Raw genomic sequence first — 126095 nt, forward strand, 5'->3', positions numbered from 1 at the left:
TGCTCGACATTATGGTCGGTATTTGAAGACATGCCCCTTGTCGTATAGTCTTGTGGATCGGGTTTTGTCACTTGAATGTGTCTGCATTGATCTGAAACAGAACCAGATGAGTTGGATCTCGCTGCTGAATTCAGTGGAAGGGAATAAACTATTCGATGGTCATTGAACGAAAACAGATTATCTATAGACCTATAGCTTAAGTAAAACTTATTGGCCAGAATACCTTGTTTAGATTTAACCAGTCTTAGAAAAAGGTCCTAATTCGGATCTCTGACGTCACAAAGTGAATGTGAGATTTGAAGCACTTTGTCTTTTGCGCATGAATAATTCAGAGTAACGCTACATTTTAACATCAGTCCTATCAAGTGTAGTGTTTATAAGAAAGAAACAATCGACGTCAACAACACGTGTAAACTATGAGTTTAAACAGAAGCCTGGGTTAAAAGTGCCAGAGTAATTCTGCAGTGAAATCTGTGAAGTTAATATGGCGCTTGTCGTCAAATGAGTTACTCTTTTTTTTATCCCGGCGATCATGTTATCGGGGAAGTCAGAACGATACCTATCACGTGTTCAAATTTAATTTCGCCCACAGCACGTACCGTCAAACTCGCACTTGGATTTCTGATTAACTTGACAGGCGTTTAATACACCCTGGTCACACACCTATAAACATGGAAACTGCCTATTGTGCTTGGATGGTCAGGGAGTTTTATACTGATATTTATCCCCATCGGTCGCATACCCCGATGCCATGTACCGTAAATATAAAGGACGGCGCCTATACCCGCTTAAAACAGCACCCGGAATGCGGGATGATGGACCCTTTAGGTTGTAAACTAGCTGTATACTTGACATTAACCCTCTTTAACTGCGGATGCTTCATACTTAAACACAACTCACAAAGGGCACATTGTGGAACATAGACGCGTTCTGTTATTGTCATGCAAAGGGTTAATGAAGTGGATATTTCTCATGAATCGCTTCGGCTATGTTGAAGCATTAAAGTTATACTGAAGCATGTTTGTAATGCTGAAGGGGCGGTCAGGGTAGCCTAGTGGTTAAAGCCTTCGCTCGTCACGCCGAAGACCCGGGTTCGGTTCCCCACATGGTACATTGTTTGAAGCCAATTAATGGTGTCCAACGCTGTGATATTGCTGGAATATTGCTAAAGGGCGTAAAACCATACTCACTCACCTTACTTGTGATGATGAAACATGTCTGTGATATAGAAGCAAGCCTGTGATATTGAATCATGTCTGCGATGTTAAAGAGTCACTGATGTATTGAAGCATATTGAATCATGTCTTTAATGTTTAAAGCTCATCTCTGATATTGAAGCATGTATGTTATTTTGAAGCATGCTTGTTATATGTTGATTAATCTTCTAGCCGCACTATCTATGTCTTTGTGCATAGGTGATGTTGTACTTACTTTTACCACCGGTGGGAAAGGATACGCTCACCTTTATCGCGAACACCTGGCATCGTCACTGTCTCATAGTGACTCATAAACACATGTCCTCTTTTAGCGCAGATTTCATTTGACGCGCTTACCATTTTCGAGAACACCTGGTGTCATCACTGATTTTCAGTGATCCATTCATATAATTTTCACCCGGTGTTGCCATAGGAATTTGTTTCGGTGGATAATCGAGACTGGTTTTTCTCTGGAGTTGACGTTTTATATTGTGATTATGGAAAAGTGTGTCGCTTTTATTACTAGGATATGTCATGCAAAAACATGATAAAAAGGTAAAGGCAAGGTGTGTTTTATTCTTATCTCTGTCACATTAAACATGAGGAACAGTGAGTGAGTGAGTTTGGTTTAACGCCGCTTTTAACAGAATTACAGTTATATCATGGCGTGTCAGCTTAATGTGGAGAAAAGCCCGAAGTGATGCAGGTCTTAGACGTTTACCACTTCGGTGAAACCCAAGAGCACGGGTATGGTGCTGACAAACCTAGAAACATAATTGGGGCGAACCGGGATTCGAACCCACAATCATAGGTTTCTGGCGTGCCCAAGGGACGCAACTATGCACAGCGAATCGCGGCGCCTTAGACGATTGGGCCACCCGTGCCCCCGGCAGCAGAAACAACCTGGTATGTTGAACTATCAGAACTCTTTATAAGACAAAACAGGCGGCAGGGAAGCGATGTACGGTACGTGCTACAGGCTCCATGCTCAACCGAATGCTCCAATTAGATGTTCCGTGATAACAACGACACACGATGTTTACGTGCTATAAACGACAAGCTTCATGCGGCAAAGCTGTGCTTCAAACTCCATGCTTAACCGAGTATGGTGCTGACAAACCTAGAAACATAATCGGGGCGAACCAGGATTCGAACGTACAATCATAGGTTTTTGGCATGCCCAAGGGACGCAACTCTGCACAGCGAATCGTGTCGCCTTAGACAACTGGGCCACCCGTGCCCCCCGTGAGGATCAGGGTCCACTCAGTGCTGTAGCTCCTCGTGAAGGTCACGGGAAGGTCACGGGAAGGTCAAGGTGCATGGAACATGCGCATCTACGACATAAACGTATCATTATCTTGACCAAAGTAAGTCTGATGTATAGTTGTGTGCATATACGTGACACTTTGATCGCCCTTCTGTCTGGGAGGGTTGAGTTGTCAAAGTGAGTCGATGGTAGCGTGTGTAAGACATCAGTACAAACAAGGGTATGTGTGTCCACTGTAACGATAGGTTAATCGCCAACATTAATAATGTTTCTCCATGTTGATGATGTTGTGATGAATCTGGGAAACTGTCCAAACACATGATGCAGAAGTTAACGTGAAAGCCCGCTACTAAAACCCCTAGTCGCTAAAATGAATCTAAACAATACAGTAAACTACGTTTATAACGAACATGCTTATAACGAACTGACCGATATAACGAACTTATTCTTTAGTCCCAGCCATTTGATGTGGATTTGCTGTATATATGCTTAAAACGAACTACGGTTATTGCAAACTAAAAATAGTGGTCCCTTTGAGTTCGTTATAACCGTTGTTAACTGTACATAATTTTGATTACCGTCCATAATCATGATAACTATCTGTTAATAACAGTCCGACTATAACATAACCATTTGCTTCAGTAATCATTGGGCGGTCGGGTAGCCTAGTGGTAAAGCGTTCGCTCGTCACCGCCGAAGACCCGGGTTCGATTCCCGACATGGGTACAATGTGTGAAGCCCAGTTCTGGTGTCCCCCTGCATGATATTGCTGGAATATTGCTAAAAGCGGCGTAAAACAAAACTCACTTATTAATCATTATCAAATAGTGATGACACCGGTTGTCCGCGGAGAGGTGAGCGTATCCTGCCATACCAGTGGCAAACACATGCAAAGGCAAGACAATTGTTCACCGGAAAAAGGGAGCATATAGTACAAAAGTCAAAATAGTGATTTGCATCTGACATCATGTTTGTAACGGATGCAACCAATTTGGAAATGTCCTCCACATGTCCTCCCATAAAACAGCTCCCAGAACAGAGCGAAGACAAAACAAAAAAAATTAATGGCAATCCACATTGTGTTGCCTCCAATTCTTTAATCAAAATATGTTTTAAACGTACGTTGGTAGATACCTGTCATCCACCACCAACAACATATAATCATTAGCGACAAAACCATTTCCATAAACATAAGAAATCTCTTTGAAAGCAGAGTCTGTTGTACGATTCCGGCTATATGATGTGTGGTTATTATTCTCTATCAAGAAGCAAAATGATGACACATATTTGTTTGTTGTTTACGCTGCGCTGAGCAATATTCCAGTTATATGACGGCGGTTTGTAAATAATCGAGTCTGGACCAGGCAATCTAGTGACTGACATCATGAACATCGATCTACGTAGTTGGGATACGATTACAAGCATCAACCAAATCAGCGAGCATGACCACCCGATCCCGTTAGTCGCCTCTTACGACAAGCATAGTCGCCTTTTACGGCAAGCATGAGTTGCTGAAGACCTATTCTACCCCGGATCTTCACGGGTCGACACCTACTCTATGTCGCACAGACACTTACTACCATCAAACCAGCCCTGTAGTGTACACAATACAAAGCTGTATTGATCATTTAAAGTATATAAGTTGACCTCACTGATTCTTTTTATCTATACCACGAAATCCTCGTCACTTCGAAATTGGACTGGCAGATTGTAACCAACATTGTTCACACTGTTTTAACCTCTTCGAATCTTTGTATCAATTGACTGTATTACATATTCATTATATACACGGGGAGTCCTACCAGCAGTTATCAGTTCCCTTAGATGCGTAGTGGTCAGCGGGATGTTCCTCTCCTACTGATAGAATCATTTTCATCGTGCGACAGATTGAATGTTTGTAATCCCGAGCCCTCAGTTTTATCCAGACGAATGTCTCTCGTAGAATACTCAGAAACAACGCTGCTGTGGGACACACACGCCCCCCCCCCCCCCCCCCCCCCCCCCTCGAAACAACGCTGCTGTGCGATCCTCAGAAACAACGCTGCTGTGCGATCCTCAGAAACAACGCTGCAGTAGAAATCCCCGGTCGGGTACTATGGCGTGCTGTCACTGAGCCTGACCACCCCAATCATTAAGTTGCCTCTCACAAGCATAGGTTGCTGGGAACCTATTCTAATGGAACGGGGTACAGACTTTATGAATCATGTATGTTCGTTTAATGAGTTTAATACTATGGTTCCCTAAATATTAGGTCCATTGCTTACAAAAACAGCGGTTTACTTAAGAATAGGTAAGTATTTATGGAATATACACTACGTCTAAATAGATCTTGATTTGAGAAGGGTGATGATTTAGGGTATTTCTTCATTCTTCTGAAACTTAGTGACAATGAAGAACGCCCCTTTAATGTAATATGTTTTTGTTTACTGACAATAAAGAACGCCCCTTTAATGTAACATGTTTGTGTTGTGCTTACTGACAATGAAGCACGTCCCTTTAATGTAACAGGTTTGTGTTATGCCTATTAACAATGAAGAACGCCCCTTTAATGTAACATGTTTGTGTTATACTTATTAACAATGAAGAACGCCCCTTTAATGTAACATGTTCGTGTTATGCCTATTAACAATGAGGAACGACCCTTTAATGTAACAGGTTTGTGTTATGCTTGCTGACAATGAAAAATGCCCCTTCAATGTAGAATGTTTGTGCTATACTTATTAACAATGAAAAATGTCCTTTTAATATAACATGTTTGTGTTGTGCTTATAAACAATGAAGAACGCCCATTTAATGTAACATGTTTGTGTTGTGCATATTAACAATGAAGAACGCCCCTATAATACAACATGTTTGTGTTATGTTTGTTAACAATGAAGAACGCCCCTCTAATATAACATGTTTGTGTTATTCTTATTGACAATAAAGAATGTCACTTTAACGTAACATGTTTGTGTTGTGCTTATTAACAATGAAGAATGCCCCTTTAATGTAACATGTTTGTGTTATGCTTATTGACAATGAAGAACGCCCCTTTAATGTAACATGTTTGTGTTGTGCTTATTAACAATGAAGAATGTCCCTTTAATGTAACATGCTTTGTGTTGTGCTTATTAACAATGAAGAACGCCCAGTGGGTTGAGTGAGAAAGTGCATGTGTCGGCGATGAGAAGATAATTGTCCGTATAAATGGTATTTCCTCAACTTTGTTATTTTCACATTGCTGAGATGGCTACAGAGGAAGTCAGATGCGTGGATGTGATGACGACAACGTCACGTAACGTGGTGAACCGGTGCAGTGAGTACGCCAGGTCTTACACTGAACCCACTGATACACACGCCGGACTATACACACAGGTATAGCAAGCGTCTACGTTAATCTCACTAATAATATCATGTAGAAACATTTTCAGGTGATACACACATTTGTTACGATCTTGTATAAAATCTTTTTGTATAATCGAAGTTTTACCAACTGTTGAGTTATGCTGTATATAGCGCATCATATACATAATGTCTTCAGCAACCCGTGTTTGCCGTCAGAGGCGCCTAACGGTTTTAGGTGGTCAGACTTGCTGACTTGGTTGATGCATGTCATCGTATCCAAATTCCGTAGATCGATGTTCATGATGTCATTCACTGGATTGTCTAGTCAAGACCCGATTATTTACAGACCGTCTTTCAAATGGAGTGCGGCGTTAAACAACAGACAACTGACCAAAACTGTTCTTAAAAGCAACAATGTATTTACAATACTAAGCGTTGTCTTCTTTAAAGCAAACAAGGGAGGTATATATGCGTTATATCACCATCTATCTTTCTTGTCCCTGCACGTGCATCGATCAACCGTGTCCGGACCATGTCACGTCAGTTGAATAATCATGACGTCATTCGACACCGGGTCAGTCTATTGACACCATCACGTGACAAATGACAGGTGTGAAATGAACATGACAAGCCTGAGTAATGATTGGGTGTACATGTCGGTGTCCCACCCGAGGCTTTCATCTTAATCAGTGTACCTTGACATACCTCGAGAACCATTCCCGCAACGTGATTTACACCTTCGCGTATAGAATACATCAGTACATAATTGGGCGCTGTTGGAATGTGAAAGGGCGTACAAAGATTTTGAAAAGTGTGTTAGTAGGGTTTTTTGCCTCTTATATTCCAGTAATATCATCTCTGGGGATGCCAAGAATGCGCTTCACACATTGTACCCATAGTGGAATCAAACCCGGAACTTCGACAAAACGAGTGCACGCTTTGTCCACTGACCCACACAAACCTCCAAATTTCGAGAGATGCTTTGCTTCGACTCTTGTTCAAAAACATTTAAGGCTTTAGTAAAGATTTTTAAAAATCTTATAGTATTTTTCTGAATATGACGGATCAGTGACGAAAATGAGGTCCGATGCAATTTCTTATTTTGACTTGTAACATATGTTCCCGTGTTCATAGATGAGCAATTGACTAGCCTTTGTAAGTGTTTGTGACGTGTGCGATCGGTTTAGCAAGATACGCTCACATTTCGCGAACACCTGGTGTCATTACTATTTGATAGTGATTTATAGACACGTGTTCATGATATAGTTGGAATCGGCTCTGCTTTTAGCTGAGATTTCTTGTGAATATGGAAAGGGTTTTGTCGTTCTATATTTCATCCGGGAGCACGTGTGGCCCCGTCGGTCTAAGGCACCGCGATTCGCTGTGCAGAGTTGCGTCCCTTGGGCACGCCAGAAACCTATGATTGTGGGTTCGAATCCCGGTTCGCCCCGATTATGTTTCTAGGTTTGTCAGCACCATACCCGTGCTCGTGGGTTTCACTGAAGTGGTAAACGTCTGAGACCTTCATGACTTCGGGCTTTCCTCCTCCGGTAAGCTGACACGCCGTGATATAACTGTAATACTGTTAAAAGCGGCGTTAAACCCAACTCACTCACTCACTATATTTTATCTACAATGAAATGCTTGTAAAACTATGACATAATATGGTGTGAAATTAAAATGTACATGGGAAATTTCTATACCATGCTCCACCACATAAAACATTACAGAAATTTCAGTAACATACTTAACCGTCCGCGGAATGCCGGACCGGAAGTTTACATACCAAACTAGTATCTAAATATAGTAACTTCCTGGCGACTGATCACTGTCCAAACAAAATGAAATGAGCGTCCACCGAATATCAACAGAAACAACACATCACAGTTACAATCGTTGTTGACCAATAAAACACACTGACATATAACAATATATGCAACAACTAGGAAGACAGTCAAAATGCAAGCAATACGTGAGTGAAAGTTGTTTTGGCCCTTCTGTAACAAACCCTTACTTCCCAGTAGTGTAGTGTTGATGTACTACCACCTGGTGTGGAGTCATACACGACGAAGCCGTCTTCATTCAACACAGAAATTATTGAAATTCCATACATTTATTTGGTATAGTTTACCTCTGACGAGATGGTTTACCGTAGCTGCTCGCCTTGGTTTAAAGCCCGTCTGAAACAGGAGGATTTGTTTCATGTGGCATAAGCAAAGCTTGTTGCATATATTTCAGATAAGTCAGATATCTCGGATAAACACGCGTAATTTGTGGTTTTACGCTCACTGGCAGAATTTCTGCGTAACATTGTCGTGTCAAACACTAGTTGCAGGTCTATCGATCGATCGCTGATACAGACACAGAGGTCATTTATTATCCCTCGACACGAAGTGGAAGGGGGAACATAGGAATTGGTGCTGTCCTTCCCTCCTTCCTTCCGTCCATCCATCCGTCCTTCCGTCACTTTTGGTTTCAGGAGTAGAACTCAAAAACCATGAGAGATTTCTTAACCAAACTTGGTACACAGATAGGTCTAGTGGCAAACTGGTGCCTTTTGAAAGTTTGAAATGATTTTTCGAGTTTCCAAAGCAACGACTTTGACTTTGACTGAAAATGGCGATGGTGTTCGTTTCACGAGCAGACCTTGAAAAACGTGCAATATTTCTTGCTTTGCAGACAACCGGACATGTAATATTTGGGGGTTATGAGTATTTTATGCTTGTTTTTTTATGGAATGCGTGGGCGGTGGAGTAGTCGTGGGTTTAAAGTTAAACCCCTGTTCTGTTAAACCTTATTACCTCACTCACTCTGGCTCAGCAGCATATTTGTGTCAGCCCATTTAATACATTTTATTGTGTATATTCATCGTTTACTTGTTTTACGATGGTAAAGTGCTTTGAGGTGAGATGAGGTGAAATGGGGTTTAACGCCCAAGATTATTGCACTTATATAGTGACGTGCATGGTGGAAATACACTGATATACCATGCCACAGTTTAACAGTTTAATTCCGAGCCGACCGCTCCTTCTTTTAGCCCCTAAATACCGAACGCCAGGCCGCGTAACAACAAGTACCATCTTTTAACGTATTTTGGTATGACGCGGCCGGGGATCGAACCCCGCACCTTTCGCTCTCCGTGGGGAAGCTCTACTACTGTTAGAGGCGGTCTCATGTGCTGTGAGAGATTAATATAATAATTAGATTGATTTAGGCATATACATTTAGGTATTTATCTCCGCCGTGTTGTTAGCTTAAAGGAAGGTGGGGCCTTCGTAGCCGAGTGGTCACAGTGTTCGCTCTTCATCCCTGACCTGAGTTCGATGCCCGAATAGCTTTGGATATAAGGTGTGAAATTAATTCGTGGTGTATCCTGTCGTGGTATTGCCGGAATATTGCTAAAGGACAAGGCAAGTAGTCGACAGAATAAAATCCAATTTCCTTAAAAAAATTAATTAGATATTGTCTTCTTGACATTTTTTTCGAAAATGCCCATTGTCTCATCATCACCAAAATTTATAAGAAGAGCGAATATCTGTTTATAAGCCAGAGTGAAAATCGCTCTAATCTATGGTATGTAGACACTCCCTTTAAAAAAACGGCATATCAAATTATACAAAACCATCGTAAAAGAGGTCATACGATACTGCTTGAATGCATGCTAGCTATCATATATGTGACTTGGGACAATGTGATATGAAATGTGCGATCGGCCACAACAATGAGGACTTTGAGTAGAGCCTGAATCTTTGGGGGGAGAATCCCATCCCCACACACGAAGACCGTCCGTGTACGTGACTCCGGCCCCGCGGGAGTCGAGGACCGTGACTACGTGTTGCTATAACGGGGTAGAGAACCCACGCTACATGGAAGAATTTACAAACTCAACTCGTAGAAACACAAAACGACCCCAGAGGAGTCCGTCTTCCCTTTATTACATTGAACACGAAACCTTTAAATACACATTAATAGTATATGTCCTTATAAACCAATATAGCGGTGCATGTACTGTAAATAATCTGTATTAATGTTCCAATGGATCCTGCATCGTTTCGTGTGCAGAGACAGATATGTTTCAGCGTGGTGGCAAAAACTCCATCACATCAAGTCCATCACACATTCCCAGCATGAATTGTCGAAACAACTGTTATATTGAGGTCCTCGCGAGTATCAGTGACACATGCACATTCCACAACATTTGCTAACATAAAAAGAAATATCTTTAACACGTCATCAAACAGACCAAGATATCAATTTGATTACCAGTATTTTCAAAAAGGTTTATCTAAATGATCTTTGAAAGGCATTTAGAAGTGATACACATAAGGAAGAGAATCAATGGATGTCAACTTCTTTATTATGAGGAACACAACGTTTCGGAGTATATGCTTACTCCTTCGTCAGGTGAATGACGAAGGAGTAAGCATATACTCCGAAACGTTGTGTTCCTCATAATAAAGAAGTAGACATCCATATATTCTCTTCCTTTATCTAACATAAGATATTTTTTTTTATTTAAAAAAAAAAAATCCATACATAAGATATGACATTTCTAAATGTTTACTGTCACGTGTTTTCCTATTCAGTACTTATTGCACTTTGAATACTTTCGTATTGTAAAAAATGAAATGGACTGTTTCAAGAAATGAAATTCAAAAATTCTTCCCAGTGTGACTAATTACCAACCTAAACATGCACAGCACAGTTTGCTAGCATAACCTACAGCAATAGCTGGCAGGGGAATGGAAACTATGTATCATTAGCGAAACAAAATAGCACAACTTAGCTACGTAGAATGTAAATCAACTGCATTGAAGTTTAAGGTGTATTTCACCAAGTTGACGTGAATGGCATGTTGTTTGTTTGTTTCTTTGTTGTTTAACGCCTCATTCAGCAATATTCCAACCATATGACGGCGGTCTGTAGATAATCGAATTTGGACCAGACAATCCAGTGATTGACATCATGAGCATCGATCCACGCAATTAGGATACGATGACATGCATCGCTTTTAGCAATATCCCAGCAATATGACGTCGGGGGACACCAGACATGGGCTTCACACATTGAACCCAATTGGGAAATCGAACCTTGTTTTTAGCGTGACGAGCGAACGCTTCAACCCCACCGCCCAATTGAACGTGAGTGAGTGAGCATGGCTTTACGCCGCTTTTAGCAATATTCCAGCAATATCACGGCGGGAGACACCAGAAATGGGCTTCACACATTGTACCCATGTCGGGAATCGAACCCGGGTCTTCTGCGTGACGAGCGAACGTTTTAACCACTAGGCTACCCCACCGCTCCTCCAATTGAACGTAATGGACTTAATATATACGAACTGAACGGTATCACCAAAATTGTGCGAGCGATCACAGATAAATAAGATACAAATGTTACAAGCACAATCAGTCTTCATAATAATAAGCATTTAAGGCACCAAAACACGGGATACATACTTAAAGCACCTTAAAACTGTTACATGAAAAAAAATCAAAGCCTCCGTCTTATCATTACTCACATTATATAAAAAAAATAAGTCCAAACAAAATATAACCTACTTGCCATCACGTTCACGTATATCTATAATTATTCACGTGAATCACTGTAAACATCACAGATCTGGTCAATAATTAACCTTACAGGGGTCAAGGTCAACTTATATGAACAAATAGTTTTCTATAACGTCTTTGAGAGGCAAAATTGGAGTACTAAGTAAGGATAAGATATATATATATATGAACAACTTCTTATTACAGTTACACCTATACCGAAACGTTGCCCCTCATTGTAATAAAGAAGTTGTTCATCCTAATATTATATCCTTACTTAGTCTTTCTATGATGGCGGGGCACGGGTGGCCCAGTCGTCTAAGGCGCCGCGATTCGCTGTGCAGAGTTGCGTCCCTTGGGCACGCCAGAAACCTATGATTGTGGGTTCGAATCCCGGTTCGCCCCGATTATGTTTCTAGGTTTGTCAGCGCCATACCATGCTCGTGGGTTTCACCGAAGTGGTAAACGTCTAAGACCTGCATCACTTCGGGCTTTCCTCCCACATTAAGCTGACACGCCGTGATATAACTTGAATACTGTTAAAAGCGGCGTAAAACCCAACTCACTCACTCACTCACTTTCTATGATTGCAAATAAACGCACGTGTAATCCTGTATGATATCAGTGAACACGTCGTGGGTTCTGTTACCCTGCAAGCATCGGAATGTTTATGAATAACTCAACGTATTGGTATAATTCTACATTTATTAATACAGTAAACTACGGTTATAACGAACTCAAAGGGACCACTAATTTTAGTTCGTAATAACCGTAGTTCGTTGAAGGCTTATATACAGCATATATACAACAAATGGCCGGGACTAAAATAAGTTTTTTATATCGGTCAGTTCGTTATAAGCGTGTTCTTTATAAACGTACTTAACTGTTTATCAACATGTTTATATATCTTGTAAAAGAAAATGACAATAATTGTATATAGAATAACAAAAACACACGTCAGTCCTATTATACAAGACGTATCGTGGATGTTGCACTTAAGCAATACATTAACTTACTTTTTAGAGGAATTAAAGTTTTAAATCACTTCAAACAATGGGCTAACATCCACCATGTCGGAAGGACATTGAAATGTATTATGTACAATCAGCTCAACGTTAATACTTCTAATGGAGGGTAGTTGACGCGTTGAGCCGTTACTGCTGCTGTCGAGTGAACAAGGGGGATTACATGGAGACCCCCCGATGTAGTTTTTGCCACATCCTTGTTACAGATGCTTCCCAATGTCACGTTTGGAAAGAATATCGGATTTTTGCCAGGACTATATAGGCGGACTCACCAAACAAACAGATATTTCAAGCTAAGGGCTCGAGATAGCAGGGTAACTGTTGTGGTTGCGCCACACAGTTATATGCCCAGTCCAGAGGCCTGACTGGGATGAAGGGTGAGTGGTCTTGGTCATTTAATACACTTCTCTACACCCATGTGCAGAGAACAATATTCATTGTAAGTTTATATGTTTTTTTACATCCTTGTTTAGAGAATGCTACTTGTAATTTGATACACACGTCAGTTTCTTACGTTCATCCATCTTCAGAGAACGATTTGGTTTGTGATGACGTCATATTTGAATGTACTTCTTTCACTTTTCGAAGATTGAAACCGTTGATGGTTTTTTTCAAAACTATACATGAAGTTTATTCGTTACACATATATATTTCAAATCTTAAACGCTTTGACAATTGCTGAATCTTTATGTTGACATAAGTTGACCTTTACAATGCCTTGGGCTTGTGTGATTATTGTGATATAACGCTAGAAAACGACTACTAGCAAGCGTGTATGCGAAACAAACCTACTTCATTTTGTAACTGATATTAAACATCGTGATCGAGATATGAACTGAAAGAAACAAGTTGTTGGCAGTATCAGAGCCATCTGTCTCTGAGTGTTCTGTTGATAGTGTATCTATTGTAATATACAGTTATCTATGTCAAACACCAGCACAACAACAATACGCCCTTGTAGACTATAGTAACATGTATAGGACGTCATTTTGTGAATTCAGTGATGCATATCAGTAGTTTACGGTCGAGTGTCTTGAGAGTGATTACACCGTGGATGTGGAAGGATGTTCGACTTGATGGATGGGGGAAGGGGGAGGGAGGGGGGCAATGTGATGGATAGGGGGTAGCGGCGGGACGCACATTCCCGACATACATACGGGCAACGGGGGCATATATCACCGACTACAGCAAGCTATACGTTTAGCTCAAGGGCTTAGTTATACACCATGCACATTTCAAGAATTATATACATCAGTGGGAGTTAAATTAGAAATGTATAAACAGCAGAACAAAATCATGTAAACAAAGAGATAGGCGTTCTTAACTCGGTCAGCGATGTAAACAAAAACTATTTATATTATGTACACATTCTTATGGAAATTGTATTGTAAACAAAGTTATTTATTTTTTTTGTTTAAGCCAAAATACAAAACTTAAATTCGTACTCTAGCAAAAACTGATTATTTATGTAGACATTTCTATATAAGTTGCATTGAGCATTAAACATTTATTCAGATGTAGAGTTTGATGTTATAATTATGTGCAATTATTCTATGTGTGGTGGGTCGGTCAGGTAGCCAAGTGGTTCAAGCGCTCGCTCGTCACGCCAAAGACCCGGGGTTCGATTCCCGACATGGGTACAATGTGTGAAGCCCATTTCTGGTGTCCTCCGCCGTGATATTGCTGGAATATTGCTAAAAGCGGCGTAAAACCATACTCACTCACTCACTCACTCACTCACTCACTATGTGAGGTATTTGGAGTCAGTACAGTACATAGTGTGAGGATTTAGTTAAACGTTGTGTTTCCTTGAATAAGAAAACGTATACCTTGTTAACATCTGCTGTATATCACACTGTCAGTCATATAAACAAAGTAACGTACCGGGATCACATGCAGATTTCCGTGTCGTTCCATATAAAATTTTCATACGGCTTTTACAGCTATAAATATTCCGCTCTTTGGCAAGAAGCAATAACATGGATATACATTGGCAGTGCATGTGCGGACTTCTAATGAGAGCGGCGCGTGGTTCAGATTGTGAACCCTTGTAATGAACGTTTTCACACGTGTGCGGAATACGAACCGTCTCTCATTGTTTGCAACGTAACGTGATCACAACTAGTGAAGCTGCTTACAAAAATGAAATGTGTTTATAAATGAACATTATGTCAGAGATCACCGATCCTAAAGTCTTTCTCAGCAGCCACTGATGATAAGGGATGTAGTACTCTCGCGTTCCTTGTCCCGAGTACAAGGAGACAGCAGGGTGTAGATTGATCAACGTCTGTTTGCATGTAATAGATGTGATGTAACAATTTTATGATACATAAAAGACAATACTCTTGCTATATCCAACAGAAATTGATAGTACGATTCCGACTATATCATGAGAAAGTGTTTATGAATCACATGATATCTTGTGTTCGCAAAAAGGTGAGCTTGTCGTGCCCCACAGGTGGCACCCGTCACAAACACATGCAACGGCAAGTCAAATGTTAAACCTTAAAGGTACAAGTCAAAATAGGTGAATTGCATCGAAACATAATTTTGGTCACATGCGTCAAATTTGGAATGTCCTACGAAAACCCTTATTTCATATTCAGAGACTGAGAGTGTAGCGTCATCCTGTTTTTCAGCTAATAAATATGAATATGATTAATAAATTTCCGAATAAACTGCTGCTCTCCTGGTCCTAAGTCCCATCCCACTTCTTGGTTGAAGGTCTAGTAGATCAGTTGAAAATCATTGTTTAATGTTCGAATTAGTAACATGGAACACACTAATTGATATCTGATATACTGCACTGAGCGCATTAGGGAATTGAAAAACAGCATATACACTGACTTTAAGAAGTGCACAAACTAGGCCATACGTAACGGTGTCTCGAGACAAGTCATACGTGCATAAGGTCAGCTGAACAAAAAATAATCTTGACAATATGGTAAACTGTGGAAGTTGAATTCCGTGGTGTTCGCTCTGAAAGCAGAGTCAAATTTATAAGTAAGCGGCACTTATCATACCTAATTACCACACTAGGCCAGGAAGCATCGTGAATATGTGATAATTAAATATATGGTAATTATATGTCAGTCCAACTAATTTATGTATATAATGACGTCTTTAGTGTGGTTATACCGACAGCTGGTATTTAGAAATGAAATGAAAACACGTGTCGCCATTCTTTGCTTTTCCGAATTCAAAAACGTATTTTCAAAATCAACAAAGACTGAAATAGTTTCCATCGTCCAATTTGCCAAGACACCTCTTTGAGGGAACATGTACTCGATTTTGACAGAATTGGAGCTTAACACTTTCTCGAATTGCTGCAATTTCAGTCTCATTTCGCCAAACAATCCCCGAGACGAAATCCCCTCGCCCCCTGGCGTTTGTCTCAGCCCTAAACGTTGTTCTTCGTCATCTACCAAAGAGAATTAGATTTGAGATCGCTTCACTGCACTTTTATTCCGTTGTCATGTATACGCCTCTGCCAAGTATCAGATACCTAAGACCATACAGCTGGTTAAAGTCACACCCGATTTAGACCCGGGTGGTATAAGCTTCCCCCAATATTTAACATATTCGGCAAACCAAGGGGGTATGTATTCACATGACATTGTCCAGTGTACGTTCCGGAAGATCGCTCATTAATATACCTATATGTCCACGTCTATTTCAATTACGGACAGAAAGTGTCTTCTGTTGAACGGTGGAGCGATCTGTGTGTCAGCCTATTACGAGTACAGATTGACATTTGACAGGTGTGTAATTCACCTGGACAGTGACAAATGTCATCTGAATGACACCATCATCAATTTGCCTCCTCCGTTTACCTCATACGTGTCCAGTATTGGTATAACAAGGGGGTCTGGTTGTGGTCAGTCGAACATTTGGTCAGTTGGACGCTGACCAGTACCAGAGAAACATCGTCTGGTGACCAATGTTTTATATCACATGTAGTTGTCCAATAGTCGTATTGTAATCATATCACGACAGATAGACTGTTCTGTGACGTGTTGACTCCCATTTCTGGACGCTGCTTCTCTTCCTCCAGAGCTTCATCATCTTGCGGAGGAGCTGCGGATGAGGATGGTAGACTCACGGGGACGTCATTGCGTCTTCACCACACCATCCAGAGCCTCAATGACCACGTCTTCAACACGATCTGAAACATTCTACAGAGTCCCAATGTCCACGTCTTGCTGAGCAGGGGTAAGTAACATGTGTTTCGCGGCAGTGTCGAGTGTCCGCGTGTTTTCACAGCTCGGTATGTTGTCCTCGGATATCAGCTGGTCACCTAGTTGGTAAACAAGACTGCACAAAACACATTACACACCCTCATTACAGCTAGCGCCATAGCCTGACCGAACATAACCCTTCCAAATTCAACCTAAGCAACTGACGGCCAAGTGACATCTAGTGATCAAATGCACGTTGCATTTTCTTTTAACCTTCACAAGCTCTAGCTTGTTCTTTATGCAAAAGGGGTATATCTGTTTTCGATGACGATGAAGTATTTAAGTTTGTCCTTGGTTCCAAATGATCACATCGCAACGTGTTTGTAACAGGACATCTGAAACATACACTTTGGGGATTTAATGGCACGTGGCGGTGAAGTGGGCTAGCCATCGCTTTCTCTGATACCCTCACGTGGAATTTACGGACCGGGTATATTTCACGGTTAGTATTGGTGTCCTGCCTGTATGGTCTCTGCCTCCATAAGCCTGTGATATAGAGTGGTAAAGCCATGGGTATACATTATCATCGCCATCAGTATCTCCTGGACTGCGACTTTAACTGTGTAATCCAATCCTTGATATAAACACCCCAAGTATGCACCGAGATACGTCCACAGGTAGTGTAGAAATCACGTGATCTTAAACAACAACCACGTGACGAACGAAGACATTTTAGAACACACAAAAAGGATACATTATTATTTGTCTTGGATTGTTTATAAAGTTAAATAAGTAAACTATACAGGTCTGTTATCGTGACATACAGATGTTGATTTGTACATTTCTTGGCTTCCATTATTATAATTATCAGTTAAAATTCAATGTTGCTGAAACAGCAATAATGTCAGTGTAACTATGTTTATACGCCGATAAATTTATGGTAAGCTTATGCTGATCTACACAAGCAACGTGAGTACTTAGGGTTGTGCTGGAAACCGTGGTTATTCACTGTTTTCAACCGATTAGATTTATTACAAATGTAACACAGTGGGCTCGTCCGACGCCCATATATACATAGGGTGGTAGATAGGGATCTCTCAAAGGTTCTCAGCGTCACCCCATGTGTCGTGTAATACGACCCCCGGGAGGGCGTTAAACCCTCGCATGGATATAGGCATTTATAGTGGGGCGATATTTCAATTATCACCTTCCATCTTCCTCCTTTCTTACAAACTGCGCGGTATGTTGCGCTATTGAACTTCCCCATAAGCGTTATCTCACCCAAATACTGTGTGTCCAATCACCGGGTAAGTATAGCACACGGCCTAGCTCAAATATGGCGGCGCTAATAGTTAAATTGTGGGAGCTGTTTACATTGGTATTTTCATAAAAGCACCTTTTTCATAAGAATTGGATCAAGTAGCATTTTCATATTTGCTCTGGAAGGGACCTCGAAGGTCCCTCGCTAGGGTCACGACCCCGCGAATCTGGATGGTCCCCTCTCTCATCTAAATGTACAGAAACCGTCATTTTCGGAAATTACTCCTGGCCTTCAGTTGGTACCTCAATCTCTACACTCCTTTGTCCCTTCTCTACCGAATGCAGCGGGTCACTCTCATTCATTCCATCTTCTCATTTTTTTTGTATCGCGTCACGTGCGGCCAAATTACATCTCAGGTGTCGCCGGGTGAACGTGATAGTTTAATCTAAGTCGGATAATTTAGAATTGTGGTCTTCGTCTCACAACTGCTAGCATTCAGCCTCTGCTCTAAATTACTATCGCTCTTTGATTTACCTGTCTCAGTGCAAACGGAATGTCAATTAGGAAGATTCACGCACATATATTTAAAAACGACGGTCGTCGAATATTTCCTTGACGCATTCCTTTCTACGATCAGGCACGCGGGGGCCTCGTCAGTATTCAGATCAGGGCTGGGTGCTGGAGCGAGGCTGATCCAGAAATACGTCACTGCGTCACATAGGCAGTTATATTCCGGGGTCCCTTATAGGTAAACGGATGGCGCTTGCTCGTTTGTTTCACTGTTGCAAGAGTATGACAATGAGGAGATGGAGAATTTGTACCAGGTGTGAAGGCTCCGAGCAGACAGCTCTTCATACCTGACATTCCGCTCAGAGCTTGGGTCAGCACTCGACTGTCACTCCTGCACACGTCGTATAACAAGCCTAGGTAGCTTTAGTCGGGCACAGAGACGGCAGGTCTCTCTGCCCAAACTCACATCCCACCACACTGGTGTGAAATGCTCCAAAAACCAGGTGAGATTTTTTTAGCTGACACTTTACCTGTGTTCGTATCACCACCACATCTCTCTGGTCGTCGCTGTAAAGGTTTGTGTTTATACCTTGCTGAGGGGGTGATAAGGGAGGATAGTCATCAACAGACAAGACAAGGAGATGGGTTGAGATTTGTGGTTCTTGTCAAATTAACAACGCTCGCTACGGGCTCCACCCCGGATGGTTGAATACCGCGGCCAAAACAATCAACTTTATGGAACTCAATTAACCGCGCGAGGTTACACTGCGGCTTGAATCTTTGAACAAGGTGAAAGTCAATTTCACCTTGTGTGGCTGTTGACTCGACATAAAGACATAACAAACAGCTCAAGTTTACAGAGTGTCACCGTGGGCCGTAAATCTCCCGAGATAGCATGGCGACAAACCATGACAATTATCACGGACACGACCCTCCTCGGGGCCCATATTCCCGGGCAGGGTCTCGATAGGTCGCACCCCCATAGAAGCCCCTGCCCCCACCGGTCTAAACAACGCACGGACAATACCTCAGTAACTGTATTAGAAGATGCTTGATTACATAAAATCCTCAGTCCAAGGACAGTTAGGACAATGTGGCCGTTTTATAGCAGCTATATCTGGACATATATGTATATAAGTATTTTTTATTTTCAGACCACTGACTACTGTGATGAGGTCGGCGTCGTGGATGACACAACAACGTGCCTATCATTGTGTACATAGTCGCATTCCGGTCATGCAAGTGACTTCAGCGACAACGATGGATGTGCAGTGATGCAGAGAGTGATCACAGCGCAGTGCGGACCCTAGCGTAGCAGGTAGGATGCTCTTACTACTTGATGTACATGTCCGCTCGCTGCTTCCACATCAGGAAGTTGTGCCTGTTGTATACAACAGTTCCCGGACCGACAATCATTGTGACTATTCATCCTCCTGTACACATGTAATATCTATTCCCCGTAGATGAACCGGGTCCTGTGTACATGGACTCATAACTTGGGCGTTGGTGTTCCCTAGTGGTTAGGTTAAAGTGTTCGCTCGTCACGCCAAAGACCCGGGTTCGATTCCCCAAATGGGTACAATGTGTGAATCCCATTTCTGGTGTCCTCCGCCTGGATATTGGTGGAATATTGCTAAAAGCGGCGTAAAACAATACTCACTCACTCGGCACATAACTCGTGACATACATTATATAAGTATAATGGCCATACTTCCTTGGCCTCTCTCTCTCTCTCTCTCTCTCTCTCTCTCTCTCTCTCTCTCTCTCCATTTCTCTCTCCTTCTCTCTCTCTCTGTACCTCTCCCTCCCTGTCTCTCTCCCTCTCTCCCTCTATCTATCTATCTATCTCTCTCTCTCTCTGAAATTTCGAAGCTGACCTGACTAACTAGTGAAACTGCCTACGGGCGCACTTCAATCAGCTGCATTGTGCTATAGGAGTGGGTCAATGGATGGTTACACGTCAACAAATAATATTAGAAACTGCTGACAATCGCATATTATAATATTCCAAGTGGCTGCCGTAATGTGTGCGTGTATGCTACGTGTAGGTTGTCGTGGGATACTTAATGTCATGCAGTATATGCACGTATTACCATAGGCCCCGCCCTGTTACGCACGGCCCAATGTAGGACTGGTGCTTGTCGTCAACGCTCTATTTACCCCCCTGCTTAGAGCAGCATTATGAGAGTGGGCGCCAGAGCATGGCCCGACTCATGTATAGAGAGATGAGGGAGGGGTGGGGGATATCTAGAGGGTGAGGGGTTGCATAACTGTGTCATATGCATCAGTGTGAAATGCACTCAGGTGCACAGAAAGGCATTGGGGCGCAAGAGAGTTCGCAAGGGTGACAGAGGAAATGCGCCTATAACGGTAAATGAACAGTGGGAAAGCGGTGGAAACCGAAGGGGCTACGGGTGAGTATGGGAGAGTGGTGGGCGAGAGGAAGGAGACCGAAGAGAGGCTATGGGCGAGTAAGGGGGGTTTGGGGCGAGTGGAAGGAGACCGAAAAGGCTATGGGAGAGTGGTGGGCGAGTGGAAGGAGACTGCAGAGAGGCTACGGGCGAGTAATGGCGTGTAGAAGGAGACCGAAGAGGGGCTATGGGCAAGTGGTTGGCAAGTGGAAGGAGAAAGGCTACGTGTATGTGGGATGGCGAGTAGGACCACTGGATGGTTACCAGATGAAGATATTGGTCGACTAACGGGCAAATAGAACGTTGGTGGCAAGTTGGGGGAGTGTCAGAGCGAGTAGGTGACATAAGAAAGGTTGCAGACGAGTGTTAGAGCCAGAGGGTGACTTGAGAAGGGTTGTAGCCGAATGGGTAACTCAGGGTGTTTTACTGGAGAGACGTGCTGATAATCCAGCAATCATAACCAGGGCGATTCGAATCCACAACAGCGGATCCTGGTTGGCTAAGGAAGGCAACTCCACACCAACCTCTGCGTCTTAGACACCAAGGGCACCAGGGGCAATCAAAGCACTACACTGTCCAAATGTAATCGCGTTATCGCATCAATCCGTCTATCTGTCCGACATCAAATAGAGCGGTAATTATGTATCAGTTTCCGCGGGCAAACGTCTTTGAGAAGCTATCCAACCCGTGTTCATCAGTGATGACAAGGCCCCCCTGGTTGTAGTGATATTCTGTCAGGGATGCTCAAGTGTTTTTCTGCAGATGGTATCGGGTTTCAGATTTAGATCGCTTGTAGATTTTGAATAATATGTTTTGGGTTGAGATTAAGACGTAGCTTGAAGGCAAGGATTAAGAATTGTGCCAAGTCTGTTCATTGTTGGACTAATTATGTAGGTTAATGCAGCGATGCGCTTAACAGATAAATGGCTTGACCTTGGGCGATGGGGGAGTATATATGTCACGAGATGAAGATGCTGAAGTGTACTGATGACACACAAATAAGGGTGTGATGTTGGGGTGTTATATATAGCATGTCAACAATAGAGGCAGGATGATATGTATATATTCCAAGTAAATGTATATATACAGGCGATTATTGATGATATGTTTGAGTTTATTGTTAGTATAAATCGAGATATATGAGTTTTTGTGAAACACGTTGAAGTGAAACAATTACAATTTACAATTAACTCTCATAAATTCGGATCAAGAATCTCACGGCTAATATCCCTTTGTATACATCACACGTCCCCAACCCACATTAACAGGTGTCCAGAATACCAGGTGTCGGGACTAACGGGGTGTCGTTTTGTCACGCTTTCTTTCACCCTCTCTTGACGATACCCTTTCTCAAATAATATTTTACAAGAGAAAATTGTTTATTCAAAGTTTCACCCGCAATGATTTCGATTTTAAAATCTTAAAACCAAAAATGTTATGTCAGCAGTACTCAATTCACTATGGACCTTACTGAATCCAACCAAGCAACGTCCCAGGGTCCTTCAACCGACTCGACGCTGCTGGCGTCCTGTGTCGCCCTTTTAGCTTGAATTACGTTCTTCGCGATCCATTTCCGCGACGTATAATGACTGTATTACCTCACAATGTGACTGCCACTATCAAGGAACAATAGTCCTGTGACGTCAGATGCCCGGGGGTGGGGTGTGATGTACCAGCTGCTGAGAAGGATATTCTCATCCACAGGGAGCATTTCATATTGCCCTTGAAAACATTTAACCTGCTATCAGAAGCATGACTACCTGTAGCTCGTTGTCTTCAGCGTTAATATACTCACCGACAAAAGAAACGCGAACCATAGAAACATATAGAGAAGTAGGTCTATTAAGAAGAGATGTTTCAAATGTGTACCACTTAATGACAAAATCAATAAGTCAAGTGTTACCACAGAGTGTCTTTATTCTTGTCACCCTGTCCTGCGCGTGATTTCCAAACTTTAGATGCTAATCCTTCACGAGACAAATGGTGCCTCTCGAATCATGGATCTATGACGTCACATGTGATGCGTTCATGAGCATCGGTTCACACAACATACCAATAGGTTCGTTTTGGCATCGAACCAATCTAATATCTCTTGAATATGAGTAAATCTTCATATATTAACCAACATGTGTGGTATTGGCGTTTCTTTTGGCGGTGAGTATATATTTAAGAAATGTCAACTTTAACCCCTTTGGACTTTTTTTTTTTTGGACAATGTCATATTGTTTGATTTATTAAGACCTTTCAAATGAAGTCGTTGACGTTTACGTTCAGATGTTGTACTGTGGAGACAGCTAAACCCCTGTGCTCTAACTATTACTGCCAACACCACGCCGAGCCGATCTCATTACCGAACATAAAGACTCGCCGTATCCACGGGTCACTGACGCCCACCAACAACGCATCAATAAAATGACTTTTTGTGGGTGAAGTGGTGTCCCTCGAGAAAGTCATCTGTTTAAGTAGTCCTCAAATAATGGCCCTTTTGTCATGTAGGTGTGTCTCCTCTGTGTCGTGTGTATGTGCCCTTCAGTGAATGCTTACCCCATATTTACCCGACTTTACATACTATATTTAACACGCATATTGAATCGTGGGCGTCCAACATTGAAACATTACACCGTCTTGATCGCTTATCACACCAGTGGAAATATATATAGCGTAATTTTTAAATTCGTTAAGGAGCCATACACTCATATCTGTACAGTAAACTACGGTTATAACGAACTAAAAGGGACCACTAATTTTAGTTCGTAATAACCGTAGTTCTACTCCGGATTGATATACAGCAACAGATATACATATACAACTAAAATAAGTTCGTTATATCGGCAAGTTCGTTAGAAACGGAGTTTACTGTAGTGTGAAGTACGTACCGTTATGTTTCGTATCAACCATTATTGCATTGTTAATGATGTGTTTAACTGCTAAAAAAAACTTTTTTAAACTGCACAGCTAGTTACGTAAAACACATGTCGGTGCCAGAACTGTCAAAACAATGTACATATTAGTTTTTGTTTGTTTGTTTGTTGTTTAACGCCGCACTCAGCAATATTCCAGCTATATGAAGGCGGTCTGTAAATAATCGAGTCTGGACCACCAAATCCAGTGATTGACATCATGAGCATCGATCCACGGAATTAGGATACGATGACATGCATCAACCAAATCAGCGAGCCTGACCACCCGATCCCGTTAGTCGCCTCTTACGACAAGCATAGTCGCCTTGTGCGGCAAGCATGGGTTGCTGAAGACCTATTCTACCCGTATACTTGTTGCGGCAGATGCTAGATCACCACAACGCACTGGAGCTGTTTAAACGATATACGTATAGTTACACTGTTAAGACAGATACCCTGGTATGTTGTCTTTGATAACCACCATAAGCTATTATTCCCCATGAAACACTGGCCTGGCCTTCAAGTTTATGCATTTCAGACATTTTTTCTCCTGCTGTGCCCACATACGAATCTTTTGGGGATTAACCAGCCCATTGTAAACAGATAACAACTACACAATAATCATTAGCATCACATTGTTCGGGTATTTCCTAACTCGGGGACACAGTCAATATTTGCTGTGTGTCTCCGTAGGGTCCGAGCTGCGTTAACTAGGTGTACAGGTGAAATCCTGGTTAATTAGAGGGGGATATCGCAGGTACTATCATTCTGGGCACATTGGAGTGGGTGTGGTTTATATTCAGAGCGCACAGGTGGGACAAGTTTTCAGAGCGAGGTGAAGTGGACACGGTTGCGTTTGCGCGATCATGACCAAATGTTCACGGAAGCTGTCTGAGGTGGCATCACGCACAGAATGCGTGTATGCTTGAGTGTTTATGGAGATAAGAATTGGGTGTGTTTACATTGCTAATGACATACATTCCATTCTGGAACCACTTTTAGATTCGAAAGTATTATGACATTATAGAGTTCAAAATAAATCACTTATGCTCATCTGTGATATACTGAAATTCGGTGAACAAACGGTATATAATTTCAGGACTTTAACGGTACAACATACGATGGTCAAACCGCCAAAATACAGCCCGTAGAAGTAGGAATGCGTGTTTGTGTACTCACGTTGTCCCGACGGTGTTGGGAGGTCAGAGGAGCACCTATCCAGCTCAACACTGAAGGAGGAATGTCTCATGGGTGTCGTTACATTCATATCATTCATGTTTACTTTTTGGACAGTGATGGGTTTGTAAATATCTTTCATACTTCGTTGTTGACCGTCATTTATATACCACCTATATAATGAACACATTCTACAAGATTGTTTCCCTATTGAAATTTTATTACAGCATAATAACAGCAAATGGACGGAATAATAAAACAGTTCGTTACATCCAACAGTTCTTTTTAAGCAACAGTTCGTTATAAGCGTGTTCGTTATAAGCGTAGTTTACTGAAACTGTTTTTATCCATACTGAGTATCAGCATGTATAATACTGCTTGTTTTAGCCTCTCAGTGGAATCTGGTGTACCGGTAATTTATTTGGAAACAGGGTTTAATGTCAATCTCAATGTCAGTATCAATATCAAAGTCAATGTTAATTCTAATGTCAATGTTAATTGACACCTGTATAGATATTTCACCAAGTAGTGCGTAAATCTTTATATTATATACAGTAAACTACGTTTATAACGAACACGCTTTTTACGAACTGACGGATATAACAAATTTATGTTTTGGTCCCGACCATTTTCTGTATATATTCTGTACATGTGCTTATAACGAACTACGGTTATAACGAACTAAAATCAGGGATCCCTTTGCGTTCTTTATAACCGTAGTTTACTGTAACAGGGTTTCCGCATCTATCTAACTATTCATCTATCTTTCTAACTATCTATCGATCTATCTATATTTCTTTTGGTATATCTATGATCATATCTACCTCTGTAGGTGTGTCTATCATTTCTCCCCACATTCGTGTATAAATACGTATGCGTCACGCTCGTCCATCACGGCGTCTCATGTCCAGTCACTCCCAACATTCTGAACTAAGGTAACTAAATAACAAGTAATTGTTGACATTTGTTTATAGTGGTGATTCCCAACCACTCTCAGTAACAATGTCCTCTCTAAACACCAGTCATATATCACCAAGTCGTCACGTGGTCGTCAGCGCCCCCTAGCCCCGAGCCTCGTTCTGATGTCCACTGCCACTTTCCACGTCTCTGCTCATCCATCTCGCGATAAATAGACATGGCCGACAGTGAGCTGCGGATGACAGATGAACGCCACGAGACATTTAGTGTCACTGGTCTCAAAATGAATTCATTAATACGTTGTGGTCACACTTGTCATCGTGACGCTCATAAGACAAGTGTACCTTGTTCTATTTTCCAGTCAGCCATTTCCAAATTACCTGTGCATTTCAATTATTCAAGCAGCGTACATTTGAAAATACATTTTTTTGACATTTTAAGACATGTTAAATATTTTCGGAGTTCGCGTGACAATTTAAAAACTGTGGAAAGTTATACAACAAATAGTTTCTGTTCTGAAGGTCTTCCGCCATATCGGGAAGCCCAAAAAGATGTGATGACCTTTGGTCAGGCGTCTGACGTCATCGGGCTTAAAAAGCCGGCATGAGATGTAGAATTATCTTACCTATATAAAAATCCCATCACCAAACCATACACTTAATGACAGTTTCTTTACAACACCTGTTACTGGCCGTTTCATCTTTGACGTCATTATTGTATAGCATTTACAAGTATATATACACTGGTTACGGTCCACGCAACATAACCTATATGCCCTTACGCAGGATGTGTATTTGTGGATAATGTTTAGCGATGGTCCCCATCAGAAGTCTCTCACACTTTAGCACATTTCCCAAGAACAGTGTACTCTGTATAAATTAGATCTTTCAAACGACACTCAAGTCATTTTCATCCGAGGAAAGCTTTAAATGTTCGTCGGTTTTATTACTTGTGTGAAGTCGCCTTAGGCTTTGTAAAACTTGCCATTATCATGCTAATGTACTTGATCGCATTTTTAACAAAACGTCCTTGTTGATATAAAGATGTTGAATGAAATGTTTAAAGCATCGTGACGTACAACAATGGGACAGTGGTGCTGTGTGTGTGTTCACTGCAGTCCGTCACAATCACCTGTTACGCTCAGACTGACTCAATGAGCAAGTGCCGAGGTCTCTTATTTTCATGTCTACAGAATAGAATATAAAAACCCAATTGAATTATTTAAGCCACCATTCATTCTAAAATACTTTACCCACCGGAAAACTATGTAGTTCATATTCAAACTTTTTTCCACTACATTCCAACAGTGTACGGGGACACAGCTCAATATGCCTTAAGCCACCAATAGAAATAATGACACCGTGCTTTATTACTTCAAATTGAATTCATCCCATCCACCCTCTAATTTCCTTTAATAAGCTTTCAATTGATAGTGCCGCTTTAACGGGGTTTCAGCGTCAGTTGTAGGTTATCCAATCTTGCCAGCCTTCTCTAGTGTCCGTGACGCCTCACAGCACAAATGACGTGTTACACAATACACCCCTTTATAGTAACCTCCCCGCAATTTGGACCACGTTTTCAAACCATTCCAAGGTGAATCTTCGTAATAGGGACACAATTACAGGGGCCAGTGGTGTAAATGAGTAGTTTGGTCATCGTAAGTACGTGTAAAGTGGCACAGTTGTAATGGCAAGTGTCCGCCTGGATGTGCCGCAGTTCAAACCTACCCTGGGTGTAACTTAGAAGGCTATATAATCTCCCATCCCACTGAGGTCGGGAATACTTTTTATTTCACGTTCATTACCCTGTCGGGATCTGTGCCCCTCCCCGCCGAGTTCTGTCTACCTGTCACTACCTGGCGAGTTAGAGCCGACTGCTATACCTCGCTGACCCTCCTCTATATGGTAATTGGTCAAGAGGTCTCCGTGCCCCTCCCAAAGATAAATCGTTGGACCATGGGTGTTGAATGGTCAGTTGGGTCTGGTCCTCCCTCGGGCCAGATCAGTGATACAAAACTGACCGCTGTCTACTTGAAGTGGCCAGTGGGACAAGACGAGGAACAATACAGGAGTTTGTTCTTCCACTCGAGTTAATGTGAGTCTGTGCCTCATTGTTCGGGTATGGGCAGTCCCAGCGCGCTTCGTGTTTGTGATGGTGGTTGGCGGACGGGGGTGATCGTATCGCCGCCCCTACCCCCGGGGGATGTCAGCGCCCTCAGCTGATATAAACCAGGTCCTCCTTCGTGTCAGACAGAGACACATGGAATATGCTTCCTCGCTTCAGGATGGGAGTTGTAATGTATTCGTTCTTATGCCCCTCACGTAGGTAGATGGGGGGTTCTATCTATCTGATCCTTGGCTTAAGGCTTCTAAGTTGGGAGCGTGTGGAGTCACTGAACCCCGGACATACCAACAGCAGTGACAGGGCGACACAAACTGCAGGTATGATGGAGTTTCTATATTTTATTATTACCGAATCTGAACTGGCTTGAACGTTACTGCAGTTAAGCTTGATATCAAATATGATAGCATACCTACATGGACGTTTATATTTGTCTGATGTAAATATATGTAGACATCTGGAATGACAAGGTATGATTTAATTCATTCATTTCGCTTATATTATCGGCAGATGTTAATTAGAAAACGTTAACGCCATTTAACTATTTCTGTGCAAATAAGAGGGACAGAAAGCATATCCCTGCCGCAGACCTTCACATACGTTTTAAGCCAATGGACATGTTTGGTGACATTTATTACAGCTGCGACTGTATCCCAAGTTAACATTTTATTCTTTTTAACCCTTTCTGGGGACCGTTTCAAAACGTGTATGATGGTGAGACGAACCAATCACTCCAAATGTCCCGAATTTCCCGAACTGGCTCCTTGGTCCTATGTTCCCACAGGTTCAGGTCATTTTTCCACGGTTAGACTGGATACCTTTATTAGATATGAAATTGTTTTGTTCCCAATTGTCAGTGAACTTTTGAACCGCCCCCTCAGCGAGTTAAACTGTCAACACTTAAAGTGGACGACCTGAGTGTCCCCCAGTGTCCCTCATCAAAGGATGAAGGGCGATTTACTCACTTTCCTCTGCCCGGGTCAACAGGTGTGTGCATTGAACTCCAACAATGTAATAGAAGCCTCGTTCGGGGTTGGAAACATTATCATCTAGCCCCGACCCTGTATATCTGGCCTGTAGTATATCTGAAGTTCCTTTGCATAAGCTAAATGTATAATTGAAAGACGAGGGACCGATCATTTATCCGCTGAAAAAATGAAAGTAAATGAGAAAAGTAGAAGTAATTGGTAGCAATATGTTATGTTCACTGTAATAAAGCTCTGGATGCACAGCCAGCAGGTGAAGTGACTCCATCTCTGTTCGAGATGCACGACTGCCTCCATGTTCTAGTGGATAGAGCGTCTGCCCCGAGAGTGGAAGGTCTATGGTTCGACACCGTGGCCGCGCCGTATCAGAAAACGTTAAAAGATGGTACTTGTTGTTACCCTGCCAGGCGCTCGGCATTAACAGTGGTAGAGCCTCTAACAGTGGTAGGGCGTCCCCACGGAGAGCGAAAGGTGTGGGGTTCGATCCCCGGCCGCGTCATACCAAAATACGTTAAAAATGGTACTTGTTGTTACCCTGCCAGGCGCTCGGCATTAACGGGCTAAAACAAGGATTCGTGGGCTCGGAGTCAGTATACTGTGTCTGAAAGATTCATTCATACTTTATGTAATCATACAACCTTTCAGTGTACCCTAGAAGTTTGAAGTTTCGACCTTTTCACCTATAGCTTCACTTAGGTTTAGATTTTACGAAAAGAAATAACCATATATTCTAAACCCACCAGACAAATATAATCGTCAGTACTAGACCTCCTCCATTGTTGTGGCGCTTATTAAGCCTTCCGTAAAGCGAAGCTAAATTATATGCCCCATAAAATGAGATATATGGAGCGTTTAAAATGGTGCATGTTTGTATCACAAACCAAGTCACGTTTGTGGCGAGTTTGAAATGAATATTGCACACACACCGGTATACCAACACCCGCCCAGCACGAGCTAGCGATACCTGATGTGGCGGTCGCGGTATACGTTGAAAATGGAAAAGGGATTTTATATCATATTTTATGTGCAGTGGAAAAAACATGACCTGGTGTAAAGGAGACGGGCATTAGATGGGGATCCTGCTTTAATTCATCCTCCAAATGATGAGTGAGTGAGTATGGCTTTACGCCGCTTTTAGCAATATTCCAGCAATATCACGGCAGGGGACACCAGAAATGTGGGCTTCACGCATTGTACCCATGTCGGGAATCGAACGTGGTCATCTGCGTGACGAGCGAACGCTTTAACCACTAGGCTACCCGACCGCCCCCTTAAAATGATGAAGTTGTTTGATGTCTGTGCCATGTCATGAAGTGGGCGCGAATATCTATAAGATTGCTGGCGTGACGTTAATTAGTAACACTCACTCACTCACTCACTCACTCACCGGTCCATCGCCTATAACACGAATTCATCGTAAACAGACCGCCTCCGTGGTCTAGTGGTAGAGCGTCCGCCCGGAGAGCGGAAGGTCCAGGATTCGATCCCGGGCCGCGTCATACAAAAAGACGTTAAAAGATTGTACTTGTTGCTACCCTGTCTGGCGCTCGGCATTAAGGGGCTAAAACAAGGACTGGTCGGCTCGGAGTCAGTATACTGTGTCTGAGTGGGGTATTCATGTTAAACTGCGGCATGGTATCTCAGTGGGCTAGCTCTATAAATCGGCATCAGTCCGGACTAGTACAAGCAGCCACACACACACATACACGTGCATGCACGTCGCTATATAAGTGCAATAATCTTGGACGCGACGTTAAACCCAATTTCACCTCACCTCACCTCATCGTAAACAATAAAACATTTTCCAAACATGTGAACGCTGTACTGTGGCCCTCCTGGCCCCGAAGTACAATAAACCTCTGTTATTATACAAAACATTAAAAGTCCGTGACCTACATCTTATTCATCATTCTGTATCCTGTCCCTGAAGATGGTGCGTTGTTGGGTGCAGGTTTATAACCCTTTCGTTGACGACACAATGCTTTACACGGAGAAGACATTGTGTTACACAGGAGATGTATCATTTAGTGTTATACCCCGCTGGTTTAGGCTATGTTCACATGAGATATATCAGTGCATCGTATTGTGGTATATTTTAGTATATATGTTGTGTTTTTGTTTCAGTTGGGAGATAACAAGAAGTTAGGAAGGCAGGACTCGGCTCATTCTCATCCCATCATGGTATCACGCTGCCATGGTTATCTGTGCATGAACCGATTCACCTCAACACTGATGTTGGTGTGACGATGTGTTGTCAAGATGAGCAGCACCTTCCTGTTTTTTCTGACCTTTACTCAGGGGAGGTTACTCTCGTCTACATGTTCATACCTTTCATGAGACAGTGTGTCCTCCCTTGAGTAGCCGGTTACAAGCATCTACAGATAAAACAACTGATACGCTTACAAAACGAAAAATTCTGAGTCGTGATCCTTAGACAGACATTAAAAAATACATATTCAAAACGGTAAATACCGCTAAATGAAAACATTAGTCAGTGGCGGCCATCTTGAGATGGAATGCTGGGACATCTAGCGCATGCGCCTAAGACCTTCGAAACATAACAACCAATCAAATTGCTCTCTTTGATTCTCGATGATCCATTATTTGGGCCAAAACAATTTTGGGGAAATAACTCATCAAATAAGTCTTAAATACCAACACAATTTCTTGTTCACACATTCTAATATTTATTTCAATCACATAGTTCGTTCCAGATTAGCATACCTACCGCGTTTTGGATAATATGTGAAACACAAATTAATATTTACAGTCAGTTAGTTTCAGTTTCCAGAATGTCCGTTGCCATGGGAACGCCGATATGACAAGTGCGTGCACTGATTATTTAAGGTGGCTGTTCTCAGGGAGATCATCCTGTCTGCATGCTATGCATATTCATGAGACAGTGTGTCCTCCCTCAGGCTTAGCTTGTCGCCAATAGCAACCCGAGAAACGCCGATCACCATGTTTGATTTATGGAATCGAGAAGGCAAGTGGTGTGGACAATAATAAGCTTGATAAAGCTTAAACACGGTAGGTACATGAGTATATTTATGTATAGCGCATATGAAGGAACACACACCGCGGGTAGTAACCGTTAAACAATAAACACCCTACGAATTTCTGGTGTCTGTGCTAAGAGCGGGGTGAAACCAAACTCACTCACTCACTCACTCACTCACTCGCTCACATCGACACGATTGTACTCATTGCTTGATTAAACGTAAATAATCAACATTCACAAATAATAATTATCATAATAATCATCATTGACGTTTGGCCCACCCAGACTTTAAGAGCTATAATTGTGAATCCCTTCAGTGGACAGCCAAATGCTTTGTCGGCGTTCTACAATTAGATCCCGAAGTCAAATGAGCAAAAAAGTTGAATATTTGAATGGATCTCACCTGTCAAGTTTGTTCAATTCGCTCTATTTCCATGACAACATTGATTAAATAATCGCTAGTGTGTGGTTGGGGTCTTGTAGAAAGCGTCAACATGAATGTCACAAAGTTCCAGGTTTACCGATTGTAAACTGGCCCTGTCGCATACCTCAGAAAATGTTACTGTCGTATTTTTGGTACTTGGTCCGGATTATCGAGGTTTAGTTGTACACGAATTTAACAATAGCTCAGCTTGGTTAATGAAGTAACAATGTGAAGCAACAGTTATCATAATTGTTGGGGGTCTGTTTTCTATTAAGAAAATAACCACCTGACCTATATACCTAGACTGGCAAATCTACGTCAATACGACCCACGAAGATCCGGGTAGAATAGGTCTTCAGCAACCAGTGCCTGCCGTAAAAGGCGACTATGCTTGTCGTAAGAGGCGACTAACGGGATCGGGTGGTCAGGCTCTGACTTGGATGATGCAGGTCAACGTATCCCAATTGCATGGATCGATGCTGATGATGTCAGTCACTGGATTGTCTGGTCCAGACTCGATTATTTACAGCTTAATAATATAGCTGGAATATTGCTGAGTGCGGCGTTAAACAACACACAATCAATCACAACGTTGATTCGTTAAGGCCGAAAATATCTATAGCCTTTCGATCCTCGTTCCAACCGTGCCACACCTCTCTGCCCTCGATCTATGTCCCATATCTTTCTTTTCTTCACATATTTCGTAATTCATGAGAATACGTTGCGTGATCGCATCTATTTATCTCAAACCACAATGGGAGTAACATCACCCTTTTATTAGGTGTAATCTTCCAGATTTATTTAATGGTTCACTGCCCGGACCATCGTCCTACCACGTGTTTCCCACCACGTCCATCACCAGAGTTACATTATACAACACTACCGAGGAGGCCGCGAAATTCTCCCCTCTTGTTTCGGGGGTTTGAGGGTAGAGGTGCGCTCAGGGGTTTGAGGGTAGAGGTGCGCTCAGGGGTTTGAGTAGAGGTGCGCTCAGGGGTTTGAGGGTAGAGGTGCGCTCAGGGGTTTAGGATAACACCCCAAAATGGCACAATTCATCGAGTTTGGGTCAGACCTCTGCAATGTGTTCAGGAGTGTAAAAGCTACACATGGTTGGATGAGAGAGGGAGATATCACATTGCTACAGAACAAAAATTCGTCCAGTAGGACAAGGTCATCCCAAAGCAGCGTTCCGTCACGGCTCAGTCGTCTTGCGCCCGTAACATATGGAATTTATGAGCTCCAGGATATTCTATATGTCTAAACATATGATATGTTCTCCCATGCCCTACTTAGCGCAATGCCCTCTCTACTTTCTGACCATACATAAACCATGAAAGGTCTCCCCGGGCTCCTGGTTTTTCCATTAGTCCTCTGTTATCTTAATATTCATCGTTTTTCGTCTTTCCTCTGATCTCTGAAATCTGCCCTATTTATTATAAGGGGGGATACAATGCATGGTATGTGAATCCAGTAATTGCATGACTGTCCATCTATAGAGTGAAAATAGATTATCACTGAGATGTTCACGGCTATAAAACGTTTATTGACTTTTGAAATAGAGTTTGTCCATGTAATGTCATTGCTTAAGCCTGAGAAATAGTCTGAAACCCCATTAATCTCGTTCTCGGTGTAATCGTCCGGGCAAACAGGTTTCCGGTTTAACGAGTTCCGAGTAATGTGTATAAAGGTTCCTGACAATACCGTCCGGTTTAACGACTTCCGAGTAATGTGCATACACGTTCCTATCAATATCGTCCGGTTTGACGAGTTCCATGTATGTAAATAAACGAGCGTAACAATACCGTCCGGTTTAACGAGTTCCGAATAATGTGTATAAACGTTCCTATCAATACCGTCCGGTTTAATGAGTTTCGAATAATGTGTTCAATACCGTCCGGTTCAACGAGTTCCGAGTTATGTGTATCAACGTTCTTAACAATACCGCCCACAAGAAAAGGTGTCCGGTTTAACGAGTTCCGAGTAATGTGCTTAAACGTTCTTATCAATACCGTTCGGTTTAACGAGTTCCGAGTAATGTGTATAAACGTTCCTAACAATACGGTCCAGAAGGCAAGGTGTCCGGTTTAACGAGTTCCGAGTAATGTGTATAAACGTTCCTAACAATGCCGTCCGGAAGGCAAGGTGTCCACATTCACGATGTCCACGTGGTTCCGATTCTAAAATGTGGTATTAATAGCATGATTTTCAGGTTGGAATGTTTGCCTCTGACGTTTTTTCACCCACCTTCCTTGACATAAAACTTAGTGATGACTGTCAGTGTTATGCCGACGGTCTACTCAGTGGTCATGTAACGTCCTTAAAATATCCTTTTTAATCCGTTGAACCTAACAACACATTACGCAAACACTGTTTGTGGGGTACTCGGGGTAATAAGGCTTTGATTAATCCCCGCGAAACCCATCTCTTGTATGTGTGAATGCCAGTTTAATATTTTAATTACGTGACCCTAAGTATTTAAGCTAAAATGTACCTAGATGGCAGGTTTGAATCAGGCGTCGGTGAACGCATGAGGCAAGAGTTCTCACAGTGTAGAACCATGGTGCGACCGATGACCGGGGCGAGGCATGACGATACAGTTAGTCATCGGGAATGTAGCATTAGATCTCATCTACTAGGAGTTACCATGGGAAATTACGCACCTCTGCTTACAGGGCATGGGTGAAGCAGAATGCACTGAAGCGGGATCTCGTTAGGACGCACATCCCTTGTGTCTGAAACTTCTCTCTCCGGATGATTATGTTTTTGGGGAGTGAGTGAATTTGGGTTAACGCCGCTTTGAACTATATTCCAGTTATATCACGGCGTGTCAGCTTAGTTTTGGAGGAAAGCCTGAAGTGATGCAGGTCTTTGACGTTTACCACTTTGGTGAAACACACGAACGTGGTATGGTGCTGATAAACCTAGAAACGTTGAGTTTTGAACGTTTATCCATATGTATGAAAAGGACTAAACACTGTGAACTCAAGGCTTCGTGTTATTAATATACAAACAGAAACACCCTTTTACCCGGATCCCGTTAGGCCAGAACCTCTTTTCACAGGATCCCCTTAGACCAGGATCTCATTGTCCGGATCCCGTTAGACCAGGATCTCTTTGTCCGGATCCCGTTAGACCAGGAACTCATTGTCCGGATCCCGTTAGACCAGGATCTCTTTGTCCGGATCCCGTTAGGCCAGAACCTCTTTTCACAGGATCCCCTTAGACCAGGATCTCATTGTCCGGATCCCGTTAGACCAGGATCTCTTTGTCCGGATCCCGTTACACTAGGAACTCATTGTCCGGATCCCGTTAGACCAGGATCTCTTTGTCCGGATCCCGTTAGACCAGGATCTCTTTGTCCGGATCCCCTTAGACCAGGAACTCATTCACCGGATCCCGTTAGACCCGGATCTCTTTGCCCGGATCCCGTTAAACAAGGAACTCACTGTCCGGATTCCGTAAGACCAGGATCTCATTGTCCGGATCCCGTTAGACCAGGATCTCATTGTGCGGATCCCGTTAAACAAGGAACTCACTGTCCGGATCCCGTTAAACAAGGAACTCGCTGTCCGGATACCCTTAGACCAGGACCTCATTGTCCGGATCCCCTTAGACCAGGACCTCATTGTCCGGATCCCGTTAGACCAGGATCTCATTGCCCGGGTCGGGACATAGCATGATGCATAGACAGCATTAATCCGGTCGATTTCAGTGGAATCGGTTATGTCCGTATGAACGAAATGTTACTGTCTGTGCTTCTATACAAAACACATTTTTTTTAAATAATTTAAGAAACACTCTTATTACGACTTGATAATACTTACAGTATAATCTCGATAGTCATATTCCCCAGTAATGCGGAAACCACGTTACCCGGACGTGAACTCCAAGGAACGTCAAGACATTTTCAAAGCACACCACTTCTTACATTGAGTAATCAGGGCGATTTCAATGATAACTACGGTCCAGATTAACTAGGTTTCACTGCATGCAACAGAGATTGGCAACACGGAGCATATAACACTGAACAGGTTAACCCTAATTTGTAACTGGGTGATTGATAGGAGAAGATACAAATGTAATGAAATTTTCTAATTTCTTCTCGCTCTAGATCATCGCATGTATCTCAAACAATTTATTCATTCTGATCGAAACAGATGATTTCTCTAAGTAGGGTTACCTAGTGGTTACAGTGTCCGCTCGTCACGTCCCAAGACTGGTTTTCATTTTCAGATATGCGTTCTGTGTGAAACCCATTCGTGTTGTCCTCGGTCCCGATATTTCTGGGAGCTTTTAATTACCTCGACCATTCAATCGCTCCAACAAACGGAGTCCTCTACTGTCGCCCCTACCCCTACCCACGCTGAATAATTATCTACGATGTCTTCTACTGTCGCCCCTACCCACGCTGAACAATTGTCTACGATGTTTTCTACTGTCGCCCATACCCAGGCTGAACAATTGTCTACGATGTCTTCTACTGTCGCCCATACCCAGGCTGAACAATTGTCTACGATGTCTTCTACTGTCGCCCCTACCCACGCTGAACAATTGTCTACGATGTTTTCTACTGTCGCCCCTACCCACGCTGAACAATTGTCTACGATGTTTTCTACTGTCGCCCATACCCAGGCTGAACAATTGTCTACGATGTCTTCTACTGTCGCCCCTACCCACGCTGAACAATTGTCTACGATGTTTTCTACTGTCGCCCCTACCCACGCTGAACAATTGTCTACGATGCATTCTACTGTCGCCCCTACCCCTACCCACGCTGAACAATAGTCTACGATGTCTTCTACTGTCGCCCCAACCCCTACCCACGCTGAATAATTATCTACGATGTCTTCTACCGTCGCCCCAACCCACGCTGAACAATAGTCTACGATGTCTTCTACTGTCGCCCCTACCCCTACCCACGCTGAATAATTATCTACGATGTCTTCTACCGTCGCCCCAACCCACGCTGAACAATAGTCTACGATGTCTTCTACTGTCGCCCCTACACCTACCCCCGCTGAACAGTTATCTACGATGTCTTCTACTGTCGCCCCAACCCCTACCCACGCTGAACAATAGTCTACGATGTCTTCTACTGTCGCCCCTGCACCTACCCTCGCTGAACAATTGTCGACGATGTTTTCTACTGTCGCCACTACAACTACCCATGCTGAACAGTTATCTACGATGTCTTCTACCGTCGCCCCAACCCACGCTGAACAATAGTCTACGATGTCTTCTACTGTCGCCCCTACACCTACCCCCGCTGAACAGTTATCTACGATGTCTTCTACTGTCGCCCCAACCCCTACCCACGCTGAACAATAGTCTACGATGTATTCTACTGTCGCCCCTACCCCTACCCACGCTGAATAATTATCTACGATGTCTTCTACCGTCGCCCCTACCCACGCTGAACAATAGTCTACGATGTCTTCTACTGTCGCCCCAACCCCTACCCACGCTGAACAATAGTCTACGATGTCTTCTACTGTCGCCCCTGCACCTACCCTCGCTGAACAATTGTCGACGATGTTTTCTACTGTCGCCACTACAACTACCCACGCTGAACAGTTATCTACGATGTCTTCGACTGTCGCCCCTACCCACGCTGAACAATTGTCTACGATGTTTTCTACTGTCGCCACTACAACTACCCACGCTGAACAGTTATCTACGATGTCTTCGACTGTCGCCCCTACCCACGCTGAACAATTGTCTACGATGTCTTCTACTGTCGCCCTTACCCACGCTGAACAATTGTCTACGATGTCTTCTACTGTCGCCCCTACCCACGCTGAATAATTATCTACGATGTCTTCTACTGTCGCCCCTACCCTCGCTGAACAACTGTCTACGATGTCTTCTACTGTCGCCACTACCCCTACCCACGCTGAACAACTGTCTACGATGTCTTCTACTGTCGCCCCTACCCACGCTGAACAACTGTCGACGATGTCTTCTACTGTCGCCACTACACCTACCCACGCTGAACAATAGTCTACGATATCTTCTACTGTCGCCCCTACCCCTACCCACGCTGAACAGTTATCTACGATGTCTTCTACTGTCGCCCCTACCCACGCTGAACAATAGTCTACGATGTCTTCTACTGTCGCCCCTACCCACGCTGAACAATAGTCTACGATGTCTTCTACTGTCGCCCCTAGCCCCACCCCCGTTCAACAAGTGTACTATGTCTACGATGTCTTCTACTGTCGCCCCTGCACCTATCCACGCTGAAAAATTATCTACGACGTCTCTTTTACTGTCTCCACAATATGCAGGACAACTGTCTACGATGTCTTCTACTGCCGCCATTATCACTACCCACTCTGAACAATTGTCTACGATGTCTTCTACTGTCGCCCTAACCACGCTAAACACTCGTCTACGATGTCTTCTACAGTCACCCGTGCCCCAATCCACGCTGAACAAATGTCTACGATATCTTCTACTATCGCCCCTACCCCTACCCACGCTGAACAGTTATCTACGATGTCTTTTACTGTCGCCACAATATGCAGGACAATTGTCTACGATGTCTTCTATTGCCGCCCCTATCACTACCCACGCTGAACAATTGTCTACGATGTCTTCTACAGTCGCGCCTACCCCAATCCACGCTGAACAATTGTCTACGATATCTTCTACTATCGCCCCTACACCTACCCTCGCTGAACAATTGTCTACGATGTCTTCTACTGTCGCCCCTACCCCTAACCACGCTGAACAATTGTCTACGATGTCTTCTACAGTCGATATATGTTTTTAGAATATAAACACAAAGCATTTTACCAGCGCCATGAAAATTGGAGCGCAATAAATCCATAAATATTAACCTCGGTGTTAATTGGTTTAAGAGACCCACATCAAGTCTATAATTCATGCCTACTGTCTACTCCCACTACTCGGTGTCCAACACGTCGCCGTGCATGCTTCTGCTTGTATGAAGGATGATACCACAGGTGTTTGTTTCAGGTAAACTGTATGTCCCGATGTCCAGATATGAAGGTAATACACCGAGACGGGCTTGGCCGATGAAGTACCTACTACAGGTACAACAAAAGGGGATAAACGTCTCTCTCTCTCTCTCTCTCTCTCTCTCTCTCTCTCTCTCTCTCTCTCTCTCTCTCTCTCTCTCTCTCTCTCACGTAGGAATATATATATTCACATTCAAATATACATGTATATTCACTGTGACGTCAAAACAGCGTAACGGTATATATACTGTGTATAAATCACATGCATGAAACCGGTTGAGTAAATTATACAGCTCATCTTTGGACTTTTGTATTATATAGGTATTATATTATAATATATATATATACTGAAACATTACGTTAGCCCAGAAATTTGTACGCAAAAGACCTGAGTGTGAATGCAACATACAACCAACGAATTTAGTACATTCAACAAATGTATTACAAAAAGCACAAAGTTTACGCATTATTACAAATCTATGTTATAAAGGCGACATGTATTTAATCATAACTATGGCCAGGCAACCCAGAGGTTGATAGAACGAGCACCTATGCGTTGAACGTGAAGCAAACCCACGACAGACACTGGTACAGGGGACATGGTCTCCCACTGCGACCCCACGGGGTTCAAAAACAGATATTTGAGATGACAGAACACTGCGACAGGGTGATGTCCTGTTTCTTGTACGACTGTTTATCTGGTATTGCTTGAAGCACTAGTTGGCATGAAAACAAAGACGAGACACTCGCGCCTCGCGGCAAAACACCTGCGTCAGCACATCATATCCAAATAATCCGGGGACACAATAACAGTACTTTATTTTTAAAATGTTAAAAATATTATTATTAATTTAAATAATTAAATAAAAATAACGAGCTCTATATCACCTGCGCTATGAGAACCGTTTCACTATTCATGTCCATTAGTTGGGGAAATGAATTAACTCATACTTAAAGATTAGATGACCTAGATACGCGAGCTTCGTCTTAAAATGTTAATTAGTTTTTTACAGGCTTATTCGACGTAGAACAAAAGTACATGACATTCCCTTTCGGATGTGCTTCCTTTTGATGGATGTTATAAGCTGAATTATCTTACTGGCCGTACGACTGTCATGTCTGGAGGCGCGATTGTCCCCGGGGACGTTTCTAACGCCAGGTGTGTGTGAATTAACACACAGATAACTCTGTAAGAACTCTCGTCCTTCTGAGTCAAGGCAAATCAAATGACGGCATGATATTAATTCGTGTAACGCAATTATGGCTACATGTTGAAAAGTACCTTTGAAGAACAACTCTGAACTTAAAATAGTAGATCATCTACAATACAAACCCCTTTATCCGGGCATTGTATCTGTTTCAAAAGACCAGTACTTGAGACGTCATATACATGATCTCTGCATCTTTAGACTGTGACCGCCTCCGTGGTCTAGAGGTAGAGCGTCCGCCCGGAGAGAGGAAGGTCCGGGGTTCGATCCCCGGCTGCGTCGTGACAAAAGACGTTTGAAGATGGTACTTGTTGTTACCCTGTCTTGTGCTCATGATAAAGGGGCTAAAACAAGGACTGGTCGGCTCGGAGTCAGTATACTGTGTCTGAGAGGGGCAATCATGTCAGCTGCGGCATGGTATCTCAGTAGGCTAGAACTATGTAATAGGCATAAGTCCGGACTAGTACAAGGGGCCACTCAGAGGACACCTTTTGCTCTGAGGTCATTTGAAGATAACGTGATTTAAATTTAAGTATTTTGGATAAATAGGCACGCCTTGGTCCGTCTTGAACAGAACGTATTCTTCAGACAAGATATAGATTGTTTTGTTGTTGTTGTTGTTGTTGTTGTTGTTGTTGTTGTTGTTGTTGTTGTTGTTGCGACCCTGACCACCCGATCCTGTTAGTCGCTCCTACGACAAGCAGTGTCGCCTTTCAGGGCAAGCATGGGTTGCTGAAGACCTATTCTACCCCGGATCTTCACGGGCCCCAGATATAGAGACCATGCCATTAACACAAAATAGGTACAAACATTAAAACCCCGGCCGACCTTAACAATATTTATGTCATCCTCTTAAGTGATACTTCTTTATCATTTCTGTACAAGTCACTGATTTGTGCAGGCTTGATAGACTTGGTGTTGGTTGATGTATGAGATCGAGATGAAGTATAGGAATGTTCAAATGAATATGTTCTTCATTAACCTTTCTCAGAAACAACATCCACAAAACTGTACCTTGATTAGGTTTAAAACTGAATGAAAAACAACAAATTCGTAAAACGGTCTTCAAGTGGCAATAGAGGCGAAACTCAAGTGATGTCGGAAATGCTAGAAAAATGTTTTTTTCTGGCTTCATTTATTAAATACGAATCATAGGACTATGAAAATAGCATATATCAAAATAACGCCAATCTAACTAAATTAGCTTAGCCTATCTGACCTATCTAGCCTATTAGCCTAAAAAGATACTTTTACATGTAAAATGATAATAAAATATCAAATTTTTACAGTGTATATTTTTTTCAAAAAGAAACAAACGGTTTTCAAATTATGAAAAGTAGGATTCCATCTTCATACGGATCGTTATTAAAAATGGTTTTATTTTGATTAATTTCAATTAGTATAAAGAATATCAAAATAAATCATGTGCATCCGTATCCAAACACAAATCTGTTATCTCAAGTGTGTAAACATTTGTATGTTTCTAATAAACAAACTGTTAAATCTGGTTGTTTCTTCCTTTGTTATATTCTCCACACCGACATCGCTCCATATCCCCCTATTTGGTGTTTAAACAGTGAGAGTTGTTCGTCGCAGTTATGTTGTTCTGCCTATCTCCTATCACAACACCACTTCACCTTACAGCCCCCACTTGACGACACCGACAGACAGGCCCAGTCATGTTATGTTACGTTATTGGTATCACACTCGCGCCCGTGTACCTCATACTGGGCACCGTCTGTATATAGGGTGTCACTGGTATCCGTATTTCTCTGTAGGGTTGGTCGATTCAATTGGGATTAACACATTCTACATCTAACTCTCCTAGAATGGGCTTGACACACGCGTCGGGGAGCACACCCGGGTGTTCGGTGTGACCAACAAATATTACCACCCGGACCCAACCGCCTCTTTAGAATATGAAACCGACCCGTTAAGATCCGGGGTAGAATAGGAGGTCTTCAGTAACCCATGCTTGTTGTAAGAGGCGACAAACGGGATCGGTCAGGCTCGCTGACTTGGTTGATGCATGTCATCGTATCCCAATTGCATGGATCGATGCTCATGATGTCAATCACTGGATTGTGTGGCCCAGACTCGATTATTTACAGGCCGCCCTCATATAGCGGGAATAGTGCTGAGTGCGGCGTTAAACAACAACAAAAAACAAAAAACAAACAAAGAATATGAAACCACAAGTAATGCATCGGTATTAGGCTGTCCGTAATTATTTCTGTGTTTTCCAATCCCCGCCGGCCCTGAATTTTTATTTCGACGAGAAACAATAAAAGTTTTCTTATCTCAGTGTTCACTCCTACTGTTATACACTTATAACAAATAGGTCAGCTAGATCCTTCTTCAGCTATATTTATTAAATATTCATTTCCGAGGCAAAACTACTCCGTTTACGTAATCTATAAATTGAACTTGAACTAAAGACTTGAACCAAGTGTTCTAAAAGTGACAAAAAGAGGTTTAACGTCGCGTCCAAGTTTATTATACTTACATAGCTACGTGCTTGTACACGTGTGTGTTTAGCTGCTTGTACTTGTCCGGAGTAATGCCGATTTTATAGTGCTAGCTCACTGAGATACCATGCCGCAGTTTAATATGAATACCCCACTCAGACACAGCATACTGACTCCAAGCCGACCAGTCCTTGTTTTAGTCCCTGAATGCCGAGCGACAGACAGGGTAACAACAAGTACCATCTTTTAACGTCTTTTCGAACCCCGAAGCTTCCGCTCTCTGGTTGGATGCTCTACCACTAGACCACGGAGGCGGTTAAGAATGCCTTAAAAATGACAGTATTACACAATTACTGAAATGATTTTTTGTTCTAGTGTTCGTTTGTTTTGTTTTCGCCAGCCCGCCGTCTTGCCGAAAGAGGATGAAGATGAGATACACACAAAAGAACATGGATTACCTAAAACGCAAATGTCTCGTGTGGTTTCGTAATATGTTTATCCGTTGTCAAAGTTATTTGTGAGTAAGTGAGTAGGGTTTTACGCTGCTTTTAGCAATATTCCAGAAATATCACGGCGGACACCAGAAATGGGCTTCACACATTGTACCCATGTCGGGAATCGAACCCTGGCATCCGGCGTAACGAGCGAACGCTTTAACCACTAGGCTACCCGACCGCCAATTGTTTCTAAAAAGACACTGCGCTTTAACAGAACTGTCCATGTTTCCAAAATAGTCCCTGGAACATAAACTTTCATATATAAAGTACCTGGCGTATATACTTTCACATATAGTACCTGGAATATATACTGTCTTACAAATATAAAGGTATGAAAAAGCCAAGGCTGGGCAATAACTTTCATTTGTACTGGACGTTAACCTGAGACTGTTAGGCATGTAGTGAATACAATTGACACTAACAGCCACAGTGATGCCCATGGGACGAAATGGGGATCGGGTGGTCAGTATAGGAGTCTCAGGATCTCATGATATCAGCCATTGGTTTGTCTGGCTCTGACTCGATTATTTACACGCGGAGGCATACAGCTGAAACTGCGACGTTAAAAAACAAACACAAAAAAAACATATAATTTCAGTATGAGCCCTTTTTCTTCAGGAGTATTACGACATTATCTATTTCTTTGTTCCTTCTGCAGTAGTTGTGATTGACACGAATTTGATCACCTTTTTAGGCTGTGGAGTTGTCTAGCGTTAAAGCGTTCGCCAGTCACGCCGAAGACCCGGGTTCGATTCCCTACTTGGATACAATGTGTGAGGCCCATTTCTGGTGTCCCCCGTCGTGATATTGCTGGAATATTGCCCAAAGCGGCGTAAAACCATACTCACTCACTCATTTTAGTAAATCTGCAAGATTTTAAGCATAATTAATTCTTTTATCTCCCAATGCTTCTAAAAGACAAGCGACCCAACAGTACACCAGCAAGCGAGCAATGACTACAAGTATTAGCGCTGAACCAAGGGTAGGATCTGACCAGCCTATTCTCAGGGTTTATCTCCAAATTACAGTATAAGTGTGGAGACCCTTACCGGCGCCGCCGACAACAATAACCATGTTTGCTTTCATCTTAACACAAGGGGGCGCTGCGACCCTTATGACGTCGTGCGCAAACACTCGCGCGATCATAACGTCCATACGGGCCTTTATCGCGAGGCGCCGTATTTGTCTATCAATGACACCAATGCTTTCAAACGTCCGAAAATGCAATCTGACAGACCGAAAATTTATGAGGAAGTTTCGAGGACAGTTTTTGGTGTTCACGACGTCCCTGAGGTACCGAGAAGACGTTTCACACACGTTCATACATGCATGTATTTCAGTGCTGTAGAGCACCTTTGAAGAGTGGCCATATAGATATATATTATCTATATCCAGGTCAATGGTCAGAAGACTTAGTACATGTATTATTACTGCCAAGCAAATATCTCACACGGATATGAAGGGAAGATATGAAATTCACTGCTTCTGATCAGTGAATGGTTCGGCGGCTTCCTTCGTGAGTCTTTTTGTGGCTGTATTGGTTATCAAATTACAACCGGACATTGTGCATAGACTTGGGTGTTACTATAAAATACACATGTGGGTGAGTGAGTGAGTGAGGTATCACAATACCTTGAACAGAATGTAAGTTATATCCCCGCGTGTCAGCTTTGGTGGACAACTCAAGGTGATGCAAGTCGTTTACAACTTGGTAAAACCTATGAGCTGTGAGTGCTGACAAAGCTTGAACAAAGCTACGGGAAATAGTACGGGACATAGTGCGGCACATACAACAGCACATAGTGCGGCACATAGTACGGCAAACTGTACGGCACATAGTTCGGCACATACTACGGAATATAGTACGGCACATAGTACGGTACATAGTACGGGACAAAGTACGGGACATAGTACGGCACATAGAACGGGACATAGTACAGCACAAAGAACGGCACATAGTACGGCACAAAGAACGGCACATAGTACGGGACATAGTACGGCACAAAGTACGGGACATAGTACGGCACAAAGAACGGCACATAGTACGGCACATAGAACGGGACATAGTACAGCACAAAGAACGGCACATAGTACGGCACAAAGAACGGCACATAGTACGGGACATAGTACGGCACAAGTACGGGACATAGTACGGGACAAAGTACGGGACATAGTACGGCACATAGAACGGGACATAGTACAGCACAAAGAACAGCACATAGTACGGCACATAGTACGGGACATAGTACGGCACAAAGTACGGGACAAAGTACGGGATATAGTACAGCACATAGAACGGGACATACTACGGGACACAGTACGGCACAAAGTACGGGACATAGTACGGCAAACTGTACGGCACATAGTACGGCACATAGTACGGGACATAGTACGGCACATATTACGGGACATACTACAGGACATAGTGCGGCACATAGTACGGGACATAGTACGGCACATATTACGGGACAAAGTACGGGACATAGTACGGCACAAAGTACGGGACATAGTACGGCACATAGTACGGCACATAGAACGGCATATAGTACGGCACATAGAACGGCATATAGTACGGGACATAGTACGGGACATAGTACGGGACATAGTACGGGACATACTACGGGACATACTACGGGACATAGTGCGGCACATAGTACGGCAAACTGTACGGCACATAGTACGGCACATAGTACGGGACATAGTACGGCACATAGTATGGCACATAGTACGGGACATAGTACGGCACATAGTACGGGACATAGTACGGCACATAGTACGGGACATAGTACGGCACATAGTACGGCATATAGTACGGCACATAGAACGGCACATAGTACGGCACATAGTACGACATATAGTACGGGACATAGAACGGCACATAGTACGGCACATAGTACGGCATATAGTACGGCACATAGTACGGCACATAGTACGGCACATAGTACGGCACATAGAACGGCACATAGTACGGGACATAGTACGGGACATACTACGGGACATAGTGCGGCACATAGTACGGCAAACTGTACGGCACATAGTACGGCACATAGTACGGGACATAGTACGGCACATAGTATGGCACATAGTACGGGACATAGTACGGCACATAGTACGGGACATAGTACGGCACATAGTACGGCACATAGAACAGCATATAGTACGGGACATACTACGGCACATAGAACGGCACATACTACGGGACATAGTACGGCACATAGTACGGGACATAGTACGGCACATAGTACGGCATATAGTACGGCACATAGAACGGCACATAGTACGGCACATAGTACGGCACATAGAACGGCACATAGTACGGCACATAGTACGACACATACTACGGGACATAGTATGGCACATAGTACGGCACATACTACGGGACATAGTACGGGACATAGTACGACACATACTACGGGACATAGTATGGCACATAGTACGACACATACTACGGGACATAGTACGGGACATAGTATGGCACATAGTACGGCACATAGAACGGCACATAGTACGGCACATAGTACGACACATACTAAGGGACATAGTATGGCACATAGTACGACACATACTACGGGACATAGTACGGCACATACTACGAGACATAGTACGGCACATACCACGGCACATACAACGGCACATTTTACGACACTTACTACGGGACATAGTACGGCACCTACTACGGGACATAGTACGGCACATAGTATGGCACATAGTACAGCATTGTCGCGTTTGGAATTTTTCAAATTGTTCACTGTTAGACATTCATCACTGCTATTCGCAGCCCTGGCTTTCATCTTCTAACGAGCTGGTCTGTCGTGTCACGTGACATTATGCCATCCTTGTGGACCATTCGTCACCACTCGCCCCTTTTCCGTAACCTGCAAGAAGACTCGTCCCCCTATCGATGAATGTTATGTGCGAAAATACGACAAACCAATCAGAATGCGCGCATGATTTCAAGTTCTTCGTCAAAGAATCCCTCAGAAATAATTTTTGATTTTACATATGACTTGCATCTAAAAATATACCCAAGACACAGTTACATGTGTTCAATCATACAGTATAATTCCGCATGTCCAGATGTGCTTTAAATTGCATCTGAAATATATATAATATATGGGAAATATATGTCAACCATTAGGTAACGAGTTGACAATTGTTTTAGGTATGCCCGTTTGCGTTAAGACGGAACCCGGTCGCAAAAATGGCCATGAGAGGGGCACGAGTCGCCATTCGGCTTGTCCCGGAATAACAGAGTTGGTCACGAATACACGAGACGGGCACGATTCGCTATTCAGCTTGTCACGAAATAACACGAGTGACTGCTTTACCTGTTAATCCATCTACTCCCCAAAAACTATTTGAAGCTGAAACTCGTGCTTTTGCAAATAGTAAGAAACTACCTCGTTGAAAAGGTAACAAATTCGGAAATGTACCAAGACTTCATCTTTGATTTTATAAATCAACTCTCCTAAAAAAAAGTATGACAAAGGTTAATCTTTAGGGGTGAAATCTCCACACAACTGAGTCTTGTTCCGTCATGGCGTATGTACCCGGGAAAACTTATATCACCGCAGGTGTACTGCAATACTGCGCCACAAGCAACCTCGGCACGCTCACATTTGTCATATCCCAATGCGTGGGTTCCTGTCGCGAAAAAGGTGGGGATGGGGGTGGGGGTGGGAGTGAGGGGTGGGGCCTGGGGGGGGTGGGGGGGGGGGGTCATAATTAACCTGCTATGTGATTTATAGTATCTGAGTTTCCAAGAAATACATTCCAGCGTAGACTGGTATTTGAAAGCCTCATAATGAACCGTTTTTCTTCTTTCCATGTATAGGAACCAGAGGAGTTAAAACTTATTAAAAGTTAAAAGTTAATAGTATTGATAACGAAAATATTAATTTGGTTGGAAAACAAGTGAAGTGTCCTGGCACCATTATTGATTCGAAACGCATTTGGAATGCTAGCATGTAGCATATTTATAAAAAGTGCCAAAAGCGATTGTATTTCTTACAGCGTGTTTGGTATTTTTAACTTGATAATACAATACTCTCTCTGTTTTATCAAACATTTATTCAAAGCATTTTAGTTTTTAATGTTAACTGTTGGTATGTGAGCCTGTCTGTTCAAAATAAATCTAAACAACATAAAATTTTAAATACAGCAAGCACAATCTCAGGTACTCAATTTCAACACATCGGCGAAACTTATGTACATTAAATTGTCAAAAAGGCGCGTAAGATACTTAATGACAGCAGTCATATACTTCATTCCGAATATCAGTTTCTACCTTGTGGCCGTCGACTGAGCATGCCGATGCAGAAAACAAACAGGTCCCGGACCTCATTCATACCAGCCAGTATTAGTCTTCTGAATGTTTATCTGTTTAATGCTATAATACATATACTTTAAAATTCTATTCCTTGTCACTGTGATAGTGATCAATTCTGTACATATTATATACTCGTGGTTATATTAGTAAGTGTCTTATTTTCTTAATTACATATTTTAATATCATATATTGTTTTTCATATTTTAGTGCTAATCAACTGTGCAATATGAATTTCCCTTGGGGTAATAAAGTCTTGTCCTTTTTTATCTTATCTTAGCTTCATATGCAGCCCAGTCTTTGTTCTCTAGTACGTGTACATATCTACCTGTCTCGACAGACAACGGAACTGTTGCATACCTGAATTTACATATTGTATATTTATATAAGGCTCAACAGCCTCAATTTGATTCTTGAACAATGGACAATGTAACATCTTAGAACTACCACACATCACAGCACGCCTGCTGATGGGAGACATTTAATCTACAAATAAATTCTGCTATCAAAGATTCCTGACTGTAAGCTTTCTGGTTTTCCAAATAAATCTAAAAACATATTTTAAAAGAAGGGACTTCTAGGCCGCTAGGAATTTGTTACAAGCAAGTGTGTGGACAGCTTCTATTACTTTGATATTATCCATACTCCAAATGTCCCTACCATCCAGCAAATGAGAACAACCTTGGCATCAAAGATTTTGAAAAAGGAATCGGTTTATTAATCACAAGTGATTTCAAGATTGAAAACAATATCCTTTTAGCCTCAGATGCTGCATTATTGCAGTGTTTTGACCAAGATAAAGTCCTTGCAAAACATACAAAGTATTTATAAGATGGCATGCAATCAGTTTGATTCAGACCATACTTCCACTTCTCATATCTGGAAAGAATTCCACCATGTTCAAAGACTTGTCTAGGTTTACTGATAACTTGTAATCAAAGTCATATTAGATACTTGTAATCAAAGTCATATTAGATAGATAAATGACGTTGTTGGTCCTAGTAATTGATGAGAGCTCTCAACATGCATCACACACACGCACGCACGCACGCACGCACTGTGTTAAGAAAACAATGTCAACAAATCAGGGTTAAATTAGTTGATGTAGCATTGCGTTGCGTATTCAGAGCAGGCCGTCGCAGCAGAGAGTGGCAGGGGTCCGTATTTTATGGCGCTTCGTTCAGTATGTGTTATGACAGATCGCTCACCTATTGCCATTAGATTTGTTTTGTGTGTATGGGTTTTACGCCAAAAGGAGTTTCAACTTCAAGGTCAAGGTCAAGTTATTTTCCTTTCCACTAGCATCTTCCCGGGGGAGTTAACTTACTAATTATAAAAGTCCAGTTTCCACCCTTGCCGAATTAGGCTGGAATTATGAAGTTATATTTTGGCTGGACTAACGAGTCTAGGCATTGTCCAATCAATATCGCGCAACAAAATCAACATCCGGTTCGTAAAGTGCCGTGCAGATTTTGGTCGATTGCAGGATTAGCAAAGTATGTGTACCGTCAACAGATATTTTCCAAATCTTTCATGTTGGTGCCCACGTGATTTGATGCACTTCGCGAAGTAAGAATCGTTTTATTACAATATAGATCTTAATTAGCGATCAGATTTTCTTGACTGGGCGCCGCCATTTCGTTTGAGGCAAATGCATGTGATATGAGAGCTGGACTCGGATTAGTCAATGGGCGGGACATAGAAGGGACATAACTCGTCATAGCCACTAAAGGCGCTAATAGTGGCGCCTATTCGACAATCATGGAAAGTGGACCTTTATAGTCAGTTAACTCCCTTGCCTCGGGAAGATGTGACACCGGCTACATCCAACATCTCACCTGCTGCCGCACGACTCATGTCAAAGTGAAATATGTCGTCGGCTGTGGATTTAACCAAGAAAACAGGACACCCGTGAGCGCAAATAAATACATATTTAATCTTTGAATAATAAATCACATCATATCATTAAAAAACATACATTAACAATTTAACAATAATCATTCATCTCATCCTATTTGACATTGTTATCCGTTTCATTTGAGCACTGTGAGTTTGTATCAAAGGGGCAACGTGGAGAAAGTCGAGGATCATCGCCTGCAGGAACCACAGCCATATTTCCACACGGAACATGTGGACGATCCTCCACAAAATAAATAGCCCGCCGTCATTTGACCGAAACACTGGTACAACTGACCAATCACTTACTCCCTCACGATAACACATGATGAAAATAAACACTTTATACACTAAGAGGTCTATCGATTAAGTTTCTATATGCTGCTCCGGTCGACACGTGGACCCAGTCTCATTAAGATCACATCTTTTCTCCGATGGATACATCTCTGCGTTCAGGTGTGAGGACACATCCACAGAAGGTCGTTTCAGGCGGACCATGAGTGTGCTTTGAAATATCCACAAGAATATAATAGAGAGACTATACTTTTTTTCTTTCGGAACTTGTCGTTTTAGTTCGTTTTCGGGATAAAGAAGTCGGAAAGGCTGATTTGAATGTTTTGCACACACGTGCCAAGTATTTATAAGCCTCGGCGCTGATTGGCTGATTTCACCTTACGCAATTTCCTATGGAGGTGTCCTGAGAGAGGTATCGTACTGACGTAGAAACACTTTACAGAAGAGCCTTTAATAAATACATGGTGTGTGGATGTCTACCAAAACCATAAGCTCGATGGTGGAACGAAAAGGCAAGAGTGGGTTCGAATCCCGGACGGGAAATATGTACTTTACTAAGAAAGCGTTTACCCAAATATAACATTTGTTACATTTGACCACTTTCTAAATGGCACCGTGCATTCAAAGATATAAGAGCTTAAAAAATTACATGAACAGAAAAAGGTCAAAAGGTTACATGTTCGCTGTTCCAAGAAATTAACCGAAACACCTTGGAAGCTGTTGCAAATCAGTTTAGTACCTGACAACACAGGGACATACCTGGGGAGAAACACCAAGTAATACGAGGGCCATTCAATATATAACCAGCCTAAACTATTTGCTACTGCTCCTCACTTCTTCTTTTTCCACATAATCACCATTGAGGTCTATGCACTTTGTCCAGCGATGTGTGAGAGCTAAAAGCCTGTTGTGATAGAAACCATGGGGTTTTTCGTGTAACCACCCCTCCACTGCTGTCGTGAGTTAATCATCGGACCGGAAATGACGTCCACGCAGTTCTTTCTTCAAGTTTGGGAAGAGAAAGTAGTCGCTTGGTGCCAGGTCTGGTGAGTAAGGTGGATGAGGCAATACTTTGAACCCGTTCCGCTTCACTGCGGCAACCGCAAGTCGACAGGTGTGCACTCTGGCATTATCATGTTGGAGTAGCACACCCTTTGTGATCTTTCCACGACATTTGGCAAGAATAGCAGTCCGCAAACGGTCCAGGAGATCGGAGTAGTACTCTCCAGTAATAGTCTGGCCACGTGGCAAGTAGTCAATGAGCAAGACCCCTTTGGTATCCCAAAAGATAGTTGCCATGACTTTGCCAGCCGATGGTTGAGTCTTAAACTTTTTGGGACGGGGTGAAGCAAAGCCAGTCCACTGCTTACTCTGTTCTTTGGTTTCTGGGTCATAGTGGTGTACCCAGGTTTCATCACCAGTAACAATTCTCTCCATAAAGTTGTCTGCATCCCGACTGCATTGCGTCAAAAGTGCCTGACACACTGACGCACGTACAGCCTTCTGATCATCACTCAGACATTTCGGGACCTATCAGGCCGACAGCTTCCTCATAAACAGACGATCATGCAAAATGGTATGGACACTTCCCTCTGAAATGTCCAAGGCCTTGGCCATTTCTGACACCTTCATTCGCCTGTCTTTGACAACCAGTTGTCTCACAGCTTCACTGGTTTGGTCATTGGTCACCTCTACAGGCCTGCCAGGGCGTGGCTCATCTTCCAGGTTCACCCGACCCATCTTAAATTCTGCAACCCAGAATTTGACGTGTGCATACGAAGGTGCACTGTCACCATAAACATCTGACAATTCATCATGTATCCCCTTTCACGGTTTCCCTTTTAAATAGAGGTACCTAATAACAGCCCTGTATTCAACCTTTGGCAATTGAATTTGGCAGAATCTACCCTTGCCATCTTTATAGATCACGTGTGTGACTTCAAATACAATTTCCTCAGTGAAACTTTGTCTATGCACGTGACATACATTGGTGCACAGCACGTGACAAACATGCAACCGTTAAGATCTGATAAATAGCTTAGGCTGGTTATATATTGAATGACCCTCGTATCATTGGACATATCTTGCATCACATTTACATAACAGGCATATATTATCCGGATCTGTTCATTTAAGGATTGACTGGGTATTGTTTCGGTTCATTGAGGTATGAATCGAAAAACCGATCTGCAAACCTTTGTAAGTTTCCGCTACGCGAGAAGAAGTGCAACAGACAGACTGTAACGAACCGGAACAATTATGTCCGGGAGACGGCGGCTGTTTCAAATGACATGGTCAGTTATTGCCAGATTCAAACATTACTTCCCTGAAAACGGGAAAACCAATTGAGAAAAATGCTAGTTAGAAATGAAACCCGAACATTTGCTGTTTCATTCCTTTTCGGCCTTCGGTCCCAAAGGGTAGTTTGGACAATGAATATGCATGAATGTCGCTAAATGTCCTTTGCATGACGATACACTTGAGCAGAAAGGGAATTCTCTCGACTGTAATATTGGGATTCCCCGACATTCCGCAGTAATAAAAGTAGTGCGCCTCGGTGGGCGTGGCTTAATGTTTTACATTCACTGGGAAATAAATGCAATGACTCGTGACCAATTCAGCTAATCAGAATGCAGGAATTTCAATGAACACAACGAAAATTTAATTTTAATACACTTGAAAGTTCATTCTACACATGTCAACGATTCATTCATAACATTAATACGACCAAACAACTTATAACAGGGAATGTTATTAGATAGGACCACCTAAAATAGGTTCTTTAAATATTCAGTACGCACACCGGTTTGTTATTCCGGTTTGTTAATCTGGTGTGTTAAACAGCACCGAGAATCCAGTAAGTTCTCAAAACCGACAAATCTGTTTCAACCACCACAGACAACAGACAAATCCGTTCACAATGTCGGCTCGGGTTTGTAAAGTCTCAATGGCTGCTCACGAAACGCCTTCCTCTCCTCCACCGCACCGCGTCCAGTTTTCTCTGTCCGCCATCACTGATTCCTCTGTCTTAGTTTGGCAAACACCCGGATGCCCGTCATCGACCTCATTACAGCAGCCACTTTCCTCTTGACTGGATAAGCCGAGTCTATCTCCAACCGGTATCTACAACATTTATGAATACATAATATTTTCATAATTTGCATGTCGATTAGCTGTACCTTTTCTCCCAAAACCGATTGTCATAACTCCCACTTTTGGATGCGATCGTTCGGTCATAACGTTTATCTACGTTGCTCTACTACATCTACGGGGAAAAACTCACTAGACACTTCCCTCTAAAAAATAACCTCGTCCAATATATGACGTCATCAAGTTGCGAGTGTATAATGGAATCTTCAATGATTACGTCATGAAAGAACAATGTTTTATTGTGAAATAAACGACGCTTCGTTCTTCATTGTTCTATGTGATTTATCACGTAGATATCCTATATTCCTGTTTAATATATATAATAATCGAATCATAACAGGATACAATATAACTACAGACCTTTGCGCTTGCTCTATATTTGACACATTTTCTTCACATTTGTTTTTTAATTATACCTAAGTTAGATCAAGCATAGTATTGCAAAGCCTCTTGGATAGAGCCTCGGTATTCCTTTCTATTCGGTTTACAATCTGGTCGAGCTATTCCCTATATCCATAAACCTCGGACGTCGTTTAAACTCCACACACATACCTGTGAAGGATGCGCGCAAGCAGAACCTTCTCCTCGTTCATCGCAAAGTGCTGTCCGATGCAGTTTCTGGAATTGACAAATTTCTGTTATGCATTTGGTGACAGCTGACTTATAGCACGGAGTCAGGACAAGTCTCCATCACTACATCATCTTCTCCTTCATCTCCACTCTGACGTCATCCACTAACACACGACCTAACCCTGTCATGCCGCAGCCATATTAACCATTGCTGGGCGGATAGAGTTACCATGGAGAACTAACACTGTGTCTGGTAAGGCTAGACTATATCTACAGTCTCCCGGAGATGAGAAGACATGGTGTGGTGAGTTATTGGTTAAGGTTTTTTTTGTTTAACCCCCTGCCACAGGATATGTCCCTCCTCTACAACCCTAACTTTGAAGTAGAATAAAATTCAACATACATCACGCAAACACTTCACGGTGCTTGATTTTGTAGGAAATTCTCTATTCTGTGATACCATCCGCACTATGATTTAAGACAAAGCAGAATTACTGAAAACGACCTCTGAAAATTAGGTTTATCGTATATATCGCTTCTTTTGACATAATTACTGAAGCACTATTCACGGCGTTATGTCGCGTATGTTCTGCATCACAATATCGGAAATTAAGTTTCTCGGAGAACCATTCAAAAATAAAAATTGCACATTCGTGATCACAGGTATCTGTGATTTATCAAATCACCAGTGATCACTCCGAATTGTCGCGAATAATACTAGAAGTGTTTAGCAAAATACGCAAACATTAACGCTGAATTGAACTTTCCGTCACATTGGATTGTTTACTAAAAAGACATATGAAAGACGCGAAATGAAGCTTATGTGAAACGATCGCTGTGCTCAGAAAACCTCACTTGTTTGAAATGTAAACAAAGAAAAATTCAGATTTTACACTGTGTAGCATTTACTCCTATTTTGAGAGATCCATTCGTCTATCAGTTGCATACATTGCTTCGCGTGTTTTCGAATATGCATGGGATATGTATCGTAACAAGACTTCAAAAAGAGATACAATACAACGATTTAATAAACGCAACAGAAATTGTCGAAGTTTCTGGTCTGCGTGACGCCATGACTGACACAACATCAAGCACAACCGGTGGTATTTATCTGCATTTCTAACTAATTACAGGTAAACATAAAGCTGTCAAATTGTCGGTGCGGCAAAAAGTCTGTTTTTGAACGCACGGCAAAAAGTCGGACATCACTTTGCAGTGTCTGCTCTTCAAACCAATCTCATATGTACAATTAATTTTACACCCTAAGATAGGAAATGTAATATTCTACATAACCGCGCAATTTCATAGTTAGAGGCAGATCCAGTGACGCGCAACCGAATTTCTCGCACGACCTTCACTTTTCAGAAGATCTGGGTCAGAAAAATATGTGGTTTACGTCATATTCCTCACAAAACTCCATCTATATGACAACGGCATGTACATATTCTGGTGTGCTGGCAGGTCGGTGTTTCGATCCCCTCGCCGCGTTATACTAAAAGACATGAAAAGATGGCACTGAATGTAACCTAACCTAGTGCGTGGCATCAAGGGGACAAAACAAGGATACCAGTCTGTACACTGGTTAATCCTGTGGTATGGTATCTCAGTTAACTAGCACTTTAAGATATAACCGGCATATGCTCAGACAAGTACAAGCAGCCACACAAGCCCGTGCATGAAATTGTCCATCTTCCCGAGGCAAGAGAGTTAACTGACTTTAAAAGTCCAGTTTCCACCCTTACCGAACTTGGCTGCAATTCCTGGGCTCGATCGTAGCGCCACCTGTGGCTATTACGAGTTATGTCTTTTCTATGCCTCTCCTATTGACCAATCAGATTCAACCTCTCGTATCACTTGCATTTGCTTCAAACAAAACGGTGGCGCCCAGTCAAGACGATCTGATCGATAAACAATATCTATGTTGTGATAAAACGTGTATTACATCGCGAAGTGCATCAAATCACGTGAGCACCTTGATTAAAAACAGGAAAAGATTTAGAAAATATCCCCGACACCGACATGAATCCGTTTTTAGATACAGGCTTGGGTTTGGGTACTGTATTGTATTGAAGGTGCGGATTATTTGATATAACGCGCCTGGGGACATTACAGAGTCCTCGAAAGTATCGCCCCCTGTGCACAACTTGCCTAGGACCCGTGAAGAGCCGGGTTAGAATAGATCTTCAGCAACCCATGGTTGTCGTAAGAGGCGACTAACGGGATCGTGTGGTCAGTTGATGCATGTCATCGTATCCCGATGCTCATGATGTCAATCACCTGATTGTCTGGTCCAGACTCGATTATTTACAGATCGCCGTCATATAGCTGGAATATTGCCGAGTGCGGCGTTAAACAACAAACAAACAACCCACTCACCTGGGACCAGCTGAGAAGGGCACAAAGGCATAGTTGTCCTTGTCCTTCATATGTTCAGGGTAGAAGCGTTCTGGCTTGAACTCCCAGGGGTCCTCCCACACTTCCGGGTTGTGGTGGAGGTTGAGGAGGTGCACAGTGCACACGGTGTCCTTGGGGAGGGTGGTGCCGTCGATGGTGGTGGGCTGGGTGAGTTGACGCTGGATAAAGGGGACTGGGCAGTGGAGTCGCATGCCCTCCTTGATGACGCAGGCCAGATAGGACAACTCCGGCAGCTCGCTCCTACAAGTTCCCAGTCTCATTAACATCATTTATTTGTTTGTTGTTTAACGCCGCACTCAGCAATATTCCAGCTATATGACGGCGGTCTGTAAATAATCGAGTCTGGAAGAGACAATCCAGTGATTGACATCATGAGCATCGATCCACGCAACATCAGTGATCATCCACCAAGTCTGTGAGCCTGATCACCCGATCCCGTTAGTCGCCTCTTACGACAAGTATAGTCGCCTCTTACGGCAAGCATGGGTTGCTGAAGACCTAGGATCTTAGTTCTTGCTACTGCTGTTGGGTTGTTTATTGGTAGCGAGAACTAAGATCTGATCTTAGTGAAATTGCACAAGTTCCAGGGATCTCAACAGTTTGAAGTAATATGATATTGTTACATGATGGCTGAATTGGGTTTGGGATCCAAATGTCAGATGGTTTATTACAGTAAAACCCCGATGTCCCGATCACGTTAGTCTCACTTTCCAGAGGAGTTTTATTGTGAACATCTACTTAGTAAAGGACAGCGATCTACGATACGTTAATTTTAAAATATGTTAATTCAGACGATTTTTCAGCGTGTTTGGTGCAATCCGTATTAGCGAGTGAGTGAGTATTGTTTTACGCCGCTTTCAGCAATATTCCAGCAATATCACGGCGGCGGATAACAGAAATGGGCTTCACATATTGTACCCATGTGGGGAATCGAACCCGGATCTTCGTCGTGATGAGCGAACACATTAACCACTAGGCTCCCCCGCCCCCGCAATTCGGATTAACGGGTTTCACAGTTTATGGGATTTAAAGAATATTATTATAAATTGTGGAAAAGAGAGTTACGGGACATTATTGAAATATTCTCCCGAAAGGGCTCTATGTACTTTTGTGTGGACTCGACCTGAGACGAGACGAATGAAGGCTTTAACCACAAACCCCCCTGCTTTCCTCTCAGTACAAAACTGATGTAGACCGTCTCCAGATTACATACTGTCCAAGGCACGCTCATCAAATACGCCACGAGACTCTCGAAGCTCTTTTAAACGATTCCTCACCAATCTATAACTTCTGAGTCCTTCCCGTCCAAGATGGCGTCGACTTCCGCCTGTGCCTTGTCCTGAATGTCAGCGTGTGTGGCGAGCGAGTACAGGATCCACGAGATGGCGCTGGCTGTAGTGTCATGGCCTTGAAAAACCCACGTGTTAAGATAATTAATCCAATGTACATATATTTGGGATAACATTATTGTAAAGTCTGCAAACATAAACTATCCTAAAAGGAAAGAATAAAAAAATATTATTCTGTGTTAAAAGATAAGGTATAACAACAAGGGAAGGTAGCTCACCTTCATTCGATATTTGATAACTGCAATATTATTGAGCAGAGGGGATAACACTGCCTCATCCAGCTAGTAACCCATTCGGATTCTATCGGCTAGTTCCGCCAACTACGTGACAGCTTGAGGCGAAGTGTCTAGCGACCCTCACCTTCAAACAGAAATGTGTCGACTTCGTTCCTGATCTCCATGGAGGTAAGGCCGTCCCCGGCGTCGTCCCTGGCGGTGAGCAGGACGTCGAGGAAGTCCAGGTATTTCTTATTTGCAGGTCCCTCTCTGTCCTGAAATTCGCAGAAACTGTTTGTATAATGTTTATAAAAGCGGACACAATCAGTTCACAAAGATGATAAAGAGAAATGGTTTTAACAACAAAATAGTATTGCTGTCTCATTCTCTTTCAAAACACTTTGACTTCTGTAAGCAACATGAATGCTGGGAGGTCACCGAGCTGCCTTCAAACTCTAAAGGGACCGCCTCCGTGGGGTAGTGGATAGAGCGTCTGTCCGGAGACCGCCTCCGTGGCGTAGTGGATAGAGTGTCCGGAGAGCGGGCGTTCGGTGGTTCGATCCCCTGGACGTGTCATACGAAATGTCGTTCAAGTTGTCGTTACCCTGCCTGGCTCTCGGCATTAAGGTGATAAAACAAGAACTGGTCGGCTCGGAGTCAGTACACTGTGTCTCAGTGGGGTATTCATGTTAAATTGTGGCATGGTATCTCAGTGGGTTGGCACTATAAAACCGGCATTAGTCCTGGCAACTGCTTGCGTGCTGCGTCACTTGAAGGTTTCCTCTATCCAGTTGTCGGCCATGATATAACTGCTATCCTGGGCCATGTCCAAGTCCACCAATTAGATGAGGAAGTAACTAATGTTATATTTGGGATAACACTTTCTAAGTAAAGTATAGATTCTAGTACTTTTTTGGGTTGAGTCCCGTCCGGGATTCGAACCCACACCTGCCACAAGTACTAGAATCTGTACTTTACTAAGAAAGTGTTATCCCAAATATAACATTAGTTACATTTGACCACTTTCTAAATGGCATTGTGTATTCATAGATGAGGAAGATAGTGACACATGGCCATGTTATAACCTACTGTTTCCACCGTTATCTTTCTCATCCTCAGTAACTTGTTTGTTGTCCCGAACCTGTGCTGGTCGTAAGAGGTCACTTCACGGGTGGGATGGGGTGGGGTGGGGCAGGGAGGGGTTGATTGTGTGTCAACGTTCCCCGACAGCATGGATCGTCCATAATAGGGGGCACGGGTGGCCAAGTCGTCTAAGGCGCCGCTATTCGCTGTGCAGAGTTACGTCCCTTGGTCACGCCAGAAACCTATGATTGTGGTTCGAATCCCGGTTCGCCCCGATTATGTTTCTAGGTTTGTCAGCCCCATACCCGTGCTCGTGGGTTTCACCGAAGTGGTAAACGTCTGAGACCTGCATCACTTCGGGCTTTCCTCCCACATTAAGCTGACACGCCGTGATATAACTGGAATACTGTTAAAAGCGACGTTAAACCCAACTCACTCACTCACTCACTCTTCCATAATATCGATCACTGGATTGTCTGATCCAGACTCGATTGTGCCTCCTTCGTACAGCAGGACTATTGCTGTTTGCGGCGTCAAATAAAGAAACAAAACAGTATCATGAGTTATAGCTCCATGGTAGCTTTGCAAAGAACAGAGCCCAGATCTACAAGTTTTTCAACATCGCAGCGCTAATGATACTGCGGCGTGACACGAGAAAGAGAGTTATCCTCCTGTTTATCAAACAATCACAGCGGGATATGAACACCTACCAGGGTCTCGCGTCTCTTCTTGATGAGGTTCTCCGATACGGAGTGGACGAAGTCGCACTGCTGCTTGAACCTGCGACCCATCTTGGTGCAGCTGAAGACGAAGTCGTTGTACAGGAGGGGGTTCCTGCCAGAACAGAAGACACAGGGCTAGCATGTTAATAGTTACGTGTCTTCGTGTTAACAGTTACATGTCCTCATGTTAACAGTTACCTGTCTCATGTTAACAGTTACATGTCCTCATGTTAACAGTTACATGTTAACAGTTACATGTCCTCATGTTAACAGTTACCTGTCCTCATGTTAACAGTTATGTGTCCTCATGTTAACAGTTACATGTTAACAGTTACGTGTTCTCGTGTTAACAGTTACGTGATCTCATGTTAACAGTTACATGTCCTCATGTTAACAGTTACCTGTCCTCATGTTAACAGTTACCTGTCCTCATGTTAACAGTTACATGTTAACAGTTACGTGTCCCCATGTTAACAGTTACGTGTCCTCATGTTAACAGTTACGTGTCCTCATGTTAACAATAACGTGTCCTCGTGTTAACAGTTACGCGTCCTCATGTTAACAGTTACATGTCCTCATGTTAACAGTTACGTGTCCTCATGCTAACAGTAACGTGTCCTCATGTTAACAATAACGTGTCCTCATGTTAACAGTTACGTGTCCTCATGTTAACAATAACGTGTCCTCGTGTTAACAGTTACGCGTCCTCATGTTAACAGTTACGCGTCCTCATGTTAACAGTTACGTGTCCTCATGTTAACAGTTACGTGTCCTCATGTTCACAGTTACGTGTCCTCATGTTAACAGTTACGGGTCCTCATGTCAACAGTTACGTGTCATCGTTATAATTCACGTGTCCTTATGTTAACAGTTACGTGTTAAACTACGTGACCTCGTGTTAAATTACGTGATCTTGTCTTAACATTTATGTTACGTCACAGAAAGTAGTATCAACACAAGATAATTCCTATAACACATTGCAAACCTTCCTCTTTCGAACCACATCTCCGACAGCTCATTGACGGCCACGACGTATGGATGACTTTCCCTGAAGCAAAGAAGTAAGATGATAATACAGGCATCCGGTGACGGTAGTATAAGAGACAAGTTAGTGGTTGTTTTATGCCACAGTCAGCAATGTTTCAGCCTTTTCCTTGAGGACTGGGTCGGACTTCACCAGGCAAACAAGTAGCCGGAACCATAAGACACGGAGACAAGAAGACACAGTCAGCAAGGTCGAACACTGTGACAACCAGATCCTTGTTAGAATCGGCTCTCGAGAAGCCGTGACAACAAAGGACCTGTCCGGAATTATGACAATGTCATGAAGGAAATGCACTTAAACTAATAATATGTAGCTGTTAAAGACATAGTTTTGCGAACATGGCAGAACTGATTCACCCCTAACCCATCCAATCGCCCTTTCATCTGTATATTGTCACCATGTACCACCCTTTCATCTGTATATTGTCACCATGTACCACCCTTTCATCTGTATATTGTCCCCATGTACCACCCTCTCATCTGTATATTGTCACATGTACCACCCTTTCATCTGTATATTGTCACCATGTACCACCCTTTCATCTGTATCCTGTCACCATGTACCACCCTTTCATCTGTATCCTGTCACCATGTACCACCCTTTCATCTGTATATTGTCACCATGTACCACCCTTTCATCTGTATATTATCCCCATGTACCACCCTTTCATCTGTATATTGTCACCATGTACCACCCTTTCATCTGTATATTGTCACATGTACCACCCTTTCATCTGTATATTGTCACCATGTACCACCCTTTCATCTGTATATTGTCCCCATGTACCACCCTTTCATCTGTATATTGTCACCATGTACCACCCTTTCATCTGTATATTGTCACATGTACCACCCTTTCATCTGTATATTGTCCCCATGTACCACCCTTTCATCTGTATATTGTCACCATGTACCCACCCTTTCATCTGTATATTGTCACCATGTACCACCCTTTCATCTGTATATTGTCACCATGTACCACCCTTTCATCTGTATATTGTCACAATGTACCACCCTTTCATCTGTATATTGTCCCCATGTACCACCCTTTCGTCTGTATATTGTCACCATGTACCACCCTTTCATCTGTATATTGTCACATGAACCACCCTTTCATATGTATATTGTCCCCATGTACCGCCCTTCCGTCTGTATATTGTCATGTGTACCACCCTTTCATCTGTATATTGTCCCCATGTACCACCCTTTCATCTGTATATTGTCCCCATGTACCACCCTTTCATCTGTATATTGTCCCCATGTACCACCCTTTCATCTGTATATTGTCACATGTACCACCCTTTCATCTGTATACTGTCACATGTACCACCCTTTCATCTGTATATTGTCACCATGTACCACCCTTTCACCTGTATATTGTCACCATGTACCACCCTTTCATCTGTATATTGTCATATGTACCACCCTTTCACCTGTATACTTTCACCATGTACCACCCTTTCATCTGTATACTGTCACCATGTACCACCCTTTCATCTGTATACTGTCACCATGTACCACCCTTTCATCTGTATATTGTCCCCATGTACCACCCTTTCATCTGTATATTGTCCCCATGTACCACCCTTTCATCTGTATATTGTCACCATGTACCACCCTTTCATCTGTATATTGTCCCCATGTACCACCCTTTCACCTGTATATTGTCACCGTGTACCACCCTTTCATCTGTATATTGTCCCCGTGTACCACCCTTTCACCTGTATACTGTCACCATGTACCACCCTTTCATCTGTATATTGTCACTATGTACCACCCTTTCATATGTATATTATCACATGTACCACCCTTTCATCTGTTTATTGTCACATGTATCACCCTTTCGTCTTTATATTGTCAACATGTACCACCCCTTTCGTCTGTATATTGTCACCATATACCACCCTTTCATCTGTATATTGTCATATGTACCCACCCTTTCATCTGTATATTGTCATATGTACCACCCTTTCATCTGTATATTGTCACCATATACCACCCTTTCATCTGTATATTGTCATATGTACCCACCCTTTCATCTGTATATTGTCACCCTGTACCACCCTTTCGTCTGTATATTGTCACCATGTACCACCCTTTCATCTGTATATTGTCACCATGTACCACCCTTTCATCTGTATATTGCCCCCATGTACCACCCTTTCGTCTGTATATTGTCACCGTGTACCACCCTTTCATCTGTATATTGTCACATGTACCCACCCTTCCGTCTGTATATTGTCCCCATGTACCACCCTTTCATCTGTATATTGTCCCATGTACCACCCTTTCATCTGTATATTGTCGCATGTACCACCCTTTCATCTGTATATTGTCACCATGTACCACCCTTTCATCTGTATACTGTCACCATGTACCACCCTTTCATCTGTATATTGTCCCCGTGTACCACCCTTTCATCTGTATATTGTCATATGTACCACCCTTTCATCTGTATATTGTCCCCGTGTACCACCCTTTCATCTGTTAATTGACATATGTACCCACCCTTTCATCTGTATATTGTCGTCGAATGACATGGCACATTTCAGGATGACGTCCAACGTGCAGAGACTGATATGGCCGAACACCTCAAAACTCTCGCCCTTCTCCTCGTAACGCGCTATTTTCCCCTGCAAATAAGAAAAGCATCACTTAATAATACATGTCTACTGAACAACATTCAATGATAACACGGAACTCCAGCTGAGAATAGAACGTATATATCCTTAAAGGGAAACACGTGGCTGGTTTGTTTGTTTGTTTGTTTGTTGTTTAACGCCGCCACTATAGCTGTTTGATAAGGCGCGTGAAGAATTGTTTTATTATACATTTGGATATGATTATATACAAAATCGACTTTTAAAAAATCCTTGAAAGCTACGTGAGCGCTGTTGGAAGCGAAAGAATAGACGCTGGTCAAGGAACAAAAGTGGCGCTTTGCGAAAAGATCAGTCTCGATTGACGAGTCAAATAAGAAATTTAAAGTTTATAATGAAACGTTTTCGAGAGAATAACAAACGGAAAGAAGCGATATTTACTCCATAACTGACCATGTGTCATTATTTTGCCTTGTCAATGTGGAACCAACTTAAAACGGATGTCAACAATTTGTGTACGGGCTAGACACTCGCGATAAAGGGAGACAATTTGAAAGGTTGGTTGTAGGTTGGTTTGTTGGTTGTTTAACGCCGCACTCAGTAATATTCCAGCAATATGACGGCGGTCTGTAAATAATCGAGTCTGGACCAGACAATCCAGTGATTGATATGAAGGACTACATCTATACTCCATCACCAGCACTACATCTATACGTCCTCACCAGCACTACATCTATACGTCCTCAACAGCACTACATCTATACTCCATCACCAGCACTACGTCTATACTCCATCACCAGCACTAAATCTATACTCCATCACCAGCACTACATCTATACTCCATCACCAGCACTACACCTATACGCCATCACCAGCACTACATCTATACGCCCTCACCAGCACTACATCTATACGTCCTCACCAGCACTACATCTATACGTCCTCACCAGCACTACACCTATACGTCCTCACCAGCACTACATCTATACGTCCTCACCAGCACTACATCTATACGTCCTCACCAGCACTACATCTATACGTCCTCAACAGCACTACATCTATACGTCCTCACCAGCACTACATCTATACGTCCTCACCAGCACTACATCTATACTCCATCACCAGCACTACATCTATACTCCATCACCAGCACTACATCTATACGTCCTCACCAGCACTACATCTATACGTCCTCACCAGCACTACATCTATACGTCCTCACCAGTACTACATCTATACGTCCTCACCAGCACTACATCTATACTCCATCACCAGCACTACATCTATACGTCCTCACCAGCACTACATCTATACGTCCTCACCAGCACTACACCTATACGTCCTCACCAGCACTAAATCTATACGTCCTCACCAGCACTACATCTATACGTCCTCACCAGCACTACATCTATACGTCCTCACCAGCACTACATCTATACGTCCTCACCAGCACTACATCTATACGTCCTCACCAGCACTACATCTATACTCCATCACCAGCACTACATCTATACTCCATCACCAGCACTACATCTATACGTCCTCACCAGCACTACATCTATACGTCCTCACCAGCACTACATCTATACGTCCTCACCAGTACTACATCTATACGTCCTCACCAGCACTACATCTATACGTCCTCACCAGCACTACATCTATACGTCCTCACCAGCACTACATCTATACGTCCTCACCAGCACTACATCTATACTCCATCACCAGCACTACATCTATACGTCCTCACCAGCACTACATCTATACTCCATCACCAGTACTACATCTATACGTCCTCACAAGCACTACATCTATACTCCATCACCAGCACTACATCTATACGTCCTCACCAGCACTACATCTATACGTCCTCACCAGCACTACATCTATACTCCATCACCAGCACTACATCTATACTCCATCACCAGCACTACATCTATACGTCCTCACCAGCACTACATCTGTACGTCCTCACCAGCACTACATCTATACTCCATCACCAGTACTACATCTATACTCCATCACCAGTACTACATCTATACTCCATCACCAGCACTACATCTATACTCCATCACCAGCACTACATCTATACGTCCTCACCAGCACTACATCTATACGTCCTCACGAGCACTACATCTATACTCCATCACCGGTACTACATCTATACTCCATCACCAGCACTACATCTATACGTCCTCACCAGCACTACATCTATACTCCATCACCAGCACTATATTTATACTCCATCACCAGCACTACATCTATACGTCCTCACCAGCACTACATCTATACTCCATCACCAGTACTACATCTATACTCCATCACCAGCACTACATCTATACGTCCTCACCAGCACTACATCTGTACGCCCTCACCAGCACTACATCTATACGTCCTCACCAGCACTACATCTATACGTCCTCACCAGCACTACATCTATACGTCCTCACCAGCACTACATCTATACGCCCTCACCAGCACTACATCTATACGTCCTCACCAGTACTACATCTATACTCCATCACCAGCACTACACCTATACTCCATCACCAGCACTACATCTATACTCCATCACCAGCACTACATCTATACGCCCTCACCAGCACTACATCTATACGTCCTCACCAGTACTACATCTATACTCCATCACCAGCACTACACCTATACTCCATCACCAGCACTACATCTATACTCCATCACCAGTACTACATCTATACGCCCTCACCAGCACTACATCTATACGTCCTCACCAGCACTACATCTATACATCCTCACCAGTACTACATCTATACGTCCTCACCAGCACTACATCTATACGTCCTCACCAGTACTACATCTATACGTCCTCACCAGCACTACATCTATACGTCCTCACCAGCACTACATCTATACGTCCTCACCAGCACTACATCTATACGTCCTCACCAGCACTACATCTATACGTCCTCACCAGCACTACATCTATACGTCCTCACCAGCACTACATCTATACGTTCTCACCAGTACTACATCTATACGTCCTCACCAGCACTACATCTATACGTCCTCACCAGCACTACATCTATACGTCCTCACCAGCACTACATCTATACGTCCTCACCAGCACTACATCTATACGTCCTCACCAGCACTACATCTATACGTCCTCACCAGCATTACATCTATACGCCCTCACCAGCATTACATCTATACGCCCTCACCGGTACTACATCTATACTCCATCACCGGTACTACATCTGTACGTCCTCACCAGCACTACATCTATACGTCCTCACCAGCACTACATCTGTACGTCCTCACCAGCACTACATCTATACGTCCTCACCAGCACTACATCTGTACGTCCTCACCAGCACTACATCTATACGTCCTCACCAGCACTACATCTGTACGTCCTCACCAGCACTACATCTGTACGTCCTCACCAGCACTACATCTATACGTCCTCACCAGCACTACATCTATACGTCCTCACCAGCAGGATGTCCGCCGCTTTGTTGTACACCTCCATATATGGCTTGAGGATGTCGAAGTGGAAGGCGGGGGTCAGCAGCCTCCTGGAGCGCGCCCAGCGCTGACCACTGGCTATCAGCAACCCTTCCCCCAGCCAGGGCACTGCAAACTGGTAGGCTCCGGCCATAGGCTTGGGTTCTGGAAATACCATTGAAGTCTGTGCAGCGGTTCCACGATAATGTTTACATTGTTTACTCCTTACAATGAGTTACATGTCTCTTGTGGGGTGTAAGGGTTTGTTCGAGCTGTTTGTTTTTGTTGTTTAACGCCGCACTCAGCAATAATCCGGCTGCATGACGGCGGGTTACAAATAATCGACTGTGGACCCGACAATCAAGTGATTGACATCATGAGCATGTACGAGGTGAATGGCTCGAAGACCACGACACTGAAGGTTCCATTCGTCACCACTCGCCCACTTCCGTATCTGCTATTCGGCTTGTCCCGGAATAACACGAGTTGGTCATGAATGTGAAGGTTCATCAGTCAAAAAAACGGGTTTACAAGTTACAAGAAATATAGTTTCTTTGACATGTTTGTGTGTGACAATAGGATGTAGCTTGTGACTGCCATTGGACTTTCAGTATGACAACTTGAAGTGCAAACAGGATACATTCTGACGTGACGAGCAAGTGACGTCATGATGTCCGTAAAGGTCGGTCAACCGACTCGTATGTGTTTATATAAGACAGCAACGCGACAAATCGTAAAGAACATTGAAGATCGAAGCGTGGTTTATTTCACGAAAAAACATTGTTCCATCATGACGTCATTTCTGGAGATTCGAATATGCGTTCGCAACTTGATGACGTCACATATTGAACGACGTTATTTTTTAGGGGGAAGTGTCTAGTGAGTTGTTCCCCATAGATGTAGCTGGGCAACGTAGATAAATACAGTGGCCGAACGAGCGCTTCCAAAAATGAGAGAGATATGACAATCGCCACGGGTGAAAAGGTACAGACAATCGACGTGAAAATTGTGAGGATATCCGGGAAATACTTAACTTAACCCCCATGTTCATAAAATGGACATTGCCGCGTCGGATTCTATTCAGGGAGTCATCATTATATAAATACGGGTAAATGTTTTTATTTACATCTTTAAAGAGGCTGTACATAATGTTAATATCTCATATAAGAAATAAACAACTCGTGGTTGTTGTTCTTAGTACTATAAAACACATACGCCCCTCATGGTTTATTCTCTCTGCAGTGTTTTATTGTACGATAAACAACTTTTACTCTTCATTTATTTCTTAAATAGGTATTGGGAGAAAAGGTACAGATAGTCGACGTGAAGAAAATATCCGGGAAAGACCAAACGTAACCCCCCTGTTAATAAAAAGGACTTGTCCGACTTGCCGAGGTCGGACTGTAATCAGGGAATCGTCGTTATTTAAATACGGGTAATATTTTTAAAGCTTGTACATTTTATTAACGCCCTATTATGAGGCTGTACACCATGGTAATATCTTATATAAGAAATAAACGACGAGTTGGAGTTGTTTATTATACAATAAAACACCGCAGGGTGAATAAACCATGAGGGACGCAGCGTTTTATTGAACGATATACTCCCACAAATGACGTCATGATAGAACAATGTTTTGTCTTTATAAACCACGCTTCGCTCTTCATTGTTCTTGCGATTTATCGCGTAGCAATCTTATATTGAGCGATAAACAACTTACATTCGTCATTTATTTCTTAAATATAAGGGCGGGCGGGTAGCCTAATGGTTAAAGCGTTCGCTCGTCACACCGAAGACCCAGGTTCGATTCCCGACATGTGTACAATGTGTGAAGCCCATTTCTGATGTCCCCGCCGTGATATTGCTGGAATATTGCTAAAAGCGGCGTAAAACCGTACTCACTCACTCACTCACTCTTAAATATAAGACACTCGCCAATCAGAAGGCCAGATTCTTCAACGAATAACGATAATTGTATATATCTGCTATAGTCTGTGTTATGGTACTGTGTTCTATATATACTTGCTTGGACACCTAGGTATGAACGTCCATTAACTATGTGAATTTGAAAGCAGTCTTGGGTGTGTGGGGCCCCACCTAATAATGACCGATACTAATACACGTTGGAGTGTTTGTATTTATTTTGGTTGCTGAAGAAAACATGTTCCAATCAACATCATACGACCATGCGCTTGAGAGAAAGAGGGGGGGGGTTTACAACCGACACTACCGTACAAGGCAGCGCCCCATCTAACCTGACGTCTTCAGCAACTCTTTGACAAGGTCTGGGTGATGAAGAGTCACAACAGGCCTGAATGGACCAGCCCATATTCGGAAGAAACGTGGATTCTTCAGCATCATCCCATTGATGTACTTCATCCGCTCCTCGGTGTCTCTGGAAAGCTAAGGGGGAAATGGGGAGCGTTACACCACGAGAACTAACCTGATGTTTTTAGAAGGAGCTTTACTGAATCGGGGTGACAGCACATTATGACAGGTCTAAACGCTCCTTGCCACAGCCTATAGAAGTACTTGTGTTTCTTCATCAAACCATCCATGTACTCCATCCGCACCTCAGTCGCCTTGCCCCTGATCTTAACACAAAGCCCTTGTTAGTAGTGAGTGAGTGAGTGAGTTGGGGTCAACGCCGCTTTCAACGGTGTTTCAGTTATACCAGTGTGGCGGCATAACGTGCGGGGAAAGTCGAAATTAACGCATGTGGTAGACATTTACTACTGTTGTGAAATTCTTAAGCAAAGGTATGGAGATGAAACTTAAAATCAGCGCATCCTGACTCGACAAAGGGAGATAATTGTGCACAGGGAATTAAGGATTATACAATGACTGGACTACTGTCACCCCTGTCAGTACGTGTGAGTTAGTAGGAGAGGGTCAGTAGGCGTGAGGGTTAGTAAGTGGGGGTTATTACGTGTGAGTTAGGCTGGGGTTAGTAGATATGGGTAATTAAGCATGGGTTCATAAGTCAGGTGGCACAGTAGGTGTGGGTATGTCGGCGAGGGTTAGTCAGCGTGGGTTAGTAGGTGCGAGTTAGTAAGCGTAGATCAGGAGGTATGGGTCAGAAGGTCTGGACCCGTGAAGATCCGGGGTAGAATAGGTCTCCAGCAACCCATTCTTGTCGTAAAAGGTGACTATGCTTGTAGTAAGAGGCGACTAACGGGATCGGGTGGTCAGGCGCCCTGAAATTTGTTGATGCATGTCATCGCATCCGCATGGTATCAATCACTGGATTGTCTTGTCCAGACTCGATTATTTACAGACCGCCGTAATACAGCTGGAATATTGCAGAGTGAAAAATAGAAGTTCACAAATCATGAAAAAAAAAAGCCGAATTGTTTTTTGAAATCTGACATCTGATTGGCTCAGGAAATCACACATCCTTGGGTCAAAGTTCGCTCAGGGTTCAGCTGACGCGACTTTCTATATATGGAGGTGAAGGTGAGGTGAAATGGGGTTTAACGTCGCGTCCAAGATTATTACACTTACATAGCAACGTGCATGCACGTGTGTGTGGCTGCTTGTACTAGTTCGGACTGATGCCGATTTATAGTGCCGCAGTTTAACATGAATACCCCACTCAGACACAGTATACCGACTCCGAGCCGACCAGTCCTTGTTTTAGCCCCTTAATGCCGAGTGCCAGACAGGGTAGCAACAAGTACCATCTTTTAACGTCTTTTGGTATGACGCGCCCGGGGATCGAACCCCGGGCGGACGCTCTACCACTAGACCACGGAGGCGGTCTTCTATATATGGAAGTGTCGGCAGATCTTCACGCACAGCATCGCATTGAAGTAAAGATCTGATGAAGGCAATGACTGATTAGTCACACATAAGATGTACGATGGTGATTTCAGATGATACTGACATCATGGTAAGTGTTGTGATCAATGTGTGGTCGGGAAGGACTGTGGGTGTATACTACAAGTGGACAGGGCCCGTTCCACAAAGCGATCTTAGCGCTAAGATGATCGTAACTCCCATACTTTAACATAGACTTACGACAGACTTAGCACTAAGATCGCTTTGTGGAACAGGGCCCCGGGCGCCATATTCCCGTGCATATCAACAGTTCGTACTTCATATACTAGAGTAGTTGGAAAGTCATTCTTAAGCTAAAATGTTTGGTTGGTTGGTTGGTTTGTTGTTAAACGCCGCACTCAGCAATATTCCAGCTTTATGACGGCGGTCTGTAAATTATCGAGTCTGGACCAGACAATCCAGTGATTAATATCATGAACATCGATCCGCGCAATTGGGATCGATGACATGCATCAACCAAGTCAGCGAGCCTGACCACCCGATCCCGTTAGTCGCCTTTTACGACAAGTATAGTCGCCTTTTACGGCAAGTATGGGTTGCTGAAGACCTATTCTCCCCCGGAATCTAAAATGTTTAGTATGCAGTAGATTGTACATCTTGTACAATAATGATAGATATATGCTGGATGACTCGGGATACAGCTGTAGCTTCTATTTGTTTGTTTGTTTGATTGTTTGTTTGTTTGTTTAACGCTGCACTCAGCACTTTTCCAAACATATGACGGCGGTCTGTAAATAATCAAGTCTGGGCCAGACAATCCAGTGATTGACATCACGAGCATCGATCCACGCAATTTGGATACGATGACATGCATCAACCAAGTCAGCAATCCTGACCACCCGATCCTGTTAGTCGCCTCTTATGACAAGCATAGTCATTGTTTACGACATGAACGGGTTGCTTAAGATCTATTCCACCCCGGATGACTCCCGACCACAATACTGCCGTGAGACACGGGGTGATGTGTGCGGTTACTGTGCAGAAGACATGTTTTAGTTTTATTATGGTTTTGCATTTTGGAGAGAAGATTCTAGGTCTCTCAACTGGATTGAAAATGAATCCGACATGAGCTTTCAAATGTCTTCTGTACATTGTGACCTGCATAATTATGGAACCTTCTTTATTATGCATACACGGCGTCATCTGCTCAAAATGTTTCAGGAGCTACTTCTTGTCCTTTCAGGGTCGGTCGGGTAGCCTAGTGGTTAAAGCGTTCGATCGTCACGACGAAGGCCCGGGTTCGATTCCCCAGGTGGGTTCAATGTGTGAAGCCCATTTATAGGGTCCCCTGCCGTGATATTGCTGGAAAATAAGCCTGGAATATTGCCAAAAGCGGCGTAGAACCTTTCATTAGGACAAAAGTTTCAGGGCTAGACCTAGCATCTTCATCAGGTGATTGACAGGGGGAAAGCAGTAACCCTGACACGTGGACCGGAGTATGTTCATTAAAAGTGTTGTCGATACTTTGCCTTGGCATAATTATATCGAATTTCTCAATGAATACAAAGTCTCGACTCCTGTGCAATTTACAAGACAGAAATAATGGAACATGACCCAAATATTTTAAATGACGCAGATGGGTTGAGAGTTCAGGACGAACAACAGCAATAGTTTGGAGTGAGTGAGTGAGTTTGGTTTTACGCCGCTTTTAGCCCTATTCCAGCAATATCACGGCGGGGGACACCAGAAATGGCCTTCACACATTGTACCAATGTCGGGATTCGAACCCAGGTCTTCGGCGTGACGAGCGAACGCGTTCACCACTAGGCTACCCGACCACCCCGCAATAGTTTGGAAGTAAAGCTGGGTTTGGTATCGTGGTATATACTGCGGACACGATTCAAAATAAAAAGTTTAGAAATTTGAATAAAGTAAAGTGATTTATATGAAGTACGTTCGAATTCTTATCTCTGTGTTTGTCAGGTAAATGTTTTTGCAATATGAAAATTTAATCATTTAAATGTTCCGCGAAACTTATGGAATAAAGATATTGAGTGGATATTTCACATGTAGATAGATGTGTGCCAGATGTTTTTCGTTTCTCATCTCTACAGTTGCATGCACTCTTTCGGGAAACATAAGTTATTGGTATTATTAACATTTTTTATTTATAATTTTTTGGGATATATTTTTTTCCGATCTTTTTATATTAAAATCGTAATAGCAAACCTTCTATACTCTCTGCGCCTGCTCAGTACTTTTAATCACGTGCGAGGTAAGACAGCGATAAGGTCACGTGTACGCACGTGTCTGCGAACGAGTTCAAGTTGAACAGTACGTCTCCTCTTATCGCATACCATACACTGCGTGCTTGTGTGGCAGACCCAGTTTCTCTACAAGTATACTGAACTACCAAACTCACGGACTGTATACTACACCATAATATTGGATGGTGATACTGTTTCGTTTGCTTGTTGTTTATAATTAACGCTGAACTCAGCAATATTCCAGCGGTCTGTAAATAATCGAGTCTGAACAAGACAATCCAGTGACTGACATCATCAGTATCGATCCGCGCAATTGGGATACGATGACATGCATCAACCAAGTCAGTGAGCCTGACCACTCGATCCTGTTAGTCGCCTCTTACTACAAGCATAGTCAGCAAGAATGGGATACTGAAGACCTATTCCTCCGGAGCTTGATGGAGATACCGAAATATGTCATATAGATATATATTACACGTTATGTTTTGGGTCGCTTTTAGGAATATCCCACCAATATCACGGCGGGGGACACCAAAATGGAACACGCACGTTAGGAATCGAACCAGGACCTTCGGCGTGACGAGTGAACGATGGACCTACTTTGCTATCCTAACCCCTAAAAACAAAGGTTCGAGTTAGGAAGGATCCCATGTGCATATATCAATGTGTGTGACGACAGTTCTCCTTAACAGGATAACAAAATGAAACCGTCTTATTGAAATTGTACTAAGTCACACTCAATCTGACCTGAAATACATGTCCCTGACCCAGATCACTGACCGATTTCTTAAAAGATAGTCACTAAAATGACGAGAATGTATTATCAACAACGAGTTACCAACTCGGTCAAATGCATAAACCCTGTGAAGTAGAAATTCTATAATATGAGGCATGAAATTTAATGGTTCCTTTAAACTCGTCTTTGAACATAATCGTGAATCTGGGACAAACCTTATGCAAATTTCCCCATATCCAATGGAAGTCGGGCTCGCCGGGTAGACTGTTGTAAAACTTGAACATTCTTCGGTATCTTATAATCCCCTGCATGAGTTTCATCATGCCAAGAATTGCAAGGAGCAGGCTTGCCCCGCGCCATCGAGACAGCGAGCGGACATAGGAGAAGACACCCATAGCTTAGCAGGTGCTCGTTGACAATGTCCTTCCTGAACGCCAACAGCGTGAACGACTGTCCGACGTCCTAGTTGTGGGTGTAGGTGATCTCGATCAGTTACGTTCAAAGTCCAGTTATCCTGATAACTTTTTATCACCCGCTTACAATTCACCACTTTCACGCGCAGGTGTGATACGGTGTTGTTCTAGGGGAGCTAACTCCCTTCGTTGACGACATGTATATACACACGTTGGAGCTTATCATTGTACATTCGTGAGCTAATAGTTTTTATATGGCGATATTCTGTTTGATATAAACTTTAATAATTGGGATAATTCCGTATAGTGATACAACGAACGTTCCACAATGAGTAGCGATGCGAGATGCGAGGGTCGTCCCTCGTACACAGATCAATGTGAAAGTACTGGGCGTATATGATCCTCTAATCACTAATGAGTGAGTGAGTATGGTATTACGCCGCTTTTAGCAATATTCCAGCAATATCACGGCGGGGGAACACCAGAAATGAGCTTCAAACATTGTTCCCAATTCGGAATCGAACACCGGTCTTGAGCGTGACGAGCGAACGCTTCAACCACTAGGCTACCCACCACCCCTTTAGGTACTGAGGACAGCATGTAAATAATTGGTCAGGGCCAGGCAAACCAGTGGTTGAAAGTATGAGCAACAAAGATCAATTTTATTTGTTCGTTGTTTAACACCGCACTCAGCAATAGTCCAGCTACATGACGGCGGTCTGTAAATAATCAAGCTGGCGGTCTGTAAATAATCAAGCTGAGATCAAACAATCCAATGATTGATATCATGAGCATCAATCAACATGATTGGGATATGATAAGATGCATCGACTAAGTCAGTGATCCCGTTATATGCCTCTTAAAACAACCATGGGTTGCTGATGACCTACAGAGGTACGTACATCCATACAAAAATCAATTTTTCGGGGCCCAATGATAACATCTGACATTTGGACAAATGTTAAATGACAAGCATGCTGTACATATGATGACAATGCCAACACTCCTCCACGGGGCAAGGGAATTAACTGACTTTAAAAGTCCAGTTTCCACCCTTGCCGAACTAGGCTGGAATTCCTGGGCTTGATCGATCGAAGCACCGCCTGTGGCTATTACGAGTGATGTCCCTGCTATGCCTCTCCTTTGGACCAATCAGATTCCACCTCTCGTATCGCTTACATTTGCTTTAAACAAAATGGCGGCGTCCGGTCAAGACGATCTGATCGATATCAAGATCTATATTGTGACTAAACGAGTCTTACATCACGAAGTGCATACAATCATGAATAAAAACATGAAAAGATTTAGAAAATATCTGTTGACAAGTTGGCGGTGCCAAACCAATGGGGTCTACACGAAACTAACAATTTTAGGGAATTGACATGAACATGGACAAAATTATATTCAGGTGATCACTTTGAAAAATATGAAATGGAAAAACAACATTTTATCAAGAGTCTCATTGACATCAGTTTGAAATCAACATGTGAACAAAGACCAAAATTCCCTTCTTGACAAAAAATTCTGGGGTCACTTGGCCTGGTTTGTTACATTGTTGAAATGTTGAAAGCTAAAAAAAATCTCTCTCACCGTAATGATGGTTTTTTTGACTGAAACAGGTGGCCATTTTGACCCTTCTCCACATAGTTGTACCAAGCCATGTCATGTATGGACATATGAGTGAGTAAGTGAGTATGGTTTTGCGCCGCTTTTAGCAATATTCCAGCAATATAATGACGGGGGACACCAGAAATGGGCTTCACACATTGTACCCATGTCGGGAATCGAACCCGGGTCTTCGGCGTGACAAGTGAACGCTTTAACCACTAGGCTACCCTACCGCCCCGTGGACATTTGAACATAGTCAGCAGATGTGGAGAGTGATGGGTGGACTGGTAGAGGAAAGACATAACAGGACAAAAGTCACCAATGAATATATAATGAATAACTACAAACACAAAATGATCATGTTGATGGAACATTTATTATACTTGCAGACCATTTAACCACAATGTTAACAGTCTCTCAGTCCAATAATGAGCGAGTGATATACATTTATACACAATACAAATACAAATCTGATAATGAATCGTTGATCTTGTCCTTAATAGGTTTAAGGTAACACCTATTAAGTAACCTGAAGGTCCCGAAATAACATGAAATGAGAAAACAGTTAATATTTTTGTATTAATTTCTCCAATATATTTGGACGTACATGTATATACATAGATAAAATCAGTTTGGAGTTGGACATGTGTGGACCAGTCCTGAAGTGGCAGTCTGGTGAGTTCATGCCAAAACATTATCTGTCAATAAAATTCTTTTTTTTTTCATATTTTCTTAAATATAGTCTACAGACAGATAAAATGAACTGCATGATTTGTGGAGAATGTTTAAGATGCCTCTCTGCACAGTGCCCCGAGCTGATGACGATACAGAGTCAAACATTATCAACAGCAGGCCTAATATGTACATCGCTAATGGAATATTTACACATGATAAATTATCAAGTTATCATACACATGAAAGTTATGACAGTCGCATTCATCAAAATCTGAATATCACACATGCTAATATTGCTTTCATATTGCCTTGAGTTTATCTACCACAGTAGTCAAGCTCTATCAGAGGTAAAATCTCACATTCTCCCCTGTTCTAACAAACATACAAACATCTGTCACTCTGAAACACATAAAATAATGGTTCTAAAATAGGATTGTGCTACTTGATACCAGGAATTAATCCAACACGACTAAACTGATGTTATATTAAATGCTGGTATACATGCAGCGTAGATCGCATTAGGTAGTCAGATGTACTGTTGTGTTCATCTACCCCCAACAACTCCACCTCGGTTCAACCGCTGATGGTCCATAACGCTCATCAACTATTTGGACCCCAATGGTGAGTGAGTGAGTATGGTTTTACGCCGCTTTTAGCAATATTCCAGCAATATCACGGTGGGGGTCACCAGAAATGGGCTGCACACATTGTACCCATGTCGGGAATCGAACCCGGGTCTTCGGCGTGGCGAGCGAACGCTTTAACCACTAGGCTACCCGACCGCCCCGGACCCCAATGGTAGTGTTGTAGCACGGGATCAATGTAATATCAGATTGTGCACTTAAACAGAGAAAGTAACACACATAACAGACTTTTCATTTGATAACGTGAACTATTCCATTCATTGCTTTTATTGTATACTGTACAAAACCGTCGTAACTTGTGCAGGGCGATCGACTTATGACAGGGGTAATGTTTACTCTATAAGAACCTATAGCAGTTGTAGCTGTTATCTTATAATACAGGTGCACAACAGACACAGCTTCTACACATCCTGAAGCATGCTATAGCCGACGAGCAGTTGAATCTGCAGTCTAGAGAAAAAACACTTACAACAGTAATGGCCACAATGACATCTTAATCATTCAAGTGGCAATCTGACAGACGTTGGTAGCAACAGGTTGAGAGAGTTTTTGTTTTTATATTTTCAAGAACAAATATTATTATTATAAACAACAGGATGGCAGAACAGAAAATGTACTTGAACATGTGTGAGTGAGTGAGTGAGTTGGGTTTAATGCCGCTTTTAACAGTATTCCAGTTATATCACGGCGTGTCAGCTTAATGTGGGTGGAAAGCCTGAAGTGATGCAGGTCTCAGACTTTTACCACTTCGGTGAAACCCACGAGCATGGGTATGGTGCTGACAAACCTAGAAACATAATCGGGATTCGAACCCACAATCATAGGTTTCTGGCGTGCCCAAGGGACGCAACTCTGCACATCCAAATGACATACAATGCATCACCCAAATGTGAGATTTCATATTTAGTTAGTATATCTACTTATGTTTATAACAATTAATTAGTTTTAGCACAGAAATGGCTATTCTTTTCTTATTGATGTACAGATCTAAAAATATGCATGTTGATTATCAGCAATAACAAGCAATCTGTACACAGCAAAGAAAATATCTATGGCCTCAGGACAACAATTGAAACAAGACAAAAACTTCCTCTTAAGATCTTGTCGACAGCAATTGAAACATGACAAGACAAAGCTTTCACTTAAGATCTTGTCGACAGCAATTGAAACAAGACAAGATATAGCTTTCACTTAAGATCTTGTCGACAGCAATTGAAACATGACAAGATAAAGCTTTCACTTCAGATCTTGTCAACAGAAATTGAAACATGACAAGATAAAGCTTTCACTTAAGATCTTGTCGACAGCAATTGAAAAACGACAAGACAAAGCTTTCACTAAAGATCTTGTCGACAGCAATTGATAAAAAGACAAGATATAGCTTTCACTTAAGATCTTGTCGACAGCAATTGAAACACGACAAGACAAAGCTTTCACTTAAGATCTTGTCGACAGCAATTGAAACAAGACAAGACAAAGTTTTCACTTAACATGCTTAAGATCTTGTCGACAGCAATTGAAACAAGAGAAGACAAAGTTTTCACTTCAGATCTTGTCTTGTTGACAGCAATTGAAACAGAATAGAAGACATAAATAAGCACCTTTGAAAGATGAAGCATGTTTTGCTTGTCGGTTTATTTAGAGGTAGATGTATGCAAATGTTATCAGGGAACAGGTCATAATACTGGTGGTTTACTTTTCATGTCATTTACTTTTTATATATTTTGTGTTCAACATGTTCAGTGTATAAAATGCTAAAAATTCCAGTCTAGTAATTATCAAGAATGATTCTATAAAATATGCACTAAAAGGAGGGTGTTCTTATTTTCTGACTCACGTGACACGGATCAACTGGACCAAGGTCTACCTCTTATCACGACCAGGGTCACCTGCAAGATGTACTTAACAACCTCTGACATCAAGACAGTGTGACCTTTCAGCACCCTAGTCCAGTCATGTGTCGTGGGTATCACAACAGTAGCATCCAGTAAAAGTAGTTGCAGTTATTTGTCAAAGATGAAATATTTTTTGAGCAGATTTCACATGTCAACATTTTCCTTATCCTGCGAGGACCTTAGAGCCCCGAGCCGACACTGACGAGCTGCGTCGATCTTCTTTGTCTGTTTCCTGTGCATGATGACCCGTGGAGAGTTGGTATCTATGACAACGGTAGAGAGGGGGGAGCGGGGCGGGGTGGAAGTGAGCACTGACTTGGGGGTGGAGCTGAACGCTTTGCTGGGTCTCTTCTTGTCATAGAACAGCTTCTTGGGTTGTGTCTTCTGCCCTTTGGGTTTCTTTGTGACAACTGGCTTAGCTGAAAATTACAATAGGTTATATCATGAGAACAGAAACTTACATAGAGAATACTACACTCATTCTCGTTAGATACCATTTTTACAAAACTCGTGAACTTTCTATGGTATCTGACCTCGCTTTCACTCGGTCAGTTACCATAGAAAGTTCACGAGTTTCGTAAAAATGGTATTTAACGAGAATGATTGTATTATTTTATTTATTACCCACGTTAAATATGTATTTAAGTGTAAATACAAAACAACTTTCTATCGTTAATAGACCAAACTGAAACCAGTTGCAAATCTGGTTGCGCATGAATATTGATAGATGCCCAGATATGGGCACTGTTGACATTTCTAAATATACGCATTAACAACATTGTCATGACGTTTCAGAACTACTTCGTCCTACATGAAATGATGAAGTAGTTCTGAAACGTCTACAAAGAATAAAAAAAGTTGCTGTTCATAAAAAGTGTTTTTCCATCTTCGAAATGCCTATCAAAGACTGTACTCAGTCACCCCTACATAGTTTATCAAATGCATGATTTCATGTTGATACAGCAAAGTTGTTCTTCCCACAAGGAGTGACAACAATAGAATGAAAGTTAAACATGTCCCGACTGTAAACATGACAATGAGATGTGAGAACTATATTCAGTGAGGATTGATGATCTTGCCTGTTTAGAGTGAGTGTTTTTAGCAATATTCCAGCAATATCATGGTTGGGGACACCAGAAATGGGCTTCACACATTGTACTCATGTCGGGAATTGAACCCGTGGGCGTGACGAGCGAACGCTTTAACCACTAGGCTACCTGACCGCCCCTGCCTGGTTAGAAGGCTAATGAGAGAGGAGAGCCCTGACTCTTCCAGCCACATGGCTAAATTAGGTTATTGAACCAACAGCGATCAGAATGCCAGGACACTAAATGAAATGAAACTCTGGTGTAAGTTGACCATGATTCGTTACCAAGGAAACAATCTTATCAAAATCAGATCTTAGTTCTCGCTGCCACTAAACAAAGAACTGAGGACATCCGACTACAAGTCACGTCAGACCGAACTTTGGCAAACTTTGACCGACCAATGGAATGACTGACAAAAGGGTCAACATTAGCCAATCAGAAGCAGCGTTCTCGTGCATTACAGCACAAGTTTTAAACTGGCGACTACGCTTCGAAACATATTATTAATTCGATTAAAATTTTGAAAACTGAACAAAAGAACATTCTGGAATGGTTAATAGATGGCCTAGACTGCATGGATTCTGTCATAAAGCCTGTATTTGTCGTTTGGAAAAGCCACTTTTAAATTATTTGAGTTTGCATGATTAGAAAACACTTTCCGACTGTCACTTTCCTGATCTGGTAAGAGATGCTGTGATTGGTCGGATGAAAGATGACCTGTAATGGGATGTCCTCAGATCTTTGTTTAGCGTTAGCGAGAACTAAGATCTGATTTTAATGAGATTGCCGAAGAAACAAAACAAACTGGACTCACGGTTCGTGACAAGAAGACTTGAAGACTCGTCCACGTCGGACAGTGACATGTGCTGGAGCTCGGCGGCTGCCCCCAGGTCATCCTTCCTGTCCAGTTTGTCTGGCTCCCCATTATCCTGCTTGCAGGGCATGTCGGGACTCGTGTTGGCCTCCAGGAGGGGCTTGACATCTTCTTGGACAGACTTGGCTTCATCTGAAGGAAACAGCACATGGCTGACAAACTGATCTGGGATGGTAAATTCTGTACAACAAATTAAATACTTGTGTTTCCATGTGAATGTTGTTTGACAACATACTCAGCAACATCCCAGGTACATCCCAGGGGCCTGTTGATTGACAAACTAATGATTGATAACATGAGCAACATACCATGCCATCCATTACCATAACATGTTGGTTGGTTTGTTGTTTAATGCCACACTCAGCAATATTCCCGCTATCTGACGGCGGTCTGTATATAATCAAGTCTGGACCATACAATCCAGTGATTGATGTCATGAGCATCGAACCACGCAATTGGGATCGATGACGTGATTCAACCAAGTCAGCGAGACTGACCCCCCCGATCCTGTTAGTCGCCTCTTACGACGAGCATAGTCGCCTTTTACGGCAAGCATAGGTTGCTGGAGACCTATTCTACCCCGGATATTCACAGGTCACGATAACATGTACCAGATTAACAAGTCACAAAGTCTGACCACCCGATTCATTTAGGTTGTTAAGAACAATGCTACATAGATTACGGTACTTGGGACCATTTGTACCCAGGAAGCAGAATTCCCAAAATACCCCGGTATATTATTTCCAGAAACCCAATCAACCCATACATTCACTTAGACAGTTGTTAGCTTGGACCCTAGTCATTTTTCTCATATATTTAGTTGTTACCCATTAAAGTTATTGCTTTATCTACTGGTCACATATACGAGGTCTGCAGTGGTCGAGACTATGTGCAACGCATTTGACCATTTGTTATTTGAAAAGTTAACAATCAGTGAAATACTTTAAGTTTGTTTCATTTTGGTATTATCTTTCTTGTTTTTTATAATCCATAAAAGCTGAATAAGTCTGGCAATTAAAAATAAACAATTATTGTTGTTTTAAGTTCTGATCATGCCATTTGTGGTATTTTGCTCTGATCAATTGAATCCATAAACAGAAAAAAGATCTCCCAGCCATATTTGAATTCAGCAAATGAAGAGATGGCTCTTCTCATTATGCATTATTACCAGTATTCTAAATGGGGGGGGGAGGGGGGGGGAAACAGGTAACCAAGATTTTGAATATTGATCTTTGTGTTCAGCCCTCTAAGTATATTGCAATACAGGTAAATATTTTAAAAGCTTGTACAATTTATTGATATCCTTAAAAAGGTTGTTCAAAATGTTTATATATCATATAAGAAATAAACGACTCGTGGTCGTTATTTATTGTACGATAAATAACACGCACTCATCGTTTATTTCTTAAATAAGCTGACAAGGAAGGCCCTTGCTTCAAGATCTGTAGTTGGACAATTCCATTTCCACAGTTAAATCTAATGTTTTGAGCTTGAAGTGAATGATAAATAACACGCATTCATCGTTTATTTCTTAAATAAGCTGACAAGGAAGGCCCTTGCTTCAAGATCTGTAGTTGGACAATTCCATTTCCACAGTTAAATCTAATGTTTTGAGCTTGAAGTGAATGATAAATAACACGCACTCATCGTTTATTTCTTAAATAAGCTGACAAGGAAGGCCCTTGCTTCAAGATCTGTAGTTGGACAATTCCATTTCCACAGTTAAATCTAATGTTTTGAGCTTGAAGTGAATGATAAATAACACGCACTCATCGTTTATTTCTTAAATAAGCTGACAAGGAAGGCCCTTGCTTCAAGATCTGTAGTTGGACAATTCCATTTCCACAGTTAAATCTAATGTTTTGAGCTTGAAGTGAATGATAAATAACACGCACTCATCGTTTATTTCTTAAATAAGCTGACAAGGAAGGCCCTTGCTTCAAGATCTGTAGTTGGACAATTCCATTTCCACAGTTAAATCTAATGTTTTGAGCTTGAAGTGAATGATAAATAACACGCACTCATCGTTTATTTCTTAAATAAGCTGACAAGGAAGGCCCTTGCTTCAAGATCTGTAGTTGGACAATTCCATTTCCACAGTTAAATCTAATGTTTTGAGCTTGAAGTGAACGGAATACTTTTTGGCGTTTTTTACCTTTTTTCATGAAATTGTTAATGGGTGTCCTCCAAATTCCCGGTGTAGGTGACCGTGGGTCAAGAAGTCCGTCAGGTGTTTTGTCCACCATGATAGGCGTACGTGGAATGTTGTTGGTTGGGGAGCGGGGATCGTCATCGAGTTGGCGACTGGCGATGTGACACTTGACTGGGGTACCAGTTCCGTCATCCAACATTTCTATCTTGCTGCCAATTGCTCCCATGATGAGATGTTAACTGAAAAATAAAGAAGCATGGACTGTCAGTATTCATCTTCCTGAGGCAGGAGAGTTAACCGACTTAAAAAGTCTAGTTTCCATGGGGCTGGAATTCCTGGGCTTGATCGTAGCGCCACAAGTGGCTAGTACGAGTTGTGTCCCTTCTATGCCTCTCCTATGGACCAATCAGATACCACCTCTCGTATCACTTGCATTTGCTTCAATCAAAATGGTGGCGTCCAGTCAAGACGATCTGATTGATAATCGAGATCTATATATCACTGATATATTGTGATAAAACGAGTCTTACATCGCAAAGTGCATCAAATCACGTGAGCACCTTGATTAAAAACATGAACAGATTTAGAAAATATCTGTTGACAACGAGTTAGCGGTGCACATGCTTTGCAAATCCTGCAATCAACTGAAATCTGCATGACAGTTTACGGACCGGATTTCAATTTCGGAGCACGATTTTGAGTGGAGTACGCATAGACTCGTTAGTCCAGCCAAAATGCAACTCCATAATACTAGCCTAGTTCGGCAAGGGTGGAAACTGTACTTTCATAGTGACTAGTCAGTTAACTCTCTTGCCTCTGGAAGATGTCAGTATTAGGATGAGCTGTACCTTATGACATCATTTTAGTTCTCAGCAGCCTATAATGTATACTAGTGGTTAGCTGAATGTGTGATCATGAGGGTGGATGAGTAGAGTATTGCTGGGTAGTCTCAATTACAGAGGTGAGTCACTTATAGAGTTTGATTATGATGAGTCCAAATTAACTACCCAGGTACCCGACCCTATCCAGGTATCTGCTGAAGGTCCCAAGGGTTGGGTACAAAATGTCTGATTTGGAATTGTTGTACCAGAGCCTTGGTAAAAACTATTTACATACACACATATGCACTGAAGTTGACTGAAGTATTATCTTTACTCATATAAAATTCAAAATGTAATGCAAACATTAGCAACTTGTAGGGTAACCATGGAATTGTAAAGTTATTGTCATTAAATTGTTTCACGAGATTAACCACAGGTCCGGGTAATCCTGTGAGTACCTGGTCCTATGTAGGACCCATCTGACCCGATTAACCCTTCCCAGCCATACTCTTAGAATAATTATCAAAACAACCACCAAATTCCATTCCTTATGATCACCCCACTACTCATCAGCCTGTACTCATTCCATTACAAACCCAATATGGTAGGTAGGTATCCAGTATCATGCATGTGTACCATGAAGAGACTTCTGGATTCCTTAATACAGGATGGTTCCCTTTTAGAATTATTTTTATTTCACCTTATAGTATTACATACCTTCATATCAGGCACAATGCCTTAGTCTAATTGCTGTGATCTGGTGATGCAAATTTAATTCTGAGACGCAAACATACTTACAGCAAGCTGAGTTGTGGTTGCAACATGCATTAAACTGTTTCAGCAAAACCATATCGATACAAAGAGTCGTGTTTGGCCTTTGTGTGCATGTTGACTTTCTAAATTTCAGAATTCTGGTGGTAATTTAATTTTCGGATGTTATTATTTGTGGTCAGGATGCGGAGCTAATCTAAATGCAATTGCTCCTCATAAATGTAGTCCATAAAGTGCACTACTCTCTTAGGGTTTTCAACACCCGACCAGGCTAACGAGGCTAGTGGTCCACCAAGAACGTCCCCGTCAGCTTTTCAGACTTATCCGTATTCGGCGTATTTAAATCCCTGGTATATGCATAAATCCGTTTGTAACTTCACTAATTACGTTCAAACATTAATTAACGGGGGCCCCAAATATACATTCTAAAAGCCTCCTGTTGGTACACATACCCTTCAAAACAACATGCAGATATTGCCCAAACATTTGCTTACCTCCTTTCCATGCAGACAAGGGTCCGTATACAAGTTTGAACTTCCCGCTTCAGCCAATGAAATGCAGTGTCCTATTTTGGTAGGCACAAAACGACAGAAATGACACGATTTCTGATTGGTAGATAGAAACCGGTACCAAGGGAGATAACATCCGGTTTGTTAGAGTCAAAGCATGACAAGTGAAATGGCAATGGAGCAACTAAAACAACATTTGTCTAAGATAAGATCTCCTGGTGGCGGCGAGAAAGTCTACAAGGATGAATGTGCATATTCTTTTGATAACCCTGTACGTATCAACTCTGTAATTTCTCGCGCAGTGACATACTGTTTCTATCCACTTACGAACCTCGACTAAAAGTGAAAACACTTAAAACAAATATTTCTGATGGAAATAAAAAATTACATTAGCCCTGCTATCACATGTTATCTCCTTAAACATTTGCATGACCACAAAACTGTATGTTTTGATATTGATTCATGTTTTTAAATTTCTCATAATAAAATATGATAGCCTATTTTTTCTTTGTTTGATTAATTATTTAATGTTTTTTTGAAGTTGCTGTAAATATTTGCTAAGGGCATCTTGTGGATCATCACCTGGATGAATGACAAGGTGTCAAAATAGTACCAGTTTCAAAAGCTTATGGAAAGGCTGTGATCTAACTTGCAACGAAGGGAGCAGGTCAAAACGGCCTCATGTCAGAACAGCCTCTAAAGGTAAAGTCAAAACGGCCACAGAAAAAAAGTCAAAACGGCCACGGAAAAAATGTCAAAATGGCCACAACCCATAGCAAAATGGACACACACAAAATCACAACGCCCACAACAAAATAGGTTAAATCTAGTATTGTGACAGTATATTATAGGGGTGATCATGTAGCCAAGTGGTTAAAGTGTTCGCTCGTCATGCCAAAGACCCGGGTTTGATTCCCAACATGGGTACAATGTGTGAAGCCCATTTCTGGTGTCCCCCATCGTGATATTGCTGGAATATTGCTAAAAGCGGCGTAAAACAATACTCAGTCAGTAATTATATTATATACATTGTATAACAGTTCTTAACATTACCATGTGCACTCAGTTCTTAATTCATCACTAACTCAGTACTATACAACGTGATTACAAAGTTCTATATCACAGTTCCGTATCACATATTAAACCCATGGTCCATGGTTTGAAGTGCATATGTTCAGCAGCTCAGATGGTGTTATGTCGCCTTGTACATTCTCCAGCCCACGAAGATTTCTTCTCGCTGGTTTATAGTATTCTTATGTATGTAGCTGCGGAGTTTGACAGCTTGTATCTGGGAGACCTGAAGGCCAGTTACTTACTTACTTACTTTGGAGATTTAACGTGCGCTTTCCGACTGATGCGTATTTCGCACACGGGCCTGGCCAGGCCATTTAATGTGTTTCCGAAAGGGGCGAAAGTGGTGTGTGCAACCCAAGAGAGGGCTTTAGGGGTTGCTTATATAGAATTTTGGAATTTTGAAGGCCAGACAGAGACGCATCCTTTTATAGGATTTGTTTGAAATAAAAACACTGAAAAGTTTCCTCATTAGGATAAAATTTCATTCCTGTTTTCACAACAGATTGGTACACTGGTCAGAGATCAAAGTAAATTGATGAGATTGGTTAAAACAACATGTGAAAGCTACTGGAAGATATTACATTGTAATAACAACATTTAACATGTATAATTAGTACACATCCTGCTCACATTAATTTATTACCATGGCCATTTTGACTTTTTACCATTTGTTTACCTGTGGCCGTTATGACTTTTTGTGTGTGGCAGTTTTGACTATGGGTTTGTGGCCATTTTGACATTTTTGTGGCCATTTTGACTTTTGAGTATTGAGGCCGATCTGACATGAGGCCGTTTTGACTACAACCAAAAAGGAATATCATCTTCAGACTGGTGGAATTTATGACACACATTTACCAAGATGAACAAGGACTAAGCGAGGTCTTTGGTTGTTTTTAGCCTTTGGGATATTTGAGTAAAAATCTGAAACTGTTGTAATCATGGTAATCACTTCTTCAAGGTGACATGAACTTATGAATCAAGTGTAAAAGAGCGCTGTGGTGAAGGGTTAGTTGACTGGTATATATTTAATGCTTTATCAGGAGAGTGAAGATGGGCTGTACGTGTGTATGAACACATTCCTGGGTGTGGGAAAGAAACATCTGATGCGACACTACAACAAGACTGGAAATGCTGTGTTTCTCAGGATCAAGAGAATTCGCATTGAGGTATGCATTTTTTGTTTGTATTAAGCAGGTTACAGTAACTTACAGCTAATAGGAGTTGGGCTTAGATTTGGAGCCCTTTTGGAAATGAGTCCTTTTAGTTTTCATGGTTTTAGTTCCATCATATGACCATGTATATCTATGCATAATCAGTTCGTTTCCATAAAGCAGACCTGTACACATGGTTAAGAGGTATAAAAACAAATGACCAGGCAGGTTTTGGGGTTCATTAAGGTCGGACAATAGAGACAATGTGTTGTTACAAACAATGGGGTACATTAAAAATAAGAAGTGGCAAAGAAATGAATAATGATTCAAGCATATACTTATTCGACAATAGCGAAAGAGAACATATAATATTTTGTTTAATGACATCGGCGATTCAAGAGTGGGTTAACATGTCACCAAGATAATGGCGGATGTTCAAATGAAGAATAATTTCAAATGCATTGTTAGTAACGGATATAATGGATAAATGCTTAATGTCACTTAAGAAACTTTCAATTTCTTTACGCTGATTTCAATGCAAATGATGCCACATCAGCATATTCTTGGACAGATATATGCCCCCTGGTCAGTTGGAACTTCAGATCCTGGATTTGCCTCTGCAGATCTGCGTATTTCTTCTTGTGGTTATTAATTAATCGCCTAAAGTCATGTCATGAGTACCCTTTGTTTGGCTGATCCACGACCTAGTAAAGCCTAAACCGTTAACACTGCCCATCATGTTTAAATTAATCGGCAGAAAATTTCGGACACGCACCTTGAATTTTGTAATATCAGAAGTTAACTGTATAACTATCTGTATAACTGTCCTATGTCATGCATATTAAGTCGAACACCGTTTTGTCGAACTTGGACATGTTGAAATCACCTTCCAGTCCCTGTGAATTCCTTCTATGTTAATCATCATTGATACTCTGATATGTCAAACTGGATGTGTCAAATTCCCAGTTATCATGAACTGATTTGGGAGTCCTTAGTATCAACATTCAGCATTAAATTGCCCTGATGTCTTGACTAGTTCAAAATACAAAATAACATCTACACACCTACACTTGCGAAACTTTCAACTCTCTTCACTCACAAATATCAGACCTTAATTACATCAAACGCAGGATGCTTCAAAATCACAGTGCACAACAGAAATATTCACTTTGTTGGTTGTCACGAACCACGGATTAATCAAGCATTTTTTCCAGATCCCCACAAGTTCTACACAACGATTGATCATGTTCCTAGTACAACCAATGAGAATAAAATACAAAGATTAACTCTTGCATTGCTCCTTTATCATTCATGAGTAACCATGGTAACATCACCCTGTTGGGATCCTGGGTTAGAATCGGTCACCAGCACCCTCTGCTTGTCATCAGTGCTGACCAAATGGATCTAGTGGTCAGCAGTGTTTGAAATAAGTGAGGTGGTGAGGTGAAATGGGGTTTAACGTCGTGTCCAAGATTATTGCACTTATATAGCGACGTGCATGTACGTGTGTGTCTTTGTGTGGCTGCTTTGTGTGGTACTATTCCGGACTGATGCCGATTTACAGTGCTAGCTCACTGACATACCATGCCGCAGTTTAACATGAATACCCCACTCAGACACAGTATACTGACTCCGAGGCAACCAGGCCTTGTTTTAGCTCCTTAATGTCAAGCGCCAGACAGGGTAACAACAAGTACCATCTTTTAATGTCTTTTGGTATGACGCGGCTGGGGATCGAACTCCAGACCTTCCGCTCTACCACTAGACCACTGAGGCGGTCTTGAAATAAGTGCCTTCCCGTAGGCCAGTGGCAGGTAGATTTCATATCAGGGTCTGTCAGATTTCATATCAGAGCCTGTAGTTTAAACTTTGAATGGTTCCTTATGACCTGCAGTAAAGTTACGTCTCTGTCAAAATAAGCTGCATTTTTTTTTTTTTAAATGAGAGCTGAAGTTTGTGGGTCCTGATGGCAGACTAGGAATTGTTTTTATCTTGAACACTGACAGTCAGGCTAAGTAATTTGGTATGATTGTACCTCGATGGCATCACAATATACCCTAATATCTCGCACTATCTATCACTGGATTATCTGGTCCATATTTGATTATTTAAAGGCCACTGTCATAAAGCTGGAATATTGCTGAGTGTGGCGTTAAATAAACACACAACACAAAACAACATCTGTGGAAGGCTTTAACCCTGTCACTACTCATAGATTCATAAATCATAATTTATAGGGGGGAAATCGTCCCTATTTAAGTTATGAATATCGTATCCATGTAGGATTTGTCTGTGGAGTGTCGTCATTATACTAGTGCCAGTGTCTAATGGTCTTAGAATGTTCAAAGTTGTACAGCTCTACTTTCTGTCATTTGCAGATTCCACAGACAGAGGAGGCCGAGCCTCAAGTGAAACCAACAAAACTTGCAATAGGTAAGCAGAGATGTCACGATACAGAAGCCACTATATGATACGTATCTCGATACAGAAGCTATGATACGATACGTATCTCGATACAGAAGCTATGATAGGATGAGCATCATGCGGGTTTCGTGCGGGAAACCCAGTCATTTGACTTGGAATAGAGTCTAAGTAAGGATAAGAATTTATGGATGCACAACTTCTTTATTACAATTAAGAGCAACGTTTCGGTGTAGGTTCTAACACCGTTATCAAGCAAGTGATTTACAGGGTGTTATGGGCAAGTATATATACAAGTAGGAGGCAATGTTTATACAGTAGAGTAGATATTGTTATACTGGAGTAGTGAAGCCTGTTATGTACACACACGGGTAGTAATGACAATCATCGGTGAAGTCAGTACGTGACATAAACAACAGGATTATGGCTGATTGGGGTCTTTGATGAGTTGATGGTATGCCGGGTGTATGTAATAGCCTTGATCTCGATTGATTGACAGCTGGATTCTTTTGCTGTTGATGGCTTCTTGTAGTTTCCTGATCTGAAGTCTTTAAGGTTGGTGGCGAGGGTTGTGACTCTCTCCCACTGGATGTTGTGGCTTGGGTTGTCACGGATGTGGTCTGATAGAACTGATTTAGAGTCATCTTTAGAGACTGAGCTTTGATGTTCTTTTATTTGGGTTTTGAGGGGCCTAGATGTTTCTCCTATGTAAGCTTGTCCACAATTGCACGTGGCAGTTGGGTATTGAATCCTTAGATGTACCAACCAAATATGGCTATCTTGTTGACGCGACGTCACACATCAATGAACGGCCCGTGGCAGGTCGTGAGTGTAGATAAGGTTTCCTAAGAGATGATATTGTGTTTCGATAAACGTTAAAATGTCAGGCAACTTCATATTGCTCCATTCCTGTTTGCAGCATTTTCGTTGCGTGTAGACATTGGTTTTTAGCGAGCCAGGGCATTGCGTGTAGACATTGGTTTTTAGCGAGCCAGGGCATTGCGTGTAGACATTGGTTTTTAGCGAGCCAGGGCATTGCGTGTAGATATTAGTTTTTTAGCGAGCCAGGGCATTGCGTGTAGACATTGGTTTTTAGCGAGCCAGGGCATTGCGTGTAGAAATTGGTTTTTAGCGAGCCAGGGCATTGCGTGTAGACATTGGTGTTTAGCGAGCCAGGGCATTGCGTGTAGACATTGGTTTTTAGCGAGCCAGGGCATTGCGTGTAGACATTGGTGTTTATCGAGCCAGGGCATTGCGTGTAGACATTGGTGTTTAGCGAGCCAGGGCATTGCGTGTAGACATTGGTGTTTAGCGAGCCAGGGCATTGCGTGTAGACATTGGTGTTTATCGAGCCAGGGCATTGCGTGTAGACATTGGTGTTTAGCGAGCCAGGGCATTGCGTGTAGACATTGGTGTTTAGCGAGCCAGGGCATTGCGTGTAGACATTGGTTTTTAGCGAGCCAGGGCATTGCGTGTAGACATTGGTGTTTAGCGAGCCAGGGCATTGCGTGTAGACATTGGTGTTTAGCGAGCCAGGGCATTGCGTGTAGACATTGGTTTTTAGCGAGCCAGGGCATTGCGTGTAGACATTGGTGTTTAGCGAGCCAGGGCATTGCGTGTAGACATTGGTGTTTAGCGAGCCAGGGCATTGCGTGTAGACATTGGTTTTTAGCGAGCCAGGGCATTGCGTGTAGACATTGGTGTTTAGCGAGCCAGGGCATTGCGTAAGCATTATTTAGGGTTGAACAAAAGTGTTTTTATGAGCAGCTGATAGCTAAAGAATCACTATGTGCTGTTTGCTTTCAAAAACAATGTGTGTGAGGATCATTGCGTAAGCATTATTTAGGGTTGAACAAAAGTGTTTTTATGAGCACCTGATAGCTAAAGAATCACTATGTGCTGTTTGCTTTCAAAAACAATGTGTGTGAGGATCATGCTCCCAAGAAACACGCAAACTGCCAAATCATGCATCGTGATTCAGCATGCACATGTATGCCTTAAAGTCACATCTTCCCAAGGCAAGGGAGTTAACTGACTTTAAAAGTCCAGTTTCCATTCCACCCTTGCCGAACTAAGCTGAAATTCCTGAGCTCGAGCTCGAGCTTGTAGATCCACCAGTAGTCAGTTTACTCTCTTGCCTCGGGAAGATGTAAAGTCAAGGAGATGTTTTATGGATTCAAGGATGCATTATGTACATTCAGAATAAACATATTTTTATTGAACTTTACATGAAGAAAAGATATGGTTTTTTTCTGTTAGTATGTTAAAAGATGGTTACCATGGTTACTGATGTTTTGTCTCCAGGAGTGGAGGGAGGGTTTCAAGTGGATGAGAAGAAGTTCCGTTTCGAGGAGACGACCTCCGTTGTGGTTATGCCGAACCACCTCGAGATCGCTGTGCCAAACCCCGATCTCCCTGATGCTGTAAGTCATCTTTACGTGGTTTTTTATATATCATGTTATTATACATTTATACATTTATATACTGCAGGTATCCAGGTACCAGTATATGCTCAATTGCGGTTTGATTTGATCCCAGACCAGTGGATCCGTTTGCATTTCGGTTATCGTTCTCAACCCCCCGGGGAGTATACAACCTCAGCTGCCTGGGGCGCTAGAAGGTTTTTACATACACTTTCACATTGGGTACCCATTCCCTGCTGGGTGAACAGAGGCACATTTGGACTAAGTCACTTGCCCAGGGTGACAAACACACGTTTTGACACTTGTGTTTCGGGTGTACGTACATATTTGTGGTTCCACCATCTGGTCATCTACCATGTTCTGTACACTAGGCATAGTAACAACACTGTAAGGATCTGTCCCAAGGTTGAATAACAACCTGATCACTAGCGGGATACAATCTCAGCACCTGGCACTTTTGACCGCTTGCCCACTCCACGTATGTTTAAATGTCAAGACAGGAAGAAAACTGTTTGGGCATATATTGAGAAATTATGAAACACAGGCTCAGATTTTGGATTGCAGGAGGATTAAATGTTACTGTTTGTGAACAAGCATTTCCATCTGAAACTAGCCTGATGGCACCTAGTGTGATTACTTTCATACCAACCTGAATATGGATGTCAAATTACTTCGAGGTTGTTCCGGGGGGCACGGATGGCCCAGTTGTCTAAGGTGCCATGATTCGCTGTGCAGAGTTGCGTCCCTTGGGCTGGCCAGAAACCTATGATTGTGGGTTCGAATCCCGGTTTGCCCCGATTATGTTTCTAGGTTTGTCCACACCATACCCATGCTCACTGGTTTCACCGATGTGGTAAACGTCTGAGACCTGCATCACTTCGGGCTTTCTTCCCACATTAAGCTGACACGCTGTGATATAACTTGAATAATGTTAAAAGCGGCATTAAACCAAACTCACTCACTCAAGCTGGTTCCAGGGTTATTATGTGATAATGAATTGCAGTTGAACAAAAATAACTAGCAGGTATTACCATTTTTTATTTAATTATTTTACAATGTTTATAACAGAGTATGTAGTACAGATGTTATTTGTATTCTTTTCAAATATATAGGTCAAAATAGCTACAGCAATGATAATATAAGGGTAACGCTATTTTTCAGGGCATTATCATTTGCAGAAGCCCGAGGTCTTCCATTAACTGCCTGACGAAGGAGGGCAGTTGAAAAGACCGAGGGCTTCTGCAAACGATAATGCCCTGAAAAATAGCGTTACCGTTATTATAGCTAAAATGGATGGAATTTGTTATCAAATAAAAAGAAACAACAATGTCGATTTTGAAACATTTACTGCAATCAACACGAATGTCACTGACCCACTTTTACAAATAGGGAAACGTCATGGAACAAACCAGATGACGTCACTATTGAACGTTACGTCACCTATCCATATCCTATGACGTCACCTAACAAGAGGCGTGATAATGGCCCGTCGTCAAGTAATATGAGGGCATTATCAAGTTACAATGGCCCGCTCATTTCTGATAACATGCGGGCGTTTTTATGATAATTCTATCCATTTTAGCTATAATATTGCGTAACAACCCATTTTTTGCCAAATGTTTTTGATGGCTGTTCTCAGCTGTGATGAAGCATTTGGGTTGCAAGTAAAACAATAAGTCAGTCAGGTTACTAGAAGCGGATGTATATTTCTTGGGGGCCTAGCCACTGTACTATATATGAGGCCTAGCTTTAAAATAGGGCCTTTCTTTTAGTAGGCTTAAAAAAATAAAAGAATTGGTTTTCAGGCAATGGCTTTTGAAAATATTGTGCGGGCGGTGTGTTTAGGGGGGGTTTGTTCAAGCTAGTATGTAACCCAATTTTGTTTACAATAATTTCGGCAAAATCATGTTCTTAAGTCTTGTAGCATTTCACTGCCGGGGTCGTGTGTTCGAGACACGGAATATTTAAACATTTTTTTTTTTGAAAATGGAAATAAAAACAAAACATGCAGTGGATGTTATGATGATGCGGGCGGTGCCTGAGAACTAAGACTATTATTTTTTAGCCTTACCCAGGTGAGTTTGTTATAGGATTTATCCTTAGTATGACTTGTTGGTAGTTTGTGATAGTTGAAGCTGATTGGTCACAGGTACAATGCGAGGTTCGGACACTGATGGACCCTGGACATGGCCCACCCTCTGTGTAGTACTGTCATGTAGTACTGTCATGTAGTACTGTCATGTAGTACTGGCCTGTAGTACTGTCATGTAGTACTGTCATGTAGTACTGTCATGTAGTACTGGCCTGTAGTACTGTCATGTAGTACTGTCATGTAGTACTGTCATGTAGTACTGTCATGTGGTACTGTCATGTGGTACTGGCCTGTAGTACTGTCATGTAGTACTGGCCTGTAGTACTGTCATGTAGTACTGTCATGTAGTACTGTCATGTAGTACTGTCATGTAGTACTGGCCTGTAGTACTGTCATGTAGTACTGTCATGTAGTACTGGCCTGTTTCAAAGAGTCATAACCACTGATTGTAATACATGTAGAGCGATGACATTTCACTGAAAGGGTATCGACATCATATTTGAGTTTACCCGTGAAGATCCAGGTTGGAATAGGTCTTCAGCAACCCATGCTTGCCGGAACTATGCTTGTCATAAGAGGCGACTAACGGGACTGGGTGGTCAGGCTCGCTGACTTGGTTGATGCATGCCTCATATCCCAATTGCATAGATCGATGCTCATGATGTCAATCACTGGATTGTCTGGGCTATACTCGATTATTTACAGACAGCCGTCATATAGCTGGAATATTGCCTTTGTAGTGTCAAACAACAAACAACAAACAAACAAATGATATTTGAGTACCTTGTTTATATAATGAGCCCATCCTTCAATTATTTTAGATTCTGTCTGTTTCATCCAAGAATTACTGTTATGGTTTTAGAAATGTCCTCTCCAGTCTATAAGTTTTAATGTCTTGGAGCAATATAATACTAATACATACTAATTTAGCTTCATCTGGGAAGTGACATATCGCCATCTTCCCACAGAAATTCCCTTGTGCATGACATAGTGTTATTCAAATGCAAAATGTATGACTGATAAAGTCCGAGTCCAGAGTGTTATTATACTGCGATGGAGGTAATACCTGGCTAATGGAGAATATGGAACCCTGTTTGTTAATTCCAACTACAAATGCCTTTTCCTGCAGGTCCAGATCTCCGTGGCAACCATCCTGATGGCGGAGGATGCCTGGAAGCTGGAAGAAGCAGCAGCCATGGCAGGAACATGGGATGGAGAGGTCCGACAGAAATCCCGGTGAGATGGGAGTGAGAGAGGGAGTTGGGCTTACTGCCGATTTTGGCTTGCTGAAATATTTCTATTCTTTATGATCAATGATTTTTTTGGATAAAATCCCTATTTTCTTCTAAACAATATTTTCCCCCAATTTGCCACTGAATGTCACTTTCCAGGGATGTGAAATCTCCGCGGAAACGCGGAAAATTGCGTTTTTTAAAACAGTAGTCCTCGGAAAAAATCATCTTCCGGGTAAAAATTAAATAATTTTGGGGGGAAAAAAACGCTACGAAAAATATGATCGAAAACCGGAAAATCCCTGCTCACATCCCTGCTTTCCAAAGCGATGTAGCTGGAGTATTGCTGACCCCAGCATTAAATGAGAAACATTCCAAAACAACAAACACACTTATCTGAGAATCAGGTTGGTTGGTTGGTTTGTTTGTTGTTTAACGCCACACTCAGCAATATTCCAGCTATATGACGGTGGTCTGTAAATAATCGAGTCTGGACCAGACAATCCAGTGATTACTAACATGAGCATCGATCCACGCAATTGGGATCGATGACATGCATCAACCAAGTCAGTGAGCTTGACCGCCCGATCCCATTAGTCGCCTTTTACGACAAGCATACTCACCTTTTACGACAAGCATTGGTTGCTGAAGACCTATTCTACCCCCGAATCTTCACGGGTCCTGAGAATCCGGTAAATCTGTAGGCACAGCTCAACATGTATAGGCGTTGTCCTTTACAGGGGTAGATTTCACAACAAATTTGTTTGTAGCTAGCAGGGCTTGCTCCTTAAAAAGTTACTGACCCTCCTCCATACTGCCACCTACAACTGGTGGTGGAGGCCGCGTAGTGGCTGAACCTGAGATCGCGTAGCCACCTAGCGGGGCTCTCAAAATATTAAAACTCTTCACCCCTTAAACGTTTTTTCCTGCTCTCTGAGATTAAATCTTGGCTCCCATTTGCCTCATTTCATGGCGATTTATGAGCAAATAAAGAAAATGTTGTACACAACATTACAAAATGGCGTCCGGTTATAATTCTACCGAGATAATCCAATTAAAAAAATCAAACATACATAGTGAATGGTTGATATTTTGACTAGCCAGACGGGCTATCCACTATCTTTACGTATCAACAAGCTCTTTGTAATTTTAACTGGCCACGGTCCAACGGGCCAGCAGTTAAACTGCCCCTGATTTATTGTGCGGTCTTGTTGTCCAGACATGCGGACGACCTGCTACAGCTGGACACTGGCCGCAAGATCCCCCCCAGTGGCTGGAAGTGTGAGAGGTGTGACCTCACCAACAACCTCTGGCTCAACCTCACAGACGGATCCATTCTCTGTGGCCGCAAGTTCTTTGATGGTAGTGGCGGCAACAACCACGCCGTGGACCACTTCGCAGAGTGCAAGTATCCCCTGGCTGTCAAGCTAGGGACCATCACCCCTGACGGTGCAGGTACGGCCTTCAACTGTGACTAGGAGTCACTTCCTAGATGTCTTTATGAGTATTTTGTCATTAAAACAGGTCTGTGACTAGGTGTGCAGAGAGTCTAGACAAGTTTTTGTTCTGTGTTTTATCACACATGCTTTTGTGTGAATAGTTCTTTATCATGTGTATTCAATATGTCGTGTGTTTAAAAATTGACTTGGGGTGGTGGGGTAACCTAGTGGTTAAAGCGTTCGCTCGTATTGTTGAAGCCCCGGGTTTGATTCTCCACAAGGGACAATGTGTGAAGCTTATTTCTTGTGTCTCTGTCGTGATATTGTTGGAATATTGTTAGCCATAAAACCATAGTCACTCACTCACTTAAAAATTGATTTATTTGTGGTCAGAATAGCAGTTTGAACCTCTAGGTCAGACAGCTTGTGGCAGGTGTATCATTTTCTGAATGAGTCGCCTTCAGCACATAAATTTGGTCTGATTACTTTCACTTGAACATTTTCACTGAAATTCAGTGTTGAAATTCAGGTCACATTGCATCACAATTTATAAGATTAAAGGTGGGCTGTGCAGTGTGGTGTCCCTTACCTGCTCGGATCTAACGTGGGGCTGAATTTTTTTAAATTATCTCGGATTCTCACCTTTCAATGGTAATACCATACAGCATTACTGTGCACTGTGGCTGCGTATTCCCACTAATGTCAGGTCCTGTATTCCTCCTAGACGCGTACTCATATGACGAGGATGACATGGTCACCCCCTACATAGTTGCTAATATCGGACCCTGCATTCCTCCTAGACCCGTACTCGTATGATGAGGACTGCATTGTCAACCCCTACATAGCTGCTTCTTACTCCCATCAGACATTCTAGTGTTGATCTATTTATTCTTCCTAGACATGTATTCATTTGACAAAGACAACATGGTCACCCCTACATAGTTGCTACATCCCCCCACTAATGCCGGGCTCTGTGTTTCTCCTAGACGTGTACTCGTATGACGAGGACGACATGGTTCTGGATCCACATCTGACCAAGCACCTGGCACACTTCGGCATCAACATCACCGCCATGCAGAAGGTAGGACAACATGATGCTTAGGGAGACCTGTCATCTTCTTTTGACAAAGAGAGTTGTCTCCCTTTTCATCTTGCATGCGACTGATCGTTAATGATTATTATACTAATCATACTTATGCGAAATGGTGAGGACTCGATTGTGGATTTGGGTACATGAGTACTCACTATGTGTGTGTGTGTTTTTTTGGCAACCCTCCCAAAAAGTATTAATAGTTAAAGTCATGTGGGATGTTCATGATGTCAATCACTGGATTGTCTGGTCCAAACTGGTCCAAAAATAATAAGTATAACATCTTGTATTGATAAAGAAAAAATATATTGTGTATTGTATTGCGGGATGAAACCTTGTGGTGCGGCCATGCATCGTTTCACCCCCAAAAGGTATGGCTTTGTTTCAGTGCCCCCCCTGTGATTTCAATGTAGTCTTACCTTCCCACATATTTTCAATTACTGGACCATTGATCCAAAGTACTGTTCAAACAGCAACTCTCTCCATCCCGTCTATAATGATTGACCACTCAGAAGTTTATTCTTATGTTTCTGGTGACGTCCTCTGGTTACATTGTATAATATTCCTGGTATGTGTAAATGTGTGTTATCATGGTTACAGACCGAGAAGACGATGTTGGAGCTGGAGATTGACCTGAATCAGAAGATTGGGGAGTGGGACGTCATCCAGGAGGCTGGGAGTAAACTCACGCCGATGTACGGCCCGGGATACACCGGGATGCGTAACCTTGGCAACAGTTGTTATATGAACTCTCTCATGCAGGTCGTCATGACGATACCTGACTTCCAACAAAGGTGAGTCCTTGCAGTACAGGTTAATGATGACATATGGAAGATGAGAGTTGATGCTGAGGTTGGTTTGACTGCAGACACTGTTTGTGATATAAACTCCTGTTATTTGTTCTCTAGGATCCATCAGGGTCTTGTTTTGTTTGTTGTTTGATGCCAGTCAACAGTATGTTAGCTGTGTCCCTTGCCTTCTTGGTACAATGAAACACAATCAACCAAGTCTTTGAGTCCGACCATTGAGTTGCTTCAGTGGCATCTTTCCCGAGGCAGGGGAGATAACTGGCTATAAACATCCAGTTTGCCATCTTCCCGAGGCAAGGGAGATAACTGACTATAAACGTCCAGTTTGCCATCTTCCTGATGCAAGGGAGATTACTGACTATAAACATCCAGTTTGCCATCTTCCTGAGGCAAGGGAGATAACTGACTATAAACGTCCAGTTTGCCATCTTCCCGAGGCAAGGGAGATTACTGACTATAAACATCCAGTTTGCCATCTTCCCGAGCCAGTTTGCCATCTTCCCGCGGCAACAGAAATCACTGACTATTAACATCCAGTTTGCCATCTTCCCGAGGCAAGGGAGATAACTGACTATAAACGTCCAGTTTGCCATCTTCCTGAGGCAGGGGAGATAACTGAATATAAACGTCCAGTTTGCCATCTTCCCGAGGCAAGGGAGATAACTGACTATAAACGTCCAGTTTGCCATCTTCCTGAGGCAAGGGAGATAACTGATTTTAAACGTCCAGTTTGCCATCTTCCCGAGGCAGGGGAGATAACTCAAAATAAACGTCCAGTTTACCATCTTCCCGAGGCAAGGGAGATAACTGACTATAAACGTCCAGTTTGCCATCTTCCCGAGGCAAGGGAGATAACTGACTATAAACGTCCAGTTTGCCATCTTCCTGAGGCAAGGGAGATAACTGACTACCCACCTCAGATACAACAACATGGACGAGGGATGTTATCATGCTTCATGTGGTGTGGTTTGAGGGGTATCTCACAATGTCAAATTCATGCTTTGCAACCAAGAAATAATTGATAAAAAACTTTGACATGTGACACTCTGTTTCAGATATTATGCAAAAGAGGAGGAAATATTCCAGTCTGCACCGTCCATTCCTGTTGGAGACTTCAATGCTCAAATGTAAGTACTGGCTGTTTGTTGATGAGGTACAAGGTCAAATGTTTGTGCACAGACATTCCCTGATGTGCTGATCGTTGTCACCTTCCCGAGGCAAGGGAGTTAACTGACTATAAAAGTCCAGTTTCCGCCCTTGCAGAACTACCCTGGTATTATGGAGTTTCATTTTGGCTGGAATAATGAGTTTATGCTTGGTCTAATCAAAATCATGCAACTAAATCGAAATCCGATTCGTAAATTGTCATACAGATTTCGGTCGATTGCAGGATTTGCAAAGCCCAACTCGTCAACAGATATTTTCTAAATCTTTTCATGTTTTTATTCAAGGTGCTCATGTGATTTGATGCACTTTGCAATGTAAGACCTGTTTTATCACAATATAGATTATCGATCAGATCATCTTGACTGGGCGCCGCCATTTTGTTTGAAGCAAATGCAAGTGATACGAGAGATGGAATCTGATTGTCCATGGCATAGAAGGGACGTAACTCGTACTAGCCACTGGTGGCGCTACGATCGAGCCCAGGAATTCCAGCCTAGTTTGGCAAGGGTGGAAACTGGACTTTTTAAATCAGTTAACACCTTGCCTCAGGAAGATGGTCGTTGTGGCGGTACATGGGAATGTAACAATCAAAGAATAACGTCGGCGTCTTATGGATGATCTTATCTGTGTGAAGTCATTTCGTGAATCTCACTCCTTTCACCATCAATTTATGAGGGACACATTATCTTAATTAGAGTTTATTTAGAGTTTAATTATTTCTTTTTATACCACGAGGGTGTGTAATGTCCATTGTTTTGACAAACCTTAGTTCACTGTTTTGCATTGTCATGTAAAGTTCATCTACTGCGGGCAATATGGACTTCATCGCTCTTGACTCACGCCTCACCCCATGTGTGTTGAAGCCCATCTCACCCTTGAGTAGGGCACCACCATTTACTTATCATGCACATGTCCTCTGATGTTTAGGTGAGATTTTAGTGACTTTAGCCTTCGACTTTTCTTAGTTTCGTACTGCAACATTTCCAGTGACTTCGCTCTTACATTACTGTAATACAGACCTACCCCCAATGAGGTGCGAAGGTGGCCCAGTCGTCTGAGGTAACACTATTTGCTGTGCAAGGCTGTGCAGAGTTGTGCCCCTTGGCAAACCAGAAATGTATGATTGTGACTTCAAATCCCGGTTCGCCCTGATTATGTTGCTTGGTTTGTCAGCACCTCACCGTGCTCGTGGGTTTCACCGAAGTGGTAAACGTCTGAGACCTGCATCACTTCGGGCTTTCCTGCCACATTAAGCTGACACGCCGTGATATAACTGGAATACTGTTAAAAGTGGCATAACTCACTCACTCACCATTTTTTATGTCTTCCAACTACTGATGTTTTTAATATAGTAAAACAAGAGATTGTCCCATCTTGCGTGACCCGTGAATATCCGGGGTAGAATACGTCTCCAGCAACTCATGCTTGCTGTAAAAGGTGTCTATGCTTGTCGTAAGAGGCGACTAACAGGATTGGGTGGTCAGACTCGCTGACTTGGTGATTGCATGTCATCGACCCCAATTGCGTGGATCAATGCTCATGATATTAATCACTGGATTGTCTGGTCCAGACTCGATTATTTACAGACCGCCGTCATATAGCTGGAATTATTGCTGAGTGCGGCTTTAAACAACAAAGCTACCTACCTATCCATCTTGCATAACAGGTAGGTATGAATAAGATCATCGATACATGTGTCAGTGATTGACTGTTGTTCATCTCTCCACTGCAGGGCTAAGTTAGCTCACGGTCTGTTGTCAGGGGACTATTCCAAGCCCCCAGTAGATGGAGAATCCAGCACACAGCTCGTCCCCGTGAGTTGACACATCATGACGGTCGAATCACATTTAATGAATGTAACAAACGTTATATTTGGGATAACACTTTCTCAGTAAAGTACAGATTCCAGTACATTTTGGGTTGAGTCCCGTCTGGGAATCAAACCCACACTGCCAGAGTGAGGCACCTAATCACCAGCAGACAAAGTCAGCGATCTAACCCACTCAGTCAGTGGGGTATCCATGGTTAGATTGTTACAAGGTGTATCAGTGGGCTAGCACTATAAAAGACGTCATTAGTCTGGACGAGTACAAGAAGCCACACTTACACATGTGTATGCATGTCACTATGTCACCGATATCCATGAAGCTCCGGGGTAGAATAGGTCTTCAGCAACCCATGCTTGCGGTAAAAGGTGACTATGCTTGCCCTAAGAGGCGACTAACAGGATCAGGTGCTCAGGCTCTCGACTTGGTTGATACATGTCATTGTATCCCAATTGCATTGATCAATGCTCATGACAGAGCTCCAGATAACATTTTGAGCAATTGAGTTTTTACTCAAAGGTTTCTATTTTAATTGGGATATTACATTTTTCATAGGGTAACCAATATTTTTTCACTCACCTATTCATCACTCTATTGGGTTTTTCCCCCAAAAAGTGAACATTTTTAGATTTATAAAAAAATATGATAGTGTTTTAGATGTATATAACGGGTCTAACTATAGGCTTGACTCAGAAAGTAAATTAGCTCGTAATTGTGTGTCTGAAATTAGCTCCCTTGTACGCATACTGAAAAAGCTTCATTGAGTATTTATGTGAGCTATTTTTATACATTTGAGTTTTTCATTTAATGCATGTGTTTCTGTACGCAAGGTAACTGAAAGTAATTGGGTTTTGAACATTTTTAGGTGTATTTTACGCAAATACGAAGCTTATCTGTAGCTCCGTCATGATGTCAATCGCTGGATTGTCTGGTCCAGACATGATTATTTGCAGACCGCCATAATATAGCTGGAATATTGCAGAGTATGGCATTAAACAACAAACAAACAAACAACATTTATCACCTGACCGCCTCACCGCCTCTCCAAGTGTTCTTGTTCTCAGAGATAAGAGGGAATCTGGCTGGTTACTGCTTTCACTTGTCATTCTGATGTCAGATGCCCTGTATTGAGTTCCCACATGATTACTATAAGTACCAGTAAACCATTCTCGGGCCGCCTCTGTGGTCTAATGGTAGGGCGTCCGCCTTGAATGCGGAAGGTCCGGGGTTCAATACCCGGCCGCGTCATACCAAAAGACATTAGAAGATGGTACTTGTTGTTACCATGTCTGTCGCTCGGCATTCAGGGACTAAAACAAGGACTGGTCGGCTCGGAGTCAGTATACTGTGTCTGAGTGGGATATTCATGTTAAACTGCGGCATGGTATCTCAGTGAGCTAGCACTATAAATCGGCATCAGTCCGGACTAGTACAAGCAGCCACACAAACACACACACGTGCATGCACGTTGCTATATAAGTGCAATAATCTTGGACGCGACGTTAAACCCCATTTCACCTCACCTCACCTTAAACCATTCTCATTCACTTAGTTCCTAGCCAGCATGCCCTGATGCACAGTACAAAGTACAATTGGTTTAATAGTTGGATTTGCCGTGTCAACAATGTCCTATCTTCATCATGTTAATTGTGTTTATATCAAAGTTGATTTTTCTGTTTTTCCCCCCAGCCACCAACAGGTATTCGGCCACAGATGTTTAAGACGTTAGTTGGACGAGGACATCCAGAGTTCTCCACCAAGAGGCAACAAGATGCACAGGAGTTCTTCCTTCATATCCTCACATTCATCGAGGTCAGTACAAGGGGACCGTTCAGTACCAGGGGACTGTTCAGTACCTGGGGACCGTTCAGCATTCCTGTTTACTGGGAATTACCATTTTTTTACCGGTAAAATTAGGCTTTACTGGTAATTCATGTGACTGCCAGTCCCTGTGGACCGGCAAATATAGTACCTTATAAATCTTTGTTGTTGAACAAAACATCGGTGAAGTACATTTTTCGAACAAAGTCAGCTTGTCTGTTACCATCAGGGTTTCCCCTTGTCTATTTCTAGGTTAAATATCCATTTGTAGAGACATCGTCTCGAAATATTAAGAAAAAAAGAGAAAATTCTGACTGAAGTTTGTGCGAATGACGTATAGATCTAACTAAATTACTTCAGAGATGATATCTTTGCACTGAACATGATGCTGAAAGAATTAAAACCAAATAGCTTTTTTATTTGTTGAAAGTTGGGACTGGCAAAAATTAGAGGGGACTGGTAATTTTTAAAGTTGCCAGTCCAGTTTCAAAAGCGGGAACACTGCACCTCCGTGATTTTGCTGGAATATTGCTTAAAGCGTTGTAAATCCATACTCACTTATCTACTCACTCATTACAACAGAAACAATGTGACGGCATGACCTTTCTTCTTCCAGCGTAACAGTAGAGGGAATGTCAATCCAGCTGAATGTTTCCGGTTTGAAATTGAGGACAAGGTCAAATGTGGGGGGTCAGGGAAGGTCAAGTACACAACGAGAGAGGACTACTGTCTGGCGTTACCGGTGCCCATGGAGGCTGCCACCAATATAGGTAAGATCCCGAGGTTTACGTTCATCGCACTAAGCTGAGGATTGGGTGGCTTCGTCACTCCACTGCATGGTCTTCATGTTTGTCCATTTGCAAAGGATACAGAACCCTGCTTGCTTTACCGACTTGTCACAGTGAAATAGTTTGTTCAGGTGACTCAAGTTGTTGTAGAAATACCTCTATGACATGTAATGTCCACAGGGGGCACGGGTGGACCAGTCGTCTAAGACGCCGTGATTCGCTGTGCAGAGTTGCGTCCCTTGGGCACGCCAGAAACCTATGATTGTTCGAATCCTGGTTTGCCCCGATTATGTTTCTAGGTTTGTCAGCACCATACCCGTGCTCGTGGGTTTCACCGATGTGGAAAAAGTCTGAGACCTGCATGACTTGGGGCTTTCCTCCCACATTAAGCTGACACGCCGCGATATAACTGGAATACTGTTAAAAGCGGCGTTAAACCCAACTCACTCACTCACTCACTGTAATGTCCACAACAACAGATTTCACTATTAGGCGAAATGAAATAATAGTCTTGGTTCTCAGGCACTGCCCGATCATCATAAAGTCCACCTCACCTTTTCATTTTTGATTTCAATTTTCAAAAAGAAATTCTTTAAATATTCCACATCTCGAACACACAACTCCGGCAATGAAATGCAACAATACTTAAAAACAATGTGATCCATTATAGCGTGCATTTACTTCCCTTTATATGAGAACTGCTTTATTGTACATATTGTGTTATGGTCATGGCGGCAATAGGAGTTTGTGATCAATTATAGTGTGCATTTACTTCCCTTTACATGAGAACTGCTTTACTGTACATATTGTGTTATGGTCATGGCGCCAGTAGGAGTTTGTGATCCATTATAGTGTGCATTTACTTCCCTTTACATGAGAACTGCTTTACTGTGCATATTGTGTTATGGTCATGGCGCCAGTAGGAGTTTGTGATCAATTATAGTGTGCATTTACTTCCCTTTACATGAGAACTGCTTTACTGTGCATATTGTGTTATGGTCATGGCGCCAGTAGGAGTTTATGATCCATTATAGTGTGCATTTACTTCCCTTTACATGAGAACTGCTTTACTGTGCATATTGTGTTATGGTCATGGAGCCAATAGGAGTTTGTGATCCATTATAGTGTGCATTTACTTCCTTTTACATGAGAACTGCTTTACTGTACATATTGTGTTATGGTCATGGCGCCAGTAGGAGTTTGTGATCCATTATAGTGTGCATTTACTTCCCTTTACATGAGAACTGCTTTACTGTACATATTGTGTTATGGTCATGGCGCCAATAGGAGTTTGTGATCCATTATAGTGTGCATTTACTTCCCTTTACATGAGAACTGCTTTACTGTACATATTGTGTTATGGTCATGGCGCCAGTAGGAGTTTGTGATCCATTATAGTGTGCATTTACTTCCCTTTACATGAGAACTGCTTACTGTGCATCTGGTGTGATGGTCATGGCGGCAATAGGAGTTTGTGTGCTTATTTTGTTGTTTGTAAATTAGTCAATGAAAACATGAAATTTGCGATAAACATCACTAGACATGATGATTTGAAAAATTCCATTGTTTTTGTGTACTGTCAATCTCATTAAAATCAGATCTAAGTTCTTGCTGCTGCAAAACAAAGATCTGAGGACATCCCATTACGGTCACGTCAGAACGAATTTTCGCGAACTTTGACTGTCCACTGAAATGACTAACAAGAAGTGGGCATCAGCCAATTAGAAAGCAGCTTTTTCGAGCTTTACGGCACTCGTTTCAACCTAGCGACTTCCATTTGAGACTATAAAAATATGTTGACATAGTTCTCGATTAAAATTTTGAAAACTGAACAAACGAACATTCTGGAATGTCTATTATGTAGTTGAGATTGTATGGCAGTTCTTCCATCGTACTGTGCCACGCCTCCTCCGTTCAAATGTTTATCCCACGGAAGTGAGTTATAGCCGATAATTATGATGTAATCAGTCATTCGGAATACCCCATGTTAACGTTTTCAAGGTTGCATGATTAGAAAAAAACATTCTGACTGTCACTTTCACACATGATCTGGTAAGCGACACTTTGATTTGTCAGATGAAAGGTCGTTCTGACATGACCCGTAATGGGATGTCCCAGATCATTGTTTAGCAATAGCGAGAACTAAGATCTGATTTTAATGGGATCGGTGTACTGTATGCCGGACAATGTTTCATACACAGAGGTTAAGATTACAAGTGTATTTGTCTCGTACCTCGTAAAATATGCCAGAAATAGCTATCAGCTGTTCACACATTTGCATAACTATATTTTTAAAAGCCATTGCCTGTGAACCAATTCATTTTTTTTTAGTCTTACACAATTCCTTTATCTGACACTCAGAATTTACCAATCAATCCTCATATTTACCTTCACAGAGGAAGTGGCAGCTTATGAAGCCAGGAAGAAGGAGTTAGAGGAGAAGAAAGAAACAATGTGAGTACTTCTCCTGAACATGACACCAACCTGTCCTGCAGTGATGTCTGTTGGTGAACATTGGTGAACATTGATATTCAACTTAACACCTCTATATATTTACTTCCGAAATGGGTACAATGTGTGAAGCCCATTTCTTGTGTCCCCCGCCGTGATATTGCTCGAATATTTCTAAAAGCGGCTTAAAACCATACTCACTCACTCACTCACTCACTCACTCACTCACTCACTCGACAGTTTGATGCACGAGACACCATGTCGTGTCCCAAATATGAGTTCATCTGACGTCACATTATTTGCCGATAATTTCGTAATGTTTCAGAGATCCCAAGTCAATAGTCCGGCCACGTATCTCACTGTCTGCATGTCTAGAAGCGTTCTCAGCAGTGGAAGTCATAGACGATTTCTACAGCTCTGCCTTGAAGGCAAAAACTCAAGCTCACAAGTAAGTGTTGGGAAGAAAATTACGAGCGAATATTATACACATAACAAGCAAGTTCATTGCTGAGCCTAGGGTTTAAATTTTCCTTTGAGAAAAAGTGGTTTGTTGCAAATATGCAGTTGAAGTTAAAGCATTGCAAAATTGTGAAAAATAAGAAACAAATCGCATCTTGATTTAATTGAAATTAATTGAATAATTACTTGAGAATCAAGAAGAATCAACTGAATACGTAAATTGGCCTGAAATTATCTGCCAGAGTGTCGAGAGGCAGATAGACAAAAAAATTCATGCAGCCTGACAGAAAAGTTACCAGCCATGGTAAGGAGCGCAAGCAGTTACTGTATTCGACGTAATAAGCGCTCTCAATATTAAAAATAGGGGGCTCTTATTAGAATATTATTTTGGTGAAAAAAAACAGAGTTGAAAGATAAATTTCGTGGTTTATGCTGAAAGCCTGAAGTGTTTATATACAACAGATACATTTTTCCAGAATTTAATTGCCCATTATCATACGAGTGCGTATTATATATGCGAATAAATAAGTCTTGTGTACATTGATCAATCGCAGGGGTTGAAAAATACAATTGCCCGACGCCCATGCCAAGTAAGGTTTAGATGTCGGGCGTGTAATATACGTTTTTTAGCATGCCCGTGGACAAGTAGATCACACAAAATGAACTGGGTCAAGTTTCACGCGAATGTAATCATGTGATCATGTTACGGTATTTGATTGGCTAATATTTTGATAGTGTCCCAGACTGACAATGTAATTTGCATACAGCTATGCCACTCAAGTTGTTGTAGATATACCTCTATGACATGTAATGTCCACAGGGGGCATGGGTGGCCCAGTCGTCTAAGGCGCTATGATTGGCTGTGCAGAGTTGTGTCCCTGCCAGAAACAGATGATTGTGGGTTCGAATCCCGGTTCGCCCAGATTATGTTTCTAGGTTTGTCAGCACCATACCCGTGCTCGTGGGTTTCACCGAAGTGGTAAACGTCTGAGACCTGCATCACTTCGGGCTTTCCTCCCACATTAAGCTGACACGCCGTGATATAATTGGAATACTGTTAAAAGCGGCGTTAAACCCAACTCACTCACTCACTCACTGTAATGTCCACAACAACAGATTTCACTATTAGGCGAAATGAAATAATAGTCATGGTTCTCAGGCACTGCCCGAAGTCTTGTGTACATTGATCAATCGCAGGGGTTGAAAAATACAATTGCCCGACGCCCATGCCAAGTAAGGTTTAGATGTCGGGCGTGTAATATACGTTTTTTAGCATGCCCGTGGACAAGTAGATCACACAAAATGAACTGGGTCAAGTTTCACGCGAATGTAATCATGTGATCATGTTACGGTATTTGATTGGCTAATATTTTGATAGTGTCCCAGACTGACAATGTAATTTGCATACAGCTATGCCAGTCAACCAATGGGATTAATACATTTCGATGTCAGGCAGGTCGACAACGAGAACCAGGCTTGTGTCATTGTTAAATCGTAGTAACACTTCCATATATGGTACATGTTTCTTGGAAATGGAATTTCTTGGAAATTTTAATGCGAGGTTGAAACATTTTCCGACTTTAGATGCTTCATTAGGCCTAGCTTTGATGAAATATAATTTTGTCGAACTACAACAAACGGGACTTTTAACGAGTGAACGAATGGCATTTATTTAATATGTGTTTCTTTTCGTTGTCAACTAAAGTTCAATCGAGGCGATAACCTGACCGTGGTTGCTGTAAATAACGGCGAGTTGTGCGATCTATCGACCCCTTTACGCACGATTTCGGCAAAATTGATCTAAACTGTTTTGAATGAAATTTTAAATAAAATTAATAAAATATGCTACAAACATATGTCAAGGTACAAAAGTGTTTTTTTTAATAACCAGATAGTAATAATAGGATTTTATTGCGGAATTTGTTGATTGGTATTTCCGGTGTTGCGTGCAGGTGGTAATGTTTTTGCGATGGGGAAATGACATCGTGTCAGTGACTTGAGTTTACTAAAAGTGTATAAGTTTTGGGAACCATGTGTTACCGCACACAATAACCGAGTCAGTGCTATATTGAAGAGTGCTATAGCGAGGGATCACTGTAAGTAAATCTGTTGTTTCAAATAAGTAAGCTAGTAAAGGACAGAGTAGTCTCCCTTTGCCTCATTAGCACCCAGAGGGGTATCTGCAATAACAATTTATATTGCCAGTACCGCACATGGCCGATCATGTCTCAGCGGTCTATTTTAAGTTTCTTTGGCGGTGGGGACGAACTTAAAAGGAAGGCAGAGGGAAATTCCGAAAGTTGTATATCGGCAAAGAATAAGAAGTATGACAAATGTAAACGAAAACGAACATTCATCGCTTGGTGGAAAGACCAGTTTCCTTGGGTTGCGTATGATGACACAGCGAAAGTCATGAAGTGCACCATTTGTTCCAAGTACCCAAACATACACGCTTGCAATCGTAAGAGAACGTTTATTGATGGATGTTCAAATGTCAGAATTTTATTCTCAGTTCTGCAGCAGTAACATTTTACTGAATTTATTAGCTTGATTTTGGGCTAGTACATTTTAAAATAGGGCAAGTGAGAATGTTGGTCAAACTTGCCCTTGGTCAAGTAACATTTTTAATAATTTTTCAACCCCTGAATCGGAAGGGGTGTTAATTGGGATTGTTCACTAGCCAACATATTAGCAAATGTCGCCGTGGGCGCTTATTAGAGTGGGGCGCTTATTACGTTGACCACGGTATTTCGGACACTGCATGGAAGGACACTGCAGCAGCATGGAGGAAACAGTTGGTTTATGTGTCCTTTTTAATCTATATGGAACCAGCCCTTCATGTAGTAGTATCTAGCTGCACATATCTGCGACATGGCTGATGCATCTCTTAACGGTATCCACTCGTTCAGACAAAATTAGGTTGTAATCATCTGTTTGTTTGTTTCAGAACAACTCGGTTACGGACATTCCCAGATTATTTATTTGTACAGATGAAGAAATTTACCATAGGCGAAGATTGGGTCCCTAAAAAGCTAGGTAAGACATTGTACTGTTGAAAACAACTTTGACGTTTCAGTGATCCAAGAGGATCCAGGCCAGATTAAAAAGAGCTTATTAGCCAAGTGTGTTTCCTTATCGTAAACGTCATATCTAAGGAATACATATTTTACATTCTTAGTATATGGTGCAGTAACACATAAGGGTAATAATCTCTGTATCATATAATGTTCTTTATGAAAATAATGGATCCTTGCTGTAGAAACAATGGGTGAAATCAGTTGAGTGGACTGCCCTCTTGATGATATAGTGCGAGCGGGGTAGCCTAGTGGTTAAAGCGTATCAAGCGTATCACACCGAAGACCCAGGTTCCATTCCCCACATCGGTACATTTGCCTATCCTAGTAGTGTGGGTATCTTGCTGTCTCACAGTAGGGGCAGTCAGGTAGCCTGGTGGTTAAAGCGTTCGCTTGTCATGCCGAAGACAGGGGTACAATGTATGAAGTCCATTTCAAGTGCCCCTCACCCAGTATTGCTGGAATATTGCTTAATAAATGCGTAAAACAATATTCACTCCTATAGTGCCAGATGACTAGCAGCCATGTTAGTTGCTGTGTTTCAGCAACACATTCAGAAACCCCTATCTCAGCATATTGGGAATGTCAGATTATATGATTTAAGTGATCACATAGCTGACTGGAGTGAAAAAACGGTTAAGCTGTAAAAGATAAATCTTGAATGACTTAAAAGTTCCACTCTTTGCCTCTGTCTCCACAGATGTGTCTTTGGGTATGCCAGATGACCTTGACATTTCTGCCTTGAGGGGTGAAGGTCTCAGGGCAGGAGAAGAAGAGTTACCTCAGGAACAAGCACCACAACCAGGTAAACTTTAAAAAAAATTTATATACTGAGGGAAACAAATATGGGAACTCATGAAGATACAAGTGCTCCTTTAATGTTTTCCAGGTTCTGTTCCCAAGCTATGGATGTCACTGTGGGTAAAAATCTGGGAAGAAATAAAGGGACACTGCAATGACATGGTGTTCCCTTATTTTTTCCATCAGTGTATATTTATTTTAGAATAAAATGCTCATTGCATATGTACATACTGTTCCTGTCAACAGATGTGGTGTATTTCGTCCAGCAAGGAGAGAAGGAAACATGTGAACATGGCAATTGTCTGAAAATACATTGGACAATAAATGACGCATGCTGGGTATCTTTCAATTCCACATAACCAAGCTATTTGTGAAAATTAGAAAAACAGCATGAAATCTGTTTGGCCTCTTCAAGACAATTATGTTACCAATAACTATCTCATTTATACAACCCGGGAAGATGCCGGGTGGCATAGGTCTTCAGCAACCTTGCTTGTCATAAGAGGCGTCTAACGAGAGTTGGTTGAAGCATGTCATCGATCCCAATTGCGTGGATCGATGCTCATGATATCAATTACTGGATTGTCTGGTCCGATTATTTACAGACCACTGTCATATAGCTGGAATATTGCTGAGTGTGGCATTCATCAACAAACCAACCAACTCATTTATTCTTTCCTCCATCAATCAATATATTCGTCTGTCTACATGTCAGTCCCTCCTTCCTTCCAGCAATAGAGATAGATGAAGCCACTGTCGGCCAGCTGATGGAGATGGGCTTTGACCCCAACGGGTGTCGGAAGGCGGTGTATAACACCAAGAACACGGGGGTGGAGGCAGCCATGAACTGGGTGATGGAACACATGGGGGACGCAGGTAGGTCATTGCTGGGTGCCAGAACAGTCAGACCGGACTAGTAGTAAGTATAGTCGGACAAGGCTAGTATCCGGGACATAGTCAGACCGGGCTAGTTGCCAGAACATACAGTCAGACCGGACAAGTTGCCAGAACATAGTCAGACCGGGCTAGTTGCCAGAACATACAGTCAGACCGGACTAGTAATAAGTATAGTCGGACAAGCCTAGTATCCAGGACATAGTCAGACCGGACTAGTTGCCAGAACATAGTCAGACAGGGCTAGTAGTAAGTATAGTCGGACAAGGCTAGTATCTAGGACATAGTCAGACCGGACTAGTTGCCAGAACATAGTCAGACCGGGCTAGTAGTGAGTATAGTCGGACAAGGCTAGTATCTAGGACATAGTCAGACCGGGCTAGTTGCCAGAACATACAGTCAGACCGGGCTAGTTGCCAGAACATACAGTCAGACTGGACTAGTTGACAAGACACACGGTCAGACAGGGCCAGTTGCCAGAACATAGTCAGACCGGACTAGTTGCCAGAACATAGTCAGACCGGGCTAGTTGCCAGAACATACAGTCAGACCGGACAAGTTGCCAGAACATAGTCAGACCTGACTAGTTGCCAGAACATAGTCAGACCGGGCTAGTTGCCAGAACATACAGTCAGACCGGACTAGTTGCCAGAACATAGTCAGACTGGGCTAGTTGCCAGAACATACAGTCAGACCGGACTAGTTGCCAGAACAAAGTCAGACCGGACTAGTTGCCAGAGCATAGTCAGACCGGACTAGTTGCCAGAACGGACTAGTTGCCAGAACATAGTCAGACCGGACTAGTTGCCAGAACATAGTCAGACCAGACCAGTTGCCAGAACATAGTCAGACCGCGCTAGTTGCCAGAACATAGTCAGACCGGACTAGTTGCCAGAACATAGTCAGACCGCGCTAGTAGTAAGTATAGTCGGACAAGGCTTGTATCTAGGACATAGTCAGACAGGGCTAGTTGACGAGACACACGGTCAGACAGGGCAAGTTGCCAGAACAGTCAGACCGCGCTAGTAGTAAGCATAGTCGGACAAGGCTAGTATCCGGAACATAGTCAGACCGGGCTAGTTGCCAGAACATACAGTCAGACCGGACTAGTTGCCAGAACATACAGTCAGACCGGCCTAGTTGCCAGAACATACAGTCAGACCGGACTAGTTGCCAGAGCATAGTCAGACCGGACTAGTTGCCAGAACATAGTCAGACCGGACTAGTTGCCAGAACATAGTCAGACCGGACTAGTTGCCAGAACATAGTCAGACCGGACTAGTTGCCAGAGCATAGTCAGACCGGACTAGTTGCCAGAACATAGTCAGACCGGACTAGTTGCCAGAACATAGTCAGACCGGACTAGTTGCCGGAACATAGTCAGACCGGACTAGTTGCCAGAACATAGTCAGACCGGGCTAGTTGCCAGAACAGTCAGACCGGGCTAGTTGCCAGAACATAGTCAGACCGGGCTAGTTGCCAGAACATAGTCAGACCGGGCTTGTTGCCAGAACAGTCAGACCGGGCTAGTTGCCAGAACAGTCAGACCGGGCTAGTTGCCAGAACATAGTCAGACCGGGCTTGTTGCCAGAACAGTCAGACCGGGCTAGTAGTAAGTATAGTCGGACAAAGCTAGTATCCAGGACATCGTAGTCAGACCGGGCTAGTTGCCAAGACACATGGTCAGACCGGGCTAGTTGCCAAGACACACGGTCAGACAGGGCTAGTTGCCAAGACACATGGTCAGACAGGGCTAGTTGCCAAGACACAAGGTCAGACAGGGCTAGTTGCCAGAACAGTCAGACCGGGCTAGTAGTAAGTATAGTCGGACATGTTCCTCAACAAAGACTATTGTTCCTTTGTTCCAGACTTTGCAGCACCTCTTGTGTTGCCAAACTCGCCGGCGGCGGGAGGCGGACAGTTCACCCCGAACGAGGAGTCGCTGGTCATGATCATGTCGATGGGCTTCACCAGGGACCAGGCAGTCAAGGCTCTCAAGGCCACGGTAGGTGAACGTGTATGACTTTAACCGTGTGCAATAGGGTAACTCGGGTCAGGTGGGTCCTGAGTAGGACCTTGGCTCCCTTGTAGCGCTGGAACAGGGTAACTCTGGTACTCGGGTCGGGTGGGTCCTGAGTAGGACCTAGGCTCCCTTGTAGCGCTGGAACAGGGTAACTTTGGTACTCGGGTTGGGTGGGTACTGAGTAGGACCTTGGCTCCCTTGTAGCGCTGGAACAGGGTAACTCTGGTACTCGGGTCGGGTGGGTCCTGAGTAGGATCCGAGGACCCACAGGACTACCGGACCCGTGGTACTCACATGATATATTGTTTAATGTCAATAACCGTAAAACGCCATAGTTACACTACAGGTCCAAAATGTTCGCATTTCTTTCAGACTGTGCACGTATTACTTCTGACTCATTTTTTTTCAATTTGTTAATGCATGTCATGGTATCCAAATTGAGTAGATCGATACTCATGATGTCACTCACTGGATTGTCTGGTCCAGACTTGATTATTTACAGACCGCCGTCATATAGCTGGAATATAGCTGAGTGCGGCGTTAAACAACAAACCAACCAACTGGTCTGCCCTAATGTACGGACCACATGTATCAAAGATAAGTTGTGCAGAGCACAACATTAATTGTCAGTCCCAGGGGATTCTTACCTCTACCAAACCTTAAGTTTCCAATTCCGAAACAAAACACTGCCTGTAGTTCTTTTCCATTTTGATTTATATTAATTTACTGCATGAAGTCATTGAAAATCTATCTTCTTAAACATCCAGGAGTCCAAGTCCTTCGTTGTGTCCACACATGCATGTTTGGATCCAGTAGTGTTATCTGTCTTCTTCAGAACAACAATGTAGAGAGAGCAGCTGACTGGATATTTAGCCACGCTGATGAGCTGGATCAGCCAATGGAAACAGATCAGGCCCAGGCCGCTGCCCCGGCAACACCCAAGTTCCGTGATGGGTCAGGAAGTAAGTGTCTAGTGTTAAGTGTAGATTCCTATTTTGAAATTGTATGTTAACCCAGAAATCTGTACAAGAACAAATGGTATACAATCAACAACTGTATTACACAATTAACTAGGTTTACAAATCAATACAAATTACTGCATAGCAATTACAATGGCTTTTGCAATAGAGTGGAAGTACAATATCCAATGGCAGTATCAAATACAAAATATGATGGCAGGGGTGATAGCAAAAAGTTCAGTGATAATAATATTCACCTATCCACATTGGTCAAGCTTTCGAGATAGGCCTAGGCTGGGACTCCATGGTGAAAAGTGATCTTCACATGAAATCTGGTCTTGATGTAATGTCTGATGAAATGTGAGATGACAGGCACGTGCCCGTTCCACTTGCATAGTCTAACTAGCTTCCAGCACTTTCCACTCAGTGCTAGACCAGTCCAGTGTCACTAGAACAGCACAGAATTGTCCACATGTTTCTATAACGCTTGACATCCATCCATGCTATTCTGGAACTTTACAGATAATTCGAGCATCTAAATATAATATCTGCCTCACCACTGCTTACATATAATATCTGGCTCACCACTGCTTACATGAAATAGTACTACATTCCTGACAACTAATCATTGTCCAAATACAATGCAATGAACTTCTACTGAATCTCAACAGAACCAGTATAATACAGTTAGAATCGTTGATGAACAATTAATTAAACTGCCGTATAACACTCTATAGTTAATGTTGTCTGACACTTCCCCTTGTTGGGGTACGATGCCATGACAGATAAACTTTATTAATATGAAACAATCCAGGTGGTCCTTTACTTCTTTTGAGTAGTATATAATCAGTCTTGACACAGTATTGCCTCATGCTTGCTTTAAGGCTGTGGAAACATCTGGTTTAAATTTGATCTCCAAATGGGGAAAGTGCCAACGTACTCCAGCCTTGTGGATCATTGCTCATTGTATCAATAGACCGCCTCCGTGGTCTAGAGGTAGAGCGTCCGCCCGGAGAGCGGAAGGTCCGGGTTTGATCCCCGGCCGCGTCATACCTAAAGACGTTTAAAGGTGGTACTTGTTGTTACCCTGTCTGGCGCTCGGCATATAGGGGCTAAAACAAGGACTGGTTGGCTCAGAGTCAGTATACTGTGTCTGAGTGGGGTATTCATGTTAAACTGCGGCATGGTATCTCAGTGGGCTAGCACTATAAATCGGCATCAGTCCGGACTAGTACAAGCAGCCACACACACACACACATACGTGCATGCACATCGCTTTATAAGTGCAATAATCTTGGATGCGACGGTAAAAACCCATTTCACCTCACCCATTGTATCAATATCTGGTTTGTCTTGTCCAGACTCAAGCAGTTACAGGCATCTGTCCTGTTACCAGATAGTTGCTGAGTGCAGTGTTAAATGACACACAAACCTAATCATTCCTGATCTGTTATTTTTCACAGAATATCAACTTGTGGCTTTCATCAGTCACATGGGCACATCTACCAACGTGGGCCACTACGTCTGTCACATTCTCAAGGATGGGAAGTGGGTGATCTATAACGACGAGAAGGTGGCACAGTCGGAAAATCCCCCTAAAGACCTTGCCTATCTGTACCTGTACCGGAGATGCTGAATACCCCAGGCAGTACTACACGATAAATCCTTACTACCCAACGCTTGAGAAATGTCAAGCCTAAATAATCCCAGCACCTGCAGTATGTTACCAAGTCAGCAACATGTCGTATATTCTGTGGGCTCTTTATAACATTCTTAGACTGGTCAGTCATTCGGTGAGAATGCTATAACCCTTTTTCACTACACCTCACAGGTAAACGGCTGACGATGTTGGGGTGAGAACATTTCAGGATAAATCTGTGTTGAGGTCAAACTCGTTCAGTGGTTTATCAGCACCATAGCCATGGGAATATTTGACCTTCTTCACTCATGGGTTCAGATCACAGATTCGCTCACATTATGATCCTTGGTTGGAATCTGGACGTGATGATCCCGAATTCAGACCGATTGTCGCCTTTGGTTTGTCGGCGCCAGACATGTGCTTGTTGCATTCTCCAATGTTATAAATGTCTAACACAGGCATTACTTTGGGCTTTCAACATTAAGGTGACGTGCTATGATATAACTTAGATGCTTTTCATTGTGGCATTAAGCTCACTCCTACTACTTGATAAGATAGATGTCCCCTGTGAAGATGTGAGTTAGAACTGGTCTTCAGCAACCAATGTTTGTTGTAAGAGGCAAACTTACAGGATCAGGTGGTCAGACCGCTGACTTACTTGATATATGTCTTTGTATGCCACTTGTCTAGATCAATGCTCTTTGTGGCAATCACTGGAATGTCTCGTCCGGACTTGATTATTTAGAGGCCGCCGTCATATAGCATGCATATTGCTGAGTGCGGCGTTAAACAACAAACAATCAACATAGATGTAGGTCATTCACATTTTAAGTCGATCTGAATGATTGATCTTTAAAAAAGTAGTGTAGTTCAACGAGTAGACTTCTTTGTTATCACGGGGAACTCCTCTACCCGGTTGAATGATAGACAAGGTCAGTCACTGAGCTGGAGTAAGCAGTGTTGTAGGAAGCTGTGTACTATTTATATTTGTATGCAGCTTATGTGCTATAAACTTGAGTCATCTTTCTGAAGCAAGGGCGTTAAATGACTAAAAGTCCAGTTTCCACCCTTGCTGAACTAGACTGGAATCTCCAGGCTTGATCTTAGCCCCATGAGTGGCCATTATGAGTCGTGTCCCTTCTATGTCCCCTATATTGACCAATCAGATTCCACCTCTCATTTCACCTGCATTTTCTTCAAACAAAATGGCGGCACCCAGTCAAGAAATGGGTCTTACCCTGCAAAATGCATCAAATCACTTGGGCACCTTGATTAAAAATGTGATAAGATTTGTAAAATGTCTGTCAACGTCCAGTTGATGGTACACAGGTTTTGCAAATCCTTCTGTCCAAAATCTGCACATTTAATCCATGTTGTTTACAAACCGGATGTCTAGTTCGTCAACAAGTTTGATCAGACTATGCACAGACTCGTTAGACCAGCCTAAATGTAATTCCAGCCTAGTTCGGCATGGGTGGAAACTGGACTGGAAAGTCAGATAACGCCCTTGCCTCAGGAAGATGACTTTAGCATACAGGGGAGTTGTATCTAATGAACATCACAAGAGAACCATCTTCCTTAGTGAACCAATAGTAAGATGCAGCTGAAGCTACTGTGACTCAACACTCTTGCCAGGACAGTCGACCAACCTCCCAACACTGTCGCCAGTATCTGTTCCATGGACGATTCTCACGGTCCACTTGCGAAGACCGTGGCAGATCTATGTTAAAGATTCTAGCCCTTGTTTGTGCAACGGTACCCTAAACATACTTAGTGACAACAATTATTAGTTTTATTTTTTCACCAATTCGGCAAAACTGTTGCTATGAAGTGTGCAGGTTGTCAGTGAAGTACAACGGTGATAGCTTAAATGTAACATTCTGTGACTGGTGTGGCAAACTGTGATGGATGTAACATGCATTGAAACTGTATTGCTGGGGTGGCTGGCAGTGCTACTTGGTGTCAGTGCTAGACTCCTTGTGTGCCTTGTTGTGACCGGTATGCAAAGCCTAGGGCATCTTTCCCAGGCAAGCGTTTCCACCAGTCTATATCACATCTAGTCGCATCTTCCCAGGCAAGCGTTTCCACCAGCCTATATCACATCTAGTTGCATCTTCCCAGACCAGCGTTTACACCAGCCTATATCACATCTAGTTGCATCTTCCCAGGCAAGCGTTTCCACCAGCCTATATCACATTTAGTTGCATCTTCCCAGGCAAGCGTTTCCACCAGCCTATTTCACATCTAGTTGCATCTTCCCAGACAAGCGTTTCCACCAGCCTATATCACATCTAGTTGCATCTTCCCAGGCAAGCGTTTCCACCAGCCTATATCACATCTAGTTGCATCTTCCCAGAAAAGCGTTTCAACCAGCCGATATCACATCTAGTTGCATCTTCCCAGACAAGTGTTTCCACCAGCCTATATCACATCTAGTTGCATTTTCCCAGGCAAGCGTTTCCACCAGCTTAATTCACATCTAGTTGCATCTTCCCAGGCAAGCGTTTCCACCAGCATATATCACATCTAGATGCATCTTCCCAAACAAGTGTTTCCACCAGCCTATATCACATCTAGTTGCATCTTCCCAGGCAAGCGTTTCCACCAGCCTATATCACATCTAGTTGCATCTTCCCAGGCAAGCGTTTCCACCAGCCTATATCACATCTAGTTGCATCTTCCCAGACAAGCGTTTCCACCAGCCTATATCACATCTAGTTGCATCTTCCCAGGCAAGCATTTCCACCAGCCTATATCACATCTAGTTGCATCTTCCCAGACAAGCGTTTCCACCAGCCTATATCACATCTAGTTGCATCTTCCCAGGCAAGCGTTTCCACCAGCCTATATCATATCTAGTCGCATCTTCCCAGGCAAGCGTTTCCACCAGCCTATATCACATCTAGTTGCATCTTCCCAGACAAGCGTTTCCACCAGGCTATATCACATCTAGTTGCATCGTCACCAGGCACTTGTGGACATACTTGCTCGGGAAGATGTACCTGGCGGTGTAAGCAACAAGTTTCTTACCATGAGAAGCTTCCACAACAATAAGAAATTAGTAATTGTGTAATTATAATTATTCAGGGAGATTGTTTTTGATCTTCAGAATCCCAGAGAATAGCTGCAGGACTAAGCATTGTTCAGTCAATCTGAACTACTTGCTGTCACATTGCTGGTGCATATAGAGAATCTCACCCGAGTGTCTTTTGATATCAAGTATATCAACACGAGTTGATAAAAGTGGTAAAACTCCAAGGCTTGTAACGAGAGAGATTTTATTTATCATCCAACATCATTCTTCGAACTTTTCAGTTTGTAGACAGTAATAAGCAGTGTCTTAAGTGTAAAAAGTACTGCTAACAGCTTCAGTAGCAGAGCAATAAGTGATGTCATATGATATGGTAACCAATGATGTCACAACGGTCTGCAAAGCATTGTGATGCAATTTCATTGCAGCGATATCTACAATGTAGGAGCCAGTTTTGGATGATAAATGGTAATAACCACTTACAGCTCTATTCACTGATCTTCTTTTTTCAAAGTGGGTCACAGTTAGAGTAGAGGTGATAGTAGTGATGTTGCTTAGATTGAAGCAGTCTTGGCAGTAATCTTTATTGTAAGGTCATGAATAAGTTACCTTGCCCAAAGGGGCTGTTGGGTAGCCTAGTGGTTTAAGAGTTCGCTTGTCACGTCATGGACCCTGGTTCGATTCCCTACATGGTCACTGGATCAATGTGCACTCAACTATCATTCTCAACTCCCTGGGGAGTATGCAACCCATGCTGCCTGTTAAGCACTAGAAGGTTAACAACCACATTGCCATCACATACTACCAGGTACCCATTCACTGCTATGAGCTATGATGACAAACACACTAAGTACTGTAACACAGTTTTGTACAAGGATTGTTCATCCAAAGTCTTAACTTGCCTGTTTGAGCAAGAAAGCATTTTACTCGACACCTTCTGCCTGTTTGGTAATGGATGTGGATGAGCTCCTTTCTTTGTCACAGTATTACTATCTAAGTTTTTCAGACCCCAATTTTGCTATAAAAAAAAAAGAACTAGATTTTTGGGGGTTCTTTCCACATAGCAACTTAAAACAACTTCTTTCAGTGGCATTTAGAAGTTGGAGTGATGAAGTAAGACGAGTTCTATGGATGAACAACTTCTTTATTACAATTAGTGCGACGTTTCGGTGTAGATCCTAACACCTTTATCAAGCAACATATTGCTTGATAAAGGTGTTAGGATCTACACCGGAACGTCGCACTAATTGTAATAAAGAAGTTGTTCATCCATAGAACTCGTCTTACTTCAACTTAAAACAAATGTGTTTGTTATTAAATGTAAATTTACCAAAGGTGATGAAATTGTGATGTTTGTAGAAAAGTGGCCCCAAGGTATGTCACTGATGAGGTGGCAACAAGCCATTATGAAACTTCTATTCTTGATGTTTGAGTTGCTTTCTTCTGCTTTTTCTGAGCTTTATCATCCTAATTTTCCAATGGTGTCGCTGTCACATCAGTGAGTGAGTGAGTGAGTTTGGTTTTACACAGCTTTTAGCAACATTCCAGCAATATCACAGCAAGGGACACCAGAAATTGGCTCCAGACATTGTACCCATGTCGGGAATCAAACCCAGGTCTTCGGCGTGATGAGTGAACACTTTAACCACTAGGCTACCCGACCACCCCTCTGTTGCATCAAACATATATGGCAGAGAGTGTCCGGTAAAGTGCAAGTGTAATCCTGTTTGTTAGGTTACTTTGTTTCTAGTTTCTTGTTAGTTGCATTACGACCGATACAAGCTTCACCCTCACTGCACAGTTGTGCAGTGAATATAAGTACATGTGCTTCAACTGTAAAAACAGAATTATATTCTGTGATATTTGTCTTTATTTTTATTTGAAAATAAATATAAATGTTCAGAATGTTGTGTGACGTGTCTTTGTTATATTTACATATGTCACTTGAGTGCACTGACCAGGAGGGAGACCTGTGAAGATCCAGGGTAGAGAAATAGGTTGGTTGGTTGGTTAACGCTGCACTCAGCATATTCCAGCTATATGACAGCGGTCTGTAAATAATCGAGTCTGGACCAGACAATCCAGTGATTAACATCGTGGGCATCGATCAACGCAATTGGAATCGATGACATTCATCAACCAAGTCAGCGAGCCTGACCACCCAATCCCGTTAGTCGCCTCTTACTACAAGCAAAGTTGCCTTTTATGGCAAGCTTAGGTTGCTGAAGACCTATTCTACACTGGATCTTCACGGGTCAGTAGAGAATAGGTCTTCAGCAACCCATGCTTGCAGTGAAAGGCGACTATGCTTTCGTAAGAGGAGATGGGGTAGGTTGATGCATGTCATCGCATTCCAATTGCGTGGATTGATGCTCATGATTTCAATCACTGGATTGTCTGGTCCAGACTCATTCTTACAGACCGCCGTCATATAGCTGGAATATGCTGAGTGCTGCGTTGAACAACAAACAAAACCACATGGGAATTACTGGAATGAATAGCTCCCCACAACACAAGCCTGTGGAGGTGTGTAGAGGTTTGGTTGTTATAGAATAACCCACGAGGTACGAGTGATTACGGAAAATATGTCACGCGTGAAATTGCGGTTTTAAGTTCACATGAGCACCTTGATCAAAAGATTTGGAAAATATCTGTCGACCTGTCAAAGTAAATGACCTGTTTAAAGAGGACGGAGATCTGACCCATTCGTGACCAACTCGTTTTATACCGGGACAAGCCGAATAGAGACTCGTGCCCTTCTCATGGCCATTTTTTAGACCGGGTTCCGTCTTAGCGCAAACGGGCATTCCTAAAACAATTGTCAACTCGTTGCCTAATGGTTAACATATATTTCCCCATATATTATATATATTTCAGATGCAATTTAAAGCACATCGGGACATGTGGAAGTATACAGTATGATTGAACACATGTAACTGTGTCTTGGGTATATTTTTAGATGCAAGACGTATGTAAAATCAAAAATATTTCTGAGGGATTCTTTGAGGAAGAACTTGAAATCATGCGCGCATTCTGATTGGTGTATTTTCGCACATAACATTCATCGATAGGGGGACGAGTCTTCTTGCAGGTTACGGAAAGGGGCGAGTGGTGACGAATGAGATCTGGCCGACAGGAAGCGTTATTCGTATAATTCAACCTCTGAACACCTTTAATGTCTTTGTTGTTAAAACTGCATATGACCAGATGGAAGTTCCAAGATTCAGATTGCGAGTAATGCCATAAACTTTCTAGTGCGCCAAGGTTAACACCACCAAGTCCGGGTTTGCCAGCGTCTGTGCTGGAGGTCTTGCTGTTCGACGAATATTTCGACCACCCGAATCTAAAAAGTCGACTTAGAACAGACAGGTTGCCTTTCTGAACGATGATGACTCCGAGAAAATCCTAATTGACAATGAAAATGAAAACACCATGAAAAAGGCTAAACTTGTCATGAATTTAGTTCACAAAGTTATACAGGAAAGCTTAATGACACAAGAAAGGTGGAACAAAACATTATTCTTTGCATTTTTTTCATTTCGGTTCGCAAATCAGATGGTTCAGAATTCGGACCGGTTACTTTGTCTGAGATCAAGGGTAGCATTGAGCGTTACCTTGGCGACAAGATAACCAATATCTGCTTGCAAAAAAAGCTGTAGGCACTAAGTCTCCAGATGCTTTGTTAGTCTATCAACAGCTGTTCGACCATTAGGCCTAATGAATCGCATCAAGATATCAACAAGCTCCTGTCAACTCCCACTGTCGTCCTAAAATCGCAGATGCACACGCCCCCACTAGTCACACTTGTCTCAAATCACACACGATGTTCATACAACTTCTTGTCCGGAATAGCCTAAACAGTAATGTCAGTTCTGTTGTCCTGGTTTAGGCCGTCTCAATCTGGGTTGTCCTATGGTGTCGCTGTCACATCAGTGAGTGAGTGAGTGAGTATTGTTTTACGCCGCTTTGAGAAATATTCCAGCTATATGACGGCGGTCTGTAAATAATCGGGTCTGGGCCAGACAGTCCAGTGATTGATATCATGAGCATCGATCCACGCAAATGGGATCGATGACATGTATCAACCAAGTCAGCGAGCCTGACCACCCGATCCCGTTAGTATGCCTTTTACAAGCATTTCACGGCAAGCGTGGGTTGCTGAAGACCGATTCTACCCTGGAATCTTCATTTTTTTTCACCAATAGACATTTTAGAAAAACGTGAATAGTACACCATGGTATATTGCAATTAACAGATACTACTGCAAGTACACCTGCATTGTGGTCTAGAATGTATTCCGACAACCTAACTAGAAGCTGACATATTATTGTAGATCACCTGTACTATCATAAACTGAATAAACTTGTCTGTCTGTCTAAGCATATCCCATCTTAAACTTGATATTACAGTTTAAACACGTACATCCGTACATTCAATATCCGACATTGCCTGGTTCAAACGTTTGTCATACAGTGAATGGAGGCATGCATCCTTCTTACTGGTTGTCCCCAAGGGCCAGTAGCCTTGCGTCTTCCCGAGGCAAGGGTGTTAACTGACTATAAAAGTTAAACTAGGCTGGAATTATGGAGTTATATTTTGGCTGGACTAACGAGTCTATGCATAGTCCAATCAGAATCGCGTAACGAAATCAACATCCGGTTCGTAAACAGATTTCGGTCGATTGCAGGATTTGTAAAGCATGTGTACCCAATACTTATCGTCGACAGATATTTTCCAAATCTTTTCATGTTTTTGACAAAGGTGTTCACGTGATTTGATGCGCTTCGCGAAGTAAGACCCGTTTTATTACAACATAGATCTTGATCATCGACCAGATCGTCTTGACTGAGCGCCGCCATTTTAGAGAGGTGGTCAATAGGAGGGACACAGACGGGACATAACTCGTAATAGCCACTGGTGGCGCTACGATAAGCACAGAAGGCTCTCATTAGCAGGGCGACTATGGCCAAGACGAGTTTACACCTGAGTGATCACATTGTGCCGACACCTTGGGAACTATCATACCTTTGGGTTTGTGTCGATACCGTGGGAAGACACCCTTTACCTGTAACTCAAAAATATAAACATTAGGTAATAAAGCTGACTGGAATAAATAGAATAACCCACTCAGTACGAGCAATTACGAAAAATGTGTGAAATTAATGTTTTGCTCAAGCTCGTAACTTAAAACATTAATTTCACTCGTGACATATTTTCCGTAATCACTCGTACCTCGTGGGTTTTCTATTTATTACCCATAATCATATTAAATTCATATTTCAAGAAAAAAAACAGTCGTCGGTCAAGAATCAGCAGTTTTGTATCAATCCGCGTGTAAAAAAACACTGTGCACTCAGTTAACGTGTTGTTACGCGTGAAAAATATAGTTGTTCAAATACTTTACAGATCACATTATTGCAGTTAATTTTTTTGTCTGGTTTACACAACGTACACTATCTAGCATTGATAAAGGAGACAAGTTTCAAACAACTGAAGGGTTATCGGGTTGTTTTGACAAGATCTCGTCATTGACAGCCGCCGTCGTGCATCAGCAGAGACATGCATTTCACTTTGATTTGTTCATGTGTAATTCGAAAAAAATGCTCAAACCTGTAACAACGACATAGACGGAATTTACAGAA

General features: G+C 42.5%; 5 protein-coding genes across 6 annotated transcripts; 1 reads left to right on the forward strand and 4 right to left on the reverse strand.

Moving 5' to 3' along the window:
* Nucleotides 1-45259: 45259 nt before the first annotated feature.
* LOC139471447 (uncharacterized) lies at nucleotides 45260-45975 on the reverse strand. Its single transcript, XM_071253810.1, has 2 exons — nucleotides 45904-45975; nucleotides 45260-45760 (listed from the first exon to the last, which is right to left on the reverse strand). Exons 1-2 carry the CDS (start codon nucleotides 45973-45975, stop codon nucleotides 45260-45262), a joined length of 573 nt encoding a protein of 190 aa, XP_071109911.1.
* Nucleotides 45976-46038: 63 nt separating this feature from the next.
* Nucleotides 46039-46563, reverse strand: LOC139471448 (unconventional myosin-XV-like). Its single transcript, XM_071253811.1, has 2 exons — nucleotides 46444-46563; nucleotides 46039-46398 (listed from the first exon to the last, which is right to left on the reverse strand). The coding sequence occupies exons 1-2, from the start codon at nucleotides 46561-46563 to the stop codon at nucleotides 46039-46041; spliced, it is 480 nt and encodes a 159-aa protein (XP_071109912.1).
* Nucleotides 46564-53572: 7009 nt separating this feature from the next.
* Nucleotides 53573-74904, reverse strand: LOC139471171 (leukotriene-B4 omega-hydroxylase 3-like). Of its 2 annotated transcripts, none has more exons than XM_071253447.1 (11): nucleotides 74555-74904; nucleotides 69812-69959; nucleotides 67546-67721; nucleotides 63982-64106; nucleotides 61415-61477; nucleotides 60418-60541; nucleotides 58770-58899; nucleotides 58338-58467; nucleotides 57022-57300; nucleotides 54628-54693; nucleotides 53573-54048 (listed from the first exon to the last, which is right to left on the reverse strand). In XM_071253447.1, the coding sequence occupies exons 1-11, from the start codon at nucleotides 74732-74734 to the stop codon at nucleotides 53937-53939; spliced, it is 1533 nt and encodes a 510-aa protein (XP_071109548.1). In that variant the 5' UTR covers nucleotides 74735-74904; the 3' UTR covers nucleotides 53573-53936. The 2 variants fall into 2 exon arrangements, with proteins under 2 accessions (XP_071109548.1, XP_071109546.1); XM_071253445.1 differs by lacking the exon at nucleotides 69812-69959 and adding an exon at nucleotides 70000-70150 and having other exon boundaries at nucleotides 74555-74903.
* A 4335-nt stretch (nucleotides 74905-79239) lies between these two features.
* On the reverse strand, nucleotides 79240-85820 carry LOC139471346 (cell division cycle-associated protein 3-like). Its single transcript, XM_071253666.1, has 4 exons — nucleotides 85775-85820; nucleotides 83692-83927; nucleotides 81477-81668; nucleotides 79240-79993 (listed from the first exon to the last, which is right to left on the reverse strand). Exons 2-4 carry the CDS (start codon nucleotides 83912-83914, stop codon nucleotides 79719-79721), a joined length of 690 nt encoding a protein of 229 aa, XP_071109767.1. The 5' UTR covers nucleotides 83915-83927; nucleotides 85775-85820; the 3' UTR covers nucleotides 79240-79718.
* A 117-nt stretch (nucleotides 85821-85937) lies between these two features.
* LOC139471193 (ubiquitin carboxyl-terminal hydrolase 5-like) lies at nucleotides 85938-121610 on the forward strand. Its single transcript, XM_071253479.1, has 20 exons — nucleotides 85938-86060; nucleotides 87904-88029; nucleotides 90393-90447; nucleotides 92740-92858; nucleotides 96080-96186; nucleotides 97402-97637; nucleotides 98608-98702; nucleotides 99312-99505; nucleotides 100576-100647; nucleotides 102420-102501; nucleotides 104203-104325; nucleotides 104951-105104; nucleotides 107519-107576; nucleotides 107899-108021; nucleotides 110980-111068; nucleotides 111807-111911; nucleotides 112640-112783; nucleotides 114670-114806; nucleotides 115660-115786; nucleotides 117247-121610. The coding sequence occupies exons 1-20, from the start codon at nucleotides 85947-85949 to the stop codon at nucleotides 117417-117419; spliced, it is 2433 nt and encodes an 810-aa protein (XP_071109580.1). The 5' UTR covers nucleotides 85938-85946; the 3' UTR covers nucleotides 117420-121610.
* Nucleotides 121611-126095: the final 4485 nt, after the last annotated feature.

The sequence above is a fragment of the Haliotis cracherodii genome, unplaced genomic scaffold (genome assembly GCF_022045235.1).
Source record: "Haliotis cracherodii isolate W230 unplaced genomic scaffold, xgHalCrac1.p SCAF_22, whole genome shotgun sequence".
Taxonomy (NCBI): Eukaryota; Metazoa; Mollusca; class Gastropoda; order Lepetellida; family Haliotidae; genus Haliotis; species Haliotis cracherodii.

Excerpts from the sequence above, each read along its gene's own strand:
- LOC139471447 (XM_071253810.1), bottom strand. The coding sequence starts at position 45,975 with ATGCCGTTCTATGTGCCGTACTATATGCCGTTCTATGTGCCGTACTAT. Across the intron at positions 45,761-45,903 it reads CGTACTATGTCCCGTACTTT|TTTGCCGTACTATGTCCCGT; the intron begins GTGCCGTACTAT and ends TGTGCCGTACAG.
- LOC139471448 (XM_071253811.1), bottom strand. The coding sequence starts at position 46,563 with ATGCTGTTCTATGTGCCGTACTATGTGCCGTACTATGTCCCGTACTAT. Across the intron at positions 46,399-46,443 it reads CGTACTATGTGCCGTACTAT|TATGTCCCGTACTATGTCCC; the intron begins GTGCCGTACAGT and ends TATGTCCCGTAG.
- LOC139471193 (XM_071253479.1), top strand. The coding sequence starts at position 85,947 with ATGACAAGTGAAATGGCAATGGAGCAACTAAAACAACATTTGTCTAAG. Across the intron at positions 111,069-111,806 it reads TTGGGTCCCTAAAAAGCTAG|ATGTGTCTTTGGGTATGCCA; the intron begins GTAAGACATTGT and ends CTGTCTCCACAG. Across the intron at positions 112,784-114,669 it reads GGAACACATGGGGGACGCAG|ACTTTGCAGCACCTCTTGTG; the intron begins GTAGGTCATTGC and ends CCTTTGTTCCAG.
- LOC139471171 (XM_071253445.1), bottom strand. The coding sequence starts at position 74,734 with ATGGGTGTCTTCTCCTATGTCCGCTCGCTGTCTCGATGGCGCGGGGCA. Across the intron at positions 61,478-63,981 it reads GACAATATACAGATGAAAGG|GGAAAGTCATCCATACGTCG; the intron begins GTGGGTACATAT and ends TCTTTGCTTCAG. Across the intron at positions 58,900-60,417 it reads AGAAGAGACGCGAGACCCTG|GACAGAGAGGGACCTGCAAA; the intron begins GTAGGTGTTCAT and ends TGCGAATTTCAG.
- LOC139471346 (XM_071253666.1), bottom strand. The coding sequence starts at position 83,914 with ATGGGAGCAATTGGCAGCAAGATAGAAATGTTGGATGACGGAACTGGT. Across the intron at positions 81,669-83,691 it reads TAACAATTTCATGAAAAAAG|ATGAAGCCAAGTCTGTCCAA; the intron begins GTAAAAAACGCC and ends TGTTTCCTTCAG. Across the intron at positions 79,994-81,476 it reads AAGTCTTCTTGTCACGAACC|CTAAGCCAGTTGTCACAAAG; the intron begins GTGAGTCCAGTT and ends TGTAATTTTCAG.